This window comes from Peromyscus eremicus, chromosome 5, assembly GCF_949786415.1.
Source record: "Peromyscus eremicus chromosome 5, PerEre_H2_v1, whole genome shotgun sequence".
Classification (NCBI taxonomy): Eukaryota; Metazoa; Chordata; class Mammalia; order Rodentia; family Cricetidae; genus Peromyscus; species Peromyscus eremicus.
This window is the reverse complement of record NC_081420.1, coordinates 43,863,331-43,985,226: the sequence shown is the minus strand read 5'-3', so window position 1 is coordinate 43,985,226 and position 121,896 is coordinate 43,863,331. Positions and strand designations below refer to the sequence as shown.

The following is a 121,896-nucleotide window of genomic DNA, read 5'->3' as shown; positions in this document are numbered from 1 at the left end:
GTACATGCAACAACCCCGGCACTAGTGAGGCAGGAGAACCAAATGTTCAAAGTCATCCTTTCCTATGCCCCACACTCCTCATGTGCAAAATAAAGGCTAACAAGAGCACCTATTTAACCTCCAGTTAAATCTACAAGGTTAGTATTTTACCTGCAGGTAAATGTTTGCTACTATTAAAAGGATTAGCAGTAAGATTAAGGAGAACTATGTTTAATCTCAGATCTTTTAGCTTCATATCCTCTCCTTGCGTATCGGGTGTGTAGGCACTTCCTTTAGTAGCAACTGTTGTGATTGCCCTTAACCTGTCTTCCCTTCACTGGCATATTCCCAGCAATAGCCAGAATAGGCAAACAAAAAAATACTACCGAAAACTGAAGGCATGTACTACTGACACGTTCTTGACTCCCAAAGGAATTTGCAAAAAGAGCTTTGTAATTTTTGACACCCCTCTGGGAATTTTAGAGAATGCTTTGATAGTTCATCTTTCAGGTTCACTAAGGCAACTGAAGTTAAAAATGAGCTATGGCATTCTGATTTAGTCTAGAATTTACCCTAATTGGATGGGTTCATAGAAGTCAGCAGCATGTTTCACCGTGTTTGGTTGAATTACTCCAGTTGTAATGTAAGTGCAATCCTTCCATCACTGCTTATGAGTTATGGTATTTAGACAAACTGCATTTGGAAGGATGTGATCTTCGAATTCAAAGTCCAGTCAACAGTTAATGGCCACGACTTACCAGAAGATATCCAATGTTAAAGGTAACAGGGTGGTCACTCCTACCAACCTTTAAAAGCAAAACTGTCTCTGGAATGTTCTGATTAGAAAACAAATATGAACTTATAGATGTATCTGAAGGAGAAGGCAGCTGAGATTTTTATGACAGTGCAGAGCCCATCTGCGGGCAATTGTGCACAGGAGTCTCCCATCCTGGGCACCAACTTAAACCTGAGCACCTACACTGCCATAATTTATTATTAATTTATCTGCCATTCCAAGAAGGTCTCCAAACTGATGGCTCAAAAGATTCAGCTGTTTTCATCTCTGATCATGATGCCCAAGGGTTAAAGTAAAAATACCACACTGTAAACATCAATTAACACCACAAACATTTTTAAAAAAGGAAGTTTATTGGTCTTTAAATGGCTCAAATTGCAAATAAATGAACCGGGTAGTGGCATCAGCCTAAGACATGTGATGCATCTCTGTCAGCTGGCTTCATAGCACCGAGTACCCAGGAGAGGGAAAGGTCTCAAAGCAAACTGCAATGTTAGTGGTTAGGACCCTGGCTCAACAAGACTGCAATGAGCGTACGCAGCCATGCTGGGCCTGCTGGCTGGGGTTACACAGGGAACTCTAACTGCACATGGCCTAGCCTGTGAAAATATTAAATCAAACCCTTTAAGGACAAATATTTATGATATGCTGAATGTAGTATCTAGACAGCAGAGTTCCTGAACGCCTGTCTCTGGTAACTTCATGTATACACTTGTTTCCTGGAATGCCTGAGCATCTCTTTGACCTGATGAAATTAGGACTGTGCAACAAGAAAAACTGTTTAATCAAGTGTGTTAGCCTCACAGAAGAAAAGAAAAATCTAATAGTGGTTTACTTCCCATTGAAATTATTTTCCTAACAGCATGCTTGAATTCTTGCAGCAGAAACATCACAGCCTTACATTTGGTCAGAGTGTGCCAAACATGTTCAACTGCTTCATGTTAACCTTAGGAAATATAGGTACAGTATTCATTATGAACATAAAGAGACTACAAAGACTCCTCCTAATGCCCAGACTGTAACCTCATGAGTACACATTTAGAACTGACAGGTGGCAAGCATCTTTCCTCAAATGTCCTAGTGCAAACCACATTAGTTCTCCTGATGGTCTTCCCTATGCCCTGCTTCCAGGAGATTAAACACTTAAATGCATATCACTTGCAAAAAGTGATTACTGGGGACCAGCATCCTACATAAAAGGAGCACTCACTCAAACTTAATTGGTACTCACGCCCATAATCGAAAATCATCATATAAATATATGCTGGCCCTTCATCTTTAACTACCTTATAGTTCATTAAAATCAATGAAGGAGCTCTGGAACTCTAAGAACCAGAGTATGGCACACATCATCAATTTGGTCAGACTCCTAGCAGACACACATTTCTCAGGAATCTTCCTTGTAGCTCTACACTGCCTGGCAAGATAAAACCTGTTACCAGTCATGTGGGCAGTGAGTGGCCCCAAGTGCTAGTGAAAACATACCCAGAATGATGTAACTGGATTATTTTCAGTTTCTAAATTAAGGCATATTCAAAAATGTCCATGTATAAGTTCACACCATTTTTCTAAGTTAATTACCAGGTAATTAATATGCAGATTCACAGATGAATTACTCTCAGTTTTACTATATGCAACAACCATGCCAGTAACTTCTTCTTCTAGATTTGCATAACAACAGTTTAAAAAGTGGTACAGTTAACATGTTCACAATTGTCATTTTTTCAAGGCAGTAGAAGACCAAGACATTTTAAAATAATATAAAATTTAAGCTTTATAATAAACACCAGAGGAAGTGGCCGTTCCTCCCACCCCACCCCATCTCACCTCTTGATTAACAGTTCAAGAAAGACTGTCCCCGCCCCCCCCCCCAAAAAAAAAACAAGCTTACACGCTACATTCAGGACTGTGATAAATGTAGGCAATTATGAAATAAGTTGAGCTCGCTTCTTGGTGAAGCCACACAATTTCTTTTTAAGTGAATTTGACTTCCAGTGCAGTTCCAATTCATGCTTTTAGTGATACATAACAATTTCCAAAATGTTAGAGTAATTTCAGTCAATTGAGCCTTCAATGGCAATGCTTATAAATTACATTTATTAGTATGGTCAGGATAAGAAAGGAGTTTGGGCTTTGATTATAAAATGCAGCATCTTTCTCTGATTCTCTTGGCTAAACTTTTCCTCTTCTTCTTTCCATTCTTTTCTTTGCTGTCTTCCATCTTTCTGGCTCGAATTTCCCTCATTAAATCAAAAAATACCTGGAAGTAATAAGAAAGTAGAGTAAATAAACTAGGCAACAGCATGAATGCAGTGCTTCCCTGTCACAGCCGCAAACCTTGGGGATGAGAGAACCTTACCCAGAGCTCCTTCCCGAGATGGACCCAGGGCACCTCACAGGACAGTGCCTGCTGCCCTGCCCCTAAGAAGGCTTGCTGGAGAGTGCAGCAGAGGAAAGCACACAAGCAAGTCGGAGCCTCCAAGGAGCTTGAGAAAAAACAGCAACTTTTCTGAATGGCATATGCCTCTTGGTAAAATATTTGTATAAGAAACAAACATTTTGTATAAGAAAAAAAGTCTATTTATAGTCATTCTCAAGACTCCAATGAAAACTGCTATACAGTAATGATAGGGCCCAAGATAAAACTCAAGAGATAACACGGTACTTCTGAAAGGCTATTATATTTTACATATATGAGTGTTTTGCCTAAATGTATATATGTGCACCAATGGTGTGCTGTGTGCCTCATGTGGCCAGAAGGCAATGGATCCCCTGGAACTGGGGTTCTAGACTGTTCAGTTCTGGGCACTGAACCTGGGTCCTCTTCAAGAGCAGCCAGTGCTTTTAACAGCTGAGCATCTCTCCAGACCATATAAATATATATTTTGAGCACTTTGTGATCAACAAAAGTACTTTGCTAATTAATGGTGATAAAGTTTATAAAGAAAAAAATTATCATAGTAACTAAAAATTGCTAGTGAAATAACTGAGACATTAAATTTCAATTATAAATCTTCTGTTCTCTAACAAAGAAAGGCCTAGAAAAACATAATAAGCTAAGTGTGAGAGGGAAGCTAACTCTCACAGTCCATATTCTAACATTCTGTTGGTCTTTAGAGTCTTGCTGCCTTGAACTCATCAATTTCCTGCCTAAGCGTTACAAATGTTTGAATTTTCTCCAAAAATTCAGTTACTACTTATGGAATTAAAAAAATATACAAAAAACCCCAGCTCACTAAGACTAAAAACAAACAAGAAATATGAAAGATAACATGTCACATGTACACATACACCTCAAATGACAATGACTGCAATGTCTGACATGCCTTCAGCTCTCAAGAGAAACCAACTGAAAACCAACTGCAAGGTGCAGACTATGGAGAAGGCACCGGTGTGGCAGGAGCAGGTCATGCGCATCTGCTTGCGTTTGTAAAAGTGAAGCAATGAAATGATGCAGCGAACACTCACTAGCTTCTTAGGAGCACTGTTTTCAAGAGCAATGGAAGACATTAGAACCACTGGGCACCTCTGAATATACTTTGTTAAGTAATTTCTACCTGGGAAAATTAAAATTGTGTACATTAAAACCAGAAATAAAACATAAAAATCATTAAAAATTGAAAACTGGAAACAAGAATGATTATGTTCAAGTTGACGATACAATCATGAAGAGGAAAGCAGTACTTCAAGAGTCTTTGGGAAACCTTTGGAACACAGTATATGGCAAATTCACCTTAGGTGTTAAAGATTAAAAATAAAAACAAAAGTCCACCAACAAGAAGGACCACAAAGATGCTCAGCATGCATAAGGTTCTAGGTGTGATCCTGAATAACACATACACATATGTATACACTCATATTCACACATATGCACACATAGGTGTACACACACACACATACACCCAAAATCTCATCAACAACAACAAAGCCAAACAAGTCTTAAGAGTCACTCTGTGGCTTACTGTGAAAGTCCCTCCCACTACAGGACAACACAGTGCTGGTCTGTTGCTGTGAAGTCAGAATTTCCAGGGGAATGGTACCTCAAAGTGGTAAGGATCAACGATAGCAAATCTGAACTGGTCACATGTGAATTCACGAGCTTTTCTTCCATTTTTAAAAAGTACTCCTTGTTATGGTTCAGTGAAAATCCACAAAGCAATACTAACTGACAAACATTCTCAGGTTGAGGCTGCTAAATAACAATCTATCAAAGAAACCAAGGATTCTTAGGTAAATAGCTGATTTTTGAGCTGGAGCAAGAAATGTAAAATTTAGACAAGAAAGTGAGGGTGCTATAAAATACTAACGGCACAAAAGAGGAATGAATGATTAAAGGGTAAATTCCGGAGGTGGGGGACACATAATGCTGAAATACCACAATGGCATAAACACCACTGTTGGATGTCAACTCCCAGAGATTTCAGAAGCCTCTGCTTCCAATCCAGATGGGACTAGCTCTAGCAGAAAGCCTTCTTTCTGACCAAAAGTCTTCATGAGAGTCCTCCAGTACTCATCTCTACTGCTGACAGATACAGTGCACTATGAAAAGGATGCATAAGAAGGCTTAAATTTCTAACAAATGAATTCCTTTTAGAAACCACCCAAACTAGAAAACATGGTAGGAAACATTGAAAGTTGGCATCAGCTAATTTGATGAATTAATGAAAGTCCCGTTTCAAGGGCCAACTAAAGAAAACAGCAACTAGAAAAGAGGAACAAGGACCAGACGACCAGCACTCCCCCAATCAGAGGACTTCTTTACTACATTTCTCTCCCCTTCCTCCCATCCTGTTCTGGCTCCAACCTCTTTTCTCATTTTAGGACACCTAGTATGTATGAAATTTGGCTAATTCTACACTAACGACCACAGGAAACTGGTGTATTGTGTTCCCCAAAATATTGTGCACCCTAATAAACTTATCTGGGGCCAGAGAACAGAACAGCCACTAGATATAGAAGCCAGAAAATGGTGGCACACACACCTTTAATCCTAGCATTCCAGAGGCAGAAATCCATCTGGATCTCTGTGAGTTCAAAGCCACACTGGAAACAGCCAGGTGTGGTAACAGTGAGCCTTTAATCTCAGGAAGGGATGGCAGGAAGCAGAAAGGTATTTAAGGTGTGAGGAGAGGAACTAGAGCCTGGTTTAGCTTTTACGCTTTGAGCAGCACAATTCAGCTGAGATCCATTTGGATGAGGACTCAGAAGCTTCCAGTCTGAGGAAACAGGATCAGCTGAGGAATTGGCAAGGTGAGGAAGCTGTGGCTTGTTCTGCTTCTCTGATCTTCTAGCACTCACCCCAATACCTGGCTCCAGCTTTGTTTTTATTAATAAGACCGTCTAACAATTCGTGCTATAGGAAATCCTCTTCACATAAATCAAAATAAAGACAGACAAAACAAATCCAAAGGCTTATGCTTGACTTAAAATATCTATGGTTGAAAAATAAAAACTACCCTCATCAGTATTTCCACTTTAAGTATTTTTTGGCCCTGAGTTCACACCACAGACTACATTAAACTTTCAAGAAGACTAAGGAGCTATTATAAAAACCAATACAAAAAGAAAGTAACTGTATATGTAAAGCTTAGAATGGCTGAAGGCTCTAAGCCACCCAATCCAGAAATCACAAAATAAACCACCCAAATCCTGACAGCATAGTCTTCCATGTTTTTCATGGTTAAAGTGAAGTATGCCGAGTGAAGACATGCGCTGATTAGGAGACAATAATGACAACAGAGGAGAGTGGACAAAAGATCAATGTTATTACTATACAGTAGACACAAATCAAAAGGAATGAAGTCTGTTGATAGACAGGCAGAAAAGAGAGACTTCAGACTTGGCAGAAGATTGACAGTAGGCCAATGAATCAATCAAGGCTTGAGCAGTCTCACTGGTAATCAGGGCTCACCATTTTCATGCAAGTTGTAATGGCCGTTTAAATTGGACTAGCAAGGCTCTATGAAAATGGCTTCTTATAAAGATGATGGAACACAAGGACACTGTATGGTAGGCACTTTGTCATCATAGTTTAAAAAGAATCCTTGCCTTTTTCTGAGCACCCACAGAAAGTTCAGTGCAGTACTGTTTGTAGTAGAAAGATTTGTGGGTGCTGGGGGAGAGATGGCACAGTGTTTAAAAGCACTTTTTCCTTTTAATGGTTCATTATAAAGATTCATCATGACTTAAAACTAGTTTGTTATTGGACACATGTAGTTCTAGTCTTTTGCATCTATAAATATTGTTTTAATGACTACAACTGTAAATATATATATATATGATTTTTTCTTTAAATACATTTTAATTTGTTACTTCAATAATTTTGTGTTTATTGGCTTTACATTTTTTTATACAATATATTTTGATCATATTCTTTCTCTCCCCCAACTCCTTCCAGTCTTCTCCACCTCCCTACCCACCCAACTTTATTTTTTCTTTTTTCTCTCTCAAACAACACAAAAACAAATGAAAACAAACATACACCTCCTCCCCAAGACAACAAAACAAAACAAAACAAAATAAAATAAAAAACATACCAAAACCACAGAGTCCCTTTTGTGTTGGCCAACTACTCCTGAGCTGCCCTGCAGTGTAGGTTGATAAATCCAGTGACAGTGCATTGGAGAAAACGAATTTTCTCTCTCCCAGCACCATAAATTACTAAGAGTTTCTTGGGCAGGAGTGGCACTTTGTGCCACTTCCTCTTGTCCCTGCTAGGATCAACACACTTTTAGAATTGGAAGTGATAGATAACCACCACACTGCCTGTCCATAAGCATGAGCCCTTTTCTACATTCTTGCCAAGAATATATCTTAATTTTCCTAATGAGATGGACTAAAAAATATGACATTATGTTTTTAAATAGTACTTCTGTTTTTACAGGTAAGACTCAGCTCCTTCTCAAGTTGAAGGCCATCTACATTGTTTTCCTGTCATGCATTTGGACTGCAGTCTTGCTAGATGGATGACTGTCTTCTCACTATCCTGTGAGTACTCTGATCCCACCTCCACAGCCTCTGAGGTCAGCAGATGATTACCACAAGACTGTGACAGCACAGCTCATCTCTGTGGACTGCTACTATATGCCTCTCTTCTCCTTAGTCCCAGTCACTTTTAGGGTGCTCACAAGCTGCTTAAGACAATTAGGAAGAAAGAACTCATATGTTCCAAGTGTTCAATTTTTCCTTCCACCCCCATCCCCCCAGGACACTGAATCTTAAAATATATAAGTACTTTAAAAATATTTAACATAATCTTACAGAAAACCAGTACATCATATGGAACAGAAATATTCTAGGACTCACTGTATATAAGTTCTAAAAGTCTGACCACATTTCTACAAAAATTTAATTATAATGATGTCATTATATCTATTACAGATTGTGGTAGTTTGAATGTAATTGGCCCCTATAAGCTCATAGGGAGAAGCACTATTAGAAGGTGTAGCTTTGTTGGCGTGGGTATGTGCGGACTTGTTGGAGGAAGTATGTCACTGTGGGGGTGGGATTTGAGGTCTCCTATGCTCAAGCTATACCCCATGAGACAATTTACTTCCTGTTGCCTGTTGATCAACTCTCAGCTCCTTCTCCAGTATCATGTCTGCCTGAATGCTGCCATGACCTGCCATGATGATAATGGAATAAACCTCTGAAACTGTAAGCCAACCCAAGTAAATGTTTTCCTTTTTAAGAGTTACCGAGGTCATGGTTTCTTTTCACAGCAATAGAAACCCTAACACAGATGAACAAAAAGAATTTATGATTTTTTTTAACCTCATGCTTTCTGCGTCAATTTTCTTTTTCTTTTCTTAGTATGTATGTGTGTTTCTTCTTGAGACATGCTCTCACCGTGACTATGTGGACTAGGCTGGCCTTGACCTCACAGAGCTCTGCCTGCCTTGGCCTCCCCAGTGCTGGGATTAAAGGTCATGCTATCACGCCTGGCCAACCTTATATTTTCTAAATCAGGATTATGGACTTCTAAGTATAAGCAGACCAACCTACAAAAACTTGAGGCCATCTACAGAAATGTGACTCAAGTGTGGCCCATCTGGAAGCTTTTTAGAAATACAAACGCTCAGGCCCTGTTCCAGAACAAATGTTCCAGAAAAATCTCTAGTGGTGAGCCTTAAGTGCTGAAAGTCGTGGGAGTTTACAGCAGGTGACAACTGGTATTTAACAGGTTGACCTACCAGATGAATAATTCTCTGATGGGGAACCCCACTTGGCAAAGACCATGGGGTTACTGACTGTAAATGACTGGTTGCTTCTGTCTGTAATTTTTCTCATGTGCTACTACATTTCTTCCCTAAAAACAGCTATAGGTGTTTTCCCACTGCTTGTATGTTTATCTTGTGAAAATATTCCACCTACTGGGCACACATATAGCTGTGGATGGTCAGGAAGATGATTTCTGCTTAAGCTGTATAATTCTGATGAATAGAAATAATACTAGAATATTTTTCATTACTACAACTGACACAGGAAAATTCTCAGCTACAGAGACTGCCTTTTACACATTTAGCTGATTTTAGACTTTAGAACAAATTCAAAACAGACTAGCTGCTCCTGCAGAGAATACACAAGGACACGTTTTCAAGTGTTTGTTGAATCAAAGTCAGGCACAAAACAACTTTAGTACACAAAATTTTCTCAGCAGTTGACTCTCTGTACATACCCCTGGTCACTCAAGGTTCAGCAAACTAATTGTTTATTGCTTAAGTCTTGAATTTCAATGTCTGCTCTACTCACCATGCCTGGTCAGTGTGACCTCCCTAGCCTGAGAGAAACTGTATGATTTCTCATGGCTCTGTCTCTTATTGTTTACTCAAGAAACGCTTTGTGACCCTGAAAATGTGATTCATATTTGTCCAGAATTTTTGCTGTAGAAGAAGTGTGAGAGATGTAAAAATGTGAGAGAAGTGTGAAGAGATGTAGCTAGTGGGTAGAAAGATATAGAAGATGTAGCTGTATAGGACAGAGATGTGCATGTAGCGTAGAGAGAAGAGGTGAATAAGTGAGTGATTGAGAGAGAGAGTGAGTGAGTGAATGATGCAGTAGTATGTGAAGGAATGTACCAGAGCAGAGAGAAGAAATATGTATACAAGAGAGATGTGAAACTGTATAGAAAAGAGTTATAACTGTGTACAGAGATGTGTGGCTGTGCAGAGAGATGTATATATGTAAAGACAGATATGTAACTGTATGTAAAGAATGTAGCTGTGTGGAAACAGAGAGATGATTTTTGAAGATGAAGTAAAAGAGAAAGTTACCATCACAAAGCATGTATGCTTCCTTATTTTTCCCTTGCCACCTTCGTGGATTTTTTTTTTTTTTTTTTTTTTTTTTTTGGTGCATACCCTGGGCTGCTGGAGGTTGGTCCCCAAGTATTAAGCAATACTTAAGGATGTGTGCTTGTTAGGAATGATGAACAGCTAGCCTGCACAGTACATTTAAGAGGTTCCTCTGGACAGTCACAGTATAGAGACCAAAGAACATCCTACTGGGAGTCTCTAAGAGCCAGAGCCATCTCAGCCCTGAAGACAGTCTCCTCTAATCCTGGAAAGGGTTCCACACAGTTCCCAAGAAGGGTCTCTATACACAGTGTGGGAAGATAAGGGGAATGTAGAGGATTTCCCTTTGCACTCAGGGAAACAAAGGCTGAGGATAAAGAATCACAGCAGTAATGGAGACTTTAGAATAATCTTAAATAGGAGTTTCTCCATCCAGAAGGCATCTTCCCTTTAGAGACCTTACATAGCACTAGGAAGGCATCAGTCAGGGCAAGCACATACAGTGCTGGCATGTTAGAGTCTAGAGAATTTCTTTTACACTATGCAACCCCATTAAAAATAAAGCAGTAAGTGGGATGGGGGATGCTGCTGATGATTTTTAAAAAGCACATTTAGCCATAATGTCTTGTATCTGAGAAAGTCAAAGACTAAGTGAAGTATAACATTTCTAACATGTCTTACTTAAGTATTTAGGGATGATAAAAATCAGTCTCTTTCTGGGATGGTGAAATGGCTTAGTGGATGAAGGCGTTTGCCACCAAGCCTGAGGACCTGAGTTTAATCTCTGGTGGAAGGAGAGAACAGACTCCTGTGAGCTAGCCTCTGACATCCACAGGTGTGCTATGGCATCCTTCTCCCCAATAAATAAAAGCAAACTAAAAAAATAAATAAATAAAAAAAATCACTCTATTAAATCTTAGTTTGGATCTCAGAATCTAGATAAAGTAGTATAACGGGCCAATCAACAACTTACACACCTTAAAGTAACAGTGAGAGCCACATTTTACCTTGTCAACATTGGCGCGTGTTTTAGCAGATGTCTCCACGTAGTTAACATTCCACTGGTCAGCTCTGTTTTTTGCCTCTTCTACAGAAACCTGCCTTTTATCTTCCAAATCTGATTTGTTACCAACCAGGAGAAATGGAACATTCTCATCTTCTTTTACTCTTAAAATCTGCTCCCTAGATAAGTAAAAGCAAGAAAGAAATATTAACACAATGCTTATACATGGTGCATAGACATGCATTCAGGCAAACTACCCACACATACTAAAAGCAGTGTGGCATGGTAAGTGTGACACTAGTACTGTACAAGCACATCATTTGAGGAGACAGGAAGCAACGGCCTGCCCTGGTGACAGATGAGCAGGAAGGGTGGAGGCTGCAGATAGTTAGGAAGTAGCACCTGGGCTACACTTGCAGGTTAGATCATGTGGAGCACCTTCCATGACCAGTCAGACTTTCCTGCTGTTGCTGAGTCCCTAGGCCCACTTTTCTTTATGGGAAGGGAACACATTGGAGTTACACAGAAGAGCAATGAATCATCCTGATTTCCTAGAGTGGTCCATAATAACTATGGTGAAAAAATGTATTCCATTACTTACACAGGGCCTGCTACATAATAAACCCTTTCCTATTTTCTGGGGGAATGGATGGGCATACATTAACACTTATATAACTTTCCATGTCTCTAGTTTATAAGTTTCCAGGATCTGTAGTTCTTTATGCAATACCACATATGAAATTCCTTTACAGAAACAACAAATCTAATCTTATAAATCAAGTCATCTTGTGCATTTTCTCAATTACATGCCTTTGTAGGGGGAAGACTGCTCTCTTAGATTCCTTTTAGGCTCACTATTTCTCACAGGCTCATCTTTTTTGTCAAGTTTTCCCAATCCCTGCCCTTTCTGGATCTTCTATAATATCACTGCCCATGTTTCCTACTTTACCCTCCATTGGGTTTTACTTCATGCCTTATATATACAACTAGGCTGTGCAAATCTTGATTAGAGGACATAGTACATGCTTCTTTTGTGCCTTGCACAATGACATTCCTATCACAGAAACAAAAATATAGAAGGAAGGAGCATCTTTAATGATGCACTCAGTACTTTTAAGATTACTCCAGAGACTTCATGCTGACGTCCCTCAGATAGAGTAATGCCATTTCCTCTAAGCCAAATGTATGCCACACTCTGATTAAGTACAAAGTAAAGAAAATACACTGTAGAACACAGTCAAGTACGCGAATCGACAGTGATTATTATTCTCATTTTATAAATGAGAACATGTAAATCTATAAGATTATTTGTATTTTAAAAATTCTGGACACCGATATTGTAAGGAGAATGGCAATGTGTCTTTGACTATGCCACAAGTGCTTAGAAATTAATAACTACTACAAAAATATGGAGAGCGTCATTGTGATCCCTGTACTATCACAGCAACAGTAATGCTGTACTCTTAAAGAGAGATGGTTTAGGAAAGCATAAGGGGTCTCTGGGTACTTGAAACCACAATGTGCTAATGCTAGGGCAGCTGTAAGATCTGAATATGTATGTGTATATCCACAGTGGCCAGAGTCACACACTGATACCAAAGTGGAAAGACACTAAAAGATTAATAAGCAAAAAGCTCTAGTTATCCACCTGTTTCTAGAAAGAACAGTCGTGTGTACAATCTGAGATTAGGCTCAGCCATACCTGAAGTCAGCTGTGGCTGCAAAGGATTCCATCTCTGTGATAGAGAAGACACAGAGGAAGCCCTCCCCACTCCGGAAGTAGTTGTCTCTAATTGCAGCGTAGTCCTCCTGCCCAGCTGTATCTAAGATGTCGATCTGCACCTCCTCCCCGTCCAGCACTACCTTCTTCCGGTAGCTGTCTGCTTTAGTAGGTTCATAGTCCTCTACAAACTAGAAAACATGAAACACACATCCGTCTTTTAATTATTATTTTTATTTTAAAAAAATCGTATTTAGAAATCACTACTCTTTACCTGTTTTCCCCAAATGGTAAAAACTGTATCAATTTTCATTTCAGATAACTGGTCAGCTTCTTTATCTGCAAAAAGACTGGGTTGAAGTCTTCTAGGCTATTTACAGCTTGAAATTAGTCCATTTTCTTTCTAAAAGCACTACATATACAAAAAGCATTACATATATATTTTTATCAGATTTGGAATCCCACTCTTGATGACTCCAAATATGCAAGATTTTGTTACCAGAATTGTGGAGATAATTAACAAACTAATATTTAGATAAGTACCACTAAGTCTTTCTCCAAAATGAGACGAGTCAATACAGTATGAATACCACTCTCTAGTAAACCTTAACCTTTGAGACTCCCAACCATCTGATCTGACCTTTAAACAGTGCCCTCCCCACTCCCATTATTATGCCCACAGATCTCTTTGCTATGAGCACTCACACACAGTGTGGGTTTTTAAATTTTGTTTTTATAAATATTTTCATTATTTGCTTAATGTTTCTATCAGTTACTAGAACTTACCTTTGACAGCAGGGGCCCTGAACTATTACTTCCTCAGCTCTATATATCCTAAGTCTAGAACAGCAAACAGTACATGGTAGACCAGAGGTTCTCAACCTTCCTAATGCTGTGACCCTTTAATACAGTTCCTCATGTTGTGGTGACCCCAACCAAAAAATTATTTTCGTTGCTACTTCATAACTGTTATTTTGCTAGTTATAAACTGTAAATATTTGTGTTTTCTGATGGTCTTAGGCAACCCCTGTGAAAGGGTTGTTCAACCCCCAAAGTGGTTGTGACCCACAGGTTGAGAACTATTGTAGTAGACAATCACAATAATTATTTGAGACATAACTGTTTAAGTTCTTAAATTTATTTTACATCCCGACTGCAGTTTCCCCTCCCTCCTCTCTTCTGAGCTCCCCTCCCACCTTCCTTCTGCCCCTCCCATCCCCTCATCCTCCATTTCTATTCAGAAAAGGGCAGGCCTCCTATGGATATCAACAAAACATGGCATATCAAGTTGCAGTAAGACTAAGCACCTCCCCATGTATTAAGGCTGGGCAAGGTAACCCAATATGAGGAATAGGGTCCCAAAAGTCAGTAAAAGAGTCAAAAACAGCCCCTGCTGCCACTGAGCATGGAAGATCTTTCCATCTTCTGATAGCTTCTCCAATTTCTTTCTTCAAAGACTTCTTGTCATACAGGTCTTCCCCTTGCTTGGTTAAAGTCACCCCAAGATATTTTATAATATTTGTGGCTATTGTGAAGGGTGTTGTTTCCCTGACTTCTTTCTCAGCCCATTTATCATTTGTATATAGGAGAGCTACTTACAGCTGTAGGAGTTCCCTGGTAGAATTTTTGGGGTTGCTTATAAAACACGTTTTAGTAACCGTAAAATTATCCAATATTCTACCAACATTCTACTCTAGTCCCCCCCCCCCCTTTCTAACACTGTGCTTAACTATTCAGTCCAAGTTAACACACTGAGAACCCCAGCATCTTCTGGGAGTGAAACCAGGGACTGGTTCTGAGCAGCCTTTGCAGAGGTCTCTGGCTCTATCACTTCTATCTTTATACTAGCATGGTAAATACCTTTGCAAACCTCTTTACGGTTTGTTTGGAAAAAAAGAAAAGCAATGTACATTCTCAGGACTGGCCTGGACGGTAAGACAAGGGTTCTCTACAACTGTAGCCCAGTGAGACGACAGTCGTCACCCCCACCACTGGTCTCAGGGTGACTGCTGAGCACAAGGACATCGGCTTCACCATGTGGGGTGTGGGCAGCCAGGACAAGACTGGGCACCGTGGTGCTACTTCCACAACACCCACGGCTTGATCTTCATAATAGACAGCGTATGAATGAGGTTCCTGAGGGGTCATCAGGATGAGGCTGAGCTATGCGATGCTTCTGTGGTGTTTGCCAACAAGCAGACAGACACTAACTGCCCCCACCCGCCCTGCCACGAGTACAGCTGAAATCACACACAAGCTGGGGCTGCACTCTCTATGCCACAGAACTGGTACATTCAGGTCACCTGTCTCACCAGCGGGGATGGCTCTCTAGAGGATTAGACTGGCTGTCTAATCAGGTCTGCAACCAGAAGTGAACCAGATCCTTCCCCATCTTACTTCTCTGCCCTCAGCTTTCCTTTCATGTGGCAAGCATGACTCCATGGTCTTGAGTGCCAGGGCTGTCTTCATGGGTTGGTCCCATGCACATAAAGCCTATAGCCAGGTTTTATATAATGTAAATAGTTTCTGTTTCTACCCAATTTCTGGTACTCCTATGCAGTATTACTTAGCTTTTTGATTCTGAAAAGAGAACCAATTCTCTGATAGTAGTGAGGAGGGATTTGGATGTCAGGGCACTGGATTCCTGGAGCCTGCAGGCTGTAGACCAGTGTTAGGATTCATTTTGGTGGTTGGTTTTTAACCCAAACTCAGTGCTTTTAGAAAAAAGTAAGACGAGAACACTTCAACACACAGAAGTGCGGAAGTTTTGCAGTAACAGCCTGCATACTAGCCCACTGGATAGGCTGTTACCCTGTGGGAACAAACCACCATCAGCTGCATGACCAGTGGAGACCCTGTGACCTGACTGCCTTTGGGTCACCTGCATGCCATAGCTTGATTGTACTTGTGGTCACACTGGGGCAGCTGGCAGCCATGAGGGTGCAGGGCCTGGCCTTGGCCTTGGCTAGTGGGAGGCTGGGCTAGAAGGCAATCCACATTTACACCTTGTTCTTGGGCCCACTTGGACATGCTGGTGGCAGACTAGGAGCTGGTATAAGCTGGCACGGTAGGTTCACTCCAGCCCCACATCCTTGAGCACGCCCTCTCCATGTGTGCAGCCGCTGCCTCCCTCAGCCTGCAAGGGTCTGACCTGCCATCCAAAGATGACCTTTGTTTTTTTTTTCCTTTTGTGTTTTGATAAACACTAAAGAAGCTGGAGCTGTTCAATTTGTCTTAGGGAAACCTCAGAACTGGTTTATTTGGTGTTGTGGAGCATTTTACTGCTTTTAGTACATAATTAGTAATCAACTGTTTTGTACACTTGTTTTCAGTTGTCACTTTGACAAGCACTGAAATTATAGCTATTAGAATAAAGTCTCTTACCTATTTTTAAAAAGTTAAAACATAAATGTTCTTATTTTTGGTTTCCTTTCTGGCAGGAAAGGAACTAGTGATGGGCATGGTAGCTCAGACCTGTAATCTTAGCCTGTGGGAAGCTGAGGCAGACAAACTGCCCTGAGTTTCAAGCTGGTATGGATTAGACAGTGAGATCCTGCCTCAAATCCCCACCCAAAAAAGGAGAGGGGAGGACTAATACAAAGATTAGTTTCTGAGAAGACTAGACATGAAATGAACAGTACAGAAAAGAAAATGAACAAATAAACCAGGGCTGCCTCAGCCTCCTCCCAGTGTTTTTTGTCATTGACAAACAGGACAATCACAGATTTGAGGGTGTGGGGTGTATGTGAAAGGGCAGATATGTAAGCAACAGAAATGGACTTGAGGTGTTAAAAATTGCACTGTTTTTTTTTTTTTTTTTTGATCAGACTACCAAGTTTAATAGTTGGTCATTCACCAGAGATGATTCTTCCTGGACAAGGTGGGGAACCTCTATGAGGTTCTATTTTTTCCTTCTAGAACGGAAACACTACTACTTACCACCCAGGATTGTTACAAGGATTAGGAAAGAAAGTAAGTCTGCTGCAACTATAAACAGGGAGTCTATTGAGAGGAGGAGGTGAGAATAAGTGGTCAAATATACGTTTCTAATTTCTAACTTTATTATCACTTCTAATAATTAGACTTGATAATATTCTATTGGGAAAAGAAAACAGTCTGATACACATACACACAAATCTGTGATCTGACTAATAATTATAAATTTTTGTGACATGGCCTGGGCCTGTATCTATTTATGGTGGGTGCAGTACCATGGTGAACATGGACTTTGTTCTGAGGTTTTTTAACAAAGATTTCATATGTTAATTTCAGGACTCAATGATATTCTACACCTACTAGAAATTCAAGGAGGGAATTGCCATTAATATATTTTAAAAACACTAAAGTTAGATTACTAAAAAGAAAAAGGAGACAGCTTTCAATTTTATTTTGTTTTGAAAGCCTGGGATCTAGAGACTGGCTCTTGAGTTTTTGATTGTTAAATTAAGTAGGAACAGATGTTGGCTCTAAATGTAAAAGTGGAAAGATATTATTAGGAGCTTTCAAGGATTGAAAGAATCCAACCAATTAACACTAACCTAAGCTAGAGGTCGACTCAGTGGAAGCCCAACTCATGCTATTCAAGTGAAGTCACACTTACCTCATCATACATGAACTGCAGAGTCAGGGCAGACTTGCCCACTCCACCACTGCCCACCATGATGACTTTGTGTAAGGCCAAAGAATTCTGACCCTTGGGTTTATTTGCAGCCATCCTGTTTCCCAGAGTCTTCAGAGGATTAAGAAGAATCTAAGACAAATGAAACAGGTAGGGCTCAGTACACTCCTTAGAATTCCAGTGGAGGAAAGAAACACAGTGTCCTTAGAGGGAGAATCAGCCATCAGAGAATGCAACAGCAATAAGACAAAGACAGTGATTCAAGGGCATTATCTTCGAATAGATTCTGTAATGAATGAGCTGTGACCAAATGTGAACATTTCCCAGGGCAACAACATGCTGGTAATAATGGGGTATTAGTTACATTGGAGTATCTTCACTAGAGTATGAGAACAGGCTAAAGGGTTATTTTGTTTTTGTGTTAATTCATATGGGCAGCGCTTAAAGAAATGTACCTCCTAATTTCAGTAAGAAACAGAGACTGCCATTTACGTTAAGGACCTCCTTGGAAAGGCTTGCTGTAAGTGAAGAAATCTCATCCAAGAACTGGTAACAGTCTTACAGATAGGATCCCAGCAGTGTGTAATTCAACAACCATGCTATGGGGACATCTGTGGTTTTTAGAGTAATCAATATAACTTGACTGCTTTGATGTAGCATGCCTTCCCTTTCCTTAGAACATTTGTTTTACTATATTAAGGCTCTCAATGTGGAGTCCAGATTCTTTTTTTTTTCAATAAATCTTCCTTTTTTTTAAAAAAAAGATTTTATTTATTATCTATACAATGTTTCTGCCTGCATGCCAGAAGAGGGCACCAGATCTCATTGTAGATGGTTGTGAGCCACCATGTGGTTGCTGGGAATTGAACTTAGGAACTCTGGAAGGACAGCCAGTGCTCTTAACCTCTGAGCTACCTCTCTAGCCCAAGTCCAGATTCTTATAGAAGCTGTAGTGGTGATGGGTGCTAATGGCACACAGATGCCTTTGGCCAGGGTATCAGGACTTAGGAGGAAAAAGCGGCTGCAAACTCACAGCAAACACTGAGCACGTAGGGAAGCTCAAGTAAAACTTTGTGTTGTTAGGCACTCAAGGGTTGCCGCTCCCTCAGTGCCTCCTCCACATGTCGGTAACAGCTTTGCTTAGTAGCAGTTCAGACCTATCCCTCTCTGCCCACCTCCCTGTGCCCTGCGTCTCAGCTCAGCTCAGCTAGCCAATACTTCCCTGGTTTCCTTGTTTTGTAAATACTCTTTTCTGCCTTCCACCTTTACCATGAACTTTCCTATCTATCCAGCTATCTCTTCTCAGTTTGGGGGTCTCAGCCTTACCAAAACACTCAATATAAATTACGCTTTCTTTTTCTGTATTTCCAAGTAGCATCTGATACTTTCCTTTTATAACCTCCATCACAATTTGGAAACTGCCTGAGTGTGTAGTTGTTCAATATGGGTTTTCTCAGGTATAGTATGCCAGAAGCCACTTGAATGCAGGACCACCATGTCTATTTGATTATGTTTTTTATTATTGTCATATAATGTGTGTATGTGTATACATGCTTGTGCACACATGATATGAGACTGTAGGCATGCACATGCCATGGTGGACATGTGGAGGATCAAAACTGGGTCATCAGGTTGCTTGGTGGTATTGCTTTGGGCTTGTGGCAGGGAATCACAGCAGAGAACGTGTAGTGAACCAGAGATTTTCATATCAATGGAGGTCAGGAAGCAAAGACAGAAAGGAGAGGGATGGGGCTCCCAAGAGTCCCTTTAAGGGCATGCCCCAAATGACCTAACTTCTTTCTACTAGGTCACACCTCCTAAACATTGTACCATTGCCCAACAGCACCACAACTTAGCAGCACAGCTTTCAATGTTTAAGAACCAAACTATAAAAATCGATCCAGATGTTGTTTTACATGGTAAACAGCTAAAGCCCCTTCCCACCAAAACATTAGACATGCATAAAATAAAAAAAATCCACTAGTGTGATAAAAAAAGGCAGGGGTGGGGTGGGGATAATGGGATAAAGAGCAGGGAGATGGATTAGTTTAACAGACAGTCAAGACTGACTTCTCTGAAGAGGTGACATCTAAGAGCTGAGAACTGAAGTTCATGAAAGCATCTGCCAGTTCTGAGGGCAGAGTATTTCAGACATCACGGATACAGAGCACAGTGAATCTAAAACATGAAGGAGCTGGCATGCTTTGAAGACTAGAAAAAGGCTGGTGAAGATGAAGCCTCATGAGTACCATGAAAGCAGCATGAGGCGGGACTGCGAGGCAGGCAGAGGCAGGATCAGAAAGGCAAGGGAAGTCATGGAAAAGTGCCTGGGTTTTATTACACCAAGCAGACTCTGGAGACTTTCTGGGCAGGAGTGTGCCATAATTTCATTTGAGTTTTTAAAAAGATTACCCTGGCTGATATGTGGAGAACTGATGGTACAAGTATAAAACGTAAAAATGGTTGAAAGAACTTGGTGGCACATGTCTGTTATTCTAGTACTTGGGAAGTGAAGGTAGAAGAATCAATGGTTCAAGGTCACGCTTGGCTACACTGGAGCTCAAGGTAAGCCTGGACTACAGGGGACCCTGTATCATACCCAATCCCCCCCCCCCCAAAACAAAAAGACTTGAAAATACAGGAGTTGATCTTAGCTGTACACACAGGGAGAAGAGAGGGGCGAGCTGCAACGACAGGCAGCAGAGACACCATAGCAATGCTGACTCTGCCCTCTCAACTATTCTCTGGAGTAAATACATCTACACCAGGGACAGTAACATTTACCGAGCACTCACTAAGTGCCAGGCATTGTTTGAGTACACTACACACAGTACCTCTGTCTAGTTCATTTACGGGCAAATCTATGGTATATGGACTGTTTAATTTCCTGTAACGGATGAGTTACATGAGTTGCAAAGGCGACATGCTCCAACTAAGCAGCCTGAGCTTTATTTTATTTTTTTGAATTTATTCTTCTCTTATATATTACATCCTAACTATAGTTTCCCCTCCCTCCTCTCCTCCCAGTCCCTCCCCACCCATCTCCCCTCTTCCCTAGATCCATTCCTCCTCCATTTCCCTTCAGAAAAGAGCAGGCCTACCAGGATATCAACCAAACATGGCATAACAAGTTATAGTAAGACTAGGCACATACCCTCATATCAAGGCTCGAGTAAGCAACCCAGTAGGAGGAAAAGGGTCCCAAAAGCCAGCAAAAGAATCAGAGACAGGCCAGGCGGTGGTGGCGCACGCCTTTAATCCCAGCACTCGGGAGGCAGAGCCAGGTGGATCTCTGTGAGTTCGAGGCCAGCCTGGACTACCAAGTGAGTTCCAGGAAAGGCGCAAAACTACACAGAGAAACCCTGTCTCGAAAAACCAAAAAAAAAAAAAAAAAAAAAAGAAAAAGAAAAGAATCAGAGACAGCCCCTGTTCCCACTGTTAGGAATCCCACAAGAACACTAAGCTACACAACCATAACATATATGCAGAGGTCAGATCCACACAAGCTCCCTGATTGTTGGTTCAGTTTCTGTGAACCCTTATGAGTCCTGGTTAGTTCAATCTGTGGGCCCTGTTCTTGTGGTGTCCTCGACACCTCTGGCTTCTAAAATCCTTCCTCTCCTTCTTCCATAGCCTGGCCTTTCTAATCACCCTGTTGTCTAGGTAGGCAAATCAAGAACAACTGATTTGACTTGATGGAGGAAAACAAGACATACTTCTAAGCTTCTGGCACAAACATCTGAATGTGTGGTAATAGCACTACCAAAGATGGAGCAAACCTAGGAAGAAATAGGCCTAGGAAAGCACTACTTGGGTATGTCATCCAACTCAAGTTTTTAAATAGGGACATGGAGGTCAATCCATAGTTCAAGGTAAGGGTAGAAAAAGAGACGTAAATATAAACATCAGTTTTCAGATAACATTTAAAGTTACAAAACTGAACAAGCTCTCTCAGGGACAAGATAGAGCTAGAGATGAGAAGGCCAGTGAGGAAAGGGGCCTGAGATAACTAACAGGCTGGCTAACTTGACTCCTGTTGAGTCTGGGAGATGCAATGAGACAAGAGACAAACAGATCGGGCAAGGTGGAGCAGTTCTAGTGACTATGGGAAGTCTCACTTAATATCAAGGAGGTGAGAAGTTGAGAGAAAAGCACAGAAATGGATTTTTACTTTGAAGATGGAGTAATGGAGTCCTGGTGTTACCAGCAAACCAAGTTTGTCATTTAGTTGCCTTTTGGTATTGGTAAAAGATGTGTCTGTATGGTAACCATCGAAAAGGGGATAAATCTGATGATGCTGAAAAGGGCCATCTCTAGTATCTAAGTCCTCTAATGCAACCCAGAATACGACAGAGGCAGAGGCAGAGGCAGGGGCATCTCTTCTAATGTAATGGGAGATAAAGCCAAGAAAGAATGAGGGTACAAATGAAGACTGCAGATGGATTTTGTGATGTCCTCAGTTGTTTCTCCATTTCTTCAATGGAATATGATCACACAGACAATGAGAGAGAATTCAAAAGCAAGCTTGGCTAGTTGATCAATAGCTAGAATATACAGAAACATCTGAATACATAATGTGATACTGTGTAACAAAGGTGGCAAATTACAGGCAGAGGTAAGGATGATAGCAATGCAGTGAATGATTTTAGGGCATTTGGTAAATCATCCTGAAAAAAAAAAATAGCTGGGTTTATTATACTATATAAGCTGAGATGAATCAGACAAAAACTGAGGATCGCTTTCATAATCTTGGACAGGGAAGTAAAAATATAAAACTTTGGAAGATATCTATTTATTCATTTATACAGATGAAAGCTACATTTTTGGCTGGTCATGGCAGAGTATACTATAGTCCCAGCATTTAGGACACCAAGGCAGGAGGATGGCAAGCTTAAGACCAGCCTGGACTACATAACAAGACTTTGTCTCAACACACTAGTATAGTAATAGTTTCCTATACATGTAAGAGCTACTTAAGTAAGATCAATGTAGGAAACTGTGGAATATGAAACAGAATGGTTCTAAATAAGTTTAAGAGAATACAACTCAAACTATGATGGGATATCATTATTTTACTCCTCAGATACATTTTTTTCAAAGTCCAGCAAACCTCAGCTCCTCTGACCTATTTTTATATAGTCAATAAATTAAAAGTGGTTTTTATGTTTTTGAAGGATTGTAAACAAACCTAGTCATGAATTTACAACAGAGAATGTATGTGGCCTGAAAGCCTAAAATTCTACTGGCACTTTACAGAAAAAAACTTGCCCATCTGAATCCAGGACACTCTGTGTCTTCTCTGGTCCCAAGTCCAGACCTACACTGGACCCACAGGACACAGCAGCTCTGTAGGCCCAGAAACAGATCTGGATCCAGTAATCAACCCTGTCTCCATCCCAACCTGCCTGCCACAGCTGCTCCAGATTTAAAAGACCCTGGCCCGTGGCTAGCCTCTCACCTTAGCTGGGCTCTCTGGAGACACCTCAAAGCCACCAGCCAGCCTTGGGATTTCAGTTTGGTAGGCTAAAACTCATATTAAGAGATAAGACCCCAATTCCAGATGTTCAGGTCCCACTGTAAAAACACAAATAACACAATAAACCAAGACAATATGCCCCACCTCAATCACCACTTCCAAAGTAATGTCCTCTATCTTAGGTGGAATTCAAGACACAGAATTCCAAAGAATAATTACAAGCATGTTCAGCTAGTTTGAAGCATTTAAAGAGACAACAAATACCTGAACTTAAACAAGACAGGAAAAAAATGACTCAAGTCCAAGAAAACATAAGCAAATGGCTTAATGAAATAATGAAGATAACAGATATAAAAATTAAGTTCAATAAAGAGAAACACTAAAGAAAACTCAAATTGAATTGAAGCAAGAAATAAAAAAGTAAGTCCAGTAAAAAACTCAGGGGAATGCATCACCGACAGAGTGAATCATGTAGAAGACAGAATATTAGGGCTTTAAGAGGAAATATAGAAACTGGATCATTCAATCAAAGAAAGTGATAAAAAAATAAATTAAACAATGATGAATTTTGAGATACTATGAAAACCAAATTTATGAATTATGGGCATAAAATGAGATGAATTCCAGGCCAAAGGCACAGTTAATATTTTTAATAAAAATCACACAGAGAATTTCCCAAATCTAAAGAGATACTCATCCAGGCAGAAGAGGCTCAAAGAACACTAAATCAAGCAGAACAGAAACTCCCCATCAATAATAGTCAAAACATTGGAAACAAAGACTAAAGAAGTACTGAAAAGGTGCAAGAGAGAAGACCCAAGTCACATAGAAAGGCAGACCCATCAAAATAGCAGCTAATTATTTGATGAAAACTTTAAAAAGTCAGAAGAGCTTAGAAAGATGTAGTCCAAGTTCTGGAAGATCACGATTACCACCAATTAGACTGCTAGACCCAGTAAAGAAAATTAAATTAAAATAGAAGAAATAAAAACTTTCTATGACAAAAAATAAACTAAAGGAATAAATGACCACTGAGCCAGCTCTATAAATAATACGGGAAGGAATACTTTGTACTGAAGAAAGGGATAAACACACCCAGGATGGCACAGAGGAAGAATAAATAATGCTAAATAATAATAATAATAACAATAATAATAAATAATGCTTAATAATCAAAAATATCTAAGAAAACAACACAAAATCAAGAAAATGAAAAGTACTATGAATATTAATGGTCTGAATTTCCTAATAAACAGACACAGACTAGCAGAGTGGGTTAGAAAACAAGATTTGTCTTTTGCAGTCTCTAAGAAATACACCTCCGGGTGAAAACATAGAAAAGGCTACTCTCAGAACATGGATCTAGGAACCAAGTAGACATAATTATTCTATTATCAGGCAAAATAGGCTCTAAAACTAGTTATAAAAGATAAAGGTCATTTCATATTTATTAATGGGAAAATCCATCAAGAGAAGAGTAAAATTCTATGCACCAAACAAAGATGTACCCAATTTCATAAAACAAATATTACTATATATAGAACACCAGATTAACCCCAGCATAGTTGTGTGATGTATTGTGTCTCTCAATATACTGTGTCTCCCAATAGTTATCTGAGGATCAGAGGTAAAAGCCAGCCACTACAGTAAACAAAAGTCATGCAATGTTATCACATGCCTTTAATCCTATCACTTGGGAGGGATCTGTCTGGATCTACGTGAGTTCAAGGCCATACTGGGAACAGAGTCAGGCATGATGGTACACACCTTAAATTCCAACACTAGTTAACCATGGAAGTCTGGAGGTCTGTACAGACAGACAGGAAGTGACAGAGCTGGGCAGGAAGAGGAAGTGATATAGCTGGACAGAGAGAGCAAATCAGATGGCAGAACAGCAAGGCATATAGGTGTGGGTAGACAGGAAGTAGCTTGCTTTTGGAACCTGCGGAGTTGGTAAGGTGAGGTTAGCTGTGGCTTTCTCTATTTCCCTGATCTCTCGGGTTTTCACCCCTATATCTAGCTCCGTGTTTCTTATTTAATAAGACTGTTTAGAAATCCATCTACATAGTTGTAGTGGGAGATTACAATACTCCACTGCAGACAGGTTACCTGGATGAGAGAATGGGAAGGTGGGGGAGGGGAGAAGAAAAAAAGGGGGAAGGGGAGGAGAGAAAGGGGGAGGCAAGGGGAAGGGGAGAGATTTGAGTTAAATGAAACCATAAATAAAAAACAGACCTAATAGACTATTCCACCTAAACACTAAAGAATGCACATGTTTGCAAAAGTTCACAGAACCTTTTCCAAAATTATTGGGACATAAAGCAAACCTCAATAAACATAAAAATATTGAAAAAACATCCTGTTTTCTAAATGACCACAACACAATATCAGCAACAAGAGAAACCACAGAATGTACAAACTTGAAAAGACTAAACAGCACACTACTGGATATTAAATGGGTCACTTTGAACTAAAAAATTTCCTAGAACTGAATGAAAATGAAAGCATAATATGCCAAAATCTATGGGATATAATAAAGGCACTCCTAAGAGCATAATGATGCACCTTAAGGCCCTGGAAAAAGAAGAACAAACTCCCAAACTAATATATGGGGGGAAATAATTCAAACTGGAAAAGAAATTAGAGAAAGAGAAAAGAAAAAATACAAAGAATGAATGAAGAAATAGTTGTTTAAAGGCCAAACCTCTAGCCAAATTACCCCAAAATTAATAAGATTAGAAAGAGAAACATCACAATAGACATCAAAAAAATTCAGAAAATTATAAGGATACATTTAAAGCCCTGTATTCCACTAACATGGAAAGTCTAGAAGAAATGAATCAACTTCTAGATGCATTAGACCCATAAAATTAAATCAAATGGGAATAAATGATTTAAACAGATCTATAAGCAGCAACGAGATTGAAACATTAATAAAAGGTCTTTCCACGAAAAAATTCCAAGGACCAGATGGATTCACTGCAGAGTTCTATGAGACCTTCAAAAAAAAAAAAAAAAAAAAAAGAATATCAACATCACTCAAATTACTAAATAAAACAAAAAAGGAAGGAATGTTTCAAAATTATTTTTATGAACCCAGTGTTACTGTGATACTAAGCCCAGTGAAGATTCAACAAAAAATGAGATTAGAGGCCAATCTCCCTTATGCAAAAATTCTCAATAAAATATTGGCAAACAGAATTCAAGATCTTAACAAAAAGATAATTCATCATGATCAATTTGCCTTCATTTAGGAGATGCAGAGATGTAGATCCATAAACGTAACATATCATTTAAAAGTACTCAAAGACAGAAATCACAGGATTATTCTCAATATATATAGAAAAAGTCTTCAATAAAATCCAACAATACCCTCATGATCAAAGCTATGGACAGGCTAAAGACGAGGGAGCACACCTTCACATAATAAAGCTATGGCAAACTTATAATCAACGTCAAACTAAATGGAGAAAAACTCAAAGCATTTCTGCTAAGATCATGAATTAAAAAGGGTGTCTACTCTCTTTCCTCATATTCAGTAATATCTGAAGACTCAGCTACAGCAGTAAGTTAAAAGAAATAATAAAGGAGATAAAAACTGGAAAAGAGGAACTCTTAAGTATCCCTAATTGTAGATTCTATGATTCTACATAGAAAAAACCCTAGAGACTCCACCGGACAACTCTTAAAAGCTGGTGAACACTTTCACCAATATATAAATGTTATGCAGTAACCAACTACTTTCTGATTTGACTTAGGGTAAGCTCTATAAGCTGGAACTCATGCCTGGTACCATTACTGGGGCCAAGAACCTGTGACTAGATAGGTTAGGCCCTAAAAGAGAATCTATTGCTATTATTTTGTTAAATGGACATAGTATTAAACTTACTTCTTATGACTTACTGTTACACCCACAAATTAGTACACTTCTCTAGCCTCACCAGAGACCCACAACTGGTCAAGATGGAGAGAACAAGAGACTGTGAGGTGCTGAGATCAAGCCAGAAAAAATCCTAGCATGGAAGGGAGAGGTGATCATGAAGTCCCAGCCCAGTCCAGTTGAGAAGCTCTTGGCAAATGAAGAGTCATTTTTCTTCAGGGATGTGGCCCATGAGAAGCTACCCATGTTCTAGGAGATAGCCACACACCCATAAACATACTAGCAGATCCGAGTGAACTCAGCAGGTTTTTTTTTTTTTGGTTTTTCGAGACAGGGTTTCTCTGTGTAGCTTTGAGCCTTTTCCTGGAACTCACTTGGTAGTCCAGGCTGGCCTCGAACTCACAGAGATCCGCCTGGCTCTGCCTCCCGAGTGCTGGGATTAAAGGCGTGCGCCACCACCGCCCGGCGAACTCAGCAGGTTTTAAGAACAAACAAACAAACAGAACATATGAAGTTGGGAGGGAACACATGGATAGAGAAGTGAGGGAGCAATCATAACAGGGATTTGGGAGGTGGGCTTGATGAAAATACATTATAGGATCTGGAGTGATAGCTTAGTAGTCAAAGCACTTGCTGTGCTTGCAGAGGCCTGGATTAACTACCAGTACTCACATGGGTGGCTCACAGCCATTTGTCACTCCATTTCCTGGAGATCTGATGCGCTCTATGGGCACCAGGCACACATGTGGTGCATATGCACACATGCAGGCAAAATACTCATACACATAAAAATAAACAATTCTCTTAAAGAACTAATCTGCATTGTCTGCATGTATAAAATTCTCAAACAATAAAAAATTAAATAAAAATTTTAAAACAACATATAAATCAGTAAACTTCCTATATATAACTGTGACAAACATATTTTGGAAAAGATATCAAGGAATAAATTCCATTCACAGCAGCCATAAAAAACAAACAAACAAACACTTAGGAATAAAGCTAACCAAGGAAACTAAAGATCTCTACAAAAGAATCTGAAGAAGACACTAGAAGATTGAAAACAATTTATGTTTTATGTATGAACAGTAAGTATGGTGTTACTCACTGGGTTAGTATTAGTGGTTTTTTTTTTCTGCAATATCAAAATCTATTGCTTATTGCATGTGAAAATTTTGCTAATTAAAAAAACTGCAATCAAAATAAAATTTATTTAACCATGTTTCAGTGATCTAGCTCAAAAAAATTAGTAGGATGCTTGAAGCCCTGGGTTCATTCCTCAAAACCAAAACAGAGACAAGCAGCTAAAAACTCTAATAAACCCAAACCATACCCCACGAGTAGGGAATTGGTTAACTGAACAAGATTTAAATCAAGTATGAAACCATACACGTATTTTTGGTATATATGTATGTTGTGGCATTTGTGTGGCAGTCAGAGGATCATTTTGTAGATTCTATTCTCTTCTTCTACTTTTTTTTTTTTTTTTTTTTTTTTGGTTTTTCGAGACAGGGTTTCTCTGTGTAGCTTTGCGCCTTTCCTGGGACTCACTTGGTAGCCCTAGGCTGGCCTCGAACTCAAAGAGATCCGCCTGGCTCTGCCTCCCGAGTGCTGGGATTAAAGGCGTGCGCCACCACCGCCCGGCTCTTCTTCTACTTTTACAAGAGTTCTGGGAATTAAACTGGGATAGCTAGGTTTGCATGGCAAATACCTTTACCAAATGAAGTTATCGTCCCTCAAACCATATACTAAAGAAATACAGGAAAACTTTGGCTAGTAAACAATGATTAGAAAATGAAATATTGCTATTACTATTATTAAGAAAAGTTCTCTTAAAACACACAGCTCCAAATGGGATGTCTCTATCAAACCCCTCTCCTAGGGCTCAGGGAACCTCTCTAAAGAAAAGGTGGAAAGAATGTAAGAGTCAGAAGGGTTGGAGGACAAGAAAACAAGACCGTCTAACTCAACATGAGCAAAGCTCATATGAACTCACAGAGACTGAGGCAGCCGCAAAGGGCCTGTATGGGTCTGTCTGCACCAGTTCCTCTGCGTATATAGTATTGCTTCCAGTTTACTGTTTTAATGGGATTCCTGTGTAGGAACGTATGGGTCTCTGATTCTTGTGTCTTCTCTTGAGCTCTTCTCCTTTTGTTTGTTTCATCCAAATCTGATGTGACAGTTTTGCTTTATTTCACTATATTTTGTTATATTTTATTATTATCCCTTAGAAGACTGCTTGTTTTCTAATGAGACAGATAGTGAGTGAATCCATATGGGAGGAACTGGGAGGAGTAGAGTGAGAGGAAACTGTATTGAGGACATACTATATGAGAAAAAATCTATTTTCAATAAAAGGGGGAAACGTTCTCATTCTGCAGTTCTAATTGGCCTGGAACTTAACAATTCTCCTGCCTCAGCCTTCCAAGTACTAGAATTACAAGCATGCAAAGCCATGCTTAGCTACAAATAAAACACTTTAAAATAAGAATCTAAGTATAGATTCTGGTTTACAAACATTTGAGAGTCTATTTTTTAAGGCAGAGTTAGTGTTCTTTTTATATTGAATTCTTTGATCTTTTGACTTAACACTTCCTATGGCCATACTTTTTCCTACAACCCAAATCCATATGTATTTATTGTGAAAGTCAGGTACTGCTTTCAAAATTACATCCTAAAATAATTTCTAGAAACCAGGAATTTAAAACTGATGATCAACTCTCAAGCCACAAAGATTCTCTTCGTGTCAATGAATTCTGTCCTTTTACAGATCACTCGTTGGACTGCTAGTCTGAGGAACTGTGGTTGATCAATCAATTCTTTTTAAGGAACAATGGGGAGGAATGGGAGGGAGGAGGAAAGTCGGGAAGGGGGCATAAAGCAGCAAACTTTAAATTCTGCCTGCTACACAAACACATACACAGACACACAGTCATCCAGTCAGGTCAGCATCTCGGTAGCACTGTAAGAGGCTTACTGTACATCTAAAGAGTTACAAAGACCACTTCCTACTCTGCTTACCACAGGCTCATTCCCAAGAACTTCTCTTCTAGTCTTCGCACTGGCGTTGGTCATCCAAGGCACACACAAGCACTCCTGGAACCTGCGCTCTCTTTACCTCGCAACATATTTTCATGATTTTAAACGTAAGGGGTGAGGGCTCTCAGAGAGATGGCTCATAACTTAAGAGCAGCTGTTGTTCTTGCAGAGAACCTGGGTTTGATCTACAGCACCCACATGGAAGCTTACAACCATCCCTAACTTCCGTTCCAGGAATTCTGATGCCTTCTTATGTCCTCTGAGGGCACCAGGCACATACACACTCAATGTACTTACATACATATAGGCAAAACACCCATACACAGAAAAAAATATCTAAAATAATGCTATTAAAAATAATCACGAACAGACTCAATGAGAAAATTCATATGGTCAACACAAGACAAAAAGGGGTGTTAGACAAGATTCTTACCCTCAAATAAGAAAGACATATAACAATTGCCTTTTTGGGTCTAAGTTAGTTTACTCAATATAGTATGTTCTGTTCTAATTCCAGGTTCATTGAGACTCTCCAAAAATGTGCAACCCCAGCCTCCCAATATTCATATACACCATACACACAAACATGGCCATACACACACAAATAAAAATTAATCCCAGCACTCAGGAAGCAGAGCCAGGTGGATCTCTGTGAGTTTGAGGCCAGTCTGGATTACCAAGTGAGTTCCAGGAAAGGCGCAAAGCTACACAGAGAAACCCTGTCTCAAAAAACATATATATATATATATATATATATATATATATATATATATATATATATATTCAATCGAATGGTTAAAAGCAAAATTATACCACTTATGAACCTTATCAGGCTCAACTAAGAGAGCAATTTAATAGGTAAAGCAATGACATTTGGAAGATCTAACCCCCATGGAAATAGGCTTTTCCTGGAGAACTCTTCCAATACTATATCCTTCAGTTCCCCTGCTTTCCAGTTTTACAAAGCAACGTGATTTTAATAAGCTGCTTTATTTTTACCTTGAAGTAAGATTTCTTTTTTAAAATACATACAATAAAACTGAAGTACAGAAGGTAGCACAAGTAAGTCAAGCCCTCCATTTTCCTACGAGGAAATAAAGGCATCAGAAGAGTTAAGTCACTTGTAAGAAGTTCCAGGGAGTTGTGGTACAGCAGCAGTTCTCAACCTTCCTAATGCTGTGACTCTCTAATACAGTTCCTCATGCTGTGTTGACCCCCAACCACAAAATTATTTCATTACTACTTCATAACAGTAATTTTGCTACTGCTATGAATCATAATGTAAATATCTGATATGCAGGATATCTGATTGAGAACCGCTGTGGTAGAGTTAAACCTCGAACTGACTCAGGATTCAAGAGGCAGGCTGCCAAAACTGGACCCTGAACTGGTAGTTTCCATATTCACTAACCTGCCATATTACAAGATTGGGTTTAATTTGCAGCAGGGCTGGCCAGAATGTGACTTAGCAGCTTCTTATTGAGCAGGGCTTTAGAGCACACCTTGGCTGCAGTGGGAGCTTCTGGAGACAAAGACTTGTTTCAGTGGATGCTTTAGCAGCTGCATTCCATCGCCTGGGAATCTGCAGCAGTGCTTACATCACCTTTCTCTTCCCCAGTTCTCGCTGATCATGAATCATACCTGCCTCATAACTAATCCCAAATGAGTCAGCCTGGACTCTAAGGCTCGGAAAGAAGAAAAGAAAAAGTTAAAGCTCTTTACATGCTATTTTACAAGAGTTCAACCTGAGAAACTACAAGCATGAACAGATGAAGCCTGGGGTGTTTAATTCAAGTAGAATAAATTCTTAGGCCTAAATATAGTTGTTACTCTCATAAACCAAAGGAATATTCAAAACTAAGAAAGATCAAATAATGCTGAATTTTGAATCACGAGTTACATTTCAGTCAATAGGACACAACTATAATGAAGCATGGGACTAAATAAGACAGCAGAATAAGGGTTTTGACTTTGACCCTCAAAACATCTACAGATTAGCTACAATGTCACAGGGACTACAAAGCTCCTTTTAGGAATACTAACTGCACTGTAATGAAAGGTAAATCCACCTTGTAAAAAAGTGAAAGTAGTTTGCATAGCTTATTTAAAATTCTCCAAAGACTGTATCCTGACCACAGGTTAAGATGTTAATGCCTTAGCACCACCTTCCATGGCTCTTTCTTTTTTTCATTTTTCACCCTTTAAATGTTGAATATTAATTCTGATGCATTTTGCAATTTCTGCTAATGAAATATTTGAGGACAATTTGTGGACATTTGAGTCAACTACCAAAATGGATTTGTAAACAGCTGAATACTGGTATCAAAAACAGGCCCTATTAGGACTGACATGCCATGACTTGGTATACTTAATTTACAACACAGATTTCCCCAAATGTTATGTTTAGATGGGAAAAGAAAGCCTCCATTATTAAAATCTGGCCTAACCACTGTTACTCTACATATAACTTTAGAATTTTTACCTGCAACAGGGCTCCTGAAATATACTATATAGTAAGTAAACTGCACATATTCACACATTTGGACATAATAATCCTTCTTTCCCCTATACTTCTCTCCATAGATCTGATTTTCTATAATAGATTAGTTAAGCCTTTTCTAGAGTCACATAAAAATGAAGTTATGCAATATGTACTGCTTTTTTCTTTTATATTGATTTCTGAAAAATTAAAAAAAAGCTAAGAAAGAAAATTAACTGCTTGCCTGGCAAGCATGGATATGCAGAAATCAACAAACAAAATGTAAAAATTACATTTATTCATGGGACAATATACACTGCTTTGTTTCACTTCTTTCATTCAGCATAATTTTGAGATCCATTCCTGTTGTTTTTATCAATAGTTCATTTCCTTTCATTGCTAAGTAGTCTCTGCAGTATGGACATACTGCAATTCCTTATCCATTCACTTTCTGGTGGGCATTGCTATTGCTTACAACTTTTAACATCTGTTAACAAATGGGCAAAGGGTGATTAATGCAGTAGAGATAAGCTTCTCAAACATGATGACAAAATACCTAAATATCCATATATAAAGGTTAACATAGAACTATGTCATACCATATAAACAAGTAACTAACTCTACTGGACCATTCTAGATAAACTAAACCCACAAATCTTCTGGAAGAAAGCACAGGAGTAGGCATGTGACCTTGACTTAGGTAATAACTTTTAGATTTAACACTAAAAACAAAATCCATGAAAGATCAAATGGATGAAGTTGAGTTTATCAAATTGAAAACTTTGCTCTTGAAAATACAATTAAGAAACTGAAAAAGATAAGCTTCTGAATGGGAGATGATTTTTACAATTTAAAAATAAAATTACTGCAGAAAAGGCAAAAATGTGCAGATTTTGTCCCATTGGCAAAATCTTTCTGGTTTATTACTGTAAAAAATGCAATGGACTGCCTATAAGCACTCATCCAAGAATTAAGCACACAAAAATGGGGCAGAAGACTAAGCTGATTAAATTTCTTCTCATCCTATATACACATTTTAGTTATTTCATGCCGGGCAGTGGTGGCGCACGCCTTTAATCCCAGCACTCGAGAGGCAGAGCCAGGCGGATCTCTGTGAGTTCGAGGCCAGCCTGGGCTACCAAGTGAGTTTCAGGAAAGGCGCAAAGCTACACAGAGAAACCCTGTCTCGAAAAACCAAAAAAAAAAAAAAAAAAAAAAAGTTATTTCTAAGATGAAAATTAAATACAGATTTGCTATAACAGTTGGGTGCTGTGGGATGTTCTGTATGGCAAATGTGTTGCTGATTAGTCAATAAAACACTGATTGGCCGTTGGCTAGGCAGGAAGTGTAGGCGGGACAAGGAGAATAAAGCTGGGAAGTGGAAGGATGAGTCAGAGAGACACTGCCAGCCGCCACGATGACAAACAGTATGTGAAGATGCCGGTAAGCCATGAGCCATGTGGCAAGGTATAGATTAATGGAAATGGATTAATTTAAGCTGTAAGAACAGTTAGCAAGAAGCCTGCCATGGCCATACAGTTTGTAACCAATATTAGTCTCTGTGTTTACTTGGTCGGGTCTGAGGCTGTGGGACTGGCAGGTGATAGAGATTTGTCCTGACTGTGGGCCAGGCAGGAAAACTTAAGCTACAGTTGGGGATAAACATAGCAATTATTTTGTGGTCCAAACAACTCAATCAAAACGTTTTTATAAAACATTCTGGGGGCTGCCGAGGTGGCTCAAGTGAGTAAGAGTGTTTGCTGTCTAAGCCTGGGGACCTGAGTTTGAATCCCCCTCATACATATAAACGCCAGGCAGGGCTATCACCCTGGCATTTGCAGGACAGGTGGATGTTGAGAACTCACTGCTAGTCTGTCTAGCACAAACCTCCAGCTTCAGGTTCAGTGAGAGCCTGTCGTAAGGGAATAAAGTGACAGAGGAAGCCACCCAATATCTATAGCCTCCATATTCAAGAGCATGGGCACCCACACTTCCCCAAGTGTACACACACCTACACAAAAAAATAAAAGTATTTTTTTCACAAGGTGCATGCTTGAAACCCTTGAGGATCATGAATTTCAGGCCACCTAGGACTACAGGCAAGACAGTCTCAAAAAAAGGAAAAAGGAAACTCGCATTTGTCTCTAGTTGGGTAGAGTAAATGTGCCCATGGCGGTAAGGAAGGCTGTTAAACAGAGCTGATTTTGCACTGCTCTCCCTTCCTCCTGCCTGCTTTCCATGTGGTCAGCTCCTCAGTGATCTCCCAGAATCTCTAGACCAGATTTCCATCAGCGCTCCTCCCCATGTAATCAGGATTTCCTGGTGCGAGCTGTCTGTTTTACTTCAACTAAGTACACTTTCTGTAAAGGAAACCACACACATACATATTTGGACAGAAACAACTCCAGGAAATGACCTTGAAGAATAGTTTATTAGTACTTATAAAACTGGGTTATACCCCAGGAGGAACAGGAACACTACTTAGAATTCTTCATTAAAAGTCTGGGATGTAGCTCAGCAGTAATGTGACTGCCTAGATATGTAATGTTCTGGGTTACACCACCACTGCCCCAATTCCCAACTCTCATCTCCAAAAATCCTAACTGGAGGTCTGGGCAGAAAAGGAAGAACCAGCAAATCAGGGCCGATGAGTCAGACTGCTCCCTCCCAGTCTACACCGCACTGAGGAAAATGAAACATGGACTCAGAAGCTGTGTTAAGTGTTCATAAGATTGCTCTCCAAAATGCCTCTCCCAAAAGATGGAACTGTCAGAGACAATTCTGCCAACTTGCATGCAATTACCTTAATGTATTAATCCAAACATATCAATAGAAGTCTTTCATAGAAGACTTGACCACAGTGGAATTCTATCTTCTGATATGGTAATCATCAACTCAAAGCTCTAGCAAGAGGTGAATCTCTACAAAGCCTTTCTTCTTACCTTCTAAAGGCAATTGGAGACTTAGAAATTTAAGGAACATTATAACTGCTACAGTTTATATCCAGCTAAACAATCTATATGACATGTTTATAGCGACTGTGCTGTTTGCAAATTATCTCAGCATAAGAATATCCCAGTCCTCCTTGAGAATTCAATAATTTCTCAATTATAAGTTCTACTAAGTTCCCTTTAGCAAATGTTAACACCTTTGGTAAATTTACTGCTTTTGCTGAATGTATATGTGAATTATTAGTGAGAATTGATATTTAGAAGGATAGAACAGCTATTAGGATCATGACTGTGCTTAGCAGGTTAATATTTGTTTATGACAGTACTCATAAAAGGATTTAATTATGGAAAGTCATACAATGAATGGGAAAGGCATTTAATAATGATGCTGAAAGTTGATTATTGAGAGATAGTCATCACACAATGATGTGTGACACACAACTATAATCCCAGGAGTTAGACACAGGAGAATCTTAGGAGAATCTTAAATTCAATGCCCAGGCTACACATAGTAAGATGCTGTCTCAAAAAAATAAAGTACTGAATGTCAGTGTAAATTTTCAGGAAAATGCAAAGGCAGCTGTTGTGGTCTGAATGGCCCTCACATGCTCATGTTTGAATACTTGGTCCCCAGCTGGTGGACTATTTAGTCAGGATTAGAAAGTGTGACCCTGACGAAGGTGTGGCCCTGGGGGCAGGCTTTGAAATTTCAACTCTTGCCATTCCTCTCTGCCTCCTGCTTGCAGACCCAGATGTGACCTCTCAGCTGTTCTTTTCACCATGCCTTCACTCTACCACCATGGACTCTATCTAACCCTTTGAATTGTAAGCCCAATTAAACACTTTCTTTTATAAGCTGCCTTCGTTGTGGTGTTTTGTGACAGCAAGAGAAAAGACAGAAATTGGTACCAGGGAGCAGGTAGTGCTGTGACAGACCTGACCATGTGGGTTCCCTAGACAAATGCAGAAGACTTTGGGATGCTGGACTAGAAAAGTGGTTGAACACTATAAGCAGAGCTTAATGAGCTATCAAATAAAAGTGTGGAAGACAGTGGTGCTGAGAACAATATGGACTGTGGAGGCTTAGCCTAAGAGGTTTCAGAGGGGAACAATATTAACAACTGGGCTAGAAACCATTTTTGTGATAGTCTGGCAAAGGATGTGGCTGCTTTCTGTCCTTGTCCTGGGAATTTTCCTGAAGCTAAACTGAAAAATAATGAACTAATCTCTTTGGCACAGGAGATTTCAAAACCAACTAATGACTCTGTCACATGTTCATAATCATTACTCTTATGCAGGTCTACCATGAAAAAGAGTAAGTGGGGCAAAAAAGAAATACAAAATATAGTTTTAAGAGAAAAAGAGCACCTGGAAATTCAATGCTGGAGCCAAGGCTTGAGCTGAGATAAGGAGAATGAGGTGAGGCCTGACGTGCACTGGAATAAAAGGAGGAGTGCCATCAGGGCAAGACACTCCCCACCCTGGCTGGCTAAGCTTCCAACTACAAAATGGCCTCAACAATTTGCTGTTCCTACAAAGCAACAAAGAAAAGCTGCTGCAAATGTGATTCAAGGGGGCCAGGCTCCATTCCAAGCAGGTAGCAGAACTCAGTAATGTTGTCCATGTGGTTCTGACTTTAGAGTCATGAAAGACACAAGACAAAGGGTGATGTGGAATCTTCCTCCACCAGGGGAGCCCCCTACACGTAGGCCCTGAGAGACCATTATGTGGAGCTATGAAAGTGAAGCCTGGATTATGTTAGAGACTCCAAGAAGTTAGAGGTGCCAGAGCTGTAGTACATCTGCCAAGGAGAGCTGCACACAGAGAGTGGAACCAGCTTGAGAGAGGTATCTTACAGGCAGCAAAGCCTGAAAGACTGAGGCATCTAAGCCCTTTGGCATCAGACAAGGAACTACGGGATTTAGAATTTTCCTTGCTGTGTTTTGGTCTTACTCTCCTCCAGTATTTCCTTACTATATCCCCGCTTAGGAATGGTGATATCCATTGTGTCACTGTATGTTGGAAGTATGTAATTTCCTTTTTTATTTTCATAGGTTAGTTAAGAAATTGCTTTGCCTGAGACTTTGGACTTTAAAACAGTGTTGAGACTGAAAGACTATGAGGACTTTTGAAGTTGGACTAATATATTTAGCATTAAGATATGGCCAGAAGTCTATGTGGTTTGAATGAAATGTGGTTTAAACGAGAATGGCACCCACAGGCTCATATATTTGAATACTTGGCCCCTAGTTAGTGAACTGTTTAGGAAGGATTAGGAGGTGTGGCCTTGATGGAGGAGATATTTCACTTGGGGGTGTGTGTGTGAGTTATTTAAATCTCTTGCCATTATCAGTATGCTCTCTCTGCCTCCTGCTTACAGATCCAGATGTGAGCTCTCAGCTATTCCCACCACTATGCCTTCACTCTACCATCATGGACTCTAACCCAATTAAATGTAAGCCCAATTAAATGCTTTCTTTTATAAGGTGCCTTCTTGGTCATAGCGTTTGTCACGGCAACAGAAAAGTAACTAATACAGAAGTTTGCAAACAGCATTCATGTAGAAGCTTTATTTTAACATATGAATACAAACAAGAAACTATTAGGAAAATTTCAGTAAAAGTAACCTGACTAAGGATACAAAATGTTTAATTCCTAGGACATTTGGCTATCTGCATTCCTGTTTTTTACCTTGAATGTTACTCTTGAAATCAGGAAAAAGAAAAAGCTTATTGAAAATGAAAAGAATTTACACGTATTTATGATTATAATATAACCAAACTGTCACAAATAACTACTTTGGGCAACTACAAAAACACTGGCCACATGGCAGTGCTGGAAGAACACAACTTCAAGAGTTTTATTAACATTCTATTAGGCCATTGTGGGCCACAGCCCCAAGAAGGCTCTCAACCAATGTTGCACTAGGGCTGGTATGTGTGACCAATACAATACAGTTGAGATAAAGGCATGTAATTTCTAGGACATAGTTATAAAGGATCAAAGTTTCTGTTCTTGCTGTTCTCTCATTGTTTTATTTGGGGTAAACCATGCTATAAGTAGTTCTACGGAGAGGCCCAAGGTGCAAGGAACTGAGGCCTCTTGTGAAGAGCAATACAAACTAGGAAGCAGATTCTCTAGACCTAGCCAAGTCTCAGTTGAGTGCTGTCTGGTGAGATACTGAGTTAGAACCATATAGCTAAGTAGATTTTAGACTCCTGACTCACAGAAGGGGTGAGAGAAATAAATGTATGCTGTTCTAAGCAGCAGAGATTGGGATGATTTTTACTATAGCAATATATAACTGCACAGCTGGTTTACAATTTTAGAGGCTGTTATGATTTGGATTAACATTTGGATTTAAAACTTCATGTTCTGAAGGCTTGACCTCCAATACAAGAGTCAGAGGTAGAGCCTTTGGGAAGTAACTGTACTGGGGACTCTAATCTCATCAATACATTGTCCAACAACGGAGTCATAGCTAAATAGACTATTGGGGAGGAGGTAATGGGAACTTGAGGAGACAAGGTCTAGTTCCTCATTCCCTTTCTCTCTTTTCCTCCCTTACTCCTTCCTTTGCTTGTTCCCACAAGTCAAGTGGCTCTGCCTTGCTATGTACTTCATGTCATGATGCTCTCTCTGCCTCACAAGGGTTCGGAAACAATCTTTCTTTTACATTGATTTTTCTTTTCTCAATATTTTGTCATGTAGTTGGAAAGCTAACAGAGATTGAGGCCTTTCCAGAAACCCACCTTAGGAAAGTACCTAAGCTGCTAGCCAGGTTGCTAAGTTCAAGGTTCTGATTTCCAATGTTTTGACCAAAACAAGACAGGTATTTGAATTCATTTTTGAAAAATTTCAGTTCCCTTACTTAACTTCTGCTTCTTTGCCTTTCCCATTCATATTTCAACCCCTCTTCTTCAGCTACTATAAATCTAGAGTCAGCAAGCTTTCTAGCAAGTACATAAAGCTTTGCAGCATCTACTCAACTCTGCCACAGGGACTGCAAAGAAGTCACTGACAATACCTTAGTAAAAGAGTATGGCTGGATTCCAAAACAACTTTTATCTAAAATCTGGCAGTGGGGTGGACTTGGATCTTTGCCTTTTTTTTTTTTTTTTTTTTTTTTTATAAATTTTGGTAATCCTAATGCTTCCACTTATACAGCAGATCCCATTCGCTGCAGATAATTCAACAGGTATCACTCCACAAAACTGTCTTCTTGTCATTTGTCAATTTGTTTCTGACACACATCCCTCTTGCTAAAGAACAGTAACTGCTCAGCTCTACTTCCATCTTTTAAAATTCAATGATGTGCTTCTCTCATTGTCTCTCATGCCTATTCTTCCTGGCTCTTGTCAAGGACATCAGTGATCACACTGCTAACACTAATGGCCAATTTTCCATCTTCAGTATTCTTCACTTGTTGGTAGCAGTTCACTGAAACACTCATTCTCTTTTTCATAAACAATTTCCTTGAAAAATCATTTTGTTTTTGTTTTTTTGAGACAAGGGTTTCTCCATCTAACACCCTAGCTGTCATGGAACTTACTCTGTAGACCAGGCTAGCATCAAAATAACAGAGATCTGCCTGCCTCTGCCTCCCAAGTTCTGGGATTAAAGGTGTTTGCCACTATATCAAGCTGAAAAAAAATTACTTCTACTTACGTGTATGTATGTATTGTGTAGCTGTATGTAAGCCATGTATGCGTGGGGGTGATCATGGAGGCCAGAGGAGTGCTAGATCCTCTGGAGCTGGAGTTACAGGTAATTGTGAGCTGCCTGGCATGGCTACTAGGAACTATACTCTGGCTCTCTGGAAGAACAGCAAGATCTTTTAACCACTGAACCATCTTGCCAGCCCCTTATAAAACTTGATTTCCAGGGTATTATAATTGTTGTTTTCCCCCACAAATTTCTATTTACCTTTTTTACTTACTTACCCCACTCTAAATGTTGGTTTAGTTGGACCTCCTTTTTCTATCTATCTTTAGCCCAGAAGGACTTCACTCAATTCTTGCTATTTGTATAACAACAAAATATCTGAGATTGAGTGGTTATAAAACAAAGACATTTACTTTTTGTATATTTGAGGCAGTAAGTCTAATATCAAGATGCCACAGGTTTGTTATCTCGAGAGCACTATTCTTATTTCAAGATGGTACCTCCAAGATGACAAATACTGTCCTCATACAGTGGGAGAGCAGTTCTCTCTAGTCTTTTATAAATACACATATCCCATTTGTGAGGGTTCTGTCCTCATAGCTTGATCTCCCCAAAGCTCCACTTGGTACTACTCTGCCTTGTGGACTGAGTTTCAATATGAACTTTGGAGGTGATGAACATTGAAACCATTGTACTAGGTATGACAATATGTAAAGATACTCATTTATACTTCAGATTTTATTTTCCCCCTAATGCCAGAGTCATATTCATTTTCCCACCCAATACCAGAGCCAGTTGTCTAATAACCTTTAAAACTGGCCATTGGTGTTAGCAATGAGATCACTGACGTCCTTGACAAGAGCTAGGAAGAATAGATAGGCATGAGAGACAATGAGAGGAGCACGTCAATGAATTTAAAAAAATGGAAGTAGAGCTGAGCAGTTACTGTTCTTTAAGATGAAGGGAGGGATGTGTCTCAGAAACAAATTGATGAATGACAAGAAGACAGTTTTGTGGAGTGATAACTGTTGAATTATCTTTAACATAACTATCTATACTCCAAGCTACCAAAACAGAACTCTGATTTCATCTACTCAACAGATCTCTCTTCACTCTCCCTCTATTAGTAAAGGGCAACCCCACACATCAAATTGTTCAGGTTAAAACCCTTGGATTCATTATCATAGTTAAGATCTTATCTGCTGACAAATTCCTAAAACAGTATCTGCAGACTTCCATGTGATCAGAATAAAGCCCCACAGGGTCTCTACCTACCCTGTATGCTTTTGCTATCTTTACATAGGAAGAAAATAAAGCACTGCTCACTCTTATGTCCACGGATACGCTTTTGTAGAACAGAACATCCATGCAGGCATGGACTCTACTCAGTTTGTTGTCACAGCACTACCTACCGCCTTGGATAGTTCCTGATATACAGTAGTCACTTAATGTTTGTTGACTGAATGAATGAAGTGTGAAAAAGGCAGTGTGTATTTCCTAAAGTTGATGGAAAATTCTCAGCAAAACACTTTATATATTCATTTTTTACTTTTCCAGTATTTTAAACAATCAAAGCTCTGATTATACACTAAACCAGAAAGAGGTCTAGAATTTGTAGCAATGGGCCTAGGTTCTGGGGCTGACCCTCTAAAAATTCTGGTTTATTGATGCTCATAAATCTTTACATGCTGGGCAGTGGTGGTGCATGCCTTTAATCTCAGCACTCGGGAGGCAGAGCCAGGCGGATCTCTGTGAGTTCGAGGCCAGCCTGGGCTACCAAGTGAGTTCCAGGAAAAGGCACAAAGCTACACAGGGAAACCCTGTCTCAAAAAAACAAAACAAAACAAAAAAACTTTACAGACCATGTTTTTCAGGTCGGTATGTATAGCATGAAAAGACTGAACACAAAGCCCTAGAATCTTAAAAAATCTATAAATCTCTAAAATTTGGATATGACTGATTTAAAAAATTATCTCGTGTGTGTGTGTGTGTGTGTGTGTGTGTGTGTGTGTGTACAAGTGTGAAGGTCAGAGGACAACTGTGTGAACTTGGTTCTCTCTCCTACCTTTACATGCATCCCAGAAATCAAACTTGGGAGTCAGGCTTGTATGGCAAATGAGCCATCTTGCCCTCCCAGGTGTGATTTTAGAGACAACATTTTAAAGACTGATAGGAAGGTGTAAGTGTGACTTCCTGGAAAATGTCCTGATATACTTAAGTGTCATACCAGTCGATAAAGACTATTCAAGGACTTAAAAACTCACCAGTGTTTAATTATAACACAGATAAGAAGAGTTTCTGGACTTTTTATTTTTGTGGTAAGCCACACAAATAGGACCCCAAAACCATTTAGAGTGCTAGAACAAAACACCATAGGCTGAGTGGTTATAGACAACAAGCACTTACTTCTTTTAATTCTTAAGACTTTAAAAGCCAAGGGCAGGGTGCCATGTGGTGATACTGTGTCCCCCAATATATTGTGCACCCTAATAAACTTATCTGGGGTCAGAGAAGAGAAGAGCCACTAGATAGACATAGAGGCCAGAAAATGGTGGCACACACACCTTTAATCCTAGCATTCTGGAGGCAGATTCATCCGGATCTCTGTGATTTCAAGGCCACACTGGAAACTGAGCCAGGCATGGTGGCACACACCTTTAATCCCAGGAAGTGGTGGTGGGAAGCAGAAAGGTACATAAGGTATGAAAACCAGGAACTAGAGCCCTTTAAGGCTTTTAGGCTTTTAGCAGCAGTTCAGCTGAGATCCATTCGGGTGAGGACTTGGAGGCTTCCAGTCTGAGGAAACAGGATTGGCTGAAAAGTTGGTGAGGTCAGCTGTGGTTTGTTCTGCTTCTCTGATCTTTCAGCATTTACCCCAGTATCTGGCTCCCATGTTTTTTATTTAATAAGACCTTTTAAGATTCGTGTTACAGTGCCAGAATACTTGGAGTCTGGTTCACAGACAGCTCTCTCCTCATCATAATTCGTATGGTATGAGGAGTGAAGGATTTCTCTAGGGCCATACATATCCCTTCTTGTGGGTTCTACCTTCACGACCTCATCACCTCCTCAAAGCTCCATCTTCTAAACCTATCATCTTGGAAGTTAGGAGTTCAGTACATGAATGTTGGGGATACATAAACATGCATGTCTAAACTGGAATTAAAATATGGAACTAGAGAAATCCTCAAACTATACCAATACAAGTTTTAGTTTTAGGAAATACATTGGAATAGCCGCAGACACCTAAAGAACTCTTTAATCAGAGATAACCAACTAGACTCTAACAAGTACAAAACTAATCTTCACAGTTGAGTCATTACAAAGAACACTGACAGGGCAAGACCCATAAGGGCAGAGGTGACAGAAATGTTCTCCTAGAAGTAACTGTCTCCTAAGTCAAAAGAAATCTTTAGAGGTCTCAATCCATACTGATAACGCTGCTTATTTTGAAAGGAAATGAAGCTAAATTCTGAGGATGAATACCTACTGTCTCCTAATATTTTATAGTATTCATAAAAATGTTTCATAAAGCAGGAACCAGACAGGTGTAAATAAGACTCATAAGACTACACAAGGAATTATGTATCTTGCCTCAAAATACAATCTTAACAGTTAAAGACTTGAGGTGATGGAATGCACCTTTTTCCAACTGCTACCGTGGGATAGTCATATGCTTGAACTCATTAAAACAACCTGTTCTTTCTCTTAGATTCCAAATTTCAGTGGATGGCATTACCATTCAGTTATGTTGAGATACCCACACCATAAACATGAAGTTACTCTTGCTGTTCCTTTTAACTCTTCATGTGTAAGTCATCCCCAATCCTATGGATCACGCCTCAGATCCGGCCACCTTTCTCAATCTCCTGATACAATTCATACCACTGTATCAGCGGGAGTTACTCTTAAGGATGTTGTTATGCCAGGACAATCTGTGTTTCACTCATGTGGTTGTTGGCAGGAGACCTCAGTTCCTTGCCACTTAGGCCTCTCCACTGGACTACTTTAAGGTCATCATAATGTGATAACTCACTTCTTCTAGACTGGGTTATCTAAGAAGGCAAAGCAGAAGCTGCACTGCTTTTAAAAGCCTTTGAAGTCACATGGTAATATTATTTCTCAATAGTCTTTTGGCTCTGCAGGTTTGCCATTATTTATTGTGAAAGGAACCACACAAAGGGTTGAATATAAACAAGCAAAGATATTTGGTGGACATCTTGGAGCACAGCTACCACAAACAACTTTGCTAGAAAACTAGAAAACATTGCTGAGAGACTTAAATAATAATTTAGATTATGTTAATGGATTAGAACATAGTGATGGTTAACATCTCCAATTTGATAATCTCCAGGCATACAGGTGAGAGATTACGTAGAGTAGATTGCCCTCTGGGCATGTTGTGAGGGACAACCTAGATTTGGTTGATTGAAGGCCCACCTTTACTGAGGGTGGTAAATAAGATTACAAAATTCTCTTAAATAAAAAGAGTTTGAGCTGAGCACAAGCATTCTTCTTCCTCTGCTTCCTGACTGTGGCTGCAATGTGACTGGCTGCCTCACGTTCCTCTTTTCCATGATGAACTGGTTCTCTTGAAGGGGGAACCAAATGAACCCTTCCTTCCTTACACTGGTTTTGTCAGGGTACTTTATCACAGCAATGAAACAAGTAACTAAGACAAACACTCAGACTGCAGAAATGACATTCCTCTTCCAATTTATCTATAGACTCAGTGTGAAAACTGGTTAGTTAGTTTTAAAATGTGAAAATACTAAGGCTCCACACACCCAAGACAATACTGAAGAATAGAAGTGAAGAATGCAGTGTTGAAAGTCTAGGCCTGTTTTCGTTTTCTTCACTAAACATGACTTGTACTGTGGCGCCACACACTGTTTCCTCCACCACAGGCTGCTGCTTTGAGATTTTACACTCTATACATAACAGATGCATACATTAACTCGTCCAAATGTTAAAGAAAGAACAACCAATAGAGTCTTAAAACAAACCAACCAACCAAACAAACAAACAAACAAAACCCCCAGCTGCTGTCATTTTTCTCTTTCTGTTTCATTTATGAAGCAATAACTGTCCATTCATGCCAGTTTTGGGTATGAAGAAAACCCCTTAATAACCACTTTCATCTCAACCTATGTTCATATGACCAGCTTAAAAAGGAAAAGTCATTTCTGAACCTCTGTGCTTTCATATCCCACACCTTAACAAAGTCAAAAAATGGGCTTTGTTGACTAATATGACAAAAAAGGCCAAAAAAGAAACCTGTTGTTTACCCTTGGCCTAATAATTGTAACATAAGTGTGGTAGTTTGAGTGTAACTGGCTCCCATAAGCTCATAGGGAGTGGCACTATTAGGAGGTGTGACTTTGCTGAAATAGGTATGGCCCTGTTGGAGGAAGTGTGTCACTGCGTGGGTGGGCTTTGAGGTTGCCTATGCTCAAGCTATGCTTAGTTCAGTTCACTTCCTGTTGCCTGCTGATCAAGATGTAAGACTCTCAGCTCCTTCTCTAGCACTATGTCTGCCTGCATACTGCCATGTCCTGCCATGATGATAATGGACTAACCCTCTGAACCGTAAGCCACCCCAATTAAATGTTTTCCTTTATAAGAGTTGCCATGGTCATAGTGTCTCTTCACAGCAATAGAAACTCTAATTGAGACAATAAGCAACAGTTGTGTGTGTGTGTGTGTGTGTGTGTGTGTGTGTGTGTGTGTGTGTTCAGTTCTAAATCCTAATGATGTTAAAAGTTACGATTATGATTGTAATAATATTTCTAACCAAAAGGTACTTCACATTTAAGGTCCAGAATTCATCAAAGGTTTGGTTACATTAGACTTCATTTATTAATATAATAAAACAGCAGCAAGTAATTTATGAGCCGCATATGGGTCTCTTACATTTTGTATAAACTTTTCATATGATGCCATGCATTCTAATAATGCATAAGGTAAGAAATTTTAAAAGAAGTTATTAAAATCTCACTAAAAGCAGGGATAACTTCACTATTTTACAATCTTAACAGCAGTAATGCTTTGACAAAGATTAATTCTGGGGCTTTAAACAACAACAAAAAATTGGTTAAAAAACAAATTGTTAGTATTTGTATTAAAAGTTAAAGATATAACAAAATTATATGGTGCTCAAAGCCATAAAGTACAGTGTTCTAGCTCACAATTCATAACAAAGTAGTAACCAACCCAAGAGGAAATGAGATGAAGATGGAATAATGTTCTTCTGGAAACAGAAAGTTATCCTTTTGACTCTGAGCCTGAAGGTAAGCAAACATTCTCACGTGAAAAATCGAACAGTTTCAATGAAGAACAGTGAGTGCCCTTTACATCCTTATCAATGGTGGAAGAAGAATGGGCCAGTGTGTGCTATAAGATGAAGTTAAGCTGAGAAAAACCTTAGAAATTAAACTATGGCTCTAGAAATGAGAAATTACCTCTCAAAATGATCATCAATGAGTAAACACCTGCAATCTATTGTCCTCTTAACATACACATACCAAAATTCAAGAGTTGTGAGACTTTCTCAACCACAGACTACTTAGCTGCCACAAGCAGTACTCAGGCAAAAAAGTTTTGGGTTGCATTTAAAAACCATTTAAGCTGATACACAAAAAAACATAAAACCTGTACATTTAAGTGGGGTATCATTCCATATTTTGGTACTTATATATACCGCATAATGTTATGTCAGATTAAACAGAAATTAATCTCATTTACAGTATTTTTATGGTGAAAATTTTCAATGTCCTTTTTTGGACTTTCTTGAAATAGATACATCACCTATAGTCATGCCACTATCAATAGCACAATGATGGCAGGCAATAGAGATTCTGAACTCAGAATTTCATCTGTCTCACAAATTCTTCAATTTAACAGCAAAGTTCCTTAAAAAATTCTGGCTGGGTAGTGGTGGCACATACCTTTAATCCCAGCATTCAGGAGGCAGAGCCAGGCAGATCTCTGTGAGTTCGAGGCCAGTCTGGTCTACAGAGCAAGATCCAGGACAGGCACCAAAACTACATGGAGAAACCCTGTCTCGAAAAACAAAAAACAAACAAACAAAAAAAATTCCTGATGGCCAATGATCAATATGATGATCTTTTGTTCCAGTTTGCTTTCTGTTGCTGAAGTATTATACTCTGCCCAAAAGCAACTGAGGGGAGGAAAGGGTTTATTTTATCTTATACTTGCAGATCATAGACCTTCATCAAGGGAAATTAGGCAGGAACTCAAGACAGAAACTGTGGGGCAGGAAATGAAAGCAGAGCCACTGCATACTGGCTTCCTCCCAGGCTCATGCTCAGCTACATTTCTTCTACAGCTCAGGCACACCTGCTTAGGAAAGGTATCTATCACCCACTGTGGGCTCTACCCTCCCGTATCAATTAGTAATCAAGAGAATGTCCCACAGACACGCCCACAGGCCAATTTCAAGAAGGCAATTCTTCAACATGGGGGGGAAGGGGGGTGTTCCCAGCAGGTGTGTTAAACTGACAATCAAGATTAGCCATCTCAAGCATAATCCTGTTCTTATGGGTTATAATACATTCAAGGCACTTTCCCCTGGATTCAATGATGCTAGAATATGAAATTCTGAATTCTTCTACTAGTGTTTTACAGCCTTTTAGTCTTTTGCCTCCCTTTCATACATGTCCCTTACTGAATACTACTGCCTATGTGCCTGCCTGCATTCAGTAGTTTTCTTTTACTCCTAAAAATCACTTGGAAATTACCTAGCAGGCAAATTCTTGTGAGGTACTGTGGCCTAATGATTTTCCTGAGCATCAAATGTATAACGACCTGTAACACCATGGCCCTGGCATTTCTACTTTGGATGCTGAAAAATATTTTTTTTATTAAAAGAAAAAAAGGAGAAAGGAAGGGAGGTAGGGAGGGAAGGAGGCAGGCAGACAGGCAGGCGGACAGGCAGACAGACTATTTAATTCTTAAAGATACAGTCTTAAACTTGGGTGATTTTCTGCTACATGGTGTGTTTGAATGAGCACATGGAAACACTGAAACTGCCTAGGTTAGGGCCTGGTCCCAGAAGGTAATCTATAGATTCTAGGGATTCATAGTTGATCTCTAAAACTTAAGCTTGAATAAGTGAATGTTAACTACGATATCTTTTAAAAGTAGGAAGGTGACAAACTGAAGAGACGAACTGGTGGATCACATGGGAGCACCAGTTTTATAACTACCAGCTTGAGTAAGGTACACAACACTGTAAATGGCTACTTCCCAGTCTGTTAGCTGATGTACAGTTTAACAAGTCCTCAAGTGCGGAATCCAGAAAGTCAAATAAAGAACCAAGAGAAGCCTCAAGATAATGTTCCCTACAGGAACGTATTTTTAAATGTAAGCAGCACCCAATGAAGCATATTCCACAGCACCACTACAAATGTTTAACAATGGCTAGTGGGTAGATAATTGTGTGTGCGTGTGTGTGTGTGTGTGTGTGTGTGTGTGTGTGTGCGCGCGCATGCACGTTAAAGGTGAGGGGGGAGAAACAACAGTGTAGCTAGAGTTTTCCAAATTGTTTTGTTATCTGTAATTTTACTATGTGAAAGTTAAAACCTTACTTTAAAAAAAAAAATTAAAGGGGAAGTGCTGTGAGATGTTCTGTATGTTAAATGTGTTGTTCTGATTGGTTAATAAATAAAACACTGTTTGGCCAGTAGCCAGGCAGGAAGCATAGGTGGGACAAGGAGAGAGGAGAATTCTGGGAAGTGGAAGGCTGAGTCACCGAGATGCTGCCAGCTGCCGCCATGAGAAGATGTTAAGATAGCAGTAGGCCACGAGCCACGTGGCAACTTATAGATTAATAGAAATGGGTTAATTTAAGATATAAGAACAGCTAGCAAGAAGCCTGAGCCATTAGGCCAAACAGTTTAAGTAATGTAAGTCTCTGTGTGTTTACTTGGTTGGGTCTGAGCAGCTGCGGACTAGCGGGTGAGAGAGATTTGTCCTGACTGTGGGCCAGGCAGGACCAGGCAAACTCTAGCTACACAACAGAAAACATGCATCTGACTTTAAAAGAAACAAACAAAAAAACAAAAACAACAACAACAAAAAAACCTGAAGGCAATCAAGAGATAAAAGTAAGTGCCAGCTCTCTATCCACCTCTTTTCTGCCAAGAGACAGGATAAACCCTCATTGCAGTGGGTTCTGGACAACAACACAATCCATCCATACATCTCACTGCATTAGTTTTTTTCCATGCACACATCTTCCCAGTTTCTTGTCCCTTTCTGTTTTTTTGTTTGTCTGCTTTTGGGGAGTCCTCTCTGTTGAAGACGCTCTATTAGCCACTACTCTGTATACTCTTCATTGAGCTTTCCTCTGTGTGTCACATGCATTAAGAAACTTACTGTTTTCTTTCTAACAACTATCTTTTGTTAGAGAACCCATGGCAGTTAAACACTAAGATGCTTCTCCGGCAAGTGGAGAAATACACTAGATGACCTTTTAAATCCCTCCCCCTTTACATGCTGAAAACAAATCTTGAAAGACAGTATATGGAAGAAATGCAAAATCCACATAGAATCCAAAGTTTCTTGCTCAATTATATGAACAACTAGTTGTATTACCGATTCAGGATTTACATAAAAAAACCAAAAAAAAAAAAAAAAAAAAAACCACTTCAAGTGAGAAAAAAAAATTCTGGTTTTGAGCAGGAAAATCAGCTACATCAACAGTCCTCATGATTACCACTATATCTATCACACACCCAGTCATGAAAACAAACTGGGAACGCCTTACTTTTTAAAAAAATCACTTCAAAGATGAATCATGTAACATATGGGCATTGACACAGCTTGAGAACCCCACTTCAGTGAATGTGAAAGGGTAGCAAACTAATTATAAAAGATTGATTTCAGAAATCTGTAGGAATGCAGGGACTCCAAAACAGTTGGATATGACCCTACTCAGAGAGCTAAAGAAAACAGACAAAAGAATGGCTAGGAGAAGCAGGGTTGGGCCATTATCAAGTTATTTCATTGTTAATATGGGTACCTTCACCTCCTTTGGAGGTGGGAAACAATGGGATTTGGAAAAAGTTCTACTCACAAAGTCTGATCAGAGTCAAATTAATCAGGTAAGAAACATGTTTTTGCTTTTAAATACTTCATAATTAGCCAACCTTCTAGTCACTATAGAATATATAACACCGTAAGACAAGCACACATATGATTTGTCTGTGTATCATCTCTTCTTTTTAGAGAGGGAAATTAACTATCTCCTCACTCCACCACAACAAAACTAAATCAAGAGCTATGTATGTGGCTCAAGAATAAACATGCAGAGAAATTAAGCAAAGTTCATTTTTTTTTTTTATTTCAACCCTCAAAAAACAGCTTTATAGCAAATGAGAAAGCATTATACATCACTCATGGTTAACATCATTACAGAATACCAGCACTCATCAACTAAATCATTTATTGATGACACATATCTAAGGAAAAGCTAACATGTATATCTATAGATCTATATATAAATATATATCTATATCTATCTATCTATCTATCTATCTATCTATCTATCTATCTATCTATCTATCTATATATATATATCGCACAACTCCATAATAATAAGGCATCAACCCAATTTAAAAAGGAATAGAGAAGAAGACTTCATTAATCATTTCACTAGAGAAGATATATGAATGGCCTCTAAGGACATACAGAGATGCTTGACACCATGGTCATTAGAGACACGCACATTAAATCCCAAGGAGGGCTAGGGACATAGCTCAGTCTGAAGAGGGTATGCCTAGCAAGCACAAAGTCCTGGGTTCAACCTGCAGTACCACCAAAGCGGTCAAGAACACATGTAATCCCAGCACCTGGGAGGTGGAGACAAAAACAACCATATAAACAGAATTCGCCACCATGAGATATCATTTTATATCCACTAAAATGGCTATATAACACAAAATGACAATAAAAACAAATCATAACAATGGCTGGTAAATATGTTCTTATGGCTGAGCCCTCAAACAGGAGCCCTCAAAAGTTGGTGATGGGAATGAAAAAAAAAAATAGTATGTTGCCAATTTAGAAGACAGCTTGGCAGTTTCATAAAAAGTTAAGAATAAATGTACCACACAACCCAGCAATTATACCCCTGGGTATATACCAAGAGAAATGAAAACATGTTCATATAAAGACTTTTACATGAACATTCACAGCAAGATTATTTAACAATAAAAAAAACCCCAAATCCATAGAACTAATCCAGATACTGCAAACCAATGAATAGATAAGCAAAATGTAATATATCTACAGAATGGAGTAAACTCATCAATAAAAATGGAAAAACTACTAGTACATGTTACAAAACGAACAAGCCATAAAAAACACACGATGTTAAAAAAAAAAAACCAGCACAAAATCCACATATTATATGATTCAGTATTTATGTTCTTTCCAGAAAGGGCAATGGGAAAATTCCTGGAAAAGAATATAAAATAGTAGTTGCCTAGTACTGGGGAGTAGAAATAGGGGCTAACTCGGGCCTACAGAATCTTATTAAGAGTTGGGCTAGGGGTAGGAGAGCCTTGGTTGGTAAAGCAAATATGAGGACCAGGTCTGATCCCAAGAGTGTACAGGCATGATGGTGGGCACCTGCAATTCCAGTGCTACAAAGGTGGAGAGAAGAGGATCACTGGGGCTCCCAGGCCAATGAGAGACAGTGCATCAGATCAGTTCCTGAGGATGACACCTGATGGCCTCACACACACTAGTACATACACATATGCATACAAAAGAATCTTATCCAAGTTTGAAAACTTAGTTTTAATATTATGTTATGGCAATGGTTACACAATTCAGGAGTTATTAAAAATGACATAAACCTTAAGTACATAAATGTTACATAAATTATATCTCATAAAGGTTCATGGGTTGGTTCATTCAAAAAGATAAGGAACTAAAGACATAACTGGGAAAGAGAAATCATGAACCCTAACTGGATCCTAAGACAAGGAAAAAACAGCTACTCAGAACACTAAGAGACAACTGAGAAATATTAATTTGAACCAAATACTAGACAGTATTATAGAAGTATTACTGTCTTAGGCTTTAGAATATGGTAGTTATGTAGAAGCCTGCCTTTATGCTCAAAAGACGCAAGTAAAAGAACAGAGAGATTAAGTTCTCCATTTACTCTGAAAGAGCTAATCGATGAATTAATCAACAAATAAACAAGAATCCCTTAACTTCTGGAAGAAAAGCAAAGGTAGCAAGATGAAAATCAGGGCTGGCATGTAGCTCATCAGTAGCGCACCCAGCAGATGCATGAGGCCCTGGTTCAATCCCCAGCACCAAAGTGAATGGGTCGGTGGATGAACAAATAAATTGAAAAAATGATAATCCATGGATGGTGAATACAGGTTGGGGTTTGTACGTATCCAACATACTGCTCTTCTAACTTTTCTGTAGGTGTGAATAGCTTCAAAATCAAAAATTCCAAATGGAACTCTCATTTGTTCAATTTATATTAGTTTTACTTTTTAGTCTTTGGAGACAGAGGCTCACTGTGTAGTTCAGGCTGGCTTCCAAAAGACTTTCAGTCCTCTTGTCTCAGCATCTTGAGTGCTGAGGTTATAAACGTGTGACCACACCCAGTTTCTCATTTGATCTCTATTAAATTTGTTTTACATTTATTTATTTATTTATTTATTTATTTATTTATTTATTTATTTATTTATTTATTTATTTGTGTGTGTGTGTGTGTGTGTGTGTATGTGTGTGTGTGTGACGTGTGAGCATGGATGCATGTATTCCACTGTGACTGGGTGGAGGTCAGAGGACAACTTGTGGAAATTGATTCTCTCCTTTCAACATGTGGGTTCTGCGGATGAAACTAAGGCTGTCAGACCTGATAGCAAACATCTTTACTCACTGAACCATATCATTAGCCCTCACTGGATCTTTATATGGAACAAATAGGAGATATAGATAGAACAAGCATAGCGGCAAGATCACACAATTCCTGTAGAACAGAGAAAGGTCCTGTCTCAAAAAGAAAAAAGCCACATAATATCATATATACAAAACTGGTTAAGTTTCATGGTTAAATGTTTAATCATATTCCATACTAAGATGTAACTACCATTTTCGGTTACTCCTCATCCGAATTTGGGCTCTGCAGTTTTGTAGTCAACACTACACTATTCACTTATGAGACCCAGCCAGTATTCCCTATGAATACTCTTGACTCCTCCACCTCATTTTTCTTGCTACTTGTTATTCCACAAATTCTAATGATGCATTTCAACAATTTAAAGTTTTAACAGTGGCACTAAAGAGATGGCTTAGCAGTTAAGAGCATCTGTTGCTTTCCCAAAAAACCAAAGTTCAGTTCCCAACACCCATGTCAGACAGTTCATAACTACCTGTGTGTACCTCAAGCTTCAGGGGATCCAACACTCGCTTTGGCCTCCTTGGGCACTCACATATACACAGCAGATACACAGATATAGACATGTACATGTTATTAAATATATATATATAATTTTAATAGTATGAAACTCATCAAAAGCAATAATGTAAAACATAAATCTTGTTAGTGAACTAAAAAGGAAATTTACTTAGAAGTTCAAAAAAGTCACATTTATAATTCTTGTATTATTTTATGTGTACATATTTTATTTTATATTTTATCCTTGCATGTATGTCTGTGCACTACATGTATGCAGTGCATCACAGGGGCCAGAAGAAGGCACCAGCTCCATTGGAACTGGAGTTACAGACAGTTGTGAGCCACCATGTAGACGCTGGAAATCAAACCTAGGTCCTCTGGAAGAGAAGCCAAGGCTCTTAACCACTGACCCATCTCTCCCGCCCACTAAAAACCCTGGGGGAATTTTCTGGTCTGGGGAATCAAATCCAGGGCCTTTTGCTCACTAGGTAAGTCCTCTACCACTGAGCTACACCCTCAGTTAAAGGCTTTTTTTTTTCTCCCGAAGATAGGGTTTCTCTGTGTAGCTTTGGCTGTCCTGGAACTCACTCTGTAGACCAGGCTGGCCTCGAATTCACAGAGATCCACCTGCCTCTGCCTCCTAAGTGCTGGAATTAAAGGCATGCTCCACCACCGCCCGGCTATAATTCTTATAATAAAGCTTTCTCAGCATTTGATCTTAAACAAAGACATGTAAGAAGAAAAGACATGATATGCCAAAATACAGATTACTTCACACACAGGACTGCTTAAATTACCCTAACAGATGAAAGAATGGAAAATTATACCTACTACAATGGCTAGGAACAAAAAAATGGACAATAACAAGTGGAATAAATAACAGATGGAATAAAACTGGAAATACACTGCTAATTCTTCCATATCTTCACCAAATGGAACAAATGGAACCTTGGGGGATACTTTGGCCATTCCTAAAAATGTTAAGGGTAAGTCAGCAGATATAGCTCAGTGTTAAGACACTCACATAAAAACCTAAGCAGAAGCACTCAAATATCAATCAACTAATGAATGCATAAAGCACAGCATATTCACACAACAGATCATTTAACCATAAAAAAATGAACTTTTCATATATTCTCTGACATGGTGAGCCCTGAAAAACACTATGTTAATCAAAGCAGTCAGATATAAAAGACCATCTATGGAATCTAGAACATCCAGGATAGGCAAATCTGTAGAGACATGAAGTACAGCAGCCAAAGCAGGATAAATCTACTATGATAGCTCTAGCAAATGGGCGTGGCTTTCTTCTTAAGGGGCACTGGAAGTGTTCTAGTAGTGGTAAAGGTAACACAACTCTCTGACTAGACCAAAACCCATTGAACTATGAAATTAAATTTAAAAAAAAAGATGAGTTTATGGTAGATGACTTACACTTCAACAATGTTTTTTAAAAAAGAATTAGCCCTTCACTGCAGAAAAAGAGACAACCAACATTAAAAGACAAGTCACAGAAAAGCAAATGACCAATAAATATACAAATTTCAAACCACTGTAACAAGACAAACATAGACCTAAAAAAAAAAAAAAAAACCACTAAAAAAAAATCACCACCAACAACACAAAAAACAAGACTAAATTTTCTGAACTGAAAGCAAGAATAAGAAGAGGCCATTTTTTCATTTATTTGGGATGAAGGAAACAACAAATAACAAAAGTAGCAAACAATAATAAATAAAGTAAGGGACATAGAGAATTATCCTAATTGTAGCACAAAGACAGGAGAATCAGGGAGACCTGAGAGACTAGTAGGGCTGTAGGAAAGGTACCAATTATCTAAGCACTAAGTGATCAGGGCTGGTGTCCCAGAAACCTAAAGCCTCAGAAGACAGAGATTTTCTTTCACAGACTGAATGTCTTTAGCAAAAAGATGGGTGGAGCCAAGTGAGGTGATACATTTCTGCAACCCTAGCATAATGGAGGCAGGGGATCAAAAATCCCAGGCCAGATGTTCTTGAAAAAAAGAGCCATCCTACCCCTTCAGAAAAAGTGGGGAGCAGGGGGAAGAAAGGAGAAGAGAAAGTAAAAGGACACATATTTCTCTGGAAAGAAGGCAATGGAGAGGAAGATAAAAGAAGAAAAGAAAATTACTGCAAACTCTACTAGAACAGCAACACGTGCCCAAGAGTGAGATATGAGGTTCTCCAAAGTATGAAGTTCCTCAAACCCTTAAGCAAGTCAAAATTCCAGGCCAGTGAGGCAGCAAGATGCAGAGAAAATTACTGACAGCACTAAGACTATAAGGATAAACAGGTCAGTGAAGGGACATCTAGGGACAAGCTCTGCAGCGTAAGGTCCAAGAAAATAACTGCCTACCATCCAGCACCCCTAAGAAAGACTTAAACAATAGACAATGGGATATGGACTGGGCACTCACACATGGACCTACATAATCCAGAAATTATAAGAATCTATGTACTAACTGGGGTGTACCTCAGTGACAAGAGCACCTGCTCAGCATATGCAAGGTCCTAGGTTCAATCCTCATCATCAAACAAAAAGTTATTCTTATGAGACATATAAGCCTATAATCCCAGTATTTGTGAGGTGGTGGCAGGATCAGAAGTTCAAGGTTATCCTTAGCTACATAGCAATTCCAGGTCAATCTGAGCTACATGAGAGCCTGTTCAAAAAAAAAAAGACTACAGGAAATACGTTTTCTATATGAATTACATAGCAGTAAAATAAACACACTCTTTGGGCCTTGGAAGACTGAACACTGGTATGTGTTGTATACTGTTATATGAACAAAATGTCTGCAGGATTCTGGACCAACACATCATTCTATGAAGAGGACTAGGCCTGCATAAACAAACCTAAGAAAGTATAACCTCAAAGGCAGACGATCCAGGCCCTTGGATAATCCTGTCTACAATCACCCCATAGCTGTGTGCTCTCGGTTATCCCTGGATACACTCATCGGATTACACACGAGCTTTGCTATATGCCTTAGAGAACCAATGATGCAAACCAGAGCCACAGCATGACAAAGTGACCTGAACTCATCTGCTAAGTTCAGAAACCACTTCAGCCTGAGAAATCCTATAGGACATCCCTTCAATTTTTATATTTACGGCAGCTTCAGCTTAGGAGGCTGGGAGAAGACAACAGTAAAGTCTGGAAGAACACCACAGAGAAGCTGGAAGAAAACAGGATTGATACATGAACTGGGAAACCACCAAGCAGTCTTAACATCACTGTAGTCTGCTGCTCCCAACCTTGACTGCCTCTCAATGTATCTGTCTCTAGTTAAGTCTCTCTTAAAGAGACAGCAGAGAACTGCAGTCTCTGAAATGTGTATTCATAACTAAATTAACATCCAGGCACAATGTATGCATCTGTATAGCCACTTAATATTGTTCTAGAGACCAGCTCAAGTAACTAGACAAGTAAAAACATATAAACACAAAGAAGAGTTGTATTTACAGATGATGTGACAGTATCCGGAAAGCCTAAGAGAAAACAGTATAAAGTAACTTAGCAAGGTATCAGGAAAATGAACAGAAATCAACAGTATTTATCTGCATAAATAATAATCAGCTTGAAGATGTACCTTAAAAGGATAAAATATGACTAAACTTACAAGAAACATACAAAAGTTGTATTAAAAACATGTCAGTTCTTAAAGACAAAAATAAACTTTAGGAAATAAAGACATTTTATGTTAATGTTAAAATGTCTCAATATCATCAAGAAGTCAACTGCTCCTAAGTCAATTCATAAATTTAATGCAATTCCAGTAAGAATAGCAACAGTCAGGCAAATTGGTGCTAAAACTCACTAGGGAAAAAACAAACCCAAACTAGAAGAGCAATAGAAACACAGAGGAGGAGCTGCAGCAATGAGGGGGCTACCCAGTCAAACAGTACATCAGACCTCCCTCAGTGTGATGGAAGTCTCTATGACCAGAGTGCTGGTACAGGCAAAGATCAGAGAAGCCAACAGAGTAACTTCATACAGCATGTGTAAACGAGCAAAACACTAGTTTTCATAAATGGCACTTGACAACTACCATCAATATTTGGAAGATAGTAAATTAGATTCATTTATCACACCATATACAGAAATATGCCCCATGTGGAACTAAATATGAGAAATAAAACTATGCAAAAATATGAATTCTTCCACAACCTAAGGGCACAGAAAAGCTTTCTTTTCTGTGATTAGAACTAAGTAAGTTTAAGATGAATATATCTGATTAAGCAAAAGAAAACTTTTCATGACAAAAACAGCATAAGCAACACCAAAGGAAGACTGAACTAAATATTTAGCTTATGACAAAATTAAAAGCTAATGTTCTTAAATACAAAAAATAAAAAAAAAATTGAAAAGATGAAGGAAAAATACCAAAAAATCATGTAGAAAACCAGGCTAATAACAATAATAAAATGGTCCTTAGGCATATTAATAAGTGTTCAACTCATAATAAGAGAAATACAAAAGAAAACTGTGGCATCCACCTGGACCTCAGTACTCAGGAGAGTACAACAAAACTTGAAATAAGCTGACAAAAGCACTCTCCACAAGCTTTTTCCAGTACATACGGGAATAGTCACGGAAGCACATAAGGCTCCCCTCAACCTAAGGCAGAGTCCCACTACTTACTTCAACTCACAGTCATCCTGCCTCAGCTGAGAATTATAGGAACGACCACGGTGCCCAGCTCTTCCTATTTAGCCCAGCCTTGAAGATTTTTCTTTCTTTCAAGATATGGGTCCAGGAAGAGAGAAAGAAAGAAAGAAAAAAAAAAAAAAAAAAAAAAAAAAAAAAAAAAAAGCCCAGCTAGACACAATTCTTGGGAAAGGTGTAACCTAACCTGAGTTCTGAAGGGCTTGCAGTTTACTAGACTGGGAAGCAGAGTGGCCAGAACTCCAGGAAGGGAAAATGGGATCACCTGAGTAAACATGGGATTCTCAGATGACAGAACTGTTGGAACTGTGCTCCTGCAAAGGGTTGAGGCCAGTGAGGGAGTTAGGTAAGTAGTACTTCTGGAAGATTCTATGTACCATATTAAGGATAATGTTCAAAAAGGAGCCACAGGAGGATTTCAACAAGTAGGGTATGATGGCTGTTTTAAATATGAGAAAAGATTACAAGGAGGCAAACCATGGTGAGCAGGAGTCCCAGTAATTAGAATAAACCCAGACAGGGTGCTATCCATAAAGAACTCCCAACTCACTGAGCAGCCTCCATTTTCTATGGTACCACCATAGCTAAAAAAAAGACAGCAATCTTGTGGCTTAAACGATCAGCATCATATTCTTTGCGCAAATGGGATTTTTATCTGTCTTCACATTGCACCTGGAAGTCAAGATCATTTCATAATCTTGTGTTTGACTGTTCATAATTATACTGTGAAACCCTGACACTCAGTTTCAAAACTGAATCAAACACAAGAATTGGAACTCAGAGTTAAGGAAATTAAGTACATCAGGTATTCTGTCTTTTGTATATAATACAGGACACTGTGCAGAGTTTTCAGAAAAGTATCACAATATTTAATTTTCTATATGATTTATTGGTACTTTTCCCTTCAGCTTTTCAAAGTTTTTTTTTCATTTAAGAATATTTATTCAATGGCTTATATAGACTACTTTCTTGATTTTTGAGGAAATAAACCCTTCACATTCATGTATGATTAAATCAATGATAAAAATTCCCTTTTAAAATGTCTGCAGTGTTAAAAAAAAACTCACAGAGCTTTAATTTCATTGTCTCTCTGATAGGCAAATTTTTCTAAACACAGTAACATAATAAGAAAGGTGTCTCACAGCTAAGAAAAGAAACAAAGAATAACTGTTCCTCCTGGGGGCTTGAAAAGGAGCTTTGTTATTCGGATTGATAGCCTCTTCCTTCCCATCTTTTAAACCAAGGGATGGACACATTCTCCAGACTAAGCCATTAAAAAATAGTATTTTTTAAAGTACATACTTGCAGGGGGAAAACAATCAGACCTACACGTACAGAGTTCTACAATTCTTGTTTGTTTTTTTTAAAGATTCGTCTACTGTCCTACATGGATCCCACCTACATTAGTGGAAGAAACAAGAAGGAAGCAAACTTGATTTCAGTACCAGGCCACTGCAGACAGGTGCTGCAAAAGTAGAAAGTCATCAAAGTGCCTGTGCTGAGTTCCCAGTACTCTACCAGGACATCGGTGAGAATAACATTCGGCCACTTTCCACCTTGGCACACACAGACTGTATGTAGGGGTACACTGTGTTTGCAAGCACTCTGGAGATAAAGATGCCAGCAGTTCCCACTTGAAGCTCCTTGGCTAGGGTCACTGGTTACTCCAAGCCATACTTCATGGCTAAGAGTACTAAGAGTAGTATCTGCTTTCTGCGAGCTCAGCTCCGTCACAATCACCTTTCCCTTGACTTTTAGGATTAGCTGCAATTTTCAGTGCTCTTAGAAATAGTTACTGTACTTACAAATATGAGCTCTGCTACACACTATCTTGTGAGCTGGGCCTCTGGCCAAATAACTTCACTTAGCATTGGGAAAGTCCACCTATTTTGCAGAGATATTGTGGAGACAAGAAATAATATAAACAGTACTAGTATCATCACAATCCTCTTACCACAGTGCTTGAAGGGCAATCAATATATGAGAACTATTAATGCTAAGATGGCTGTTGAATTAAAGAAGGGAAACCGAACTTCTATATAGTAATGTTAAGAAACCAAAGGCTTCCCTCTCCTTTATCTAAGAATTAAAATGTCTTATAAAACAATGGAAACTTACTGTCTCCTGCCAATTCAAGACCCTAATCTCTTCCCTAGTTAACATCACAGTTTCTTATTCCAGTATTTATAAAATGATTGTCCTTGTCATTCATTTATGAAAGAACACAAGAACCTATTTATTAGTTTGGTGGACCCACATATAAGAAATGATAATGGTACATTTATTTATGCTCTGTAGAAACAGTGCTTAGAAAGCCAGTGCAGGGTCACCACATATTAGGAGAAGAAGACATCAGCAGCTTGTTCTTATTTGGACATCCCTAAACTGAGAATAATGCAACCATCTATAGACCAAGATATTCCCTTAAAAGTGGTGAGCAAGATTCTTTCCTATAATTAGTCTCCCCCACCCTGAAAACCCTAGGGGAAAAGTGTTGTAATGAAATACTGCTTCAAAATAAATGTTCCACACAACTGCACACTCAGCAGAGGGAAAGAAGCATGTGGATCTTAGAACAAAAACATGAAAGTGCCGGCTGGTAGAAGATGCCAAGGTCACATCAGGGTGTCGGAAGACTTCAAAGTGAGCCACTTTGACAATCCTCCTCTGCAGCATGCTTCTGAGCAGCATCAACTCTTAACTTCTTTTTGATTAAGACTGGGTATGGTTATCAACTCCAAGCATATACCTGCTGCCTTTTGCCAGGAAATCTCCTCCTTCTAACCCTGGATACACTTTAGAAGTAAACACCTAACAACAAAATATAAATTATTATATCATCTAATTACAATTCCTAAATAGTTTTAACTTTTTGAAGAACAGAGTTGTGAAAAGCAAATTCTTCCTGAGTTGTTCTTTGATCTTCTGGAGAATAAAAAGACAAAGCAAAATTTTTATACTCCAAGAATCTCAAAGGAACAAAACTACTCTAACAAAATTGTTTGGGGCCTTGCTAGAGACTGAATCTAGTATCCTTTGTAGGGGACTACTGTCATCAAGCTACATACACCTCCAGCCACAATCAACTGCTTCTGGAAAGTGACTATGAGATCAACTACACAGTCATTCATTCAGTGAAGAAATGTGGGGAATTCCAAGCACTTCTTATGGAAACAGAAGGGAAGATGAAATGGCTCCTACTCTGAAAAAAGTTAAGGTGTAAGAAACATCTTAAGGGTCACAAGAGTCATTCACAAGAATATTATATCAACACACACACACACACACACACACACACACACACACACACACACACAAACATAAGCCAATGATACTCTTAGACCTATTAACAAACATAAGCCAAAAAGAATGCCTTCTACGTTGTGAGTAATGAATCTGTTACCCAATTTGGGGAACGTGATTAAAGCTGTGATTTATTTACAGGAAAAGAATTTATAGAAATAAAGGTTCTCCCAGCACACAAACCCACACTGTAGATTGGGTGCTTTCCAGGTTGACAGGTAGGGCGTGGCACCAGAGTTCTCACAGTAGCTCAAAGACACTTGGATGAGCTCTCACAAGTCTGGACATTCTGGTTTCCAAAGGCCAGTTAATTCCTTAGTTTCCCCTAAGTCCACCTCAAGCCGCCACACCCGTCCACTCAAGCACACACACACCAGTTAAAGCACACAAATCTTATCTTCTACTCCTGGACATCTTTCAGGAATCAAGCGCGGAAGACACCCCCATCACACAATACCCACCTTCCCTTCCTCTTCTAGACGCTAAACCTGTACAAGAGCCCATGAGCATTCAGCTGGACGCGAAGCGTCTAAAGACCAAAAGCCATCCCTTTAACTGGCACCAAACCCTGGCGGAGAAGCTTGAAAAGCAGCTGCTCTGTACCGGCAAGGAGTGGACTGAAAGCGAGGGAGGAAAGGGGTGGAGTGCGGCGCAGGGACTGCGGATGCGACGGCCCCAGGTCGCCGGCACCGCCCGGGCGCGGCCCTGGGAGCCACCGGCGTGATGCAGGTGACCTTCCGGAGAGGCCGCCAGTTCTCGGGACTCAGACAGGTTCCAGCCCGGGTGGCTGGCGGGACGTGCAATCACGGCGGCCGTGGGCCTGGCCCGTCGGACACACCCCCGCCGCGGCCCGGCCTCCCCGGTCGGCGGGCGCTCACCTGCACCGCGAGCGGCTCGTCCCACGGGCTCTCGGGCCTCGGCTGCGCCGATCGGACCGCGCTCGGCACTGCGCTCGGAGTTCCGCGCGGAGCGCGGCAGGAGTCGGGAGGGCGGCGGCGGCCTGGGCGGCGGAGGAGGAGGACTCCTGCGCTCCGCTCTGGGGAGACCCACCCTCCTCCCGGCCGCTCTGCAGCAGCCGCCCCAGATCACTTCCGGGGCACGGGGGAGCGGGGCGGGGCGCCCGCTGGCACTTCCTGTCCGCGGGGCCGGAAAGGCCATGGCGGCGCGAACAAAAGCTTTACGGGCGCGGACGAAGAGCAGTGGGATAGGCTCCCGGCCGCCTCATGGTGGCTCTCTCTGTCTGCGAGGCGCAAGCACCTCCCAACGCCTGGCCGAGGTCCCCGTGCCGCGGCGTCTTCATCTTCTCAGGACACGGAGGGGCTCCTGGGGAAAGGAGGGGAAGGGGAGGCCGCCATCTTGCTCCTGGGGGCTGCAGGGTTCTCTGGCAGGCGTTTTTCAGTGCAGCCTGCGACGTGGCTTATCGCAGAACAAGTCTGGGGAGGTGGGTTGGTCGCCTGCCCTGGTTGGAGGGTCTCAGGGGTTACCTGAAGAACTGGCCTCTGCGGGTGGGCTTCTGGTTCCTTTTGGAGGAGTTTAAGGTCCCCTTCCACACTAGATACGGCGCCCAGATAAGGCGGTGGCCCCGTGACAACGGATTTGATGTCCTAAATTAGTAGTTTAACTGAATCGGTTGTTTTCTTTAAATCTTCCCACAAGTTCGAAATACTTTGCCTAGCGTTCTTCCCTGAACTTTAAAATTCTCGTTTCCCTTGGCCGCCCCATTGAGAAGCAACAAAGTGGTTGGCTTAACTATTTTAAGGAAGTCAAGAAGACAAATGATTGGGGCTGGAGAGATGGATCATCTGTTAGGAGCACTGACTGCTTCCAGACGACCCTAGTTCAGTTCCCAGCACCCACATGGCAGCTCACAACGGTCTGTAACTCCAGTTCCTGGGGACCCAACACCCATGGCAAAACACTAATGCACATAAAATAAATTTTAAAAAGTAAAATTGTCTTGGGACGTGTGTATGGAGGGAAGAATTGATGACTTTACTAACTAGTTTTAAACCTACGCAGGCACCTTTTTCCAGTACAAAAAGAAGGTAAAAATGGATCCAAACAAAGGGGGTCCCTGAAGAACAGGGACCAGTCGTGGGCATTGAGAAGGCTGAGTAGCACTTATGTCAACTTGCGTTGCTTAGAAATATAGGGCTGCAGAAGGAGACAGGAGTCAGATCATGAGCTGTCGTTTGTGCTGTGTCTTCTAAATTATGGAAGTACAGTGGCTAGATAGATTAAAATTTAAGCTGTCGGTTTGTGAAAGGAGGACAGATTAGTGTGAGGGTGGTGGTGGTGGTGGGTGTGCATAAGGCAAGCAGAGAAGAGACGTGAACCCCGGCAGAAGTAAAGAAGAGGAAGGAGCAGGATCTTTGTGGCCGTGGCAGTCAATGTCTAAAGAAGATGATTTGAATGATGAAGCCATATAAGCTGAGAATTGTTTACTGGGGCAACTGGTGGGTAAGAGAATGGAAGTGGCCATGGGAATGTTTTGTTTTGCCTTGGGAGAGATGCAGTGTAGCACGATTCCTCATTTGTCATAATAAAAACCTGGAACCAGATATCAGGGTAAATGCTGAAAGATCAGAGAGACAAAGCAACAAGCCACAGCCACCTCTCACCTCACCAACTCCTCAGCAGAAAGAGCTGAACTCCTGTCTCCTTCTGCCTTTTATTCCTTTCTCGGCTCAGCGTATCACTTCCGGTCTCAACCTCCCTAGTGCTGGGATTAAAGGTGTGTGTACCTCCCAAGTACTGGGAGGAAGAGCATGAGATCCCCAATTCTGGGGTTAAAGGTGTATGCCACTACTGCCTAGCCTCTATAGCTAACTAGTGGCTGGCTTTGCCCTCTGACCTTCAGGTAAGCTTTATTGGTTAGAGCATATACAAAATACCACAATGCAGGATGAAAGTATTCTCCCTTCCTCCTTCCTGTGTGTGTGTGTGTGGTTTTTGATGTTTTGAGACAATGACATTTATCCCAGACAGACCTCCATAACTGAAGATGACTTTAAACTTCAGACTCTCCTAACTCCATCTCTCAAGTGCTGGTAATACAGACCTGCACCATCATGTCTGGTTTATGCTGGAGATAGAACCGTGGGTTTCATGCCTAGCCAGCAAACACTAACAGCTATATCTCCATTGCATAAAGGTGTACTTTTCTAAAGAGATAAAGAAGGATGGACATAGGTTATGGGAGAAGGATTTCTTTAGTTTGAAATGAGTGGTGTTTATCTAATGGCGGTTGCTGTGTGGTGGATTTAGAGTTCTGGAGGGGGCTGGAGGAGCTGAAGTTAGACACAGCACAGGTTTATGTTACTACATTCAGGCAGATGCAGTCTCACTTCATTGGGCACAATTGCAAAACCTTTTCTCCTTTCTGCCTTTACTTGAGAAAAATTTTAAATGCTATATTAATATATCTCACTATCCATAGACATTCTAATAGTCTAGTATTTTCTAATACCTAATGGTCTAGTGACTATAAAGGTCAGGCATACCAGAAACAGAAGTCAGTGCTAACCCTCGTATAGTATTGCAAACTCAGATGAAGTGGTGTCTATGTTGATATTTGTAAAATATTTTTAATAATCAAAACAGCATGTACAAGTCACAGATCAAGGGTTGAGGACAATGGGCTTCACAAATAGCTGCTGAATGGAGAACTAGAGTGAGCAGTAGAGACAACCTCAGATCCATCAGACTATCTCAACCAATGCTGAGTTTTTCACAGCTGTGTTCACCTAGCATCAGATGACAGAAATCAAACAGCTCATTTTGAACAGGAGCTTCTGAAAGCCTCAAGTAACAAAACCTACATATAATAGCTATAGCAGCCATCCCAAAACAAAGTAGTAGTTTTTACTCTATTATATGCCTGTAGAATAGTGTTTTGAATACATAGTGATCGACCTATTTACCTTTAGTTCTTAGATGACTTAAGTGCACTTTCTCATTGCTTGGAAGAGAAGTATGTTTAGGTGTTTTAACCATATAGCTGCATGTAGAGACTCGAGATTGTAATCCCAGCATTTAGGAAGGTGAGGCAGAAGGATGATGGTAAATTTGGGATCAGGTTAGGCTACATAGTAAGCCCTGTCTAAAACAAAACAAAACCACAAAACAAAATGAAGAAGAACAACAACAAAAACAAAACTCGTCTATGAACTAGGAATGAGAACAGTTAACTGGAATCTTTGTTGCCATTGCTTTCCCCTCCACAACCCCCAGTTGTAGAATTTTGAGATAGAGTATGGTGTAACCCAGGCTAATCTCATAGCTTTCTACATAACCAAAGATGACCTTGAAGCACTGATCATTCTGACTCCACCTTCCAAGTGCTGGGACCACCTTTGTCACCCCACCTGCCTTGAGTACTTTCTGTTGTTCACTGTTCATCGTATGACCCTAGCAAAGTTACTTAACATTTCTGTGCCTTATTTTCTCTGCCTATAAAATAAAGGCAAAAACTTTCTACTAGTCTGCTTTTCAGAGACACTATAAAAAAAATAACAGTATTATAAGCTCTCCAAGAATTTAAATGAAAAGGCATCATAAGTAGGTATTGCTAAGTGAACTAATATTAGCTAGAACTCAGAGTATCACTCTTGTCTAGTAGAACCCAGGAGCATTCATTACTAGATTTGCTCCTTGGGCAAATCAAAGAACATGAAGGATCTTTTTAAACAGGTTTAGATTTCCCCTTGAATTACAAATTTGCTTTTGTTATTTATGAGCCAAATCTTATACATTAAAATACATGTAGTATAATAATAACATGGAAAGTTTAAGTAAACAGTTTATATGTTCATGGCTATTCATAGGGTATATATGCTTAGGGAAAAATACAAAGTAATTGAGATTTTTGTGAGGCATATCAGAATTCATGACCAGCTACTGAGATTTTTGTGTTCAAAATATTACTCATGTTTCTATGGAATAATTGGAATTTACATTCACCTGTATGCTTATCTGAAACAATGTGAGCATTCCTGTGAACCTGACATTTGTATCACTGGTTAGTCAAATGTATAGTGGCTAGTGGAGTCCTGTGAGGATTGTCCAGGGTTTATCACAGATGGTAGATATTAGGTTCATAGCATCAGTATTCCTTGGGGAAAGATTTATGCATTATAAATATTTAAACATATTCTTGGCTAAATAATGCATATCTGTAGATATGTTTATTATATACCAATTTATAAAAATATATGAAAAAGATACACTAATTATACATCTTAAAACAGCAATTAAAATCCCTAAGATGTATTGGGGGCTAAATAGAAAAGTGGTTGGTTAATAGTTTGTCACCACTGATAAAAAAAATCAGAGTATGTGTTTAAGTAATGTTATAGTTATGAACATTTTAAGACACATGACAAGCTAACATTTGTATTTCATTTTGTCTGCACAACAGCTTATGAGATTTTTTTTTGATTATTCCAAGATGTTGTCCCAGAGGCTTTAACAACATGCATAAGCACTCAAATCTTTATAATTTTCAAATAATAGAATCAGACTTACCTTGTATTATGATTGCTTTTAATGTCAACTTGCCACAAATTAGAATGACCTGAGCAGGGAGCATCACTTGAAGAAATGTCCTGATTGCTTTGACTGATGTAGAAGGACCAATCCTGGCTGTGGATGGAACCTTCTGGTTGCAGTACAGATAAAAGGTATGACAGAAGGAAAATCATCTTGCATTTTGGTTGTTTGGCCTTCCTTCTTGCTGAGTTATTTTCCCCATTGCTGCTGCTGCTGATTCCTTCCCTGATGTCAGAACAAACATTTCCAAACTTTCATCATTGAGTAGGGACCAGGGGCTCTCCAGGAATCTTACAGGCTACTAATGTTTAGAGAAAATGCCCCCTGAGACTCTCAATTGCACTGTTCCTTCTGTTATTTCCTACCATGTTTATCTGGATATGATAATTATATCAGGGCATTTTGTTATTTGAGTATTTCTGTCTTATTATTGAATGCTTGCAGAATCTCTAAAATTCAGCAAAACTTACATCTTTTAAACTTAGACTACAATTGTGTATCTGTGGCTCTATCTTTGCCAGCCTGAAGATAAGCACTTTGTTTTACTTATCTTTGTATTCTTCATGGGGTCAGATGTAAGTATTCAGAAAATATCTTTATCTGTCGGGCGGTGGTAGTGCACGCCTTTAATCTCAGCACTCAGGAGGCAGAGGCAGGCGGATCTCTGTGAGTTCGAGGCCAGCCTGGACTACAGAGTGAGTTCCAGGAAAGGCGCAAAGCTACACAGAGAAACCCTGCCTCGAAAAACCAAAAAAAAGAAAGAAAGAAAAAAAAATATCTTTAGCAATGAATAAAAAGCATATTGTATTTAGTTGAATGGGAAAGAAAACTCTAATTTTGCTTATGAAACTTCGAGAGCCATGTATGTACACAGATTTCCTGAACATTGAAATAAAGATTTTCTATTGCTTTGATAAAATACCATGGTCAAAAGTGGGGAGGTATCTTAGTTACTGTTCCATATTACACTTTCATATCACAGTCCATTATAAAGGCAGTCAGGTTAGGAACTCATGGCAGGAACTGAAGAAGAGGCCTTGGGGTAAAGATGCTTACTGGCTTGCTTCCCATGGCTTACTCAGCCTTCTTTCTTGTACAACTCCAGATGACCTGTCCAAGGGTGGCACCAACCACAATGGGTTTGACCCACCCACATCAGTCTTTAATCAAGAAAACGCCCCTCAGGCTTGCCTACAGAACAATCTGGTGAGGGAATTTTCACAATTGGGGGTCCCTCTCCCTGGATGACTAATTTGTATCAAGTTGACAAAAAAAACTAACCAGAACAGGTAGTTTGGTGTTTTATACTTTTAAGTTAGTAGGACTATTGGCTCAGTTTCCAAATTAACTTTTGTTGTTATCATGCCATGGAGATAGGCAAGCCTAAGTAGAGGCTAAGAATGGGTATCACTTGTATGTCAACATGAATGTATCTATCTGGGTATAGGTATTCTAGATGGCCTCATTGATGTGGCTACATTAGTGAGAACACAAAGAATGGTGTTCTGACAACTTGAGACCTTATAACTCACTCCTCCATGTCTACCATTGTGGATCACACATTTTCAGACTTCCTATAAGGTTAGAGGGAAAGACTATTCAGTGATTACCAACGCAACTGAACATCAGAGTAACAGAAATTCAGTTGCCTCAATTCCCACCCCAGGCATAGTCAATTAAAAGATGCTGTGTAACTACAAGGCATTTGCTTCCTCGGATTCTGATGAGTGGCCGGGTTTGGGAAGTTCTGGTTCTCATAATGTCTGACATTGTACAGAACACTAAACAGAGCCAATAACTGCCCCAAGTCTCATGAGTCTTAAATTATTATCATTAGGCTCTTGTTGTCTTCTTAGTGACTATATGATATTGCAGAATGGAGAGGTGAGACAGAAAGAAATTTTTTTCTGGAGATTTTTTTAAAATCAAATTCTGGTGTGTGGTAAGGATAAGAAAGATGAATTCACAAGTTTTCATTGTCTGGTTCTAATAGTTTCTTCGCTCTGGGTTAAATCATGTAAAATCTCATCAGATATTATCTGTGTAGAAAAAAAGTACAAATAAAGGTGGTAGCAATCCTTCATTTGTTATGGAGGCCCTGATTTATATAGCTGAAGATGTTTTTTATATTGTTATTTTAATATGCTCTGATTTGAAATTTTTGAGATGATTATGTGTGCCTGTGTACAGGTCTCATGAAACCCACAATGGCCTTGAAATCCAGATCTTCCTGCTTTCAACTCCCTAATACTGGTATTACAGGCATTCACTACAATGTCTAGTGTCCCTTTTCTGATATAAGAAATGTTAATATAAAATAAAATTTTGGATCTGTAGTTGTGTTGTATTTTGTACTCTTAAGATATCATTAAGGTACACAAATTATTTTACATTATCCTTTTATCATTGTATTAATTATTTAGAAGACATTTTCTGCTTGGTGTGATCTTCCAAATGAAGTATTTCTTTTAAATGAGGTAATAGATATACTTAATTCTGTTTAATTCCCTGCAAATTTCTTCAGTCTTTTATTATTGAACATGTTTTATATTTGTTAGTTATAAAAAATGTGCATTTTATCACTGGAAATGAATGAACCCAAGTTAATGTTTTAAAGTGCTCTTTGATGCGTTTTGACAAAGTATGAAAATGAACTTTGGTCAGCGTCTGTGAATATCAAAATTGAGATCCACTTTAGCTTTTATTCAATTTTATGTTATTTTCCAGAGGTTATCACATCTTAGCTTCAGTTTCTAATTGCTCCTGTGTCCACAGACAGGTATGGATATATGTGTCAACAGAAAACCTTCATATCTTCATTCAGAGTTCTAAGCTAATTTAAATGAACTTGTTAAAATGAGCTACTTTATAAACAGATTGGTTTTTTCCAAGAGAAGAGCAGAAATAAGGACAGAGCAGAAGAGAAAGTATTTATAAAAGCTGGGTGGATCCAGCAGACAGTGAACTAAACCAGCAAGTACAGAGAAGCCAGAAGAAGCAAATGCTGTTAGAGAGGAAGCAGCTATTTAAGCTCAGAGTCAAGGAAGGGGGATGAGGTCACCACTTACTGAACACTTAATGTATTTCAGACCCTGTACGAGGTACCCTAGAAAAGAAAAGTCCCAAAATATTCCTAATGTATAGGTGTTTGAGTCTTTGGAGTCATAAAAGATAGTAATAAGTAGGACACTTGGATAAATTGTGCTGCTTTCTTTTTTGTAACACTATTGGATAGTTTATTGTAAGAACCTCCTGAAAAATTAAGGATGCATAGTATTGAATATAGTGAAGTTAACTTATTGAGCATATTGTTTATGCATTCTTTCTTTTTTTATAGTAAAAGGCCATTTTTCTTTCTTGTTTACATATTTTTTAATTGCTTCTTTAGGAATTTCACATCATGCACCCTAATCCCACTCATTTCCCAGTCCTTCTGTATCCACCCTCCACCCTGTAACCTTCCCCCATAAAAGAAAATTTAAAAAGTTAAAATAAAAAAAAACTTAAAAATCTCCCTGATCCCTTCAGGCATGACCTGCTCCTCCAGTTCCACTGTGCATGTACCATTCTGCTCCTCTGTCTTTCCTGCCTCTCCATCAAATATCAGTTTGTTGTTGGAAGCTGCTGTGTGTCACAGAGTATACCCTTCTGCTCAAACAGCTTTACTTGCAAAGTTTCATTGCAATGAGTTGTTGATCCAGATCAAGGCCTCTGGCTTCTGCTACACCATTAATGCTGGACCCTCACCAAGACTCTTCTCCGATATTGTGCTGTTGTCCTGAGTCATGGAGATCCTGTGGCTATGGTTCTGCAGGATTGGCCCCTTCTCAGCTCCAGGAGCTCATTGATGGGGTGGATGTTGCACTGGGCAAACTCTAAGGCTTGAATCTAGGCTTGGGTAGAAGCTGAGTGTTCAGCCCGCCAGCTCTCCCAGGCTGCTCAGGTAAGGGGAGGAGCCAGCTCTCCCAAGTTGCTCAGCTGAGGGACAGGGCCAGAAGAGCCATTTTTCAATCTGTGTTTTAGATTTCAGTTCCTTCTGAATCTTTTAGAGACCTTCATAGTCAGCTACTCATTTTGTGTATCTTCATTTTTTTCACTCTGTACCTTGCCATTTGTATTCTCATTTCTTTGAAGTGAATTCATCATGCATCTCCTTTTAGCTTCTCATTCAAATTGTCATTTTTTTTCACTATAAACTTTGAAAATTGTCTGTGCTTGCTGCCTCCTCTTGCTCACCTCTCAGTTACTCTTCATTTATATTCAGAATTTCACCCTCAAAACTGCCATGAAACTATTACTTGCTGTCTCCCAGTTCTCATGTTTCAGTGACATTGGAAGCAGCTGGACATTCCTTCCTTTTTGAAACAATCTCTTCGGGCTTCTCTGACACTGGACCTCACTCTTTCACTTCCCCTTTCCATTTGGTGTTTTTGTCTTTGCAACTCTAAGGAATCCTGACGGTGCCATGTGTAGCCAGGCTATGAATGCTTCTTGAGTTAGCCCATCTATGCTTATTTTATGTCTTAAGTCCTTTGTTCTTATTTTTGAGAATTTCACACATTTAAATGCAATAAAATACATACCCTTTTCTCCACTTCAACTCCTTTCATACTCCCCCAGCATGACTCCTGCAAACATTTTTTTTTAAAAAAAATAAATCACTAAGTTCAATTAGTGCTGCTTCTATGTGCATGGGTGTGCAGTTGTCTACTGGAGCATAGGAATCCTATCAGTTGGCCATAGTCTCCAAAAAAAGATTCTCTGTGCCCTAGAAACTATCAGCCATCAATAGCTCCTCAGGAATATGTGGGGCGTGGAGATAATCTACCCCATATAAACCAGAATTTTGGCTGGCTTGACCTTATGCTGGTCTTATGAAAGTAACTACAGCTTCCGTGAATTTGTAAGTATGATAGCCGTGTCATATCCAGAGGATAGCACTTCACTGCATTCCTCCCCATTCTCCAGCTCTTCTCTCTCTCTCTCTCTCTCTCTCTCTCTCTCTCTCTCTCTCTCTCTCTCTCTCTCTCTCTCTCTCTCTCTCTGTGTGTGTGTGTGTGTGTGTGTGTGTGTGTGTGTGTGTGTGTGTTTTATAAACATTCCATTTAGGTCCAAGCATTTAGACTCATTCTCAGTACTTTGACTAAATATACATCTTCCCATCGACTGATGTCCACTACAAAAAGAAGCTTTCTGATCAAGCTTGAGAGAAGCCCAGGTCTATACGTATAAACATAAATACTTAGGTGGCAATTTGACAGCCTGACCATTTAGCAAAATGACATCAGGTTTTTCACTAAGGACTATAACCTTCCTAGTGATAGGCTTTTGACCAGAATTACAGTACTAGCCATGAAATTCCTCACATGGAGCAGGCCTCACATCCAGTCAGAAAGCAATTAGTTACTCCATAACAGTCATACCACTATTGTAGCAGTGAGCACATCTTTCCTGGCAGATCTGTATTGCATCATGCCGGGTACCGTGCTGGTAAGTCCATTAATATTTCTCTCCCAGGAGCCTGCATAGTACCTTTGACACTAGGAAAGCTAGCCGCCAGAGAGGAAGTTTCTTGTTCAGTTTGAGACTGATTTATCTATGTCCTGCAGTCAAAGTGTGTGGTGTTTTCAGCAATGGGCCACCATGTAATCACAGTGGGTAACCAAGGGCAATGGCAATAGCTGGTGGTTTGGAGGCTTCTGGGACCTCCTTGACCAGTAACTCATTGGGAGGTATCCCATTCCTTGTACTTAATGACCCATGTATTCTGGGGGTGACACTGTCCACCCATGCAAAGTACTTCTGTTCAAACTTTTTAAGTTGCATTTTGAAATTAGCTTGTTAACTAGTGGGGTTCTATAAGGCTATTTTATATATCCTGTGTTTTGATTAATGCACCACTATCCCCTTCTAGTCTCTGTCCCCATTCCTGCTTAATCCTTTAACCCACAGTATTCTTCACTCATCTTTCGTTTCACACGTATTCTACTCCCTCCAGTTACTTTTTAAAATTGGATTGTGAGGCTTCCATAGGGCACCAGTAAGCTTGATGCCCACATGTGCATTTCTCTACCTAATGTCTCTTGGGTATTTTAAAGGCACTCAACTCAAACCTAGCATGTTTAAACTGGATCCCCAAACTCAAAAAATGTGAAAATTTTCTTTGAATTTTTATTTCTTCAATATCCATTCAACGTCCATATCTCCCTGTCTTAGGGTTTTTATTGCTGTGAAGAGACAGCATGACTGTAGCAATTCTTAAAAAGAAAATATTTAGTTGGGGTGGCTTGCTTACAGTTTCAGAGGTTCAGTTCATTATCATGACAAGGAGTATGGTGGCATGCAGGCAGACATGGTGTTGGAGCAGCTGAGAATCCTACATCTTGCAGGCAACAGGAAGTCAACTGTCTCACTGGGTGTGGCTTGACCATATGAGACCTTTAAGCTTGGCTCCCCAGTGGCACACTTCCTCCAACAAGACTTCACCTACTCCAACAAGACCACACTTAATAGTGCCACCTGCTTTGGGGGCCATTTTCTTTCAAACTACCACATTCCTCCCTGCTATATTTTGAAGCCATTCATTCCACTCTGTTTCTATAGTAACTTTCTTAATTCAAGCTGTTATTAACTCCCTATTATTACTGCTGTTTAAAATCTAATCTTAGCCATGCAACCACAAGAGTCTGGGGGAAAATATGATCTTACACCTCCTCCTCTTAAATTTCTTGAGTACTTTCATTAATCTCAGAATAGTTGGAGGTGTCTTTTTGTAAAGGGTCTTTCTTTATATCACTAACTCCTGAATAATGACACAGAGACTTCTTATTAAGCATGAAAGCTTGGCCTTAGTGTAGGCTTGTTCCCAATCAGCTCTTCAAACTTAAATTAAACTGTTTATGTTAATCTATGTTCTGCTATGTGGCTCATTACCTCTCCTGTCTTCCTTCACATCTGGCAGGCAAATCTTCCACACCTCTGATTCTTTCCCAGAGTTTCAATGTCTCCCTGGAAGCCCTCCCCCATCCTCTCCTGCCTAGCTATTGGCCAATTAGCTCTTTACTAAACCAACCAGAAGGTGCCTTAGGTAGGTAAGGTAAAACAGAGACCCATCTTCACACAGTGTACAAAAAGATTATCCTAACATCTCCCCCTTTTAGTCCAATAAAAGTCTCTTTCTCTAACATCAATAAACTATATACAATATGAACAATTATCAGGTAAGAATTTCATTCACAATGTCCAGTCCATTTGTATTTGTGAACCTCAGAGAAAAGTACAATCTCCTATCTTGGTGAGTCCAAAGTTTTGTACCTAAATCACTGTCTATCATAACTTGTATTAACAACCTAAAAATATCTTTTTACACCTTAAAACATTTTCTTAGATAAATGACTTAAGCTTTTATGCCTCTTAACTTTTATAAACTTTACATCTCTTTTGTGAGTTTCATTTTTTAAAAAATTTGGTAATAAGGAAAACTGTAAAACTATAACTATCTAGTCTTCAACTTCTCAGAGACCCAAGAAGGATAAATATTACCTGAGTAAATAGGAAGTGCAGAGCAAGCAATTTCCAAAACTATAGAAATAACAAAGAATGCTGGCTGCCTGGACAGTCACCCAAGGTTCCTCTGTAACAATGGAGCATCCATCTTTGGCCTACAGGCCCAGAATATCTGACAGACTCTTCTGTGAAGCAGGAATTTTGAAGGACTGTCCTACTTTGTCTTGGTAAAGTTAGGCCGTGTGTTCTGCTCATCCAATTTGGACAGCATACTGTCCGTAGTTGAGACAAGGACCGTTTCTGTCCCAGTGGTTAGCTTTGCACATTTGACGTAAATGATATGGAGGTTCTTTGATGCTTATCATCTTTGAAGTACATTAGTGCTGCCAGGAGCAGACATGTCTCACCATCATGAAAAGCCTTATGTTATTAAAACATCTTAAATGCCATATTCTGTAGATCTCTGAAGTGTTTGAAGACAACCTAATGTAGATCTCTGAAGTGTTTGAAGACAACCTATCTATCTAAAATATATCTCTGTTTAAGCTTGAAAGCATACCTAACATGACTACAAGTTTGATTTTTATAGGTGACTAACAACTAACCTGCATTTCTTACTTATTCTAAACATTTTGTAATAGTAGCTTTCAAGGACTAGAACTTTCCAGTTTCAGATGAGATGCATAGGTACAATGCCTTAAACAAGGGTAGAAACATATATACATAGTATGTTGTAATAAAAATAACTTTAAATTTGTATCAATATACAAAAATCCATATTAATGTAAAATACTTGATACTAGTAGCTACTTTTTAGTTTAAAAGTAGATTCAATAATCTATCCTTTTATCTTATCATTCCTGTATCCCCCTCCTCGTTTAAAAAGAGGACCCCAAATCTAACTTCCTTTGCTTAATTATCTTCCTGACCATTACCAATAACAACTTGCAACCAATCCCTCTAAATGATGACAAATATCCATAACCCACTGAACAACCAAAAAACCACCCACCCACCTCTTGGGAATGTGGGCATCATGATTTTAAAATTGCTTCCTGCTATCTGCATGTGAGGACATTTTTAGGGGACTCTGAAAAAATCAGGATAATGGTCATGTCCTGGGAGAACTAGCTATATCATTTGTTGTCTAGTCTCTGTGTGATGGGAAAGTGCAGGGATTAACTGAAGTCATGGCTGAAGTAGTCTGTGAGGCTGGGCCATATTAGCTAACCACTTTGAAGTTGTCCTGGATGCAGATTTTTGAGGACATAGCAATGGAGGCATTCTGTGAGGCTGGATCATTTGGGCTACTTGTCTTCATTTATATCTTGTCCTTTTGTTCTGAAAATATACAAATGTGGTGATACTTTATTTGTGCTGAAATGTGATATTTTATTTGTATGTTAATAAATAAAATTTGCCTGGAGATCAGAGGAAATACCAAGCCATTTTAAGTAAACACAAAAGTCAGGCAGTGGTAGCACACACCCTTAATCTGATCACTCGACAGTCAGAGTCTCTATGTGTTCAAGGCCACACTAGGGAACAGAGCCAAGTGTGGTGACATATGCCTTTAATCCCAGTACTAACCATAGAGACCTGGAGGTCTGTACAGACAGGCAGTAACAAGGAAGTGAGTTAGCTGGGCTAAGAGCCAATGAGAGGGCAGAACAGCAAGGCAATAAAAGCCTGGGGAGACAGGAAGTCATGGCATTTTGGAAGCTACAGAGCTGGTGAGGTAAGGTGGTTGGTGGCTTTCACTATTTCCCTGATCTCTAAGGCTTTCAACCTTATATTTGGCTCCATGTTTTTTATTTAATAACACTGCTTAGAAATTCAGCTACATACAAACTTTTAAAGGTAACATACATATATGCATTGACACAATTACAGAATGTGCAATGTGCACAAGTCAGCTAAAGATGATTCTCTGCTCTGTTTGAGCAGGTAAAAGGTATCTGTCAAATTTATAAGTCTGTATGGACTGTACAATCAAACTATAATACAAATCTCCACCCATGCCATATGAAAGGATGACATGTAATAATGAGCCATCAGGACTCTGTAGCCAATAAGATTTATCATGTCTTATCAGAGCTGTTCCCATGTAGAGGGATCAGCATATATATCACCTGTCTTTTTTTTTTTGGTTTCTTTTTTTGGTTTCTTTCTTCATGTCTGTAGCCAAGATTTTCAGGTCTCTCCTGGTCAAATCTGATCTTTATTAACTTTGAAGGAATCCATAGGTTTTTTTTTTGTTTGCTGTGGAAACAAAGGCATAACCTCTCCCCCAACACAACACATTTCTTCACTTCTATTTTGAAGTTAAGACATTCTTAAAATATATAAGATGGTTTAATTCAGCAGTTTTTTCCCCACAATCCAATGTCTCTCAGTAGCTGTTTTTTGTTCCTTAGCATTTAAAAATTTTAAAATTAATAAAGCACTAAACAGAGTCCAAACACCCTGTGTTATGGTATTTCCCACCCTTACATGACTTATCCTTTTATGTCACTTTACTCTCTCTTTAAGAACTTCACTTTATTATTTTCAAACTATTTTTTATGACTGTCTATACTACCTAGTCTCCTGCTGAGTAGCACACCAGCAGTTCACAGGCCCTATCAAATGCTCAACTGCACTACAGGGCCTCTTAAAAGAGCAGTGCCTCTGTACTTGGTGAGCACCCACTAGCACTACCTGAGAGACTGATGTTGCTAGGAAACCACATCGGCTCCATGTCCTGAACTTTTCTCAGCTTTCTCAGGCCCTATGCTTGGATATATGTAACTGGTCTTTCTTTGGACCACCAGCTCCTGAATAACGACATGGAAACTGTTTATGATGATAAAATCTTGGTCTTAGCATAGGCTTGTTCCCTACTAGTTCTTAAAACGTAAACCAACCCATTTACATTAATCTACGTTCTGTCACATGTGACTCATTACCTCTCTTCAGTGCTATACTTCTGACTTCCTCTGCATCTGGCTGTTGAATCTCCTGCACCTCAGATTCTTTCCCAGAATTCCTATCTCCCCAGAAGTCCTGCCTAGTTATTGGTCATTCCACTCTTTTTTATTTTTATTTTTTTTTTTTGGTTTTTCGAGACAGGGTTTCTCTGTGTAGTTTTGGTGCCTGTCCTGGATCTTGCTCTATAGACCATGCTGGCCTCGAACTCACAGAGATCTGCCTGGCTCTACCTCCCAAGTTGCTGGGATTAAAGGTGTGCACCACCACCGCCTGGCTTCAGCTCTTTATTAAACCAACCAGAAGGTGCCTTAGGCAGGTGAGGAAGGACAGAGACATCTTCACACAGTGTACACAAAGATTATCTCAACAGGCTTTCTTACTAGAGAGAGCAGAAACTGCATCGATAGTAAGTTTTGTTTACTGCTATTAACACTATGTTGGTTCAGTACTGATTTTGTCTAAGATGGGTGAACCATAGGAAAATACTTGAAAGTTCTTTCTTGTCTTAGTTAGGATTTTCATTGCTGTGACAAAAACACCAGGATAAAAAAGCAAATTGAGAAAGAAAGGGTTTATTTGGCTTACACTTCCACATTGCTGTTCATCACCAAAGGAAGACAGGACCTGTAACAGGGCAGAAACCTGGAGGCAGGAGCTGATGAAGAGGTCATGGAGGAGTGCTGCTTACTGGCTTGCTTAGCCTGCTTTCTTATAGAATCTAGGACTAGCAGCCCAGGGAGGGCACCACCCACCGTGGGCTGGGCCCTCCTCTACTGATCACTAATTGAGAAAATGCCTTACAACTGGATCTCATGTAGGCATTTCCTCAACTGAGGCTTCTTTCTCTCTAGTGTCTGTAGCTTGTGCCAAGTTGACACACAAAACTATCCAGTACAACCTACCCCTTGTCAACTTGACACACAAACACATCACTATTAAGCACAACCCTTCCTTTCTTATTCATCTCCAAGATCTCACATTAAAAACACAAATAGCCGGGCAGTGGTGGCACACGCCTTTAATCCCAGCACTTGGGAGTCAGAGGCAGGCGGATCTCTGTGAGTTCGAGGCCAGCCTGGTCTCCAAAGCGAGTTCCAGGAAAGGCACAAAGCTACACAGAGAAACCCTGTCTCAAAAAAACCAATAATAATAATAATAATAATAATAATAATAATAATAATAATAAACCACAAATAACTTTAAAAGTCCCAGTCTTTACAAATTTAAACACCTTATAATTTCAGTCCTTTAAAATAGCCAATCTCTTAAAATTCAAAGTCTCTCAACTGTGGGCTCCAGTAAAATACTTTACTTCAAGAGAGGAAAACCAGGGCACAGTCAGAGTCAAACCAAAGCAAAACCAAACTCCAACTGTCCAATGGCTGGGATCCACATGATCTTCTGGACTCCTCCAAAGGGCTTGGGTCACTTCTCCAGCTCTGCCCTCTGTGGCACACAGCTTGTCTTCTAGGCTCCAGTTGGCTCTACTCCACAGCTACTGCTATTCTTAGTGGTCATCCCATGGTACTGGCATCTCCAAAATACTGGAGTCTTCTGTTGCACTTTCACCAATAGCCTCTCATGGACTCTCTTCATGGTGCCAAGCCTCAACTTCTTTGCATGACCCCTTCAGTCCTGGGCCTTCAACTGCCACTGAGGCTGCATCTTCACCAATGGCCTCTCCTGGTTTCTCACAGTGCCAAGGCTCAGCTGCTCTCCATGAGCCCTTCATCCCTTCAAAACCAGTACCATCTGGGTGACTCTTACACATTACCAAGTCCGGTTGCCAGCACAAGGTACAGCCTTGGCTGCTTCTGAAACCCAGATTCTCTGTGCTCTCAGAAAACTCTTCCAAGAAGATTTTACCTCAGCTCTACTATCTCTTCTTAATCACTGCTAATTTTTTTGGCTCCAGTCGACCAGCATCAATTGTTCCAGTAACATAAAGGTTTCACTTCAGTTCTCATTATCTTCTTAATCACAGATGATTAAGAACCCCAGCTAGCCAGAACCACAGAATCTTAAAATAGCAAATGGCCCTGATAGAGTCTTTAATCATCCCTCTGTAATTTAACAAGCCAGGCCTCCATCTGCTTTCTGCACTGCTGTCAACATTGTTACCGACATTCTACAGCATTCAAGCTCCTACAAAACATCCTAGTAAGGTCTTAGTACTCAATGGCTCTTCTAGCCCAAAGTTCCAAAATTGTTCCACAGTCCTCCCCCAGATATGGTCAGGTCTGTCACAGAAATACCCTACTCCTGGTACCAACTTATCTTAGTTAGGGTTTCTATTGCTGTGACAAAAATACCATGATAAAAAAGCAAGTTGGGAAAGAAAGGGTTTATTTGGCTTACACTTCCACATTGCTGTTCATCACCAAAGGAAGTCAGGACAGGACCTGTAACAGGGCAGAAACCTGGAGGCAGGAGCTGATGCAGAGGCTGTGGAGGAGTGCTGCTTACTGGCTTGCTTAGCCTGCTTTCTTATAGAATCCAGGACTAGCAGCCCAGGGATGGCACCACCCACCATGGGCTGGGCCCTCTCCCATTGATCACTAATTGAGAAAATGCCTTACAGCTGGATCTCATTAGGCATGTCCTCAACTGAGGCTCTGTTCTCTCTGATGACTCTAGCTTGTGTCAAATTGACACACAGAACCAGCCAGCACACCTTTATATTAAAATAAGCTGGGATATACTGCAGTAACAGAAAAACTTAAAAATCTCAGTGTCTTTAACCCCATGCTTGTTCATGATATATGTACCGTTTGCTGTTTATCAATATTAGGAACTCTGCCATTCAAGGCACCACAATGCCCACAGAGGACCTTCCAAATGTTGCTCTGAATTTAAAGTGTCATACTTCTACTTATGTACTATTCCTGTTCAAGGTAGGTAAGCAGACCACATGCCCATAGAAAGAGGGATATAAATGTTTGTATGTAGACCAGTGATACAATCTTTTCAGGGTATCTTGATACAGCCACTTCTAGTTGTATACGACATAAATCCAGCTCAGTCCTGCTTAGAGAGTGGTGAGGAAAACATCCCTTGATTTAAAAAGGAAACAATGAGAATAGCTCATAAAACTGAAGTAATTGTATCAGTGAAAACGCAGGGATGCGCCTAGGCCTCACTGATTGGGAGCCAAGACAGCCCACGTCGAGTCTCCTTCCGCAGGTTTGCTTCAACCTCTGTCACAGAATGATCGGCTGTCCCTAGTGCCACTGGTCCTTCCAAGCCTCATACTTGCTGGCTCCTACCTCACCAGGGAAGGCTACATTTTTGTCATTCTTGTTCTAGTTTTCTTAATAAATCTGGGTCATAGGAGTCAGGTATATCCTTCTGGACCAGCTAACAGAGTCAGAGAACAAATTCAATCACCCACTCCTCAAGAATGGAGGATTGTGATGGCTAATTTTATGTGTCAGTTTGACTAGACTCCAGGCTGTTACTTAACCAAGCTCCAATCTAGATATTTCTGTGAAGGCAGTTTATATGTAGCTGTTGCTTAACAATTGGCAGTTCAAGTAGATGAGACTACCTTTAACAGCATGAGCTGATGTTGGCAGTAGGCAATTACATGTAAGTCACTCTGAAACAACAAAGTCTATCTTCAGTTCTATAAGGACAACAAAAGAATTATATCCTATAAGTGATATTGGTTATTTTTATTATTTCAGTGCTATTTTGGTATTACATCTGGGATGTAAACGAGATTTTTACCCCTAAAGCTAGATAGAAAATCTTGGGCACACCCTTATGTGTATGCAGAAATCTAACAAGTACGATGAGTCTGTCTCCCACCATCTGCTGGGTTGGTTCTACTGCATCTCAGCAAACGCACCAGGGTGGAGTCGATCTGAACAGTGCAGAAGAATGGCTCCACTTTTCCCTTTTGTTCTTCAAGGAGCCACAAACTAATCACTGTCAAAGAGAGGGAGATTAGAATTCTGTGTTCTTTTTGCATTTGCATAAGCCTTCCAGTGATAAAGGGAAATTTAGCTATAAGTGGGTGTTTAATACACTAGCACTCTTCTGCTTGCCAAAAACTTGTAAAATGGGAGTTGAAATCTAAATCCAAATGTCTCTGTAGTTTTGAAATGCATTTTAAAATACAATTTTTAAAAATACAAAGTTTAAAAATGCAATCTATATCTCCCATCCTTCTACTGCTGACTTGTGGTAAAAGTTTCTCTTTGGGATCTCACTGTGGTGGGGGAGGGCAGAGAAAGAAGTCACAAAGGAAAAAAAGTAAGTAATAAGTTGATACCATAATGAGATTTGAAGATTGTAGATTTATGAGATGGTATAGATAAAGGTTTTCAAAAAGATTTACCATGACCTCTAGTACTCTTTCAGTTTTCCATTAAAAAGAGCAAGGTGGTTATGAATGAATTTATAAAAACGAGAGTGAAACTAGAATTCTCATCATCCTCTTCTCCTGCCACCACTAAGTCTGGCAACCGAGCCTGGTTCCCATGTCCCATGCTATGGCCCAGTCTGAACAACCCCACCTGTGCTCTAACCAATCTATTCTAAAATAAAAATAAAAAATAATGAATTCTATTCATCCCTAAACCCAACAAAGCTAGTATAGTGGACATGTATCACTTACCTATAAGAACTCAAGAAAGGACTTACTTTGGGAGAAATTTTTTAACCTATGTCTTGGGGTTTCTATTGCTGTGAAGAGACACCATGACCAGGGCAACTCTTATAAAGGTCAGCATTTAATTGGGGTGGCTTACAGTTTTATAGGTTTAGTCCATTATCATGGTGGGGCATGGCAATAAGCAGGGAGACAGAGTGCTGGAGAAGGAGCTTTAAGTTCTGCATCTTAATTAGCAGGCAGCAGAAAGTGAACTGTGACACTGAGCATAGCTTGAACATAGAAGATCTCAAAGCCCACCACCACAGTGACACGCTTCCTCCAATAAGACCATACCTACTGCAACAAACCCATACCTTCTAGTAGTGCCACTTCCTATGAGCTTATGGGGGCCAATTACATTCAAGCCACCACAGCCTAAGTATTAGGTTTCTCCAGAGAAACAGGACCAATTTTACGTGGGTATATAGGTGGGGGAGGAGGAGGAGAAAAAGAAAGAAAGAAAGATTAGTTTGATAATAAAAACCGAGATGTCCCAAGACCTCCAGGCAGCAAACTGAAGTCATAGGATATTAAATTCTACTCTGAGATGTCCAAGTGTAAGTATGGAATAAGTTAAAGTTTTGAGAAATTGTTTCATGTTGCCGAGGCTGGCCTTGAACTCCTGATCCTCCCACTTCCACTCCCATGTGCTGGTGTTAAACAGCTTTGTGCTTAAGTTCTTGAACCAGTCTTGGTGCCAGTAAGAGCTCATGTTTTAATCGGAGACAGAAGTTAAGAAGAGAGAAAAGGATGAGTTACATCAGGAAAGGGGTAAGAGAGGTTAACTGGAGATGAAAACAAAATTCATTAAATACCTGTATGGAATTATCAAAGAGTTGTTAAAGTTTAAAATGAGAGAGAGAGAGAGAGAGAGAGAGAGAGAGAGAGAGAGAGAGAGAGAGAGAGAGAGAGAGAGCTCAGCTCCAGGTCTGGCAAGAGGTGTTTCTTCTTCCTTGAGGAGGTCAGCACTTCTTTATTCTATTAATTTGGAAATTGTGCCCCAATGATAGAAGTCAGTCTGCTTCTTTCCTGATCTAAACATTAATCTTATCCATAAATAACCCCCCCCCCACATAAACGCAATATCTATATGGCATACCTATTAGCAATTCTGAAATGTATTTTTTTTGAGACTCAATGTCAGTGTTGGTCACACTGCACACCCAGTAATCCTGAGTTTCTCAGGAATGCATTCCCCTTGTGACTAGGGTGAAGATGGTAGGTCTGAATACGTTCTGACCTAAGTCAATCAAGGAATTTCAGAATGACAGCAAATTTTCCTGGCATGAGATTGGTTTAATGGTAAGTGTGTGATAAAGTTCTGGCTGCTCAGAGAAGTAAGAGAATCTGCTGGAGTTGTGTTTTAGGAAGAATTATTTAAAGACATCTCAATAAAGGGCCCCTTTGTTGCTTCTGAGTTTTCTGTGGCTGTGTTACTAGACACTTTTAGAGCCATTTTGGTAACAGCTGAAAATGTTTAGTGAACATATGAGAAAACCAAAGTCCTTGGTGTCAACCATCTCTCCATATTTTCCATTCTTTTTCTGTAATACCTGTGACATAAGATAATGACTCCTTTGTTGTTTCAGACAAGTTGAACCACAAGTTTTCCATTACCGACAAAGGCATACAAATAGATAAATTCTGTCCTTACATATTTCAAAATTAAGCTAATCCTTATCTCACATTTGATAGGAAATCCATATTTCTTTTAATTCTTTCTGGATGATTTTTCCACAGCCATTTTCCTGATACTGAACTCTTGAGCCCTAGACTGAACCAGTCATGTAAGATTGCTTTTGTTCGGTTAAAAACTCACTCATATTAGACATAAAAACGTGTGTGTGTTTGTGTGTGTGTGTGACTTTACTGAAGATAATAGGTATATGTGGATAGTAATAGCAGTAAGTTCCCCACTAGGGCCTATGAACCCTATAGTCGTCCATTCTTGCAGCGGTGCACACGCCTTCCTGACAGGTTGGCACTGTAGCTCACTGGGCTCTTAGCTGGGTAAGGCTGTTGATGATTTTTCTCCTTTAGTAGCTGCATTTTCACAGCACGAAGGAAGATAGCCAATAGGGAGAAAGCTTCCAGCTCAGTTCCAGCTGCATTTGTCTATGCCCTAAACCCAAAATATATAGTGTCCTCAGAGAGTCTTGTGATCTAGCTATGGTGGGCAACGAAGAGTAATGGCCATAGCCTGCATTATTTTGGTGGCCTCTGGAAACTTCCTAACCAACCACTCACAGGAGGTGGGATCACCTGGTACTAGGATTTTCATTGAATAACCTATGGCTTCTGGGAGCAGCATTATCCACCCATGTAGGCTATATCCATTAAAACTCCTGTTTTAACTATATTTTAAAATTATTGTACACTAAGTTGCACAATAGTACAAACTATTGTCCACATGACTTTTTCATACATCTTTTGTTTTGATTGCCCCTCCCAATCTCTTACTCTTTTCTCTCTCTCTCTGCCTCCATCTCCGCTTAAGCCTTTCTGTCCTCATTGTTCACCTTCTCTACATTCATGTCACATAAATGTCCTACTATCCCCAAGAGGAGGAAATCTCAAGGCAGCGTAACATTCACCTGTGGCATGGCTATTCCTCACTGCATAATGAGAAGCTGAAGCAGGAAAACATTAAAACTGTCCAGTTTTATAATAAAGAGAGAATGAGAGAGTTTGAAGTGACAGAAAATCAGGTGGGGGAAAGCAACTAGAATCGTGTGAGAGAAACCTCAGGCTTTGCACTGAACTAGTAAGAAGAGTACTCGAGGATCAAGACCTCACTCACCAAGGGCTCAGGTTATAAAAATGCAAATCTGTTTGAAATGGAAGACATTGAACAGAGAAGGTCACTGAAGGTGTTTTCTGCTTAAAAACTGAATAAACAACCCCCACCCCCAGCTGGTTAGGGAGGTGTTTTCCCAGGTTCAGCTGCCTAAGCACACGAAGGCTCCTACAGCTGTGGTGGGAGACCACACTCTATCCGGAGCTGGCTGGAGAACTTAGCAGTGTCATCTATGCAGTTTTTCAGACATGCAAGATTGAAGAGTTACAGGATCATGAAGGTTTGTAATATGATTCTGGAAAGCTGAGGTCTGGAAGGCATACCAGGGCCTGATTGCCTGTAAGGAAGTCACTCTGTGTGACTGTGAAGGTGAAGAAGCCTCAGTGAAGTTTCCATGGAGATTCTGAGGTGTTGAAGTACCAGGATCGTGGGATATGTTCTGAAGAGAGCTGTAGGCATTGAGTGGGCGAGCTGAAGAGAGATAGCACATGGGCTTCAAGCCGCAGAGTCAGAGGCTAGGGGCTTCTCATGCCTGCATAATGCCACCACAAAGATACTGGATATGAAACTGCAGGATATGATGTTTTCCTTGCTGGATTTCGTTTTTGTTTTTCCTAGTCTTTCCTTGTTATCTCTCCATTCCTCTCTTTAGTAATGGGGATAGTTTCTCTATACCATTGTATATGAAAGCATGTGACTCTGCAGGTTGCTTGGTTGGTTGTTTGTAGACGAATTTCTAAATGGTCTTATTAAATAAGAAACACAGAGCCAAATACAGAGTTAAAGCCCAAGAGATCAGAGCAAGAGCCACCTAGCTTTAGCTTACCACCAGCAGTAGCTTCCACACAGAGAGAGACCTTCTAGTGTCTGACTTGTGTTTTTATTGCTTTCTTGTTCTGCTTTCTCATTGGCTCTAAGCCGAGCCACATGACTTCCTCATCACTGCCTGTCTATACAGACCTCCTGGTCTCTATGGTTGGTACTGGGATTAAAGGTTCGGACACCACACTTGGCTGTGTCCTTGACCACACAGAGACTCTTGCCTGCCATGTGATTTGATTAAGGGCGTAGGCTACCACTGCCTGACTGCTGTCCCTGGCTCGCTATGACCTCTGATCTCCAGGCAAACTTTATTTATTAACATACAAATAAAATCACATTTCAGCACAATTAAAATCTCACCAGATTTCCCCTATTATTCTAATAAAAAAAGGAAAAAAGAGTTATAACTAATATAAGAAAAACTATATACAATAAGTACAATAACTATATACAATATATACAAGCAATAAATACTTAAACAATGTCTAGTCCATTTGCATTTGACAGACTCAGAAAATATTCCATTATTTATCCTATTTTTGGTAAGTCCAAAATGTACCTGATTCACTTTCTATCCTAACATATTACTAACAGAGAACTATCTTATAATGTCTTTCAAATTTATACACTTACACCTCTTTAGTGAGTTTCTTTTCTGAAATTCTTAACAAGGAAAACTATAATTATAACTGTCTAATCTTTAACTATTTGTTTACAGTTGTTTTTCAGAGACTCACAGTTAAGAGCTTGCCTTGAATCTAAGGAGAGATGTGTAGTTTGAGATATTAGCGTTATTAAAACTTAGGGGACTATTGGAGATTAAAAATGTACTTTGCTCTGTGAAATAGTCCTAAACCTTTTGGGGTAATGGGTGGGATATTATATATTAAAGTGATGTGTTTTGGTGTCAGGTTGACAAGGGATGGACTTATTATTAATCACCATTGTCAGCTTGACGGGGTTTAGTACCACCTATGAGACACACCTCTGAGCATGTCTTGATGGTGTTTCTGGAAAGAGTTAGTTGAGCAGGGAAGAGGCTAGGGTCCCATGCTGAATATATATATTTTTTAAGAGGAGAAAGCAAGCTGAATACCAGAATCCATCTCCCTTGGCTTCTTGACTGCAGATGCATTGCAGAGATGTTTCACAGCTTCCCTGCCATGTTTTCCCTGCCATGGTAGGCTATGTATTCCCAAACTGTGGGTCAAAATAAATCCTTTCTTCCATAAGTCACTTTTGTCTGGTATACTTTCACAACTATGAAGAACCTAATTAACTCATACACATAGTCAGAAGTTTGGTTTACCAGCAGTAGTTGGCCTTGTAAACACACAAAAAGTGATTGCAGAAAAATCAATAGATGGAACTCTCTGTTACTGTCTCAGCCTGTTTACTGCGTCTGCTTATCAATAAACTACTCTTCGCAGGAGGAGCAATTCTGCCATGTCTCGGTAAATGGAAGAGACATTTGCTCTGAAATGGGCTGTATTCTTGATTCTTTCTTGCCTTGGAGCCAGGCACTTCATCTGTCCTTGTGCTTAACTGCAAAAAGTGATGATGATACATACATATAATCCAAGCATCTTAGAGGAAGAGGCAGGAGGACCACAAGTTCAGGGCCAAGTTAGACTACATAGCGAGACCTTGTCTCAACAAAACAAAATGAAAGCAAACACAAGAAGAGATGTACCTGAAAAGCAATTTCACTTTCTGTTTACCCTGCTTATATAAAATAATATCAGTTGAAGGTTCTCTTCAGAGCACATTCAATCATCAGAAAATTATAGCATCTGGAGATAATCTTTATCAGTCTATTAGGCTGTAATAATAAAATATCACAAGGTGAATGGCTTAAACAACAGAAATTTATCATTTCATGTGGTGATACTTTATTTGTGCTGAAATGTGATTTTATTTGTATGTTAATAAATAAAGTTTGCCTGGAGATCAGAGGTCATAGCGAGCCATAAACAGAAGTCAGGCGGTGGTAGCCTACGCCCTTAATCCTGATCACATGACAGGCAGAGTCTCTGCGTGGTCAAGGACACAGCCAAGCATGGTGACCCAAACCTTTAATCCCAGTACCAACCATAGAGACCTGGAGGTCTGTATAGACAGGCAGTGATGAGGAAGTCGTGTGGCTGGGTTTAGAGCCAATGAGAAGGCAGAACAGAAAGGCAATAAAAGCACAGGCCAGACAGGAAGAAACTCTCTGTGGAAGCTACTGCTGGTGGTAAGCTAAGGCTAGTCGTGGCTAATCACTCTGATCTCTTGGGCTTTAACTCTGTATTTGGCTCCATGTTTCTTATTTAATAAGACTATTTAGAAATTTGTCTACAATTTCATAGTTTTAGAAACTACAAATGTGAGATCACAATGTCATTGAGGGGTTAGTTTCTTTAATTTTTACATTTATGTGTGTGAGTTTGTGAGTACATATGTGTTGCAGAATATTTGTTTACACTGTGAAGATATGTATTTGTCAAGGCACCTTCTGATTGGTTTAATAAAGAGCTGAATGGCCAATAGCTAGGTAGGAAGTGGTTAAGTGGGACTTCTTGGGACAGAGAACTCTGGGAAGATGAAAGGTGGAGTCACCAGCCAGATGTGGAGGAAGCAGCATGGGTAGTATGGAGAGATGAGGTAATGATCCATATGACAGAATGCAATTTAAAATAAATGGATTACTTTAAGTTATAAGAACTATTGAGACAAGCCTAAGCTAAGGCTGGGCCTTCATAATTAATAATAAGTCTCTGTGTCATTATTTGCGAGCTGGAAGCCCCAAGAAAAATCCATCTACACACATGTCCCGTGGCTTAAGGTGGAGGTCAGAGGCCAGTTTGTGGGAGTTGTTTCTCTCCTTCCACAATGTAGGTCTGAGGAATTAAACCCAGATCATCAGGCTTCGTGACAAGCATTCTTCTTATCCATTTAGTCTTTGAGTTATCTCCTTTTGATATGGAACAGATTCCATATACCTCCCCTAGATTCTGAATTTATGTAAATCTATGATGTTCCTTGGATTGAAGATGAATTATGTCAATATTAGTCATTTTCCTCTCTTGGTGGTCATGTCTATTGTATTGAAGTAAGGGTCCAGTCTATTTTATTATGACTTTATCTTAATTATGTCAACAGTATTATCATATAGGATCACATTATGAAATACCAGAAGTTAAGATTTTGGCACATGAATTTGGGGTGACATAATTCAATTCATTCCATTAGCAATTAAAATTATGTTTTAGAGAAAAGATTTTTTTTATTTTACCAACAAACATTTGCATATGTATCAGACATTATGCTAGTCATTGGGAATACAGCAATAGATGAAATATAGTTCTTGTTCTTAGGAAGCGTCATCTTACGGATTTGTGCCTTTTTATTTATAGCTTGTCATTCCTAAGGGGGAACAATAGGAGGAGCTTAAATGACTAAGGATTAGAGGGCATAATAACTAAAAACAATAACAGTGATCAATATTTTTTGACCATTATTTAAGCATCATCATATTAATTCTGCCATTTCATTCTTTTTGTTTGTTTGTTTTTGTTTTTTGAGCCAGGCTTTCTCTGTGTAGCTTTTGTGCCTGTCCTGGAACTCGTTTTATAGATCAAGCTGGCCTCGAACTCACAGAGATCTGCCTGCCTCTGCCTCTCGAGTGCTGGGATTAAAGGTGTGTGTCACCACTACTCGCCTTGCCATTTTATTCTTAAAACAACACTGCACAGTGGGGACTGTTGTAACTACTTCTGTCTACAGGTGAAGAAACCAAGACTCTGAGAAGCCTAGCGAGGGGCAGAGTGAGACTCTAAATGCAGCATGATCTGTCTCTGAGCAAGCTTCCTTAAGCCACACAACCACACAATATATACCTTCTAGTGGTGGGAAGACGTGAAAAAACAGCTTTTCTTTCTGTGTGATGCATGGAAGGGAGCATCAATCTGCTAATTTCTTCTTCCCTGTGTTGCTGTTTTACTTGTCAGCATTTGAAAATTCATTTACCTCTTCTGTCAATATTTAGTCCTAAAAAAGAGTTTTATTTTCTTTTTTCCCTCCCTTTCTACCTAGACACTGAATTCCCTCCACAGAACATGCTGGTTATGGGGATGTATCCTGGTGATGGAGCAGTTGCCTAGCCAATGCAAGGCCTTGGGTTCAATCTCAAGAAAATCCCAAGTGAGAGCGTTGATGGGTAACTGTCTCTCTTATTGGAAGTACACTGGGAAGTGGTTGGCTTACTAGTTTAGGACAAAGGGCAGAAACATTTAGTTCTTTAGAGAGAAACTTTTTGAAGTGTGGAGTGATGTAGTGAAGTACTTTACAGGAAGTAAAACGACCCAGGGTAGGCCCTATCCACTGACCCCAACACTGGATTGTTTTCCTTTCTAAAAAGTACTTCATTGCATCCCTCCATGCTTCAAAAAGTTGTTTTCACTTGAAGCTTTAAGCAAAAGCATTACTCAGCTGTTTTTGCTTCAGGTTCCAGTGCGTAAAAATACTGCTGAGCTGTCAACAAATCCAAACGAACTAATACTATGGCAATGGAAAGCAGTATCAGTGTTGAAAACAGCTCCGTAAAGCCACCTCTGGAAGGAAACCCGAAATGTAATGAGTCCAGGTGAATCGTTTCTTAGAGCGCCTTCTCCGGAAGTACTTGGGATAAATGAAACAAGCTCCCAGATACACATCTCTGTCTTTCTTTCTAATAAGTGACAGAATTCTGGAAGTAAAAGTATTGTTTGTACACATGATCTGAAGCCGTTTGATACTGTGTTTTCACGTGTCCAGGTTTTAACTGGAACTCATCATGAGGTGAAGTGCAGCTTCCATCTGTAATGTTGCCTTCGCACCCAAAAATTTTTCATTTGGAACATTTCAGATTTCAGGTTTTGACTAGGGACATTGGGCCTGTATATCTTAAAAAGCTGAGATTTGTCTTTCCTTTTTCTTTCTGAGGTAGAGGCGCTTGTATGCCAGAGTGGACTTGCTGAGGATGATATAGGAATTTCTGATCTTCCTGCCCTCATCTCTGAGGTGCTAGGATTATAGGTGTGCATTACCACACTTGGCTTATGTGATTCTAGGGACGGAACCCAGAGGCTGCTCAGGCACTCTACCTACTGAGTTACATCCTCAGACCCAGTAATGCTGTTTTTTAAAAGCCATGAATGGTCTATTTCAAAGTGCTTCCTTCAGGCAAGCAGTCTGTCACATATGCAGTTGTTGAACTAGTTTGACTCTATGGTACTTCTGGTTCCTCTGCAGTGGTCCCATTTTCTTTGAGACATGTCTCATGGTTGTAGTGATAGTGTTCCCCAAAATATTGTGCACCCTAATAAACTTATCTGGGGTCAGAGAACAGAACAGCTACTAGATATAGAGGCCAGAAAATGGTGTCACACATGCCTTTAATCCTAGCATTCCAGAGGCAGAGATCCGTCTGGATCTCTGAGTTCAAAGCCACACTGGAAACAGCCAGGCATGGTAACAAGAGCCTTTAATCCCAGGAAGTGATGGCAGAAAGCAGAAAGGTATATAAGGCATCAAAACCAGAAACTAGAGCCTGATTAAGCTTTTAGGCTTTTGAGCAGCAGTTCAGCTGAGACTCATTTTGGATGAGGACTCAGAGGCTTCTAGTCTGAGGAAACACGAATTGGCTGAGAAGTTGGCAAGGTGAGGTGGCTGTAGCATGTTCTGCTCCTCTGTACTTCCATCTTTAACTCCAATAACTGACTTCAAGTTTGTTTTTATTAATAAGAACTTTTAAGATTTGTGCTACACATGGTGACAATCTTCTCTCCTTTCAAGTAATACCACTGCAAATGAATTCAAATTCCTTTAATTCAGAAACTTAGTGTTCAAACTTCCAAAAGAACTGTATAAAATCTTCATCAATAACAGAATAATTTAATGGGATGCCTGGACATGTTCCCAAAAATGTCTGCAACCTTGAAAACAATAGTCTATATTTCTACTCACTCAGCCACCAGAATAGAACTGAAGGGTAATTCAGGACAAGTAAGAGCTATGATACCATGTCATCTGCAAATAGGGATCCTCTGACTTTTTCTATTCATATTATTTTAATTTCCTTCTCTTGCCTTTTTGCTCCAGCTACTGCTTTGAGCACAATATTGAAAAGGAGAGGGGACAGTGGACATCTCTGCTTCACTCCCGACCTCAGAATGATTGTCTCAGTATTTCTCCATTTAGGGTTATGTTATCTGTGGGTTTCTCATACATAGCTTTTATTATGATGAACTATGTTCCCTCTAGTCCTACTTTCTCTAGGTCCTTTATCAAAAAGCCATGTTCAATTTTGTCAAAGTTTTTTTTTTGCATTTATTGAGATGATCATGTGATTTTTTTGTCTTTAAGTTTATTTATGTGGTTTACTTTATTATTAACTTGCATATGTTTGTGTTCATTTACAATCATTTAATTGAGCACTTTTGAGTCTATGTTGTTGTGGGACATTTGTACATTGTGTGAAGATATGTTGCTCTGATTGGTTTAATAAAGAACTGAATGGCCAATAGCTAGGCAGGAGGTATAGGCAGACTTCCATACAAAGAGAAGAGGTAGGAGGAGATAATTGAGATGTAGGGGAGATGCCAATGACAGATGGAGGGAGTTGGACATACAGAATGAAAGCAAGGTAAAAGGCCACATGGTGAAGCATAGATTAATAAAAGCAGGTTAATTTAAGTTGTAAGAGCTAGTGGGACAAGCCTAAGCTAAGGCTGAGCTTTCATAATTAATAAGTCTCCATGTCGTTTTTTGTGAGCTGGTGACCCCAAGAAAAATTCGACTACACTATGTTTACCAGGGATATTGGCCTGTAGCTTCCTTCCTTCCTCCATCCCTCCCTCCCTCCTTCCCTCCCTCCCTTCCTTCTTTGTCGTATCTTTACCTGTTTTTGGTATTGGAGTGATACTGGCTTAATAGAAGGAGTTTGGAGCTCTCTCTTTTATTTTCTGAATCCTTTAAGAAGGATTGGCCTAAATCTTTGATTGCCTCGTGGAATTCTGTTGTGAATCCATTTGGATCTGGCTTTTTTTTTTTTTAAGCTGGGAGACTTTATTAATATTTCAACCTCCTTATTTGTTATGGGTCTGTTTAGGTTGTTAAGTTCTTCCTGGTTTAATTTTGGTAGTTTGGCTAAATCTAGAAATCCATCTATTTCTTTTAGGTTTCCTAGCTTAGTGGACTGTAGTTTTTATGTTTTGTTTTGTTTTGGTTTTTGGTTTTTCTAGACAGGGTTTCTCTTTGTAGTTTTGGTGCCTGTCCTGGATCTTGCTCTGTATACCAGGCTGATCTTGAACTCACAGAGATCCAACTGGCTCTGCCTCCCGAGTGCTGGGATTAAAGGCATGCACCACCGCCACACTGTCAGGACTATAGATTTTTAAAAATATTCCCTTATAAATAGTCTGAATTTCTTTGATGTTTGTTGTAATGTTTTCCTGTTCATTTCTGACTGTAGTTAGTTTGGGTTCTCTTTTTTGTTTAGTTGGGGCAAAGGTCTGTCAATCTTGCTTCTCTTCTCAATGAACCAGGTCTTTGATTCACTGACACTTTGTATTTCTTTGTTCCTATTTTTATCAGTTTCTGTTCTGATTTTTATTTCTTGCTGTCTACTGGATTTTGGCTTCTTTTGTTCTTGTCTTTCCAGATTCTTCAGTTGCATCATTAAGTCATTTATTTGTGCTCTTTCTGAGCTTTCAATATAGGCAATCAGAGCTATAAATTCCCCTCCTGGCACTGCTTTCTTCCAGTGTGCCAGGGCTTCCGCTGTGCTATGTTTTCATTTTCATTTAGTTCCATGAGTTTTTTTAAATTTCTCCTTTTTTTTTGATTTTTTCTTTGAATTACTCATCATTCAGTAATGAGTTGTTTAATATCCATGACACTGTATATTTACTAGAAATTTGTTTGCTGTCAATTTTAAGTTTTATTGTGTTGTAATCAGATAGGATACAGGAACTTATTTCAATCTTTTTAATTTGTTTATTTATTTAGATTAATTTTCATGTATATGTGTGGATGTTTGTCTGCATGTATAACTGTGTACTACATGCATTCCTGATACCCATAAGGGTCATAAAAAGGATCCATAGGACTAGAGTTACAGATAGTTGTGAGCTGCCATGTTGGGTCCTAGAAATCAAACTCCAGTTCTCTGTAAGAGCAAGAACCTTTAACCTCTGAGCCATCTCTCCAGTCTTTTATTTTATTTTTCAATACAATATTTTTCTTCTTATTATATAATTTTGTACAATGTGCTTTGATCATGTTTACCCCCATCTCCCTAACTTCTCCCAATCTGCTCTCATTATTTTAGTTTTCTGTGTGCATATGTGTGTATCTGTATAGGTATGTGTACATGTAAGTGTGCCCATAGAGGCTAGAAGATGGCATTGAATTCCCTGCAACTGGAGTTATAAGCAGTTGTGAGCTGCCCAGTGTTGGTACTGGGAACCAAAATCAGGTTCCCAGACCAGTATTTGCTTTCTAGTTCTTGTTGATTTTTTGGACCAGAAAAGCTACACAAGGATCTGTAGCATGAATCTTAACAGGTCTTATTAATAAAAACAAACCTGAGGCCAGTTATTGGGATGAACGCTGGAAGATCAGAGAAGCAGAACAAGCCATAGCTACCTCACCTCGCCAGTTCCTCAGCTGATCCTGTTTCCTCAGACTGGAAGCCTCTGAGTCCTTATCCAAATGAATCTCAGCTGAACTGTGCTGCTCCAAAGCCTGAAAGCTTAACCAGCCAAATGCTTCTAGTTTCTGGTCTTCACGCCTTAAATACCTTTCTGCTTTCTGCCATCACTTCCTGGGATTAAAGGCTTACTTCTTGGGATTAAAGGCGTGTGTCACCATGCCTGGCTATTTCCAGTGTGGCCTTGAACTCACAGAGATCCAGAGGGACTTCTGCCTCTGGAGTGCTGGGATTAAAGGTGTGAGTGCCACCATTTTCTAGCCTCTGTATCTAGTGGCTGTTCTGTTCTCTGACCCCAGATAAGTTTATTAGGGTGCACAATATTTTGGGGAACACAATACCACCACAAGGATCACTAATGTGTGAGCAGGTTCTTTTCCAGGGCTTTATGTCTGGGGGGAAAAAAGGAAAGAAAAGAAAACCAAAGCATATGTTGATGGGAAGCAACAGAGTTGACATAAATAAATAAATAATAAAACAACAGACATAAATTTGAATTTTTTTTCTTTAAAAGTGAGTGTTTGTTTTTAAAATAAATGGTGAATTATGAGAAATATGAAGTAGCACTATTCAGATCAACCATCCCAGAAGGAACACATAAACTCTAGACAAAATGTGAAAAATAACTACACAAAAGCATTAAAAATGAGCAAATCAGGAAGAAAATGGAGAGTGGTCAACCCTAGAAGAGAGAGATGATGTGAGTTTTCCATGTTTTGTTGACTGAGCATAGTGTTCAGCTTGCATAGGGAATGTAAAATCCAAAAATGTGCACTCTTATGGGTTAAATATTCAGATTCATTTGGAGACAAGCACAACTGAAACAGGAAGGAGAGTATTTCAGAAAGTAGGGAGTCCTAGGTGGGAGACAGAATGAACTCTGTTTTGAAAATCTCAGTTCTACAAAATATAGGCAAGGCAGAATCTAAGCAACCCACATAAGGCTAAAACCCGAACAGAGATGCCAACTACTGACCAACACAGAGCACATAGAGTTTTGAGTTTCAGTTCCACCATGTTAGCTGTTTACCACTAAAACCAAAGTCCACATTCTTGAGAAACCATGACAAAGTTTGCAATTTCTACAACATACTATCCATTCACTATGTCCAGAATATAACCCCTACTTACTAGACATAAGAGGAAATAAAAGTCCTACCATAGGCGTAACTGGTTCTAGAGGGGGAAAGAGGGGAAAAGAAGGGAGGAAATGAGATATTTGAAGAACCAAAAGTCAAAATATTTTCAAATTAGGTGAAATGTACAAGGTATTGGCAAATTCATAATGGGACAAGACAAAGAGAGCCACACTTGGGTACATCCTAATCAAACTATTGAAAGCAAGGTTAAAGAAAGATCTTTAAAGAGAAAACAGTAGGTAGCAAGTAACAATGGTGCCTGTGATCACTGACATACTCGAAGGCTACGCATTACAAGAGCCCCAAAGAAAAAGAAACAGAGTTTTATATGGATTTTGAACCTGGTAAAGGTATGCAGAACCTTACATCTAGGAAACATGTCCTTACTCACATGTAAATTAAAGGGAGCTACCGTTAGAACGGCCCACATGCTGGGAGGACATGCAACCATAGGAAGAAGGCTCATCATTGTTGGTGGGAGTGCAAAATTGGGACTCATTTGGGAAAAGAGTTCGGCAATTTCTCATAAAACAAAACACTTTTTCCACCTGACATAGCAGTTGTACTTCTTGGCAATTACCTAAAGGTGGTAAAAAAAATTTGTTTGAAAAGACCATGCACATATGTATTTATATTGTTCATAATTGTCAAATTGTCCTTCAGTAGATGCACATCAAAAACACTTGTGATGTGTCGACAATGGGACGTTGTCAGTGCTGACTGGAAGTGAACACGACTATGAAAAGATGGGGGAGGGACTTGGATACGTGTTCTTTAGTGAAATAAGCTGTGTTCTTTAGTGAAATAAGCTGATACAAAAGGCTGCACACCCTGTGGTTACAAATATATGACATTCTGGAAAAGGTAGAACTGCGTCGACAATAAGACGATTCTGATTGTGAGGGGGATGGAATAAGTAGGGTTATTTTTAGGCTGTGAAAGTACTCTGTATAATATAATAGGGGATTTCATTCCCTTATGTATATATTCAAACCTATGGAATGTACACCACAAAGTGTGAACCCTGATGTAATGATGTGTTCCATGGAGATTTAAAAAAATGTCCTTAAAGGCTAACTTGAAGATATTGATAAATGGGGAGTCATTATTGTTGGTGGGACTGTATGCAATAAGGCATGTAGGAAGAGAACATTTTATACCTACTGTTCAATTCTGCTGTGAACCTAAAGTCTGATTTATAAAAGGAGACCAGTTTAAGCTCAGTATTCAGGAGGTGGGAGAGGGAGGATCAGGAGTTTAAGGCCAGCCTCTTATACAGAGTGAGGTAGAGGCCAGTCTGAGCTATATGAGATGCTGTCTTTAAAAAACAAAACAAAAACAAGCAAGTGAACAAACTGGGAGCTGGAGTGATGGTTCAGTCAAGGATCTTTGCTGTGCAGTCATGAGGACTGGAGTTCAGATCCTAGCTCCCTTGTAAGACATAGCGCATCCTGCAGACATCTGTAACTCCAGCTCTGAGGGATCCTCAAACCCTCTTCTGGCCTCCACCAGTGTACAGGCAGGCACACCCACACCCACACCCACACATGTGCAAACACTCAGGCATGTGTGCACACACACATTAAAAATAAAAAAATTTAAAACCACGGCAAAAGTGCGATTTAAACTCCTTCAAAAAACAAAATTAAGAGAATTTAATGTCAGCAGACCAACACTTTAAAAAAAGTCACATTTTGTACAATATATTAGATAATATCATTCTTGTTTTGTATCATGATTTATGTCTGCTAAAGACAACCCAAAATAAAGTTTCAGGTGAAGTGCTTTATTGGATTAGTGTTGCAGGCTGAATTTTGTCACCCTCACTAAATTTATATGTTGAAGTTCTAATGCCATCCCAAAATGTAATTGTATTGGAGCTGAGATGCTTTTGCTGATTCAAATGAGTTCAAATGAGGTGTGGAGGGTGGGTCTTACTCCGACAGGACTGGTATCATTATAAAAAGAAAAAAATACTTATTTTCTTTAAAAAGAACACAATTTTACATTTTATTTATTTGTGCTTCTCTGGGAGTGTGTGTGTGTGTGTGTGTGTGTGTGTGTGTGTGTGTGTGTGTGTGTGCAGGCACCACACATGCACAGGTGCACATTCACATGTGCCATGGTGCTCCAGTGGAGATCAAAGGACAATTTGTGAGAGTTGTTTCTCACTTTCTTATCCCCCCACAACTGTGAGAATGAATGTCTTGTGTATACCACACAAAAAAGGGTGTATGTTTTCGCAGTCACAGCAGAAACATGGAAGGACTGGAAAAGCAAGAAAAGGGGAGGAAGGGCAGCTAATAAAAGGCTAGGATCATCCTCTGTGCGAACAACTTGGTGTGACTGCGGGAATTAAGACAACGGTTTTAGAGTGAGGTCAATAGAGGTTCATTCTGACCATTGTCTGTAAAATAGAGATAATTTCCTAGGATCCTACGAGAAGAATATGGTCCTTGTGAAGACATTAGCCTGTGCTTGATGTATTTTCAAGTGTTCAATAAGCATCATATTCTCATTTTACTTTATTAAATCTCTAAAATTAGTATTAAGATGATAATTTGTTTAAAAGTATCTCCAGAGCTGGAGAGATGGATAATAACATAATAACATACACTGTTTTTGCTAAGAAGCTGTGTTTGATTCCCAAAATCCAGTTTGGGCAGTTCACAACTGCCTGCAACTCTAGCTCCAGAGAAACGGATCCCTTTGGCCTCTGAGGGCACCTGTTCTCATATGCATGTTCCTACACACACACCCACACACCCACAACCCCCCTGACACACTATTAAAATTTGTAAAAAATCTTTAAAAGTGTCTCCAGTAATTAAAATGATTAACATTTGAGTTAAGTTAACAATAATGTTAGCCTGGTGTATAGTGTTAATGCAGAGGCTTAGTAATTACTTAACACACAACATATTTAAGTCTTTAGTATATATTCAGTAATCACTGACATACATACATAGATGACTTTCTTCCTTATGGGACTAGGATGTATAGAAATCCCATTGCATTTTACTCTGAATGTTTCTGCTTTTACAATCACAAACCACAAATCACAGCACATGCATCTTCCACTGGGTGTTTTCTCTGTCTGAGTCATAAGGTTTGGTGAGGGACTTTTGGTGAGTCATAGTCTGGGTCTTTGGTGGTGAGTGACCTTGTCCTCTGTCTACTGCCTCTGCGTGTTGCTTCCTGAAATAAGGCTTCACTTCCTTGGCAGGCTGACTGGTTACAGCTGCTTGGGTGCTGTTGTGGCTGTTCTGCTTCTCCTGGGAGTTACCTTTGAAAGGCCTCCTGGGAAACAGTAACCTATTTGGTAATGGAGACGTCGGGTACTTAAGCAAATTGCCTTTAATTATGGAGAACATAAAGGCTGGAAACAGAATAAGTGATCAAAATGAACTGTCTATTTATTAGCAGTAGTTAAGAGGGATGTACATTTAAATACAGAAGTCCTGTCTTCATACTAATATGAAAATATTCTTAGTTCGTATATTTAGTCTGAAAGAGCCAATGTTCCACCTGTTTAAGAATGCTCTTCCCAAACAAATAATGAATGACTTCAATTTTAGATTTAAGATTCTAAAATACATGTAATCATATTACCACTGAAATAGTCACATAGAAAGCTACATAGCAGAAATTTTTATCTACTGTCACTTTTAAAACTCACCAGTTTATAAGTTAAATTAATTTCTCTCTCACCTAAAATTATAATGTAAAGTTTTGTAATAAAAGCCATTTGTGCTACTGAAAATGTCATAGTATTTTGGTTTTTACCATTTCTACATATTTAACTATTTCCATGGAGCTTCATTTTTATTTTGATGCTTTTCATCTTTCATTAGTTCTCTAAAAAATGTATTTATTTTCAACTGAAACTAAGTTGAATGATGTCTAAATTTTAAAAGTAAAATTTCAAGTCATTTTTTTCCCCTGAAAATCAGAAGGAGCCAAGGGAATAAATAGAAAGCCTTGGCTTAGTCTGTTAATAAGACTGAGTAAGTGATATAATCAGCAAGAATCTACTAAGTAGAGAGCCACACGCTTGATGATATCAAGGAGGAAGTCTCCCGTGAGACCGGACTCTCAATATTAGAAAAACAGTGTGTGGTGATTCCCACCACAGCTGCCACCTCCCTAGTTAGCAAGCTTTCCCCAGCTTTCCAGCCTCTGACACATACAAAGTAGTAAATAACACCAGCTTTCAGAGCTAGCAACACAGCAACAGGGGACTTAAAAGCTAGGCTTTGATGAGATACTCAGCAGGAAAGAGCCTTTGCCCCACAAACCTGAAAATCTGAGTTGGGTTTCCAGATTCTGCAGTTGATAAGAATTCTGAATAAGAATTTCTGAGATTTCTCCACACTAATTTCCAGGGTGGCTGCACCAATTTGCATTCACACCAGCAGTGAATGTGACTTTCTTTTTCTTCACGACCTCAACAGCATTTGTTGCCAGATGTTCTGTTGATATTAGCCCTTCTGACTGAGGTGAGATGAAATCACAATGTTGTTTTAATTTGTATTTCCCTGGTTGCTAATGATGATGAATACTTTTTGATGTATTTCTTAATCATTTTTATTTCTTCTGTTGAGAACTGTGTTTCTTAGATCCTGGCTCATTTCATAATTGGGTCATTTGTTTCTTTCACTCTGTCTTTTTCTTTTTTGTTGTTTGTTTGTTTGTTCTTTTTATATTCTGCTTATACATCTCTGTCAGGTGCATAACTTGCAAAGATTCTCTCACACCTGTGGGTTTCTTCTTGACTTTCTTAATTGTTTCCTTAGCTGTACAGGACTTTTTAAGTTTTAGGAGGATTGCAAATTGGTACAGCCACTCTGGAAATCAGTATGAAGAATTTTTAAAAATCTAAAAATAAATCTACCATATGACCAAGCTACCAGTCTGTGGCATATGTGCAAAAGACTCAACATTTTACTCCATGTATACCTGTTCAGCAATGTTCATTGCTGTCCTAGTCACAACAACCAGGAAATGGAAATGACCTAAATGTCCTCTAGCAAATGAATGGCTGATGAAAATGTGGAACACATACACTATGAAATACTGTTGCATGAATTCTAATTGATCTTATTAATAAAAACCTGGAGTCAGATATCAGGGTGAAAGCTGAAAGATCAGAGAAGCAGAACAGCCAGCCCCTAGAGTTCTTATCGCTACTGAATCCTCAGCCTGAAAGGGCCCTGAGCTCCTGTCTCCTTCCACCTTATATTCCTCTCTCTGCCCAGCCATATCACTTCCTGTCTCTACCTCCCTAGTACTGGGATTAAAGGCGTGAGATCCCAAGGGCTAGGATCAATGGTGTGTGCCACCACTGCCTGGCTCTGTTTGTCTTTTAGACTGGATCAGTCTCGTGTAGACCAGAGATCCATCTGCCTCTGCCTCCCGAGTGCTGGGATTAAAGGTGTGTGCCACTACTACCTGGCCTCTATGGTTAACTAGTGGCTTAGCTCTGCATTCTGATCTTCAGGCAAGCTTTATTTGTTAGACAATAAACAAGATATCACCATAAAATACTATTTAATGGTAAAGAAAAATGAATTATGAAATTTGCAAGCAAATGGATGGTCTTAGAAAAGGTCATATTGAGTGTGGTAACCCAGACTAAAAAAAGGCAAAATGGCATGTTTTCTCTTATCTGCTCTTCCTAAGTCCATATCCTCAAATGTTAATATACAACATGGAGTAACCACAGAAACCAGGAAAGCATAAAGGGATCATAGGTGGGACAGGGGACTGAGAGAGGAAGAGCAAGATACAGGTAGTAAGAAGTGGGAAATGGAACAGTTGGGGGAACTCCAACTGAGGAGGAAGGAGAGGAGGTCAATACAGAAGGAAAAGGAGGTGTTAAGAGACAAATAACACCTTTGTTTGATAAAGCCTCAAAGAATAGTACTGTTTTATATTTGCTAAAAATTACATACTATCTATCTATGGTTAAAAATAGGGATATATATATAAAAAAAAAAAAAAAGCCGGGCGGTGGTGGCGCACGCCTTTAATCCCAGCACTCGGGAGGCAGAGCCAGGCGGATCTCTGTGAGTTCGAGGCCAGCCTGGGCTACCAAGTGAGTTCCAGGAGAGGCGCAAAGCTACACAGAGAAACCCTGTCTCGAAAAACCAAAAAAAAAAAAAAAAAAAAAAAAAAAGGGATATATATATATATATACATATAATATAGTATAGATTATAATATAATATATATTATTATGTTAAGCCATGACACAATAACATATAATATATTAATACAAATCATATAATATATTATATCATAGCTCATATGCATATAAAATATATATTTATATAATATATTGTATTGTTATAATGTTAGAATCTGGTCTTGAGTTACAAGGGAGAATATGGTGGAAAGATGAAGTTAGGACCATAGAACAATGAGACAGGCGTAGAGGTATTGATATTTCCTAAGATCAGTTACTCAGTGAAGACCAATATGCTGATTTGCAATGACAGTTTGAATTTGATGTCACACCTTGATCCTATGTCATTTAGCAGCTTTGAATGCTTGAGGTCTGAGCCATTTACTAAAATTATACAAAGCCCAAAAGAAGCCTCTACTAATTTTTTGCAAAGATTGACTTCAGCTGTAAATAGAATTATATCAGATCCAGAAGTCAGACAAATATTAATTGATTCTTTGACTTTTGAAAATGCTAATTCAGAATGCAGAAGGGTGATTAGTCCTTTAAAGGCAACATATAGAGTGGAAGGAGTGAGTGACAGAGCAAAGTGGTTCACATTATGACTGGGAAAACGTGGCTGGTCTGTGCCTACCACAGTGCAGTCCAGGGAGTAACAAGAGAGAGGAAGCAGTTTTGAGGTCTACATATCTCCTTAAAGCAAATGCGTCCAGGGACCTAGTTTCCTCCCAATATGTCCCATCTTCTAAAGGTCCTATCAGTTCTCAGTAGCACCTACATCCTGAGATCTAGACGCTTTTAACATATGAGCCTTTGGGAGATGTTTATGACCCAAACCATAACACCATGTATACATTAAGACATAAACTTGAGGTTTTATATAATTGAAAAAAAACTTTTTCTGATTTCCCATTGTATGTTTTATTCCCACAAGAAAATTCCTAATTAAATGTTTTGAATTAAGTACATTTGCTTTTCTCCTAGATCAGCCCAGGCTAGCCTTGAACTCATGACCTCATGCCTCCTATGCAAAAGTTTTAGGAAACAGGCATGAACCATGACACTGGCCTTTTTTCCTTTACTATAAAAAAAGTACAGTAAAACCAATTCTGATAAATCAAGCCCTATAACCTCACTACAACAATATTAAACTACCATATTTGAGAATGAGCTAGATTTATCTGCAAAATACACATAAAACATTGGAATAGAGCCTCTATGTGTTTATATAACATTTTACAGTGACTTTTACTTAAATGTATATTCCCAAACATCTTGTTTCTACAGTTGCTGTATTTGTAGCACTTAATCTAGTGAAAGTTGTAAAAGTATTTTTAAACATTTTTTATATGTCCTAAACTGGCCCCAAACTTGTAATCCTACTGCTCCAGCTTAATAATTTTTTTTTTTTTTTTGGTTTTTCGAGACAGGGTTTCTCTGTGTAGCTTTGCGCCTTTCCTGGAACTCACTTGGTAGCCCAGGCTGGCCTCGAACTCACAGAGATCCGCCTGGCTCTGCCTCCCGAGTGCTGGGATTAAAGGCGTGCGCCACCACCGCCTGGCTTAATAATTTTTTAAACTGTTAAATTGTTGGTCTTTTACTACTCCATTCTAGGTAGTATGACAACAAATTATATTTGTGTTAATATTTTAAATTTCCTCATTACTTTCCTCAACCCAATTTCCAGAGCTAGAATTTCTTAGCAAATATATTATTATTTTTGATTCAATATGTATTCTGCCATATCAAATTAAAAAACTACATTTATTTCCAGAATGTTCTTTCATCAATGTTCGATTGGAACCTCTGTCCCACCCCTGCCTGGTCCAAGAAGCCCCATTTCTCTCTCTCTCTCTCTCTCTCTCTCTCTCTCTCTCTCTCTCTCTCTCTCTCTCTCTCTCCAAACTCACCAGCTCAGAGAGTCTCCAAACAAAGAAAAGGCACCAAAAGCCCAGTTTCACATTCTTGGTAGCTCTTGCAGCTTGCCAGTCACTAAAGTTCCAGCTTGAGTGCTCAGCTTTTGACCATATTTAGGAACAAACCCAGCTTGTGGTGGACACATCATCACCCCTTGCCTACAATCTATAAAACTTTCTTGCTCTGGTTTGGGCATGTGACTTCTCTGGCCTTGTTCTCTGAGACCAGTGAACTTGCCTGGAATTTGCTTTGTTCTCAATAAACCTGCTGTTATAGTTTTCCAATTTGGCTTGATTTGGCTCACTGCATCAGTGGAGAAACGTAGTATGTGGGTGCAGAAAACCTACTATCTTGATGCCAAAACCTGGGAGGAGTTTAGTTCCCTGCCCAGTGGACCAGGTACCCCGTTGCATGGGGACCACTCCTCTTCCCCCATTATTCTCTCTGCTGGACACTACTGACTTTCAATTTGGGGTAAGTTATAACGTGAATTCTAATTGGTCTTAATAATAAAAACCCAGAGTCAGATATCAAGGTGAAAGCTGAAAGATCAGAGAAGCAGAGCAGCCAGCCACTAGAAAGACTTCTTAACTCTAGGAATCCTCAGACTGAAAGGGGCTGAGTTCCCGTCTCCGCCCAGCCATATGTTTCCTTCTCCCAAGTGCTGGGATTAAAGGTATGTGCCTCCCAAGTACAGGGATCAAAGACATGAGATTCCCAAATGCTGGGATTAAAGATATGTGCCACCACTGCCTGGCCTCTAATGGCTAGCTCCACATTGTGACCTCCAGGCAAGCTTTATTTGTTAGAGCACAAGCAAAATATCACCATAGTAAGCCGTTATTTTCCCAGCCACCACCTTTGAGGTACCCCGTGCCTCTTCATTGTCCAGGCCCTCAGGATCCCCTGTTAAGAGTCGTGGCTGTGCCAGGGCAAGCCTATTCTGGAGCAGAGATAGTCTCGGTTCCAGGGAGCTTTTAGATTTGGAGATGTCCTTCCAAAGGCTATCCTAGCCCCATTGCTCGACCCCAAGCTTTGTGTGGGATGTCTTTGGTCTCAGGCATTGGCTTGGAAGTGGGCAGCTCTGGGTCTAAACTTGGTCCTCAGCTACCTCTGGGGTGTCTGTTGCAAAATTTACACAAAATTGTGACTCTCTCAGACTGTATGGCCAAAATGCCTGATTTTCCATTGTTTTGTGGCCTGACCATAGTACACTCTAGATAACCAGTCTAAGTGGCCACCTGAGGCACTCTTGACTTTAATGTCTTCTGTGATCTTGAAAATTTCTGCAGATGCATGGGCAAACTGTTTGAACTCTCTTATGTACAGGTTTTTGGGAACTGCGCTCCAGTCCCTGCCTCTGTAATCAATGCTCAATGGCCCAAGTCTTTTTGGTCAGGATTACAGTGCCTCTGGATGTCCTTTCATTTATCCTCAGACTCTGAACCCCAACTCCCTGACTGAGCTGCCTGAGTCATTGGCACCACCACCCATTCCCTTGAACCCCACATATCCCTCCCCCTCCTACACTGCCACATGTCCACCTAGTGGCGAGTTTCTTCCCCTTTACCCACCTTTCTTCCCACCCTCTTTCCTCTCCTTCCTCCTACTACCTCTCCCTCTCTACCACCAGAGGCTCCACCTAATGGTCAACCCCATCCCCTATGACTAAACCTCCCCATCCTCCTCCTGTAGGAAAGCTGGCAGTCAGTCCTGCTGCAATACTACTGTGCCCACAAAAATTAAATTCAGCGGCTCACAAGGTACTCCTCCCCTAAAATTCCAACACCAGAGGAGGTAGGAAAAGTATTTTGTATTTATGGATGGATTTGTGCCTGTAAGTTTTGTTGCAGACATGGAGCCACATAAAATTGAGTCAGGCTCAGTTCAATGTATAAATGTATGTGGCCACTGAATGTTTGTTTCTGACTGGTCTGGAGTGTGTGAGTTTACTATGTTCTGTGTGTCTTGGTGATAGCTCAATTGTTACTGTTGCAACTAGCCTCCTAAGTTCAGAATTTACCTCGGGGGATTTCTGGCCACTGAATCTGATGTAATGACAGAGATTCATATGCCATTTGAGTATAAATAATATTAAAGTTGTTTTATCCTGTTCTATTTTATTAAACAAACAAACAAACAAACAAACTGGAATTGGGTTATGGCTCAGCTCCAGACCCAGGCATGCTTTTAAAGTCTCTATGTCCTAGATCAAAACTTTGTGATCAAAACTTTGACCTCTCTATGTCTGAGGTCAAAAACTGGTGGGCAGGAAAAAAACAAAAAGACAAAAAAAAAACCCAACTCAAACCAGGAACAAAACAGCTTGGGTACAGTTAAAAATCTGTAACAAAAAGTTAATTTAAAATTTAAAACTCAGAATTGGAGCTTTTCGGGAAATAACATTTGGTTTGCTTCTATCTTACCTAAGGGCAGCCATGTGGACAGTCACCATTTTGACTAGGGTTGGAGAAGGTGGATGTCATGGCTTTACCGCCATCTTGACTGAGGGCAACCACATAGTATGAGCCAGCCAAAGAGACAACAGGTCTCAAATGATACTTTTAAATTGGGATAAGACTTTTGTATAATTCAGGTTCTGTCTTAAAACCAGGTTTATAAAAGATAGGATTTAAAACAATGCTTGTTTAATGAGGTATTAAAGCGAAACCTCCATGTGTTCATATATCTTGCTGTCAGCCAAACTTTGTTATGTAAGAGTAATCCACTTGGTATTGATTTTATAGACACTGAAATGTTTGTACTATTAAAACTTAAGTTTTGCTTTCTACAAATTATTGTTGATCTCTGTGTCTTCATTCTTAAAATAAAAACAGGTACTGTAGTTGAATATTATCAGAATACATAGTTGAGAGATCTTAAATTTCTTTAAAAGGAAATTTTAGAGGTTTTTCAGAAAGTTTAAGTAAACTGGATATTTAAGAAACAGTTTTTTAAATAGTTAAATTCATAAGGCTATGAAACATTTTAAAAGGTATATTTTATTATAATGTCTTTGTTAATATATGATCTTGATAAATATGTAAACATAAATCTAGAACTTAGGATCACAGCTAAACATCAGAGACTGGGATATTCCTATCCATGATGTAATAAAATGATGACCTAAGCAGTTTAGCACAAAAAAAACAAAAACAAAAACAAACAAACAAACAAACAAAACCCCAAACAACTTGGAACCACTTGCTAACATTGTTAAGCCATGGCTATTTTGGTAAATTGAGTCATACATGGAACTGTTAAGTTCTATAATGGTACACTATATAAGGATCAGGGGATTTCCCAGTCTCTTTGCAGAGTATAAGTCTTATCTTGATACTAAAAAAGCTTCAATTCAGAAATTGTTATTTTATTATAAACTGTTAAAGGTGATTAAGCCTTGAGATGTTCAGAACTATAATAGATAATGGCCCTCAAACTGTCAGAGATTTGCTAAAAATGACATTTAAGATATTTAAACTTATATGACAGACAGAGATGCCCAGATCCTAGGAGTGACCTCCAAAGTCTTCAAGAAGACAATGGACACAGTGATGCATAATTCCTCCTAGACTGTGGTAATGCTAACCACTGGGCAAAACTACCCTAATGTCTAGCCTTCAGGCAAGGCTTAGTCCAAACTCTGACCAAGCTGGACATTGGACAGTTGATTGCCTCACTTTGCCTAGACAAAGTAAGGTCAGTCTCTCTCTTTGTCCTCCACAGAAAAGCCTCTCATCTTCTTGGCCTAGCAGCTAAGGCTATTGTCCTGGTACCCCTACACCCAATACCATGGAGACCACAGGAGCCTGGGATAACTTTTTAGGTAAGGACTATGGGTTAGTCTCTGTCATTTTGGTTGATCCTTCTCAAATCTCTGATCACAGTGATCAGACTAACTCTAGTTTTGTCAGCTAGGCAACAGCAGACAATCAGCTTCTTCCACAAGGCTACAACCACCTTGGTAGTTCATTAGTTGGTTCATTAGTTAGGTTTCTTGTTAAAAATACAGACAAGTTTGCCTTGTTCACAGGCTTCATATTAAAGGATAAACAGGTTTCAGATCTAATTTTCCACTAAAGGAACATGATTTGCAATGATTGTTCTCAGTAATAACTACATGTGTCTCTCATAAATGATTAGATAGGAAAAACGGGTTAAAGTCTGTGCAAATTTTGAGGATCTAAGAATATTTTAAGATATATAAAGGTCTGAGGATGTGTTGTTTGAATCTTAGATGGTCTTTTAATAAAAAACCCAGAGCCAGATATTAGGGTGAAAGCTGAAAGATCAGAGAAGCAGAGCAGCCAGCCACTAGTTCTTACCTCTATGAAATCCTCAGTCTAAAGAGCATGAGTTTCTGTTTCCTCACACCTTATATACCATTCTCTGCCCAGCCATGTCACATCCTGGGATTAAAATCGTGTATGCTTCCCAGTACTGGGATTAAAGTTGTGTACCACCACTGCCTAGCTCTGTTTTCAGTGTGGCCTTGAATTCACAGAGATCTGGAAGGATCTCTGCTTCCCAAGTGATAGGATTAAAGGTTTGTGACACCACTGCCTGACCTCTATGTCTAATCTAGTGGCTGGCTCTGTCCTCTGATCCTCAGGCAAGTTTATTAGGGTACACAATATATCACCACAAGGATGTGAAAGCTTAAGTAAATTCTGAGGGTCTGAGAAAATGATTTAAGATGTATAAATGCAAGTTGTAAAGATATAAGTGAGTAATTTAAAGTAGGTGAAGATGGGAAATGGTTAAGATTTCTGTTCCCTTTCCATGCTATTGTTACACGAAAATTTCAAAAGTTCAGAGTTTTAGCATTGACTAATGGAGCTCTGATAAACTGATAGAGCACTGACTACTTACTATTCAGTCATGAGCTCAAGATTTTAAATTTCCTTTGGTTGTCTTCTAAGTACAGACTTAAAGGTGTATTTCTTTGGGCTAAAACTAAAAACTAAAAATGTCAGGTTCTCTAGGAATAGAAAAAATGTTCATGCCTTTTAACCCCAAACCGTAGCTTTGGTTGATGCCAAAGTGTAAATCTGTTCTAGCCATTTTACAACACCATCCAGGGAGCACCTGTGGACTGCAAGCTGCTGAGCTCTAGAACTGCTAAAAGCTGACATGAACCAGTCCAGCTCTCCATCCACCTCCATGTGTCTTCCGGTAACATTGGTCCCACAGCTAACACTCTGTGGACAAGCTGAGTTTGTCTTGACTTCCTCCTCCCTCTTTAGGCCCGACTTGGGCTGGACACACTGCGAAGTCTTTCTGCAATGGTGGACATCTCGCTTGCCTCAGCCCTGGTGGTGGCATCTGGCTTAGGCACAAGCGCCATAGCACACTTGGTTACTATAAATAAAAAAACTATTTGAACAATTCCATCAAGGACTCAGCAGAGTCCTTGGCCTCTCTCCAAGGCCAGATTACCTCAGTGGCTCAGGTAGCAGCGTAGAATCGCAGAGCACTGGACTTCCTCACAGCCGACAATGGAGGCCCCTGCATCTTCCTGGGGTAAGAATGCTGCTACTGTATCAGTGAGTCTGGCCTGGTGCAGACCCAGATGGAGTCACTCCAGAAACTGGGGGAGAACCTCAGATGATGTAACCAAACCCACTTCCTGTCCCTTACTCTGGTGGCAGTCTTCCCTTTTACTTGACCCTATTATGGGACCAGTCGTCCTCATTGGTCTAGTTTTGATTCTAGCCCTTTGCCTTCTCCACTTCCTCCAGGAACAGATTTGCAAGGTCTGCAGGGTAGTGGTTAAGCAAATGCTCCTACACTTGTACCTTCCTTTAAAGACCAGCCCACTCCCCCTCTCCATATCATCCCATGCCAACAGGAAGTAGCCAGATCTGAACTGGCATCCATGTACCTCAAAAGGTTAGGATGTTTGGTTGGACACTCCAACTCACCTCTGCACAGTCCAGGAAGGCACATTTCTCTCTCTCTCTCTCTCTCTCTCTCTCTCTCTCTCTCTCTCTCTCTCTCTCTCTCTCTCTCTCTTTCTCTCTCTCTCTCTCTCCAAACTCCTCCAGCACAAGGAGTCTCCAAACAAAGGAAAGATGCCAAAATTCCAGTTCTGCGATCTTGGCGGCTACTGCAGCTTCTTCCCCTGAAGCTGCCAGCCGCCCAACTCCCTGCCTGAGTGCTTAGCTTTTGACCATACTTGGGCACGAATCCAGCTTGTGGTGGACAGTCATTACCCCTTACCTACAGTCTATAAAACTTTCCTGCCTTGGCTCAGGCCTGTGACTTCTCTGGCCTCATCCTCTGAGACCAATGAACCTGCCAGGGAGTTGCTTTGTTTCTCAATTACCCTGCTGTTAGACTTTTTCAACTTGGCTTGATCTGGCTCACTGCGTTGGTGAAGAAACTTATTATCTGGGGCAGAAAACCTCCTAGTCACCTTCTCTAATCATTCTTGCCATCAATGTACACCTTTATCATCAGCAACTTATTTTGCCTAACTTTCTCAAGCTGTTCCTTGGTTGCACACTTAAGAGACAAAGCAGCCGGTGACAAGACCAAAAGTGTTGTGTTCACACAGAAGAGGCAGAGGCCTCAGAGAAGCTAAGGAAAACACGTCACACCTCTGGCCTCGCTGCTGTTGCCATCTTTTATGAAGATCTCATTTTGTCCATTCACAGACAGAAACGCTCTTCAAGCTAACGAATGTTTGAGTTGTGATGGGCACTGGGCCAATTTCCAGACATCAAATGAACCTGATACAGGCATACGAATAGCACATTATTTATCATCTTGAATGCAGTGTAGTGATTTCAAGTGAAAAGTGTATTTAACCCATGTGGGGTTTTAAACATTTAAATGTCTAAATGCATAAAATTCCTTTTTCTTCCATAATCAACTCCATAGCATCAACTTCTAGAGCAATAGATTACAAATTGGTTGCTAGATTTTCACAGTTGATTTTCACCAAAGAATCAGTAACAATATCATGATTAGTTTTTAAAAAAGATTCATTTTTATCTCATGTGTTTTGCTTGCATGTATGTGTACCACATGCGTACAGTGCCCACAGAGGCAGGAAGAGGGCATTGGATCCCCCAAAACTGATATTACAGATGGTTGTGAGTTGCCATGTGGGTGCTGGAAATTGAACCCAGGTCCTCTGGAAAAGCAACCAGTGTTCACAACTGCGGAGTCATCTCCTCAGCTCCATAATTAGTTTTTAATATGAAAATGATCCGATGTTTCATACCACAATTTATAATTATAAGTTATAGAGTCCCTGCTGTTTTTAGGTTTTGATTATGGGAGAAAAGTATTTCGCAGTTTCTCTGAGTAAGTAAAAATTGAAAATTTCAGTATCCTATCAGTATGGTTTGTTTTAAAGGAAAGGGCTGCCAGTGTTGTCAAACCAGTCTTACTTTATTAGAAAATTTTGATAAAATGTTTAAACATTCATACAGAATGATATGCTTTTAAAAATAAGTATCGGGGGCCAGAAAGATGGCTCAGTTGGTAAAGGCACATGCCACTAAGCCCGAAGACCTGCATTTGATCCCCAAGACCCATATGGTGAGAGAAGAAAACTAACTCAGCAAGTTGTCCTCTGACCTTCACACTCAGGCCATGGTACTCCTGTCCCCTGCCCAGAGAACACTGACTAAAAAGTAAGTATCAGAGCACTTACAACCCTAACAATGACTAGGCAATTCCTAAGTGAACAGCTTAACTACTGGAATGACATGTATTTTATGTGAGGAACATCTAGTTGTGAATTTGTTAAGATGTGCTAGAGTGGGTTAAAAAGGTGTCTACCATTACCTTTAAGTTATAAAAAGTTGAGTGTGTGGGTGAGAGAGAAGTAGGACTCAGAGGTAGAGAACAAGGATGGCTTAGAAGCATTTGAAAAAGTTAGTCTTGCTTAGCAAGTAGATTCTTCATGCACATGAGACTGTAACTGCACACAGTCTCTCTTTGAAAACTGTATGCTTTGGGTTTTAGATCTTTTTCTTTCGACTTCAGTTTGGCAGAATAAAGGGTACTTTTTGGTATAGGGTCTTAGCATAGACCTGGCTACATAATATTGGTACCAGGCCTGTGCTGATTTTAATTTAGAAGAATTCTCAGCTCAGAGTTAGGCTGACACCCTAGTTTCTTGTTTGTTACCACAGCCTTCCTAAACCCTCCCTACTTGCCTAATCTTACAAATGATTCAACCAGTTTGACACAACTTCAGGGATAATTCCTAGCTCCTTGTGGAATGAGACACAGCAGGGTGAACCAGCGCCACCCAGTGGCTGTGAACTAATTCAACAGTTTTCTTGGAATTCAAATGCCCAGGCCTCCCTGATGGCGAGCTGTTTACAAACACAAAAAGATAGGACAAGAAAATGTACTACTCTAAAGGTTGAGAGTCTTGGCTCTTTCTGGGAAAATTTGTAGCAGCATTTTCACCTTTCGGGTGTGCAAACAGCCTCATTTTAAAACAATTATTTGTTTTTCAACTATATCTGGTTAGTCTGCTTTTCTATATACAAACCACTCTGTTCATGTGCCCACAGATGCCAGGAGAGGGTATTGGATCCCTTAGAGCCAGAGTTACAGGTGGTTGTGAGCCAACCCATGTAGGTTCTGGAAACTGAACTTAAATGCTCTTAACCACAGAGCCATGGCTTCATCCCCCTAACAGGCCCTTTTTGAACTAAGTAGCAATATATAAAAAGAAAGACACGTTATCACAAACATGGGTGACACCCGCTAGAGTTTGAGAATTTAGTTTCTGTATATGCTAATACAATTTGCCATACCACTTTAGAGGTGATCAAGATTTTTTCCTTCAAGTGTGGAATGGTATTTTTTTCTTTCCTAAATGTGTAGCACATTTCTGAGAAACTTTCATTCCTTCTAACTTCTGGTTATCATTCAGATTATTAAAACAAGATTTTATTGTAATATTTGCTGTGATGGTTAATCTTGTCAGCTTGACTGGATCTGGAATCAAGAAAGAGACATACCTCTCGACAGGTCTGTGAGGGTATTCCCAGGGATTAATTGAGGGAGAAGACTCTCCCAAGAGTAGGCAGCACCTTCTGGTGGCACCCCAGATATAAATAAGTCCCAGGAAAAAGCAATATTGCCTGCTTATCTGCCTTCATTTCTTGTTGGTGAATGTGTGTCTGTTGCTGCCATCACTATCACTCTGGGCCAGCATCCAGATGAAACATGAATTGCTAAATGGTCTTAATAGAAAACCTGGAGCCAGATACTGGGGTGAAAGATGAAAGATCAGAGAAGCAGAGCAAGCCAGCCTCAAGTTCTTATCAATACGAAATGCCCAGTCTCAAGAGAGTGAGTGCCTGTTTCTTCATGCCTTATATACCTTTCTCTGCCCAGCCACGTCACTTCCTGGGATTAAAGGCATGTATGCTTCCCAAGCAAAGGCATGAGATCTCAAGTGCTGGGATTAAAGGTGTTTGCCACCACTGCCTGGCTCTGGTTCTCTCATGTAGCCCACTGTGGCCTTGAACTCACAGAGATCCAAATGGATCTCTGCCTTTCGAGTGATAGGATTAAGGGTGTATAACACCATTGCCTAGCTATTAGACCTCTATGTCTAATCTAGTGGCTGGCTGTGTCCTCTGATCCCCAGGCAAGTTTATTAGAGTACACAATATATCACTACAGAAACCAGCTTCCAGTGCGAACTAACGACCAGCAGTTCTTGGGGAATCTTCCAGGCCTTCCATTGCTGTGCCTGGACTGCTGAGGTGCCCAGTTTTGAGGACAAGCAGCTACCGGGTTCTCAGCCTCTCCAATGTGTAGAAAGTCACTGCCCACCTGCCAAATCCCTATTGTGTAATCTGATGTGACAAATCCTTTAATAACATATATTTATTCTCTCAGGGTTGTTCCTCTAGAGAACCCTAATACACTTGCTCATGGGGAAGACTTGTGAAATGTAGACAGAAGAAAATAGGAAAATAGAGCTCCTAACCTTACAATTAAACACTACCACTGCTACCATGTAATTATTTAGTGAGCTTCTACCTAGAGTACAAACTCTGGGGCCAGACTTACCTTATTTTACATCTCATCTGTGCCATTTTGCAGTTACGAATTGGGTTAAGTTGCTCAACCTGCTCCTTGACTCAGACTCCTCATCTCTAGCCTGATATCTCTCTGATACAGAGTTGTTATAAGGGTTACATAAATTAGTGTATGTAAGGCTTTTAGAATAGGGACTGTGCATACTAAACAGTGTGGTCACTGACCTTCCTCTTCTACTGCCCATTCCTGTTGTTAAACCCTCGAGGGATCTTGCTAAACACTAAGCATGTATTAAACTGCTTCCATCCAGTTCTGGGTAGTTTTTGTACTTTTTTAAAAGTTTTTATTTTTGGTTTTTCAAGACAGTGTTTCTCTGTGTAGTTTTGGTGCCTGTCCTGGATCTCGCTCTGTAGACCAGGCTGGCCTTGAACTCAGAGATCTACCTGGCTCTACCTCCCGAGTGCTGGGATTAAAGGTGTGTGCCACCACTGCCCGGCTAGTTTCTGTACTTGTTTAATACCCCCAAATATTAAATAGATTCTTATGTTTTAAATTAGCATTATAGTGTAATATTATTTAATCATTAGTACACCTTTTAGGTGGTGCAGTGAATTGAACCTAGGGCCTCACATATACTAGGCAAATGTTCAACTACTGAGCTATAGTCAAATCATTATAATTTTAAGGATTGGTTAAGGATTGGTAATGCTACTTCTCCCCACCTTCCTCCCTCCCTCCTTTCCTTCCTTTCTATTTTTTGAGACGGGGTTTCTCTGTGTAACATTCCTAGCTGCTCTGGAACTTGCTTTGTAGATCAGGCTGGCCTCAAACTCACAGAGATCCACCTGCTTCTGCCTCCCGAGTGCTGGGATTAAAGGCATGTGCACTGCCTGGCGGAAATACTATTTCCTGATGTTACTATTTATCCTGGTATAAAATGACCAAATTTGGATATCTGGATCTTTATCATTAACATGCAAAAAGAAAAATCTTTAAAAATGTATGCCTGACCGTGTAGCACATGCATGCTGTAGCTATGGAAGCCAGCTCTGGACCTATCTCTGTAACTGGAGTTACAGATGGTTGTGAACTGTCATGTGAGTGCTTGGAATTGAAACTGGGTCCTGGGAAGAGTAAGCAGTGCTCTTAACTGCTGAGCTATTTCTCCAGACCCAGCAACATCTTTTTAAAGGGCAAAAATCTCCCCTAAATAGGTATTCTGAAATCCCACATTCCTAGCTGTATTTTCTTTCTTTCTTCCTTTTTTTTTTTTTTTTTTTTTTTTGGTTTTTCTTTTTGTTTTTCGAGACAGGGTTTCTCTGTGTAGCTTTGCACCTTTCCTGGAACTTGCTTTGGAGACCAGGCTGGCCTTGAACTCACAGAGATCCACCTGCCTCTGCCTCACAGTGCTGGGATTAAAGGCGTGCGCCACCACCGCCCGGCACTATATTTTCTTTAGGCTAGACAATTCACTCACACTTTCTTTTCTCATCCAGCATTATTCGTGCAGCTTTGTACAGTGTAGGATGCTAAGTGCTGGGTATTTAACACTGAACAAGGCATTTTCCTGAAGTACTCTGAAGCTGAAGGACACTCTACATGTGGGAAAAGCTGATAAAACTGAAATTTAAATTGATGATTGGTTATTTTCAGGGTACGATTGGTGTGGGATAAAGTACCCTGGACAGGAGTTGAAAATAAGTAAAATCAGAGGTTGACAACAGCTCTATTATGTAAGTATTATAGCATAATAAAGTCTGTAGATAAATATAAAATATACGATGGGGAGGCAGGATGGGAAATATGGCTCACCATGCTGCTTGGACCCAGAACTCAAGTTTGTAATTTTATAGGCAGGAAAAAAGGGAACTAACTATACAAGGTTCTGTTTAATAAACTATCTCAGGAAGGCAGAGACAAGTGAAACAAAAGACAAGAACAGGGCTAGTGAGAGGCTAATACAAAGTAGTTAACATCTGACGAAGCCAGGTTTAATGGTATATGCCTGGGTCCTGACATTTGGAAGTCAGAGGCAGAATGATCAGAAGGCCATCTAGGAACACATCTAGGGACAGGGAGACCCTACTTCAAACAAAACAAAACGGACGGAGGGGGGGGGGAGAGGAACCTTTTTTTATTTTAAAAGAACTTGACTATCTGAATGAAAGGCCAAATTCCAACGATTTGAAGGTGTAAAAATACTCAACTGTATGTAGAGTATGAAGGCAAAGAAAATCAGTAGAAGACTTAATGATTTCTAGCTTTGGAAGAGCCCAGATGATATTAAGAGTCAAAACACAAAGGCAAAGTGAGTCAGGCAAAAGGAATAGGTGTGAGAAATTGGCAGTTGTAAATTTAGGTCTGGAGCTTGGGCTAAGGATGGAAGCTGAAATGCTAGCTTTGAGACAGGACAGTGGAAACTATGGGAGGCAAGATCATCTGGTTAGAGTCAAAAAACTAAAGGGACCCAAGAGAGAAAGCCCCAGAAATGTAAGGAGTGGACAAAAAGGGGAGCATTAACAGAATGATAAAGAACAATAGTAACTAACAAGAAAGACAAGTGGAGGAACTTACCAGAAGGGGTGGCTAACCAAGTTCACTGACAGACACAGGAAACTGGCCGGACTGAGAACATACCCGTGATGGGCAGCTGTGGCCTTACCTAACAGTGAGTGACCTTAGGAAAAAGCAGTGTGAGGCTGGTATGAGTGGGCAGCAAGCAGTTAAGGCAGGAGTATCCGATTCTGTAAGTCTGTTAGTCATAAAGGGCATCTAGGAGGGTACGGCATCTTCACAGTGGAGATTTGTGATTTCTGTACAGCAAGAAGTCTTGATGGGCAGTTTATGAACAGCATATGTTTATTTCATCTACTGGTCAAAACTTGGCAATAATTTTTAAAAAAAGTTAAAGATTTTATCATCTAATCTAAATATCTACATGTATGTAACTATTTTGCCCTGGATCTTGAGACTAGAACACAAAGCCGCAACCTTCCTTTGAAGAGGGTAAGAATCCGAACTTGGCCTTTAACTGGGTTTACCATGAAAGCTGTTAGCAAGCAGTGCAGCATAGTGAAGTGCCACACAGTTATGTTTTGGCCAAAAATGAGGTTCAGACATGATATGGTCCCATAAGGTCCTATCTCTCAGTGACATCATAAGGAGCTTCTACATGTTAATGTTTGCAGAGTAGAACTGCCCAAGGTCACCATTTCTCAGAATCCATGCCCAGCAAGTGATGCATGGCTATAAATAAAGATGCCAGTAGGTGAATTTAGCTGCTTATTTCTGCAAATCACAATTCACTGGCCTTAGTAGTTCTAGTGACTTAAGTGTCAGGAAAAAGCAGTATTGTGGTCCCTGCCCTGTTTGCTTAAAGAGACCTCGATGTGTTAGCACCAGAAACAACTTCTTTCAGACGTGATCTCTTGGCCATGAAACTGTGGTTACAGGTGCAGGCACTCCTGCCTTCCCATTTATACTCACCCAGGGCCTTTTCAGGGGAGACCTGGCTGGCTCACAACACAGAAAGCAAGACAAAGGGCACAAATAGATTTTCTTTACTGTTTTTGGTTCATCATACCATTGCTACTCCTCTGTAGTCCAGAACTTCTCTAAAACACAAAGAAAGAGATTTTCCCCCTTAACCCAACAGCCTCTTGTGTGTGTGGTGTGTATGTGCACACTGGTATAAGTCTCTACATGCACAGAGGTCGGAGGGCATCAGATGTCCTCCTCCAGCAATCTCTGCTTTACTCCTTTGAGGCCAGATGTCTTCCAGCAAGCTGGCAAGTCCCTGCAGTCATGTAGTCTCTGTCCCCACACTGGGGTTAAGGCACACTTGGGACCAAACTTTTTTTTTTTTTTTTTTTTGAGACAGGGTTTCTGTGTAGCTTTGGAGCCGTTCCTGGAACTCACTCTGTAGACCAGGCTGGCCTCAAACTGACTCTGCCTCCACCTGGCCCTGCCTCCCAAGTGCTAGGATCAAAGGCGTGCACCACCACCGCCCAGCCCAAATCTATCTTTTAAGTGGATACTGGGACCTGAACTCAAGGTTGTGCAGCAAATGCTTTTAACCACTGAACCACCTCTCTAGTTCCCCTAGCTAATTTCCTTTTCTGTGACTATTAGTATAAGGACACCTTATATGATTAATGGTGCCAAGGGGTCTTATCTTTAGGGAATCTTATCAGGGAATGTCCAAGTAAATCTCTAATCTTTGCTTAGAGTAGCCATTTTGAGATGCATTGTTAGAAATGGTTATTTCTATATAGTATACAAGGTCGAACAACAGTGACTAGGGCAGCGTTTCTCAACACGTGGATCTCGACCCCTTTGACAAACCTCCAACTTCAAAAATATTTACATTAGATTCATTACAGTAGCAAAATTAGCTAAGAAGTAGCAATGAAAATAATTTTATGGTTGGGGGTCACCACAACATGAAGAACTATATTAAAGGGTCACAGAATAAGAAAGGTTGAGAACCACTGATCTAGAGACTATTTATATTCTGTGGATTTGAGATTTTAATATAAAACTCACTTATGAGGTCCCAGGTTCAATCCTCAGTACCATAAAATAAAGTTTAAAACAAATAAACGAACAAACAAAAACCAGCCATGAAGTGTTACTTTGATATCTTAAGCATGTCTTAGTACACTGGAAACTCTACAACACTACTTCAAATTTTGCTGCCTCAATTTCTGAATATCTGTGCATTTTAAACCAGCAGAACATTTTTGTAGTCCCTAAGGTCTTCCTGACAATCTCTCAATAATACAGCATCTTTTCAGCACAGTGAAATCCTGGCCAAATAGCAACTGAAGCTGTCAGTAAGGGACAATTACTTGGGTGCCTCTCAAGTCAGGCACTTCATATTAACTCCAGGTGGGGAAAAGTGATTACAAAAGTCCTTTCCTGATCTCTAAGTCATGGAACAAAAATCTGAATGTGATTTTCTGTCTATGCTAGATTACACATTTCATGTCGAAGCAATATAAGACAATGGTCTCAAGTGTTTTATTCCAATGTAAATAACAAGGTTGCAGTTCAGAAATAAGTCTGTTTTGAGAAAACATGGCCAACTCCTCACTACCTAGAAAACTAAGCAGTTCTTTACAGTATAGCATGAAATGTATTTTTTCTATTTTTCATAGATTGAACATCTATATCCAAAATGTAAATAAGGTAAATTTTAGTACTTTGTTTTTTTTTTTTTTTTGTTTTTCGAGACAGGGTTTCTCTGTGTAGCTTTGCGCCTTTCCTGGAACTCACTTGGTAGCCCAGGCTGGCCTCGAACTCACAGAGATCCGCCTGGCTCTGCCTCCCGAGTGCTGGGATTAAAGGCGTGCGCCACCACTGCCCGGCTAGTACTTTGTTTTTAATTATTTATTCAATGATATATATATTGTGTCAGTTTCTATGGTCTCTTGACTTTAATGTGTAGCTATCTACACATCTCCTTCTATATATGTATGCTAACCTTTAGGTTATTTCTGGCAACTTTGGTTTGGTTGCTGGTGACGAGGCCCTGAACCACCAGATACTGCCAGAAGTAGAAAGCAGCATTAGATTTCTTTTTTCTCTTGTTCTTAGTTTGGCTAGTCTAAAAATGACTGATTTTGATCAGTAATTTCAAAATGACAATGAGGAGTTCTGAGCATATCTAAAATTTAAAAATTTACCAATTACAAAGACAAAGGCTTATATTCCCTTTACTAGTGTTAACACTGAAGACCCTTCATACCTCCATAAGGGTAACTACAGGAGATGTGCTCAACCAATGGTCCCCTTATCTAGAAACACAATGCTCTGAGGAATATTCGGAGCATTACTTCCACTACAGAAGGGAGATAATTTTATAGCTGTCTCAGGTGCTGCAATACGTCCACTGATACTCCCAGTTGTTTCACTAAGTTGGCGGTCTGGTCCAGAATCCAAGCGAGGCTTGGTTTTTCCAAGAGTGTGTGCTCTTGTGTTCTGCACCATTCAGAAAGTGAACAGTCTGTCTTGCTAGGACTCTCGTCAGAGGTTCTGTTCAACTCAGCACTATTTTCACAGAGTCTTTCATCTTTAGCTTCATCAATCTTTTTCTCAGCTGGAACTCCACGACAAAGGTCCATATCCTCAATGGAGTCCAATAAATCTGTAATTTGAGGCTGTGACGTGACTGATTTCAGACGTTTGAGCACACACTCTTCGCACTGGCCAACTGCATCCAGAAGATTATTTATTTTGCTGATCAAAGCTGAACTATTGCCATGAAGGTGACACCAGGAGAGCAAAGCACTGAGTGAAAATATAAACAAGAGTTAAATAGGAAAAAAATCAAATAGTCACAGTCATTTAAAATGCCAGGCCCCACATGTTTTCCTTCTAGACAACACCATGCAAAAATAGATTAACGATAATAATGCATGTTGAAATCAGGAAAGTAACAATGTAAATAACACTAAAGAGCAAACAAAGTATCTTTTAATACAAGTTAACCAAGAAGACTTAATTATATAAACTGTTTATAAATCATACCTCCTCCTTCATAGCTCTGTATCAATTTTTTTTTGTATTTTCCTTTACCATGTAACTTCTATGCAATAAGATATAATTTACATAAAGACCAGAAAAACCAGTTCCCTCTTTTCTTTCCTTTTAAAATAGAAAACCTAGGCTTGTTAAACTATAAGAAAGACAAAATATTATCAGGAGGAGTACTTTAAAGACTTCGTCCTGGGCTACTCATTGTCACAAAGTAGTGTCAATGACATCTCAAGTCAAAAGTTTTTGTCTTGGCAGTACTCAGTATCTATCATCAGGCATCAGGCATGTGAGGCAGCCCCCATTTCTCCTTTAAGTACATCAAACAACTCCTAAATCAGTCATTCTTAATCGCTGCCACAAATTAGAATTACCAACAGAGCTTTCATTTCTTGAAGTGTTAAGAATTCTACTCCAAATATACTTAATTATTTTTGGTACCTTCCTCCTTGATTGTTCATACAATATAACAAAATAATGGTTCTTTCCTTTTCTTTTTTTGATGAGGATTGAACCCGGGACTGTGTGCATGCTGAGCACACACACTCTACTGCTGAGCTACAACCCTCCCTGAAAATACTTCAGAAGTGAAATCAACTGATGCGAAACTCAGCAGTAAGCTTTCAAAGCTCATAAACACGAAGTGAAGATGAACACTTGGTCATTTTCCTATTGTAGTAAATTATATATTCCAGTTAATTTTAGGTTTAAAGGTCTCAACATAATTTAAAACAAACAAACAAATAATTCTTTTCTATCCTTTTTAAACTTTGCGATTCTTCGCAGCAGTTTGTCTCTCTACAAAGGATAGTTTAAGAATTATCCCCATCAAGGAGTCCTGCTCTGCTTTTAGTCACCATGTGCCATCTGACTATCTCACTACTCTTTGACATTCTTGCTATGGCATCTGGACAGGGATTCCAAGTTCAGGAGTGAACACACAGGACCCCTTTCCATTAGGAGTTATACTTTTCCCAATGGCCTTCTAGCCTACGCTCTGCCTCCGGTGTGCTATGACATGTGGGAGTATAAAGAGCCTAATTTAGAAGCTGAAAATCTCATTAGTGATGAGTGCTAGTCTCAATGACAAAAAATGGACACCTTCCTACCATTTCTGTGAAAAAGGAAAAGCATCAGGCACACATAAAGCGGGTAAACTGTTGACGACTCTTTCAAGCTTTTTGAAAGCAGTATTTTATGCTCTGAAGACTCATGTAGCCAACATCGGGAAAAGCACTTTAAGACGTTTTATTTTTATATATTACCTCCATCAAAAAATCCATGAGAGCTGGGTGGTGGTGGTGGTGGTGGTGGTGGTGCATGCCTTTAATCCCAGCACTCGGGGAGACAGAGGCAGGGGGATCTCTGTGAATTCAAGGCAAGCCTGGACTACACTGTGAGTTCCAGGACTGCCAGGGCTGTTACACAGAGAAATCCTGTCTCAAAACATCATCAACAGCAACAACAACAAAACCCTCAAAAAACCACCCCCACAAAAAGCCATCAGAATTGTGTTTAAAATGATCCATTACTTAAAATTTTTAGGATTACCTCAGTGTTCCCCTGAGTAGTCCATAGTTTATAATGACTTCTGCACCTTCTTTGTAACCTTGATTGAAGCCCTGTTGAAGAGTGACTGCTTTGCCAGCATCTATTCCATCTCTGTAGCCTTCCTAAAAATGAGAAGCTAGTTGAAACTGACACCAAGTA

At 39.8% G+C, this 121,896-nt stretch overlaps 2 protein-coding genes across 3 annotated transcripts in view; both read right to left on the bottom strand.

Annotated features, from left to right (window-relative positions):
• Positions 1-2,900: 2,900 nt before the first annotated feature.
• Positions 2,901-62,406, bottom strand: Rala (RAS like proto-oncogene A). 2 transcript variants are annotated; one of them, XM_059263372.1, is made up of 5 exons: positions 62,223-62,406; positions 17,392-17,541; positions 12,774-12,982; positions 11,076-11,250; positions 2,901-3,035 (listed from the first exon to the last, which is right to left on the bottom strand). In XM_059263372.1, exons 2-5 carry the CDS (start codon positions 17,503-17,505, stop codon positions 2,913-2,915), a joined length of 621 nt encoding a protein of 206 aa, XP_059119355.1. In that variant the 5' UTR covers positions 17,506-17,541; positions 62,223-62,406; the 3' UTR covers positions 2,901-2,912. The 2 variants fall into 2 exon arrangements, with proteins under 2 accessions (XP_059119355.1, XP_059119356.1); XM_059263373.1 differs by lacking the exon at positions 62,223-62,406 and adding an exon at positions 22,868-22,946.
• Positions 62,407-118,896: 56,490 nt separating this feature from the next.
• The window catches only part of Yae1 (YAE1 maturation factor of ABCE1), a 4,567-nt gene continuing 1,567 nt past the window's right edge, over positions 118,897-121,896 (bottom strand). Inside the window, exons 2-3 of the mRNA XM_059262398.1 lie at positions 121,738-121,859; positions 118,897-119,940 (exon numbers count right to left, since the gene is read on the bottom strand). Of these exons, the coding sequence (XP_059118381.1) occupies positions 119,511-119,940; positions 121,738-121,859 (552 nt within the window). The 3' untranslated portion in view covers positions 118,897-119,510. The remainder of the gene's footprint in view (positions 119,941-121,737; positions 121,860-121,896) is intronic.

Excerpts from the sequence above, each read along its gene's own strand:
- Rala (XM_059263372.1), bottom strand. The coding sequence starts at position 17,505 with ATGGCTGCAAATAAACCCAAGGGTCAGAATTCTTTGGCCTTACACAAA. Across the intron at positions 11,251-12,773 it reads GCAGCCACAGCTGACTTCAG|GGAGCAGATTTTAAGAGTAA; the intron begins GTATGGCTGAGC and ends TTACTTATCTAG. Across the intron at positions 3,036-11,075 it reads CACGCGCCAATGTTGACAAG|GTATTTTTTGATTTAATGAG; the intron begins GTAAAATGTGGC and ends TATTACTTCCAG.